Source organism: Myripristis murdjan, chromosome 11, assembly GCF_902150065.1.
Source record: "Myripristis murdjan chromosome 11, fMyrMur1.1, whole genome shotgun sequence".
NCBI lineage: Eukaryota > Metazoa > Chordata > Actinopteri > Holocentriformes > Holocentridae > Myripristis > Myripristis murdjan.
In genome coordinates, this window is record NC_043990.1 from 9,020,809 (window position 1) to 9,163,607 (window position 142,799).

At 42.4% G+C, this 142,799-nt stretch overlaps 7 protein-coding genes across 14 annotated transcripts in view; 3 read left to right on the plus strand and 4 right to left on the minus strand.

Annotated features, from left to right (window-relative positions):
• Positions 1–19,981: 19,981 nt before the first annotated feature.
• On the minus strand, positions 19,982–23,599 carry ndufs5 (NADH:ubiquinone oxidoreductase subunit S5). The gene is made up of 3 exons (XM_030064425.1): positions 23,471–23,599; positions 21,769–21,991; positions 19,982–20,185 (listed from the first exon to the last, which is right to left on the minus strand). The coding sequence occupies exons 2-3, from the start codon at positions 21,982–21,984 to the stop codon at positions 20,081–20,083; spliced, it is 321 nt and encodes a 106-aa protein (XP_029920285.1). The 5' UTR covers positions 21,985–21,991; positions 23,471–23,599; the 3' UTR covers positions 19,982–20,080.
• A 701-nt stretch (positions 23,600–24,300) lies between these two features.
• rnf19b (ring finger protein 19B) lies at positions 24,301–65,740 on the minus strand. Its single transcript, XM_030063605.1, is given in 11 exon segments — positions 24,301–26,779; positions 26,782–27,199; positions 28,147–28,281; positions 28,523–28,712; positions 28,955–29,094; positions 29,651–29,765; positions 32,806–32,972; positions 33,976–34,120; positions 36,757–36,956; positions 45,987–47,351; positions 65,433–65,740. Coding segments are annotated over 10 exon segments (2,208 nt in total). The 5' UTR covers positions 46,658–47,351; positions 65,433–65,740; the 3' UTR covers positions 24,301–26,752.
• A 2,625-nt stretch (positions 65,741–68,365) lies between these two features.
• Positions 68,366–86,776, minus strand: ak2 (adenylate kinase 2). Of its 2 annotated transcripts, XM_030064116.1 has the most exons (7): positions 86,577–86,775; positions 83,430–83,555; positions 79,765–79,875; positions 78,408–78,502; positions 76,834–76,906; positions 74,344–74,557; positions 68,366–68,652 (listed from the first exon to the last, which is right to left on the minus strand). In XM_030064116.1, exons 1-7 carry the CDS (start codon positions 86,673–86,675, stop codon positions 68,645–68,647), a joined length of 726 nt encoding a protein of 241 aa, XP_029919976.1. In that variant the 5' UTR covers positions 86,676–86,775; the 3' UTR covers positions 68,366–68,644. The 2 variants fall into 2 exon arrangements, with proteins under 2 accessions (XP_029919976.1, XP_029919975.1); XM_030064115.1 differs by lacking the exon at positions 68,366–68,652 and having other exon boundaries at positions 74,303–74,557; positions 86,577–86,776.
• Positions 86,777–88,339: 1,563 nt separating this feature from the next.
• Positions 88,340–97,770, plus strand: LOC115367513 (C-type lectin domain family 4 member E-like). Of its 4 annotated transcripts, none has more exons than XM_030063304.1 (8): positions 88,340–88,470; positions 88,723–88,803; positions 90,130–90,246; positions 90,669–90,746; positions 90,905–90,967; positions 91,740–91,891; positions 97,190–97,314; positions 97,431–97,770. In XM_030063304.1, exons 1-8 carry the CDS (start codon positions 88,398–88,400, stop codon positions 97,624–97,626), a joined length of 885 nt encoding a protein of 294 aa, XP_029919164.1. In that variant the 5' UTR covers positions 88,340–88,397; the 3' UTR covers positions 97,627–97,770. The 4 variants fall into 4 exon arrangements, with proteins under 4 accessions (XP_029919164.1, XP_029919163.1, XP_029919166.1 ...); XM_030063303.1 differs by lacking the exon at positions 91,740–91,891 and adding an exon at positions 96,892–97,043; XM_030063306.1 differs by lacking the exon at positions 91,740–91,891 and adding an exon at positions 96,892–97,043 and having other exon boundaries at positions 97,436–97,598.
• Positions 97,771–99,639: 1,869 nt separating this feature from the next.
• LOC115367514 (CD209 antigen-like protein C) lies at positions 99,640–106,828 on the plus strand. Of its 3 annotated transcripts, none has more exons than XM_030063308.1 (7): positions 99,640–99,685; positions 104,785–104,877; positions 105,091–105,168; positions 105,626–105,688; positions 106,028–106,179; positions 106,311–106,435; positions 106,552–106,828. In XM_030063308.1, exons 1-7 carry the CDS (start codon positions 99,649–99,651, stop codon positions 106,745–106,747), a joined length of 744 nt encoding a protein of 247 aa, XP_029919168.1. In that variant the 5' UTR covers positions 99,640–99,648; the 3' UTR covers positions 106,748–106,828. The 3 variants fall into 3 exon arrangements, with proteins under 3 accessions (XP_029919168.1, XP_029919169.1, XP_029919167.1); XM_030063307.1 differs by lacking the exon at positions 99,640–99,685 and adding an exon at positions 103,862–103,919; XM_030063309.1 differs by lacking the exons at positions 99,640–99,685; positions 104,785–104,877 and adding an exon at positions 103,853–103,919.
• A 1,224-nt stretch (positions 106,829–108,052) lies between these two features.
• LOC115367515 (hepatic lectin-like) lies at positions 108,053–110,956 on the plus strand. Its single transcript, XM_030063311.1, has 7 exons — positions 108,053–108,110; positions 108,946–109,038; positions 109,240–109,317; positions 109,772–109,834; positions 110,174–110,325; positions 110,472–110,596; positions 110,710–110,956. The coding sequence occupies exons 1-7, from the start codon at positions 108,062–108,064 to the stop codon at positions 110,903–110,905; spliced, it is 756 nt and encodes a 251-aa protein (XP_029919171.1). The 5' UTR covers positions 108,053–108,061; the 3' UTR covers positions 110,906–110,956.
• A 1,678-nt stretch (positions 110,957–112,634) lies between these two features.
• zmym4.1 (zinc finger MYM-type containing 4, tandem duplicate 1) overlaps positions 112,635–142,799 on the minus strand; it is a 33,652-nt gene continuing 3,487 nt past the window's right edge. Inside the window, exons 1-27 of one of the 2 annotated variants that reach the window (XM_030063302.1) lie at positions 141,391–141,764; positions 137,564–138,467; positions 134,235–134,387; positions 133,574–133,650; positions 133,159–133,329; positions 131,855–132,105; positions 130,809–130,989; positions 130,124–130,327; positions 129,228–129,378; positions 128,203–128,318; positions 126,911–127,099; positions 126,239–126,389; positions 125,070–125,242; positions 124,729–124,876; positions 122,049–122,144; positions 121,849–121,886; positions 120,938–121,079; positions 120,398–120,510; positions 119,567–119,786; positions 118,920–119,150; positions 118,005–118,117; positions 117,743–117,917; positions 117,306–117,457; positions 116,332–116,446; positions 115,916–116,188; positions 115,552–115,681; positions 112,635–114,731 (exon numbers count right to left, since the gene is read on the minus strand). In XM_030063302.1, coding sequence (XP_029919162.1) covers positions 114,488–114,731; positions 115,552–115,681; positions 115,916–116,188; positions 116,332–116,446; positions 117,306–117,457; positions 117,743–117,917; positions 118,005–118,117; positions 118,920–119,150; positions 119,567–119,786; positions 120,398–120,510; positions 120,938–121,079; positions 121,849–121,886; positions 122,049–122,144; positions 124,729–124,876; positions 125,070–125,242; positions 126,239–126,389; positions 126,911–127,099; positions 128,203–128,318; positions 129,228–129,378; positions 130,124–130,327; positions 130,809–130,989; positions 131,855–132,105; positions 133,159–133,329; positions 133,574–133,650; positions 134,235–134,387; positions 137,564–138,467; positions 141,391–141,423 — 4,944 coding nt within the window. In that variant the 5' untranslated portion in view covers positions 141,424–141,764 and the 3' untranslated portion in view covers positions 112,635–114,487. Of the gene's footprint in view, positions 114,732–115,551; positions 115,682–115,915; positions 116,189–116,331; positions 116,447–117,305; positions 117,458–117,742; positions 117,918–118,004; positions 118,118–118,919; positions 119,151–119,566; positions 119,787–120,397; positions 120,511–120,937; positions 121,080–121,848; positions 121,887–122,048; positions 122,145–124,728; positions 124,877–125,069; positions 125,243–126,238; positions 126,390–126,910; positions 127,100–128,202; positions 128,319–129,227; positions 129,379–130,123; positions 130,328–130,808; positions 130,990–131,854; positions 132,106–133,158; positions 133,330–133,573; positions 133,651–134,234; positions 134,388–137,563; positions 138,468–141,390; positions 141,765–142,799 lie in introns of those variants that run through there. The other variant, XM_030063301.1, reaches the window with a different exon arrangement.

The following is a 142,799-nucleotide window of genomic DNA, read 5'->3' on the forward strand; positions in this document are numbered from 1 at the left end:
GTGCAAGCTTTTAGAAAGTCATTACAGACACAGAGGCCTTGTTGTCTGAGAGGGAAATTTCACTGTACAAAAATACTGGCAGTGCTAGCAAGGTGCCATTTGTGTAAAAGCCCAAGGTGGTTTTGTGAAGACGCCAACATTATCTGGGTCGTTACCTGCTGCCGTCAGATCCAAATGATCTGCAGCCAAACAAGTCTGACGCGCTGACTCAGCCAAAAGGTGCTGCTCTGTCTCCCAGCCGGCCGGGAAACCCTTTCTGCCTCTCTGTCTGTAGTCTTTTAGAGACGCACCGAGCCACTTTTCAGCTCTGATCTGATTCTGATACCTGAATTTAGATATCTGCTGATATCGACACCAATATCGATACCAGAACTGTTTTTTCTTGAATATTATCATTATTATTATCGCTGTTGTTATTAGTATTATTATTATTGTTGGTGGTGATGGCATTATGTGTAAGGTTACATGAGGCTGTAGTAAACCACACAGCATTTCTTAGCTTACAGTTACCTCAATCAGTGGCAGATTAAAGGGTTTTTTATATGGGCAATGAAAATCAGCTTAATTTATTTTCAATGAGACGTGAGCAGAGGAGCAACGTGGGGCAAACTCAGACCTGGAGGCCAGGACAGGACGTCCCCCTCCTCTCCTGCTGCTCCTGCTCCCATAACAAAACCAACCAGATGCTCTCCCACTCCTGTTTCACGGCTAGAGCTCAAACTGTTTGTGTTGCTTTTCTGCTGAAGCGCCGCACTCGTCGTTATGGTCAGCCTGATGTAATTCATCCTCTCACACGGGACGCGGTGAGCACAGCAGAGCAGCACAGCGACAGTGTGAAGCCACATGAGATCTGTGTCGCCTGTCTAAAAAGTCATTAATGGTCCAGTGTAAGCTTCACCTGTATGTCTAACTCATACAATCTGGGAGACAAAAAAAAAAATAGGACTACTGGAAATCTTTGTAGTGCTGTTTAATAACCAATTATGTGTTATAACATTTTGGCTATGGGCTTAAAATGCATTATTACATATTTATAAGTCATGAAAACATCAGACTATGGAATCTGGATCAATGCATGGATCGGTAACATCAGTCCAATATCCGATGAGTGAATTACATCAGTATCAGCAACTGATACCGATATCGGATCTGATCGGTCCCAGCTCAAGTGTTTTTCTCTCTTTTATCACTGCCTTAAATTTTCAGATCAAAAGACAGTCAGACCTTCCCTGTGCTCTCTTTTCAGTTTCACAAACAAGTCATCAATGGAGTAAGACACATTATTCTCTTTCTCTCTCTCTCTCTCTCTCTCTCTCTCTCTCTCTCTCTCTCCCTCTCTCTCTCTCCATCTAGGCGCCTAACACTGTGGATCGCCCAACCTATATGAATTTGACTGTCTACTTCAGCATTATCTAATCACATTCACTTTTATGTAATCATTTTGAACTTTTAATCTCATGTAATGGTTTTAATCTTGTTTGATCTATTACAGTAAAGCACTTTATAAACTCTGCTTTTAAATGAGTGCTATGTAGGCTGCATGCTTAATTGTTATTATTATGAGGAGTAGAGGTAGTAATACTAATAGTGGTGGTGGTAGTAGTAGTCTCCTGGCCTCATCTACTAACCTACACACACATACACTAAAAAAAACAAAAAACAAAAAACCCTTGGCATCAAAACAGCAGCACAGCTGTGACTTTCTACTACACAACCATGAGGGAGCCACATGTCCCAAACACTTGTCGGAATGGAAGAGTGGAAAAATTCAGTCTCCTCATTAAAAACGCATCAAATGAGATCATTCACATTTACTCCATCATGACCGCCGGCAGCCATGACGCAGGGCTTCAGTGAGAAAATCAGACTTCAGATGTGCTACTCAACAAAAATTAAACCAGCATTCACCTTTCTCACTTGTCATACACAAAGAAAAAATATATTTCATTTCTTTATGCTGCATAAAGCCACTTATGTCAGTGTTTATAATGCAGTGCAGTAATGTGGGCCTATTTTTGAGCTATCGAAGCATTATTACATACAGGTCTAGTTTTGAGTATTTTAAAATAAATAGATGACAGCTCAAATTTGGTTATAATTAACCTTTAACAGATAAAGAAGGGACTATTTCCTTTTTATCTCCATGTGCTGGTGTTAGTGAGAGACTGTAGGATTTTCATTTGGTCCTTGCTGAAGTAGGCCCACCGATAACCTGCAAGTTCAACGATCCTTCTGCAGCTCTTTCTCAAAGTAACTGCACTGGAATACCGCTTTCCACATTTCAAACTGACTCTATAATTCAAATTGCATAAAAGTACTGACTTCAGTTTTCCAGACGTGAACTGCAAGCGAACTGGAGCATCAAACAGCTGAGTTGTGACATGTGGGGATCTCATATGCCCAATAAATCTGACAGCCTGTGAATGGAGGGTCTTTGGCTTTAATCCCAAACTGAGGATGCAACGTTACCGCGCCCTGTTCAGGGAATGTTAACACTTAGCATTACTGTTGCTTATTAAAGTGTTAACGAGTTTCTAATTTGTGATTTCATTTTATTTTACCCCTCTATATTTTCAGGTAGCCTCACTTCGCAAAACTCATGCCCATGCCGGCCTCTTTGGTTTTGCATTACTTTAATGTACCAATTTACTACCCGGTTGATAATTAAGTTGTTAATTAGGTTGTAAACACTCAATAAATCATTAATAAACAAGTTAGAGCACAGCTTCCATACATCAGCACTTCACAAATCATTGATAAACAATAATTAAAACGTTATAACACAGTTTTCAAGGATCCATGAATGTCTGACTGGTAAAGGGACAAGATAAAGTAAACTGAGCAAGCAGCAAGATAATTATAAACCAATCATAAAGCCCTCATGAGGGTAGTCTTATGGTAAAGTGGTACCGGAAAGTGCAGTAAGTTAACAATACTTAAAGTCAAGATGTAACGCTATTAAGTGGTTAATTTGACAAAATGTGCTCAGTTTTACCACAAGCACAGGCGGGTTGTTGGTTAAAAAAGCATGCATGATAAAAGTAGCGTTACATTTGGATTTGAATACATCGAACGGTCAATATTTTCCAGATTCGTCCGGGTTACTGATGTGCTACTTGGATGTTATTGGAGCTTTCAGAGAAATACATGATTCCAAGTGGTAATTACGAGTCAGATGTTGACGTGAACAAGTTGGCAAGTTGGAAGACACTTAGCCAACTCCTTCCTCTTTCTTATTACTGCATTTGGAGTTTCTTTCACTATGAATGCTGTTATTTCTCTGAGATTCTCCCCTTTCAAGTTTTCACATACTGACACATTGAAATCATGTCGTCCCACATACAGAGACAGACTGTATCTACTCTGTCTGTCTGTTTCATGCTTGTCTCTCACCCTCTTGCACACCCTCTGTCTCTCTCTCACACACACACACACACACACACAGGCAAACACAAACACACTCACGTGTATGAACATGTATGTCTAATTTAGCTAATTTTGCTGAGTCAGTGTGTCATTTTCTATGCACATCACCCCATCCTTCAATCCTTCCCTTTGTTCCTGAGGCTCCATCCCCAGTTTAGTGGGTGAAAGGCTGTGTGTGTGTGTGCGTGTGTGTGTGTGTGTGTGTGTGTGTGTGTGTGTGTGTGAAGTGTACATGCCTTCTACAGTAATGGCATCAGCAGGAATAGCTGAGGAACAGCTTGCCTGCCTGGAGAGACACACACTCTCCATACGCAGCAGGCCTAACACTTCTTTTCCTCCCATGAAGACACACACACACACACACACACACACACACACACAAACAAACGCACTCGTATTCACAGACAACAACACAAAATTAGCACAGTGCACCACTGCTGTGAGAACTGTGTAAATAATAAAATTAAAAATAAAGTCCTGTAAGTGCAGCTGACGCCTTGGCCCGCTAAAACTGCTAATCTTCCTCTCCAAACACAGACACAGATTTAGGAAAGTGAAACCTCGACCGACTGTGAACCCAGATATCTCCAAAGTCCTGCACAGCCTCCTTTTCTTGAATGGATTCAGTAGCTTAGAGCCTGTAAAAGATTTATAGGTCTGGTAGCCTCAGCCGACTGGAAATGCTTACAACGTTTGAAACGCACATGAATATCGCTTGATTTCTTCACATGCAAACAGCAGAAGTGCAGCAATGTTAAAACACAACAGAAAAAAAAAATCATTTATGCTCACATATGCATGCGAGCAGGCTAACACAAACACAATACACACACACACACACACACACACACACAATGACCGCTCTTTCTTTCCCCTTCTCTCTCTCTCTTGCCATCATCTTTGCATTGACACAAACGCCTCACACTGTTATGACCTACATCCTCTTTCTGTGCCTATAAAACAGGCTTTTACTGTGCTTCTCCAACACCCCAACCCCCATCTCTCCCTGCTCAGGGGGCGACACAACATTTATAATCTGCTGCAACGACAGCAGCGCCAGGAGTTAGAGACGTCACTTGGACACGCTAAAGCAATGAGATGACGACACAAGATAAAAACAAACCCCTGTTATGAGTTGAATATTTGCTACATCAGTCTGTCTGGCTGCATGTGATGCTGGTGACCAGTGGTGGGAAGAGCACTTCAAACCGCTCCTCCAGTGGAAGTACTGCTACTTTGCTGATATTTTACTTAAGTAGAAGTTGTGCTGTATAAAACTATTGGGGTAAAAGTCAAAAGTGTCTCATTTAAAATGTCCTGGCAGTAAAAGAGTTCCTTTTTCCAAACAGTAACTGTGTTAGCTGTGATCTTTTCCATGCATTTAGAAAAGGAGGAGAGAGCACGCTGCAAACTACTCTTTTAAAGGTGCATTCTGCAAAATGACCAAGGGTTGACTGAAATGAGGAGCCTGTGGACTCAACAGTCAAATGTGGAATAAGAACCTACCATGATGGTTGAGTCTACATGGTTCTCCGATATTATTACCCTTTTTTCTACACTTTTTGGTCTCACATTTTTGGTTGGGTTGAGTCTGAAGGGCCCTGGCTTCCACTGATGTTCTGCAGTTTTAAAAAGCAGCTTTTACTGGAAATTTGGCAAAAAGTGACAAAAAAGTCAAACCAACAAAGTAGAAGCATGTTCCTCTTCTCATCTTTTCTGACTGAGCTTTTATTGTGAAAGGTTTCTGGTATCTGTCCGTCATCATTTGTTCTCTGTGTTGGATGTGATTTAAAATGCAGTGAAGGACAATGCTCATGCAAAAATGTAATTACTGACTTTTAAAAAAAGTACAAGTACACAAGAAGCTACTCAATTGTAGTAACATGAGTAAATGTAATAAGTTACTTTCACCTCTGCTGGTGACCTTGACTTTTAAGTTTCTTCTACTGCTGCATTCAGTGTGAGTTGCTCTGGATAAAGCATAAAGTGCAGGAGAAAACAGTGTCCATGCTTTCACGTGATAAATGCCTCAGAAACAAAACAATCAGCACAATTATGGCACCATGCTTATGTCCATTTAAGTGGGCAAAGCCTCAGATAACGGAAAGTGCAGCACTGAGCCCACTTTTACATCATTTGCCTCAATTATCAAGATGGAAGTCTTCCCTCCTGTCGTTAAAAGGGGGGAGAGCTGTTAGCCTGCTGCCAGCCTCTCATTACTCGGGCTGGGAAACCCCGGCATCTCCAGAGATCCGACTAATCTACATTTCTCCTTCATCTTGTGTTACCACGGCCGAGGATGGAAAAGAGAGAAGGAGGACGACGTTTGAAGGGAGAAAATAGTTCTTGTGGTGGACTGGCAGCAGCGAGGTGTCAGAAGTGTCCCAGTGAGGAAGATGTCAGCTAATCGGACACGGCTAAAGTTAAAAAGATAAGTAAAAAATCATGTTAACCACACCAAACTGTCCTTTAGCCAGAAACTGGACATCTGACCTCACAGTGGAGGGAGGCAAATATCATCTCAGGGATAAACAAACATAAAAATATACATATCTATACTGAGATAGAGCCGTACACTCCTCTCTTATTTGCATTATATGTAACAGGATTGTGTGTGCTGTGTGTGTGATGAACTGCAAAACTACAACTACAAAATGGCATGACATTTATTGGATCTTGCATGTTCCGGTACAAAGAACGTGGAGCCTGAAGGCTGAAAAAATAAAATCATTCTTTACCCCATTTTTACGACACCAAAGTTTCTTAGTAACAACGACTGAGACATTCAAAGGACTGAAAGGTAACTGTTTAAACAGCAGATCTGTTTTCGTCCAAGTATCTTTCAACTGTAATGGTGAAAAACATTAAAAAAACACAGAATGTCCTCTCATCGACGTGACATTTATTGACCGTCGACATTTACTAAAAAAACAGATATTTCGAGGACGTGGGCCTTTACAGCCAGAAGGAAACACTGCGAGAAGACATCAGTAGCCAAGAAAATGTCACCGTGAGTAACGAGGACATATACCTTTGGCTCAGTATGAAACAATATACATTTGATGATAAAAAAAAGACTAATGTTGAGGCTTGAAACACACAGCATGTTTTTTTTTCCCAGTGGGCAGCAACTTGTTCTCTAATAAGCCTGACGTTCAGGTGGGCCGCGAGTCACCGGGGAAACACAGCTCTCTGCAGATGCCTGACTTAAGATTAAAACATGATCCCTCTTTGGTCTGCTCTGGGATTTTACAAATAATATGCCTTGAAATTGCAGCAGAGGAGAGGGGAGGAGGACTTAAATAACACTGCTGAGACTTTCATCTGTTTTTTTTACGGTGGATAAAGCAAAGCAACATGTGCCAGTGCCGGCTCTGAGAAATGATATTTGAAAACTGGCCCTAACAAGTGTTACAATGCATTACTTTGATCTATGCAGACGTCGCTATCAGTTTGAGGTCATGGGGCAAAAAATGACTGGGAAATTATCATTTTGTATCAGGGGTTTACCATACGTCCATGGGCGAGAAAGAGGAGAAAATGAAATCACATCATCGAGTTTCATGTGTTGCCTCATATTGAGTTTTAGTATCAGTAGTATTAAATTCTCTGACACATTATCCTTTTTGAATTTTGTATCACCCTCTTTATTTATTTATTATTTAAACATTTATTCATCCTAGGCAATGTCATATTGTGATATAAGGCTTGATATTCTGTAAGGAAATGCTATAGCTATCTACTTGGTCATATTCACATTTTAATGACTTTTTATCATACAATTTTTTGTGGGCAGATATTTCATGAGAGCCCCAGTAGTCCCTGTGATATCAACACAATGGCAATATTGAGGTATTGAGTCAAATATGCTGTGATATGTGACTTTATCCATAGATACCAGCAACATCACACTCACACTGGGAGCTGCCCATTACAACCAGTGTCCTACTGGTGGCTACAAATCAGCACCACTGTATCACTAATGTCAGGGAGAGAAAAATGCCTCATCATCATCATCATCATCATCATCATCATCATCATCATCACAGGAGTGTGGGATGTGTGCCCCCTGAGGTCTCTGGTGTCTCTCTTACCTGCCACGCGGACCACCGCCCTCTCGGCCGGGTCCAGCACCGAGTCCTGGCTCTTCCTCTTCCTCCGCTCGTGCTTTGACAGGTTCCATGGCAGCGTGTCTCCGGGCGGGCCCTGGGGTCCCGAGCGGGACGGGGACAGCGACCCCCCTGAGCGCTCACTACGGAGGGACCGCTCGCTGACGCAGGACCGCTCACTCAGCGTGTCCTCGTCCGACGACTCCATCGCACTGGAGGGCTGCAGGGAGGAGAGGGATGGAGGGGAAAAAGAGGGTACGGAGGAGAGGAAGGAAGGACGGATGAGGAGGGAATGTGGAGCAGTGGGGGAAGGGGAGGAAAATAAGGTCAGAGGGAAAAAAGAAGGGAGAGGAATGAAAGAAACAGAAGAAGAAGAGGGAAGAGAGGAGAGAGTGTTAGAGGAAGCAGAGAGGCTGTATAATTCATCTCTGGCATGGGGTGTAATCACACCGGGGTCATGAATGATGTAATATTTTATGTAGCAGGTGAAAGTTGCCTAGGTAACAACAGGCTCGTAATGTCTGTAATGATCAGGAAGAGGAGGAGGAAGATGAAGGAAGGAACTGGGTTACAATAGTCATCATGTCTAGACGAGGGTTAAGGACGTCCAGAGATGGCAGATCGAGGATGAAGAGAAAGAAAATGAAGCCTGAGAAATTCGATCTGCTTAGAGGACTGATAATGCATGATTAGACCCTCAGTGGCATATAAGAATGCATATTGTAGCCAGAAATTGCATATATACAGTATTTTCTCATCTTAACTTCAATAGCTCTCCATTGGCGGAATCAGTCCGAAGAGTGATGTGTAAACTCTGTAGATAGAGGACCTTAAATTTAATCTTAATTTTTTTTCCATTTGTTTTTGTGTACTGCTTCTATATTCTGAAACCTGAAACAGACACACCAAGCTGAATTATTGTTGGAGTAAAAATTACTTGGCCAGCCGATTTTAATTCTGAATCTGAATATGACTGCTGGCAAAGAATTCGCCATAAAATTATATAGCTATTAGAGAGTCAAATGACTAGAGACTCACACATTTGAGGGTGCCATCATCTCTCATTTTTAATTACAATGAACCTCGACTCGTTGGACTGAGGCGGAAGAAAGCTGCTCTTCAAAAAGCGTGTGCATCTGCATGAGCACGTACTCTGCATGCACCTACATGGACACACACTCCCAAACGGCATGCAGACACACCCTTAAGCTACGACACGGCCTCATTAGTTTGGCGGTTCATCACTTGACACAAGTCACTGAGTTTTCAACACATCATGTCCTCCCTTTAACTGATTTATGGACGACACGGATGACAGCAGTCGTGATAAAACGATGTCGCTTGGATGGAGCGATGACAAACAGAGCGATTTATTAACTGTGATGGTTCATCATCATCAGGTTTAGCCGGGACATTGAGGGCAATTAAGATGAATAGACGAGAGAGTGTGTGTGTGTGTATGTGAGAAAGAGAGAGAGTGAGAGAGAGAGAGGTGATCGTAAAGCTTGGCTTGTGTTTCTATTTTTAAAAAAGCAGTCGATGAACCCGATCGACTCTACCCAAGAAACAAGAGGGAAGCTCTTCTCTGCCTTCATCTTGCTTTCTCTCTCTCTCTCTCTCTGTCTCTTCCTCTTCCTCCCTCTATCTCTTTATCTCTCTTCCTGTCACTCTTTCTTGGTCCCTCTTCCTGCTTGTCAGAGTGAGATGGATGACGTTGAATGAACAATAATGTTTCTCTGTGGCTCTTAATTAGTTTTTTCTTCACTGGCATGAGGGTTACATGAGCAATATTACCAAAGCATCTAAATTCAATAAGTACTTGTTATATAAAGAAAGCTAAAATCTATGCCGTGTGTGTGTGTTTGTGTGTGTGTGTTAAAGAGTGAGTGTGTGTGTGCTCAGCTTTAAGCGAGGGGACTCGGGGGACCTCCTGCTCTGATCTGTCCATCACGGTGCTGATCAATAGCTCTGACCTCAGCACACTGTCTGGGGAAGACTTGTGGGAATAAACCGGCTGAGGAATATTCACATCCAGAGGCGTCGTGGCAGCTCAGCGGGTCAGCGCCTGTCTGCTGTGAGACACCCTTTCCCCTCTCAGCTGCAAACTGTCCAATAAAGCCGGGACGCAGTAGAAAAACCCGGGATTCTCCAGAAAAAAAAATCCACCATAACAGCTGTTTAATCTCATACTCAGCCTTGAAATCTTGTTTGGGAATAACATAAAACTACATCCTCAGAGTTAAAAATTCTGCCAACAGAGTGACATCATTCCTTGTTTCCTCTGCAGTTTCGCTATGTTGAAACAAGGCAGACTAGGACAGTGTGCTATATTTAAGTGTCATGCAGCAAATAAAGGTCAAAGGTCGACGACAAAGGGTGAGCCAGACTCAAATTCAGCGATCTTGAGGAGAAATTTTGTTCCAAAATCAGAAATGTACATTTACGTCATTATTTACATCATTTCAAAAAAGAGACAACTATTCTGATAAAAGTAAAAAAAGAAACATTATCGAAGCACATGCAGGTTATTAGAAATTTTGAGGCCTTTGCCTATGAAGACAATGTTGAAGCATTTATTGGCATTTATTTTTCCTTTAAAGTGTAAATAATTAACATAGAGTTGACCTGCTGTTTCTATGAATATACTTTGTGCAGGTGAATCAAGGTGACAGCAGCCATTAGTTATTGATTGTACTGATTAAATTAAGTTTGGAGGACAGGCAGAGATCATGAAGAGACAGGTTAAAGACGCTGTGTGGTCTCGGTACACTACAATCTCCACTTTAACAAGCCATTCAGTCTCAAATTTGGTTTAAAATCCTGTTTTTCTTCTAACAGGGTAAAAAAAGGAAAAGAAAAATCTGCCAGTGGGAAAGACAATCTCACTTGTTTCCAGTGTTCAACAGCTTGTTTCTACAATTGTCTAGATTCCATTTATTTGTTGCCTGAAAAAAGAAAAATCCTGAAACAAGTGGAATCATCTCATCCCACTGGCAGTTTTTTTCATACCTTGTTTGAAGAAAAAATAGTTTTAAGAATGAATATAAGACAAAATACCCATTTAGGTGGCGATGGGGATTTTTGTGGGGTAATGATAACGACATGTGCACATTAAAGAAGGGCTGTCTAATGTCTTGTTCACAAAGTGTTCACTGTTTTAGAGCTAAAACCCCTAAAAATCCACCAGACAGCGATGGAGCCTGTGTTTGACTATTCCCCCGCTGACGGTTAAGATGAGGAGCAGTCAGCTCTCCAGCTCTCCAACATCTGAGAAATTCCTCCCAGCAAACAACTGGCTTAACCCCTAAACTCTGAGCTCACTAACCGACTTGCGCTGCCTGCCAAATGGAGGCTGCCGGCCACAGAGGAGCCGAGCACATGAAGAGCCCAACAGCACACCGGCTTTGTTCAAACCACAGCCTGCAGACGAGAGACTAAAGTGACCTCTGATGCCGTTTGGGAGGGAAATGATTCACTGAAGCCGGCCGGTTGGATCTGTAAGTTAAACAGAGCAGCTAGGATTTCCATGTGTGTGTGCTGCCAAAAACCCTCCTGCCCTCCCCTCCTCTCCTCCCAAGGCTGGCCCCTGGCTAGACCGCTGGCAAGCCCCACTTCCTGAATCCCTGTCTCCACGGCAACGGCACTAGGAAGAGGCTACAGCCTTCCCAGAATGCTCTGCTATTTTTTTTTTTTTTTTGGTATATGTATGTGAGTCAGTCAGCAAGTCTGTGTGTACAAATATGTGTCTGTCCTTGTGTCAGTGTTTCTCTCTCTCGCTCTCTCTGTGTGTGTGTGTATGTGTGTGTGTGTGTGTGTGTGTGTGTGTGTGTGTGTGCGTGTGTGCAAATGGCTCAGTCAGTTTCCCTGCAGCTTGCTGACAGAGAGTCAGTACCACTGTAACTGGTGGTTTTATAAATAGAGCCAGAATGGAGGCTTCAAAGCCACGCTGTGTCATTACTGCTCTTTGAAGGGGAAACAAGCACTTTTCAAGAAAAAGAAAAAAGAAAACTACCACTGGAAAACTCTGGAGAACGAGTGTGAGAAAGCGCGAGATCACTTCCTGCCTGATGAGACACCCCACTGACACCACCGCCAACCCTCCACCCCCGAGGCACTCTCACACTTACAGACAAATACAGACAAATAAACATGCATACACTCTGATGCAGTTACTTTGCTGTCTTTGCACAAATGCAGCACACAGCTGCACGCACAGGTGCACACACGAGTAAATGTGCACATGCTGTGGGACACAGTTCTACAAACACACACACACACACACACACACACACACACAAGGGTGCAGGGATTTGGCTCCTGCCTCTTCCTGTGACAGCGTGCAGCGGTTGAATCACACCATGCAGGGATGCTGGAGGCTCGACTGGCCTGATTTATAACTCCCAACCAGGCCTCGGGATTTGCATGAACATGGGCTCGTTCCCACAGCTTAGCTCGACTAGTGAGTGTTGTATGAAACAAAAACAGAAAGAGTAAAAGCGACAGGAACAGAGAGAAAGAGACGGCGACAGAGATGTAGAGGTAGCAACGGAGAATCCAAGCGACAGAGAGGGAAACAGAAACCGAAAAACAAAGACACGGACAGAAAGAAAAGCAAAGAGAGGGAGAGAAATGGAGGAAAACAGACATTTACAAAGTAACTTCCAGTGTTTAGTCTTTCTGTCTTTCCAAACAGCATTCCACTGCTCCCTGGACCTTTACCAGCTGCTGTTGCTACTTCCATTGAAATTCATGTTCAACACACAGACATGATGCACAGTTGTACTCAACATAGTGCTTACAGAAATATTAATTTTGGGCACAGTCCCCTTTTTCTGACTTGCACAGACTGAGACGAGATGTGTGATGCCATTTTCACCTCTGTACGTCCAGTAGTTTGGTTCCTGTGGGTAGCATTTTGCGTTAGCTTAGCACAATGACTTGAAGTCTATGGGAGTCATTAGCCTAGCTCGGTCAAAGTGAAAAAAATACGCCTTACAGCAACTCTGACGCTGTCTTATTTACACAATGCGTCATGTGTGTTTGAAATACACATCAAGGGAGTACTCCTTTAACGTGGAGCTACCTGAGCAGAAAAACATGTGATTTACTTTCTCAGCGACTCACTGACTGATACGATTTACTGACTCAGTTCAAGGCTGCAGAGTCACTCCTAATCCTCTAATGTAAACTTGTAATTCATCTCTTAAAGAAGCAACTTCACGTCTCCCTCGCTTCCTCTTCCACTTGCAGCTGATCTTACTCTTTTTTTTCCCGCCTGGGTCACGTTTCTGTAACTTGCACATATAAATTATATATGCATATTTTAAGTACACTTGTTCCATCTAACAGCAGGCCGCAGCAGCTTTGAGCCTTGGCCTGCTTCCAGCTGAGAGTTTTGGATTTAATGTTGGCGATGGAGGAAATTAAGATTATTCTCCTGTTTATTGAGGCTAAACTGTGAAATGTAAATGTGATGTATGTGCATGAACGAGTGTGTTAAGACTCTGCAATGTGCCCTACTCCCCTTGAAACACAGCCCCCAGCCATGATGAGTAACACTAACACACTGGCTGAATGAGTGAATGGATACAGTCTGCTCCCACCTACACACACACACACACACACATATATATATATAAATTTATGCACACACACTCTTGCATGGCCAGGAGAACACATTTTAAAAACACATGCAAAGACACACACTCAAACGCACGCATTCATAAATGGAAGAACACAGAAACGAACACACTGGCTGGGCAAAAGCTGTGTAGCCAACCGCTCGGCATTAGTGGAGGGAGGGAGAGAAAGAGGGAAATAATTAAAGTGAGAGTGAAAGAAGGGTGACGCTTATGACAGATTGCGAGCAATTGAAGGAGAGACAGAGAGAGAAAACGGGGGGCTGACAGCTGTGGAAGAGTGTGAGGGTGAACGAGTGATGAGAGCAGGATAAGAGAGAGAGAAACAGAGATAAGCAGCGTGAAGCAGCCAGGATGGAGTCGGTGCCGCTGCTTTTATTAGAATAACATGATCATGTGTCATCATACGGTCGCTTTACGCCCACTGATCAATATTTACTGCCCTACTGTCCACTATTAGCCTCATAGAGTCGACACTGCTGTGGAAATAGGAAGAAAAGCAGATCTCCCTTCCTTTCTCTCTCTCTCTCGTGCTCATGAAAAGATGCCACATGCATACCAAAGAGCTGTGGGAAGAGCAAACCAATTCAGAGACTGCTGGCTAGACAGAAAGACAGACACACACACACACAGACATTCACACACACACAGAGCAAGGGTGCAGGTGGTGCAAATGATATTGCAAATCCCCTAAATACAAACATTGCAATTTCTTCAGACTAGCATATTGAGACACATAACGGTCCCACAGTGGCTGTTTCCTTCCACTGTAATATAGTAAAGGGGCGTGTCTGTGGCCACTGCAGACAGAAAGCCAGTCAGACACTGATTTAAAGGTGCAACTCCATCAAAAGAAAGTGTAAATCAAATTTGGAGACAAAGGAGCTACTTGTGCATCAACATACCAGATATCTGTGAAGCTGAATGCAATATCAGCCTGTAGTTCAGGCCCCAACATAAGGCTGGAGGGAGATGTGCATTTGGCCATCTGGCACAAACCAGCGGGGGAGCCCTGAATCTAGATTTTTTTGTTTTTCTCACCCCTCCTTGCATAATATCGCAGAGATTTTCCAGACAGACATACAGACAGGCAGAGAGGGAGAAAGAGAGAGAGCCTGTGGTGGTGTGAGAGGAGCTGAGGCAGGAGAGAGACGATTGGGCAAATGCAGTCCATAGGGAGGTGATGGTGGTGGTGTGTGAGTGGTGTGTGGAGAGAGGGGGTGGTCTGTTGATGGCTGTAGTGAATGGATAAATCAATAAATATAGTTCCCTTAGGTGTGTGCAACTTAAAATAAGAAGACAATATAATCTGCCTCTAAATGCAATTCATTCCATTGCATGCATCTCTCTGTGTGTATGTGTGTGGTGTGTGTGTCTGTGTCTCTGTGCAAGGCGTTATGTGAGCGCAGCAAAAAGCCCAGGCTGTGGGTGTGATCGGCTGTGTGTTTGCATGAGTGGACATCAGACATGAGAGCATCGGGCTCCGTGAGGGAAGAGCTGCAGGACCAGACTGGAGCTCTTTGTCCACACTGGCTGCCCGGCACAGCGGCGCGACTAGAGGGAGGAGAAGAAAAAAAACACCCAAACTAATTGCATTTATCCATTTGTGATCGGCAGCGCTAACAAAACGTGTTGTGTGTCTCATTAGCGGGGGAAGTACCTTGGTCTCCTTCTCACGACCCCCCTCTCCAAAAAACTCGCTTTCTCTCGCTGTTTCCAGCCCAGCCCCGCTCACCGAGGCGCATGAATCACGACCGGAGCCACATCGGGCTGTAATAACGACTTGAGATTATTACACCGATATCACACGTAGCGATATCCGCCTGGAGCTCCTTTAATAAATGGCAGCGACCACAGGATATGATCAACATGTTATTGGTTTAGCCTATTGATAATGGTGACTGTATCAATTCATCCAACAAGCCAAAGCCTATTACAGCAACATTGACTGACTTATGATTTTAAAGTACACGATGTAAAATTGGGAATTATGGTGTTATTGGAAACCTGATTATAACAATCCTATATTGACTTAGGGACTTAAAGAGAACGCTGCTCAATAAAGCGTTTACACCGATAACTTTGTAGCATTCAGCCCTAGAACATTCCCTTTGTGGACTGATAGTTTTGTTTTGTTGTTTTTTATCACCACCGCACGACTTTATGTCACTTTAGTGGAAGAAAATATTGATAACATCACCTCTGCTAGGCCTAATGGTACACCATCGTGTTGGTGTGAAAGTGCCCGGGTTGGTAAGCAGGCTGACTGAGTTAAAGACCAGGCTGCTGCATGTGGTTCCCAACGTGCCCCGGAGCCTCTTACCTCACCGGGGCAGCAGCGGTCCTGCAATCCGAGCACAGAGCGAGGGAGGCCGGGGATGCTGCCGCCGCCGCTCTCGTCCCTCTCCGCTGCTCTCCGGGTGGATGGACGGACGGACGGATAGACGGGTTGTCTCCGCTCCACCGACCCGGTTCAGGCTGAGACGGTTCCTCCTAATGTTCAGCCGCCGAGCCCGATACACACGGAAGAAAAGCAGGCAACGTGATTTTGAATGGCAATGGCTGGGAGTCCAATTCCTCCTCCTTTCCCTCTCACTCTCTCCCTCCTTTTTTCTCCCTTCTCCTCTCGCCTTCAACCCCCACCAGCCCTCCTCTCCTGGTCCGCTTTCTCTCTCTCTCTCTCTCTCTCTCTCTCTCTCACACACACACACACACACGGACACACACACACACACTCGCTCTCTCTCGCTCTCTCTCTCTTCAATAGGCTGTTTTCACGGCTACGACACTTAACCCATGTCTATTGAGCGCGTTAATTCTCGCGGAAATTGAAATTTCGGGTATATTCCTGCGTCATCTGTGGCTCAGCACCGCCAAAGCCAGGCCGAAACACACACACACTCACACATGGACACACACACACACACACTCACACATGGACACACACACGTACACGCACGCTCTATTAGGGGAGGACAGGGAGGGAAAAGGGGCGTTCACACTGGCATATTTGCTGCGGCTACTCATTCACATACATTTTCGGATTACACAGAGGCAGTGGCACAGGCTCTGCTCCCTGGCTCTAGCTTGTGTGATGATGCTCTTGCTTTTGCATCACATCAGATAGTATTAATCTGGGAGTTTAATCCCCACCCCACCATACACACACACGCACCACCCTTCCCATCCTCCTCCTCCTCCTCCTCTGCCTCTCCAACATCTGGAGGAAGATGGGGAGTAAATCAAAAAGCGTCTGGATTGATTACTCTTGGAGGGAGACAGGGAAAAGGACAGGGAGAGGAGTTTGGGCTGCCGCTCCCAATCTGCAGGGAAAAATCTTGTCAGCACTGAAGGTGGAGTTCAGTTCTCCTCCTCATCATCATCCTCAGGGTCTTGAGATCACCAACAAGACCCCTGACACCCCAGCATTTACATGTTCATATAAAATGTATATTTGTATCTGACAGAGTGAACAAAGAGCAAATGCAGGGGTTCACTTACTGATTTGGGGGCACTGGGCAAAAGACAAGAGTGGACCCCCTTACATGCCAGTCGTCACCTAATTTACACCATTCTTTCTAACAGGGGTGCATACCGTTTTTTCAAACAGGGTACAAGAAATTTATTTAGGGAACTCATTCATAGTGAGCACAACTGGGGTTACTGGCGTTAAACAATTTCAGATGCCTCAGATTAGTACTCCAAGCCTTGTCAACACAAATTTGTTGTCTTCATTAGTGGCAAAATGCAAGCAAATTTCTGACATTGTGGCGACTAAAAGCACTTGAAACACACATTATCAAGGTAGCGGTGCATGCCACCTTTCTATACATCACCATAATGCAGCTGGAAAGGCCACGATGGTTGGTGCAAATGGCAAGGATTTAATTAAAAAATGGAAAGAACCAACAACACTAATGTCACATGGTATCTTTAAAGAAGTTGGCTAAAAAAAAAAAAAACATTTTTCATTTAAGAATCCTCAAGTCAAGTGGCAATATCACATCAGAAGTTGAGAAAAATAAAGCACTAGAATCTGACCAAGGAAAAGGGGTGGTCATCACTCAAGACTTAAGTACATGAAAAATTGTATTAAATTAGCTGATATGTTGTATTTTGTGAGCCCTGAGGAAGTCCTCTAGCTTTCCAAGGGTGCCCTTAGACAGATTCACACTGTACTGGGTCAAATGGCGATCACTGCAATTGCTCAGAGTACATGAGAACATGCCCGCCCTGGGCCCATGACATGATAATCCTGACATTTTCTCCCACCCTCTTCCCCTCTCCGCCCCGTCCCATCAGCCCCGTCACAGAGTGCAGGGGAATGCTGGCCGACAGTGCGGGATTAACTAGGCTGGCTGCTGCCGTTTTAATCAAACAACAGCTAATGGTCTGACCGGCCACATGAAACTTAGGCTACTGTGATGATAAACAAGCAGCAAAGTTCACTATTACCACTGCTGATTGTGTCATTCTGGGTTAATTATTAAACAATGCTCAATTGATTAGACTGCAGAAAGAACAGGATCACAGTACATAATAAAGGCACATAATAAACATGTAATAACCCTGCAGGTCATGGCATGCAGGCCCTGGTCAGTTACTGTGTTTTTGGCCCGTACAACCTAATTAAATAAGGCTGTGCACCCAGATAGACACCAATTTACCCAATTGAAATCTTGTGATGATGTGAGCAGTGGGCCTAGGTATGATGTTCGGAAAAAGCAATCCTCATCTGTAATTTTCAACTCAATAAAGGTAATTTACTGGAGCTTCGAAGAGAACTAGAACAATGAGGCCCAACTGCATAAAAACAGAGCTGTATGAGTCATTCTTTCTGAGAAAAAAAAAAAAAAAAATCCATCGGCATACAAGCATATAGAGGCCAAGTCCAAAGCACGATGCAGCTCAAGTGAATTGAATTTAAGCTGTGACATCAAACTCAGTATTACATAATTTAGCATTTGGGGACACCCTCTAATTTGCGGTCATAAAGCCTGAAGGCAAGTCTGTGTTCCTGGCAAGTTCAACTTCACTTTGCTTTGAGCTTGGCTGACATTAACAATGCTAATGTGGCTGATTGTTTTATCCAGAGTGAGCTGTAATGAGCAGGCAGGCGGCGGCTTTGGTGTTCTGCTCAAGGTTTAGTGTTTGAGGGAAGTGAACCTGGAACTTGTCTCTAATTCTGGACAACACTAACATAAGACCATGCCTCTTAAACCTTTGAAACCTGAACAAATGACTTGATCTCTAAAAAATTGGAAAAAAGGCATACTAGAAAAAGTTACCAGGGCATTAGTAAAAACATAATAATAATGAAAAAGCTAAAAAAAAATGAAAATGTGCAAAAAAAAATGTCAAAAAATTATATTTACAAATATTAAAATTATATATTTAAAGGTGTTATCAGTTATGCTGTGTCAATATGAAAATTCCTGTTTATTTCATAAGTACTTAATGTAATTCAATGGACAGATAAAGGCATTAATTCTGCCATGGTTAGGGGTTCAGTCCCCACCTGGGCCAGCTATGTTGCAGATGTGTGCAGTCATGACAGTTTAAGATATTTTGAGTAAAAGTGTCCATGAAAACAGCATACAATAAATGCATGATTGTTTAAAAAAAAAAAAAAAAAAAAAAACCAGATATCTGAGAAAATACTTCACTTTAATAGAAAAAGCTCATAGAAACCTGAAGCTTAGGTTGCTCCTTCTTTATTATGAGGTCTTAGCGCCATCTTGTGGCAGCAGGCAGACCCTCCTAACCGCATCAATGTGACTTAAACACTGTTAATTGAATCAGGGATGTCAGAGAGCATCCAATTCATATCCATCTCTCATTTGAGTTGATCAGCGGGCCCTTGGGAGTGTTTATTCACTAATCCAGTGAGCAGTTTACTACGAGGAGGTCAGTGGGTGAAGAAAATGGAGTGCAGCGGATGTCTGTCCAGTTAGCTGACAAACACACATGCTTTAATTCCCTATTTACAGCCAAAGCAGAGCTAAGTGGACTACATAATGGGTTGCAGTTGACAATTAATTGTTAAATTATTCATCAGAGGCCATTTAACCTGCACATGCAAGGTAAAACCTGCATGTCCACCACATGTGATCACTAATAGATGACTGGCTTCAAATATTTGTCAATTTTTCATAATGCAAGAGGGAAAAAAAACAGTATAGGGATTTTGAAGTTTTGCTTCATCAGGTTCACTAATGCAGTAACACAGAACAGCTGAGATAAACTTACTAGTAAGCACACATCATGTCACACTCAATGCAATAAATAGAAATAACACCTACATTTCATTTTTTTTAATTTTAAAAACTATAAAAATAGTAAAGCACTGAACAGGTGAAACCCCCTCTTTGCTGATACTTCTATGTCTGGTGCACTGATATTCGCCCTTGCATTGTTTGAAATGTATTTTCATTTTATTTTATTATTTTACTGCGTACATTTATTGTGTGTGGATTTTATAAACCTGTTTCTGACTAAAAATCTCCACTAAGGTTTCCAAATAAACTGAATTGATGTCTCCATTTGTACTGCAAGTGAGCCTACTGGGTTTTCTTTCTTCTGGTTTAAGTACTTCAGACACTTGTAACCTGGCTTATGTAGGAGCCTACAGCTTTCATAGGTATAAAAATTCAAAATATAGCTAAAATTTTCAAATCCGATCATATTTCTTTGAGCAATCCTTAAGAGAAAAAAGACACAGACATTCCTTCACCTCTGCCTGTCGTTCACTTTCATTCATACCCTCTGCACACATTTCCCTACACTAAAAGACAGAAGAGAAGAAGATGACAGTCTATGATAACATTTATTTGCAAACTTGTACAGGGCAATAGTGATATCTGAGTTACTATACACAAGATGGGCTGGCAGACAGTGTGTGTTCCCTCATGGCGACTGGTCTGGCTGGCCTGAGTGGTGGGGTGGGGGTGTGTAGGTGCCCTCCTTCACCATCTTGTCACGCTGCTGACGAATCGCGTGCAGCCTCTGGTGCTGCAGGGAGGAGAAGAGGAAAAAGGGAACATAAGAGGAAAGAAAGGCAAAAGAAAGGGAGAGAGGATTCATGATTTATAAAAATATTTTACACTCAGTCCAAACTTTTTTCAGAACACTATGTTTAGTCTAGAGCTGTTTCAAAATCAATAAGGTAATGAGGTATGGATGCTGAACTGCAACACATAACATCTTTAATAGAGACAGACACCTGTTGCAAACTTTCAAGCATGAATACGTCACGTCACGACACTGAGTGCCGCTCAGCTGACACTCATCCGGAATAAGAAATTTATTTCATCTGCATCTGAGCCGCCTCCTCAATCTGGACTCGTCCGCCAGCCTGGATCGAGGCAAGGGCGTTCCTGCTGCTGCAGCCTGTCAGTCTCTTCTCTGCTGACACACTCTGCTGTCAGAGATGGCCTTACGTCCACTCTGACTTCACTGAGAGGATCAGACTTTTCATTTCTGACTGAAACACATTTTTGATCCCTGATAGATGCTGGTTTCTCTTCTTCCCTCCACCTCCGTCACACCAAACTGCATTAGTGCTGCAACCGTTGGTAGATTCATCAAACAGAAAATTAATCAGTTTTGATAATCAACTGATGGTTGTGGTAATTCATCAAGTAAAATTCCTGAACATTTTCTGATTCAAGCTTCACTAAAGCCACTAGGATTAAAAGATTTATTTACTTTTCTCTGTTCATATCATTAAAATTTATACAACTGGTTTTTGTCTGCTGGTCAGACTAAGAAAATAATATGAGGACATCACTTTGGGCTCTGCTAACTAATGAGCCCAAGTCATTATTTTTGACACTTTACAGACTATATTAATAATCAGAAAAATAATAAATAGGCTGACTGACAATGAAAATCATCTTTAGCTGCTGCCTTAAAATCTGTACAATAATCTGGCAGTTTATTGTTAGCAGCTGACTAGTAGCAATTGACTGAGGCAGCAGCAGCATGCAGATTACAGCAAAACCAGTGGACCCATATGACTGGGGAAAGATCTGGTGTATTTTGTGTTTTGAGAAGATCTAAAATTAATTTTTGAGTACAAATCAAGATCTTAGTGGGCCATTAACAGATGGGCGGACTCATCTGACAAGAGGGCAAGAAGTCAAAAATTAAAAAGCCCAAGCCAAATAGAGGGCTTGTTTTCCTTTATTTATCCAAGAGACTCCCTCTCATTGCACTCTCAGATGGAAGATGTCCAGCACAATGACTGCTGCCGCCCCAGTCATGTTTATGGTATGTTTGGCACATTGCCTGGTAGCCTATTGATTTTTTCCCCTCTGTATTGGAGGATTACAGTGTGTGAGCTGCATGTCATCTGTACTGACATGCAAAAAAGACATAACATCTACATTAACCACAATGACTGTGGACTGTCCTGATGTCTCCGAGAACTTTGTTGCAATATCTTGCTCCTTAAACAGCGCAGGGTCTGATTTTGTTGCCTCTCTCTGTCCTGGTTTTCCTGTCTCTGTCTACTGTCACTGTCACAAGAATAAAAATAACACAGCAGAACTGGAAAAAAACAAATCCAGGCCTCCTCCCCCAAACAAACTCACCGTCTTCTGCCGGTGCATGCACTCGTAGAAGTCCTCAAACTCCACTTTGCACTCCTGCTTGGCGCGGGTCTGCCCGATGCCGTGGGAGCATTCGATCCACTCCTTCTCAAAGGCGTGGCAGCGCGACGCCCGCTTGTGAGGCTGCTCTCCGCTCTGCAGCAGGAGCCAGCGGTCCAGGTTGACGCCAAGCCGCGACTGCAGGTCCACAAACGGCATGGTGAAGCTGACGAAGGAGAGGGAGGGACGGGGATGAAGAGTGATGTCGCAGATGTGATGTAGTGCAGTGGAGGGAGGAGAGGGGAGACAGAGGGGAGACACAGATTAGCCTGGAATAACCGTGTCTGAGAGGTGAAGGGTGGGCACCCCGAGCATTTTTTTTTTTTTTTTGTCAGAAGCATTTTTCTGGATAAATCCCCGCTCTGCACGCAGCACTCACAGAGAGTGAGACAGACAGTGTGGCTACACAAGACTGCATACTGTACACTATTTCACTGTTTATTTAACCAGTGAACTGTGTGATAATTTATACCTGCAGGACTTGACAACAATTCATCAATGCAATCACTGTATATATAGGTAGACTGTTTTTTTTTTTGTTTTGTTTTTTTGTTTGTTTTTTACATATGCTCTGTGTCTTATTTCTGTATTTATTGTTGTAATGTTGCACAGGATTAAAGCACATATTTAGATTTTTAAACAAATCTCTAAGGCACACATTTTTATATTTGTTATCTTCTATTTCTTATTATTTAATTCTTCTCTTGAGAATTTGAGCAACTGACCCAATTTCCACTGGGGGGAATCAATAAAGTACTTCTGATTCTGACTCTGACTACAATAATTATCATTTATTTATTATCTGTCATTCTCCACAGGCAGGTGACCCAAGAACACATTTCCACCTCAAAGGGTTTGACTAAGATATGACCTGCAAGCACATAACCCCCAGTTACAGTAGCAGACTAATGAAAACATACCTCTCAACACTAGGAGAGAAATTTATAGATTTAAAAACCCGTGCATAGCCTGTAAGAGTAATCAAAAATGAAATATACTAACTTACAGCTGTAGAATACCTAGAATACAGAGCTTTCACCTTTGAATCTTTGCACAGACTAGACATGTGTGATGAAATACATCCGCAAAATACCTGCAGAATAAAATATGTAGGCTTTATATAATCTGGATGTGTATTCTGACAGACTATCAGACTGATGTATGATGCTGTCAGGTAAATCCCTGGTCCGCCTGCATATGTTTATATATAAAATAATATAAATTATGACATTTTAACATATTATATTATGGTTTCTCTCTGTTCAGTCTTAGGAGCTAACGTTAGCTAGCTGGATTAGCCGTCTGATCTGGGATTTTTCCTGTAAATTAAGAATACACCGGCAGACAAGCGTTATAATCTGGATTAACACCACCGGAGCCTGACACAAACCGAGGTGTCTCCGTTCATTTATCTTTATTTTTTATCTTTATCTTTATCCTTGTCTCTGGGTTCAGGCTGCAGCTCTGGGTCCGCGGCTCGGAGCCCTTGACGGGCCGAGGCCGAGGCCGAGCTCCCGACCCGCCGGCCAGCCGCGGGTCGCATCCGGCTGCGGCCCTCAAACACTACACGCTCTTTACAATCCACCAGATTAACGAAAACTTCCCTAAAACCGCGCTAACGCGTGAGAAAAATCTCTTTATTTACCGTGTGTTGTCGGAGTCACTTTAACCTTCTCCGGATCCACGCGTTTCGCTTTACGGTAGCACAAAACACGGCCGTAAAGGAGAAGATTGTGTTGTGAAGAAAGATATCGTGTTTACGGCAGTGTTGCCGGGAGCTGTCGCCACCTAGTCGTCAAATCAGAAAAAAGCTTCATTTTACTTTTTTACTTTCAGATGTTGTCAAACGCAATATAATATAATATAATATAATATGATATAGATTGTCATTATTTATTCCACACCATACCCTAAGTTTATGTTTAGTTTATGTGGAGAACGTGTGAATTTAATTCTGTGTTTATTACTGAGGTTGTACTTTGCAGAGGTCTTGTACTGGACTACGTTATACTGAGAGGTGTTTCTAATGTTTTGTCCTTTCCTATTCATATACAATGAGAGGAGACAGAATAGTGGAAACACCTGTCACTAAAATGCAGTCCACCACTAACTACGAGCTCAATGCCAAACATAGAATTGAATGGACACCTCTGTTACTGTGACAAAAAGAAAAGCTGAGCATTATAGGCAGCAGGAAAGGAAACTTTATGGCACAACATGTGGATTGGATTAGATTAGATTATGCAGGCACAAGTAATAAAGTGGCCACTGAGTGTATATATATGTTTTAGGATTCTGTGTATTTTATTCAGGCTGTCTTTCACTGCAGGAAAACATAACATAAAGTTGGATCCCAGTTTCACCAGAATATTTGACCTGTCTTGGGTACGATTCCAGTGATTACACAGTTATACAGAGATCAGTAGCTTTCATTTGATTTTCACTCACACACTGTAATTGACAAAGAGTCGGTGCTTTGGTGCAACAGAAGATTGTGTTTATTTTTTTTTTTTCCCCAAAAGGTCCACAAGAAGTCTTTCACAGTCCTGCATGTACAACGCAGCAGGGCTTTAACAGTGCCAGGAAATACACATATAATAACACTTAAATATTGCTATCTATATACTCTAAACCTTTCAAATAAGGACAGGATCACCTGCGTTTCTTAATAAGACATTTTCATCACCCCTCCTTCAGCCTCTTCTAGGAAGTTCAGTGTCCCTCTGTGGTACATTCGTGTGTTTTCTCACAGGCGGGCAGAAACCAGTGGCAGCTGGTCACATCCTCAGCCGACCACACGGGGCGCCGCCCGGTCATACGAGCAGCCAAATCCATAAAGCTACTCTGAGATGAGAGGGTTCCCAAGTCGCTTCCTCGTAGGTTAAAGAAGGAAACGCCTGGTAAAACCCCGTTGTTGTTTTTGTTGTTGTTGTTGTTTTTAAACTGAAGCACAAAGGTGATAGAAAGCTAGGAAACAATTCAGGCTATTGAGTATGATTAAAAAGAGCTCATCAGCATTAAAATTTGAAGAGTTTTGCTCCAAAAGAAGATATCTACCATTTTGGGAGGGGAAAAAAGTGACACTTAGTCTTACAAAATAATCATTAGAACAAAATGAATCGAAGAAAATATAAAAAAAAAAGTTGATCTTTTATTAAAGATAGAAGATAAAGTCAAATCCTTGGATCATAAATATGATGACACTAACACATCACATCCCTTATATGTCAGAAATATTAAATGGCAAACTTAAGAAAGGAAAGCAACCCCCCATCCTCCTCCTCAAAAATGGAAATAATGTGTTGGAGCAAAACTCTTCAGGTTACATCCAACATAAGAGGCTTCCTGGTAAGTGATTATTTTGGTTGTACCACAGACATTTCATATGCAAATGGAAGTAAACTCACTTATAGCAACAGACAACAATGAATAGCAAAAACAAAGACGGACATTTGAGATAAAGTGCACGAGTGCTCATTCAAAAAACAAACAAACAAACAAACAAAAAAACACAATCAGTTAGTGGGACAAACAAATACATTCACCCAGAGCCCATTCCATCTTGTGTCTTGTGAATTTATCATCCTCACTTTTACTTTAGTTGGTGTGTGAAAAGGAATCGCTGTCGCTCTCTCAAGCACACACACACACACACACACACACACACAAAACATTGGGTGAGACAGCCAACGAGCCGGTTGGTGTGTGTGTTGAGTCTCTCTGTGTGTTTGTGTAGTCACACACACTGATCCAGACGCCTGAAACACACCAGAGCCATGCAGTGAACGAGTTCTGACAACGCGACAACAAAATAGAACAGAAACGAATAGAACGGAAGAGGTATCCTGGAGCGGGCTTCAGCAAAATGAGGAATAGTTCAATTTCACTGAAATTTAATTCACTAGAAATTATTTTAACATTACATTTAATCTTTAAAATCTATTTGTCAGTGCTCAACTTCGACATCCAAACAATTTAATTCCTAAAAACGACCCAAATATCTTTACAATTCAGGGTCAGAATCACCTCAAATCGGGATCTGTGACTTAATTAAAGTCAGCCTGGGGGGTCTGGATCATGAAGAAGTTTGAAAGCAGCTGGATTAGTATGATAAAACACAACAGAAATGAAGGAAAGGCTAGATTATAATAAAATAGAGCGGATGATTTCAGAACAGTGCTTTCACGTCATTGCCAGAACTCGTTCACTTGTACGATTCGGTGATTCTGGACTCTGATTCTCTGTGCAAACTCGTCTCTCACCCGTGTAACAGGAAACGTGTTGCCCTTTTCCACCTGCCACACAAGACGCAGCTCATGCAGACTCATGCACACGGGAAATTACAAGTTTTCAAGGTCATTTTGGGTATATAGGAAAAAAAAAGAAGAAAATAAAGCCCACAGAGCCGAGTACAAAGTCCACATTCATTCACACACAGTTATAAACTTCCCTTCGTCCTCAGTACAAATCTATTTTCCTCACAATCCTTCACCCACTGCTGTGCTTGGTGACATGTCACCTTGTTTCACCGTTTCGTTTTTGCAATATTTCTTGTCGCAAAATTGTACCTCACATCTTGTTTTTTTTTTTTTTTTGTTATTGTTTTTGTTATTTTTTTGCTTGAGTAGCCAAGGCATTTTGCACCAAGAAGTAAACATAAATCGTCATCTTATAAATCTCAGAGGTAGAACCCTGACAATTTACTCAGTGAGGAGATTGACAGGTCGATAGATAAGACAGACAGACGAAAGTAAACGAAGGCTGTCCGCGGATAAGGCGGTGCCTGTGAGTCGAAAAAGCAGCAAAAGAGAAACGACGACAGGAGAAAAGCTATGAAGTCTGGGAAAGCTGAAACACATGGTTGTTGTCGGCGGGAGGAGGACGGTGGTCAGTTTGTTTTTGTGCAATCCTGAGAGCCGCTCTTCTCTCAGACGTAAAGGATGACGTTGCTGTCTGCGGACAGTGAAGGCCTTCGGTGGAGGGGTTCAGGGGGCGGCAGGAGGGGGGCTGGGGTTGCTGGGCGGACGGCGGGCGACAGCTTTTGGGGTGAGGCGAGTCACAGTCGTCTGACGTCAGCTCGGCGATGTCGTCGGACTGCGTGTCCGACATCTCCAGGTCGCTGCGGATGCTCTCCGGCTGGGCCAGGGTGACGTCGCGAAGCCCCTCCCTGATCGACGCCCCCGGCGACAGTCCTAACGCCGAGCCGGACAAGGCCCCGCCCCTTCTGGAGCTGCAGTCCTGGGGCTCCTCCCCTCCTGAGGCGGTTGCCATGGCGGCAGAGCCCTGGGGCGGGGTTAGGTCCTCTTCGCTGGTCAGGCAGAGATGGCTGGGTTTGGTCTCGATGTCCACCTGGATCTCCAGGTTGGTGCACTCCCTGCAGAGAGGAGCCGGACAGGAGAAACAAGATTTACACACACAGCAGTTTAACAGGCGAGACATCACCGATGTTAACATAAAAAATTCCTCTTTTCACACATTTCCATAAACAGCTTCGCAACACTGACATTTTTAATTCCAATTTTAAGTGAATTTGAATTTCATCCTGGATTTTAAATGATTTTCATTGACCTTATGGTTATGAAACTTGCAATGGAAACCCAGTGAAAATACTTGGCAAATAGGATCTACTAACTGCTTTGAGAACTACTTTTCTCCTCTTTAATTTGTGCTGTCTGTTGTCTCTATCTATATCATTTTCATTGGCACCAAGTGTGTTTGTATTTCATGCCAATAAAGCCCATTTGATTTGAAATGACAAACTGTAAACTTCAAGATTTCCTCCAACGGCATCCGATGCAGACAACATGATTTTTTTTCCTGCAGTATTTTTTATCAAGATGAGGAACCAGGTCAGAGTCTGCTATGTAAAGCTCTCACTAATCTAAAGATGGGTTTATGTGGTTCGAGGTGTTGCTGCAGCGGAAACATTATGAGATCAAGGCGTCGACCTGCCAAGTCATCAATTAGCCCTAATTCTGTTATCTCAATCCCATCACACCAAATCACACCTGATGCAGTGATAGATGGAGCTGAAACCTGACACCTGACAGGAGCCGGTTTGTGTGTGTGAGTGACAGAGAGTGACAAGAAAAACAGAGAGATGGAGACAGAAGAGAAAGACGAGAAAAGACACCAGACAGGATGACAAAAGACGAGAACACAAGAGGCAAACAAAAGAATTACAGGGTGAGGCGTAACCAAAGACGCCAAAGACACATGAGAAGTGAACTGATCAGAAAAGGGGAATTACAAGAAAAACAGAGGGAACAGAGGGAACGCAAAAACACCAAAGAAGAAGAAGGAGCAGCTCTCCTCAGTCACCTATCAGGTAGTGTGTAGGAGGAGATGATGGATCCGGCCATGCCTCGGGTGCTGGCACAATCGCTTCCTGCCCCCAGGCTGCCTGTCTCCCTCTGGGCTGACTCTTTAGCCAGCTCCCCTGCCTGCACCTCCAGCCTGGACGAGGGCAGAGATCATTATATTCATCAGCTAAAATGTTCAGTATTTCCTCGCTGAAGTGCTTTATGTTATGAATGGAGGGCAAAAAACAACATGCCCCACTGCACATCGCACACCGACGATCACACAACTTGACATGTTTCATATTAAACACATTACAGCTCTGAGTCTACATGTTATGCAAAAACACTCATTCGTCACATAGGAAAGCTTTCAGATCCTTTTCCCCTGCCCTTACCTGCTGTACTTGCCGGTGCGGGTCCCCAGGGCGCCTCCTGCCAGGGTGTTGAAGTGTGGGGTCTCACCCAGGGCCCCGGGGGCCACAGAGAGGCCCTCACTGGGGGAGGTGGTGCTGAGACCGCTGGCTGCCCCGTCCAGGCTGCTCTCACCAAGACTGGGGGACTTCAGGGCTCGCCACGCGTCTGCCACTGCACACAGAGTGAGGCAGAGAAATGATTTGTGTGTGCAATTAAGTGAATCTTTTAATTGTTTACTTTGCACATGAATATATCCTTCAGAGTTGACTTATGATGATTTCAACCCAAAAAGGACTAATAAACATGTTTCCATTGTGGCACCAGAGCTCTGGCCTAAAAACAGAGTAACACTGATCCAGTAACAATATCCTGCTCCTCTTGTTTGCAGGACATGAAATCATCAGTTTTCTCACCTGTGATTGGCCCGTCGTCCTCATCGAAGTCTATCCGCACGCCCCGGCCCTTCCCTCTGCTGACCCCGCAGCCCCCGCCTCGGCACAGAGAGATGGGCACCACGCCGTAAACGTACGCCAACATGATGGGCACCCGATGCCTGAGGAAGGGAGAGGGGGGAGGGAGAGGGGATAAATGAATTTAATGTTACCCTTCACATTTTTTTCCTGTCTCTTTTTTTCAGAGAGAGACTTGCAGAGAAAACATGAGAGGAAATAGTGGGCGCAGATTCTCTGTGTCCTGATTTAGAGTTCTTGTGGAATTTAACATTTTGTTGTATGTTTTGTTGCCATTTCTATGCCTGAATTTTGTTTAGATAGATGGACATATATATCATGCCAATAAAATTCACAGGATATAAAAATGAAGCTAAAAGGCAAGAGAGAAAAAGCAAGGGAGCAAGACGGTGAAAAGAGACGAAGAGACTGGACAACAGAGAGAGATACAAGACAACGGAAAAATGTATTCACAAAATCTGATATATATCCATTTTGGGATATCTGAAAGTCCAGTTCCATATCTTTAAAAAGTAAACAAGGCCTTCTGTAAAAGCGTAATCATTAAGCAGGGACTTCAGTCATCTTCTATCAACTTCTATCAACATATATCATCTGTGCTTCATTCCTCTTTCCCGAAGGTCCTGCTGTGCTTCTTACCGACGCTGACGGCCGCGATGACGGGGGCGGTGATGATGGACAGGGCCACGCCCCCCGTGATGGCCAGGTTCCTCCTGTGACGGGACGTCTTCTTCAGCTCGTAGTGAGCGTGGATCTGAAACACGGGACGAGGACAGAGACACTTCAACACACATCAGCAACTGTCAGCTTTATCATGAAGATCACCGAAATCATCCATGTGTCCCTGGTCCACCATTTAGTCATTACATTTTATTTGTATTTTATTATAAGACTTTTAAATTGATCAGTATTAAAATAAGATATTAACACAATGTAGCTAATGTAGTCATGTTTATTTTTAGAATTATTTCAGGTGAGCAACATGTTTTCTTCTGCCGCTCAGTGATTTTTAACTGTCAATCATCACCTCCACTTTCTATGGACACAGAGGAAGTAGTCCCTGATTCTTAGTGGTAATAGTATGTTTTTTTTTTTTTTAATCATTATTATTATTATCATAATTATTATTATTAGTAGTAGATCTAATAATAGTAAAAGTATATTACATGTAGATTTATCTCCCACGCAAAAATGAAAGAGTTAGCTGCCCATTGTTTAACTTCACTAACCATCAGAGCAGCTGTTAGGTTTTTATATTCTCACTTTGGATGTGATGCTAGTCTCCTTCTGTCACTAAACAAGGTGTGTGTGTGTGTGTGTGTGTCCTAAAGTGTGAGCACACACCACCAGAACAAATTATCTACCAGGGACACGTGGATGATTCTGGTGTTTGGTTCTCATCACTGGACCAGATCGTTTACCGTCAAGCCAGTCCCATAAACTTTGTGTTTATTTTTAAGGGTTTTGCAAGAGCCGAGACAGACCTGGTACTTCTTAACCACTTATTAGAAACTCCATTACACTCATAAAACATTCAGACTCAGCAACAAACAAAATGATCTTTAACCCCTAATCATAAATTTGAACAGAAAGAAAAAAAAACAATTCACATATCTAATATTGCTAATTACACTTAAATTGACATCTTCTTTAATCTGCATTTTACTGATAGTCTTTTTTCACACAGCGCTTTACAAAAGTCTCCTTTCTTTTTAATCAGCCTTGTGATCTAGTTCGTGTCAAAGGAACTTGGCCTTTCGTGAACAGACAGTTTTGCAACATCGTCTACAAGATTGGGAGCATCTGATCAAAACCCTGAAACAGTGCGTGGGGGGAGGGGAGGGACTACTCTGTTTCACTTTCCAGTTAATCTGATAAGGTAACCACTTGTGACACACTGAGCCAATTTTCCAGAGGCGTGACACACTGCAAGCTGCAGTTACACAAAGCCCCCACAAGAGAGCGCTTTGTCAATGTGCTGTGAGATCTGTGCCCAAAGCCCGAGTTCTCAGCGCGGCGGCGGCCTGCCTCTTGCAGCTGTGTGGGTGAGTTTTAGCACTAAGTGTCTGTCACTGATCATTTCCAGTCTCACAGTGAGCGGCTGATAACAGAGACACCTCACGCAGCCATGATGTTATCACTTCTCTGCAGTTGTAAGTGGAATATTTTTGGTATAGTTGCAGGTTTTGGAAAGCCCAAGTAAAACCTTTTTATGGCCACCTGGAACTGCATGTAAGGCAAATTTAGCAGCCAAGAAAAAGGAAAACAAAAACCTAAATACTTCTGCCTTATTTTTTATACATTACTTTCCCACTCTACCTTGACTAAATACCACCAAATCGAAAGGACCAGGTATTACTGTCTGATAATCAAAATAAAACTCCATAATATGGCGAATGAATAAGATCTCAAATACATTAAGTCGCTTTAATACTTTTTACAGCCTTTGATTCAGATGATATATTTAAATTGAGATAATTACAGTGTTTTTTAGATCGGTTACAGCCCCTGATTTACCAAGTTTGTGTTACAGGTCTAGAGTTGACATTCAGCTCCAACAAAAGCCTGTTTCCCAGTCACAGCCTGTTGTTAATACAGCACTTGAGCGTGGTTGTTGGAGTAAATATTAGTTTCACGGTCTTCCAGGGGAACTGAAAGTACTTTCCTTCATTCCGAGGAAATTCTTGACATGTTTCAAAATGAGGGCTAAACCTTCCCAGCTGACGCCAAAAGAGGCAAGTTTCACTGTTACTCTGCAAGGTCGTGAATTCCCGGAAAGTGAGAGAAAGTCACTGTGAAAGAAAAACTGTGGAAATGCTGAAGAACATCTGCGTGTATTGCCAAAGCTGTGGTTTTCCACTTCTGGTTTCTGCTGTAGTGTGTACATGATAAAAAACTGCACATGAAGTGAGCAGAAGTTGAAAAAAACAAAAAAAAAAATCCTCAGTGTGAGATCTCTGTCAGCTGAAAATGATGAAGAAATGAAATGGAAACATTGGCTACCTTATGCTTTTTTTTTCATCATCTTTCATGTGTATTACCCTCCAACAGTTTTAAAGTGGATTTATTTAGAGCATCAACATGACCTTCTCGTGTTTCACGTCACGCTAAACTTGAACGAGGCATCAGACTTTAATTATGAGCACATCACCTCATCCGCACTAAATCATTTCCCTGAAGCCACACCCTCCCCCTCTGCTCCCGCTAGTTTGAAAACAAATTCCCCTCTGCTTCTCTGGATTATTATTTCCTTTTCGTGGCATTTTCACTTTTGCAATCACAACCAAAATCAGAACGAAGGGGAAAACCCGAAAGAATCAAGAGCCCAAACTTCAAACTCCAGAGTGCATAACTGCAAAACATAATTGCACTGAACATCTTTTATACAATTTGATGTTTTCTTGATCAGTTCAGTTTAATTCAAGTTTATATGTCATCTGTATAGTCTAGAGACGTCCACTGCATCAAAATGCTCACTTACAGACCCGCCTCACAGTGACAAAAAGATAGGAAGGGAAAAAAGTAGACTGTAAACATAATAAATAAAATGTAGCTACACTCGAGAAAAGGGAGATGGGAGACAAGAAGAAAGTGATTTAAAGGTTTATTTCTGCTCTGCTATTCAATCAGGAAAATGCCACTTGTGCCTTTTTTAGCTCTCAACCCTCAGCAGGATCATTCAGGGGTCACAGGTTTATTCTCTTTAAAGCGATGTGCTCTGGGAAATGAAGTTTATTTGTGCTGTTGGCCCTGAAAAACGGCTAAAAAAAAAAACCAAAAACCAGATTGCTCACCTTGCGCCCCACGTAGACGGGGATGCCGATGACCATGGCGGGCACGGCGATGCCGGCGATGAGGGTGATGCCAACCGGAGCTCCAATCAGCGTGCCCAGCTGCCACAAGATCTTCTTCTTCCTGCTCCACGGCTTCTTGCCCAGAACGTGCAGCCGTGACTGAGGGACTGAGGGGAGAGGGGAAATGTGGAGAGAGCAGGGAAAAGAAAGGAAAAGTGAGCGGTTTAAGCTTAAAGTGAACTGGAGGTGTAACGATTCATTCACAGCATCGATGAGTCGATTATAAATTCAACTGCATCGATCTGCTGGATTTAAAAGAGGAAACACGTTCTGAAAACTTTACAGGTTATCCTCCATGATTTTCATTTATACATGCCTGTTGACTGGACATTATTTATTGTCAATCAACAAAAAAACAATCACTCTGACTTTGGCCTGAAGCAACACAAAGTGCTTTGAATTGCTGTGATGATCTAACAGAACACTATGAATTGAATTGTTTTTCCTAAATACTGTTTTTTTTTTTAAGAATAAATAACGTTAAAGTAAATCTGTTGTCTGATCCTTTTTTCACATTTCAGAGGAAAAAGAATAGTGTTACATTACTGCATGTTTATTTACAATTGTGGATTTACAATTTCTGCTAAATTACTGAATCAAATCGTTGACCCAATTTGTGGTTTACAAACTTTAACTGAATCGTTTTAAAAAAGAAAATCATTCATAATATCAAATCACCGAGTTGTAAATTATTAATCAAACTGAATCTCCACTGAGTTCCTCACAGAGTTTTTGTAATTTACCGGATGTTCGCGAAAACAAGCAGAACCGACATCAAAGGAGAAGTAAGAATGAACGGGGACTTAAACTCAAACCATAAAATATAACTGAGAGAGAGAGAAGTCACTAAATCAGGAGACTGGCAATTACTCACCATTACAGAGAATAAAGGAAGGCAAACATAGACATGACACACACACACACACACACACACACACACACACACACACACAGTTTACTGTCTGTTACTCATTGTTAGACATGCAAGTATCTGGGGAGTGAGATCTGAGTCAGACAACACCATAAAACATCTGTTCATTTCAAGCGCGAGTGTGTGTGTGTGTGTGTGTGTGTGTGTGTGTGTGTGTGCGCGTGTGTGTGTGTGTGTACCTGAGGTAGTGCAGGTCGGAGATCTCCTTCATGCAGAGCCAGCAGAACTCGCAGCCGCAGACGGCGCAGGTCATGTGGTTGCAGCTCCCGTCGTTCATCTTGATGATGTAAGCGCCGCATCGCGGGCATGGCTTGATGTCATCAGCTGGGGACAGAGAGAGGGGCGTGGTCAGCGGTCAGTGACATCATCAGTTAGAAAGTAAACCATGTTAAAATAATAATAATAATGATAATAACAAAATTCTTCCCTTGATTGTTTTGTTTTGGGTCTGGTTAAGAAGTGCCTTTGCTTTCCTACAGCATTTTGAAAGAATGTTGAAACAATTTTAAAGTGTAAAAAACAAAGAAAACCAAAAACGCAGTATTATTTGACAGAGGGGGCATGTCTGTTAAAATATGTGATGTTTTTATTGTCTGAAGGTTTTGCTCAACTGGTTCAGCAGGATGTCGCCACTGAAGATGCTCGGGATGTAGGAATAATGACATTTGGATGTAAAACAAATAAAAAGTAATTCTTTAGTATTTGTTGTTAAGCAGGTGGATACCCTGGGAGGGAAAGTTAACTATCAAATTGAAAAAGTCATTTCTCATTGTGACTTCAGGTTTATTGTGTATGTACGCTGGAGCTGGGTTACGTTGACCGCCTGAAATAACCTACATGTTGCCTTCAGCGTCGTCACGTAAACTCCAGCACCAGAACAGACAGGAGGTCCATCATTTTTATTTATTTTACAGTAGAGATTCACTAAAATAATGCCAACGTGACTGAATCTGGCCTGTATCCACACTCTATAATACACACTTTATGTATGAATGCATTTATGTTTCGTCAAGAAGTGTAAGCAAAACAAAACCTTGAACTTTTCCTCTGAATTCATTAGGTCTTGTTAAAAAAAAAAAAAAAACGTTCCAGATCGTGAAAATGCGAGCAGTGCAAAGCGTTTCAAGCTGAAGGGCCTCTTTAGTCTTCAGTGTCTCTTCTCCTGGCATCCAAATCAAACCTCATCAGAGTAATGGATCGGGCGATCGGAGCGGTTCGTTCTCTGATGCGTTTTGAGGAAAAGCCAAACGCTGTGAGTCTGAGCCTCGGGATGCTGGGAACCGACTCAGTGCTCTGAGAGGGCGTGTTCGGCAGACGGAGGGCGTATGGGTGGAGGGTGTGTGTGTGTGTGTGGGGGGGGGGGTGTTATTGTTTGTGCTCTCTGTATGCTGCTGACACAGCTTCCCACACTCTCTCTCTCTTTCTCTTTTTTCTCTCTTTCTTCCTCTGTAAACTTTCCATTCCTCGGCTCTTTCTTGTGTTTTCAATCTCTCCTTCGGTCCCTCCCCCTCCTCTCTCTCTCTCTCTCTCTCTCTCTCTATCCCTCTCTCTCTCTGTATCCAGTGTAATAAATGCCAGGTATGGACAGACACACAGACAGGGAGTGGTCTGGTTTCTGTGAGTCAGTACAAGCCTATTGTTGTCAGCCCCTCTGGATATTTGGCAGAGCGAGGCAGACTGGAAGTGATGCATTAAGGAGAGAAGGGGGGTGGGGGGGTGGGGGGAGGGCTGAGGAGATCCAGACGATTTTATTTAATAGACTTTTAATCAAAGTGGGATTACAGACGCACACACTCATGCACGCGTACACACACGGACATAGATGTTTTTTTTTTTATCACTCTCCATTTCTACAGTAAATCTAGGATAAAAGCCGATGTAAAGTACTATAGAGGACAGACAAATTACATTGTGCCTAATTACACTTGAACATATCATTTTATACACACACACACACACACACACACACACACACACACACACAGAAGCTGAAATAACTTCATTTTGTCCCTGTATTGATGGAAATACGGCAAAATTCAAAAACAGCAGAATGATCTTCTTAGTTTCACACAGGTTCATTCATTACTTGAGTAAATAAATTTTTTTTTATTTGATTCACTCGGTATTTACATTGATAAGTCTGAATGCAGAGTGGTGCTATAATTTTCTATTTTCTACATGAGTTGAGTGGCTGAAGTGGATGTATTGTCATCGTTTCAGTCGAGTAAAAACACAGGCTTTTTTGTTTTTCTGCTTTTTGCTTTTTTGCAAATCCACAAACTTTGACCTTTGATCTTCAAGGCCCGTGGGAGCTCTGTCTAACCAAGAGGCTGCTTTACCGCCTCAGGGCTAACGTCAACACACACACACTCACACACACACACACACACATGCATGCCTGCACACACATCTAAACCCTGAAGCTCCTCTACTCTTACTGGTGCTGTTCAAAAGAAGATGCTGCAGTTATGAAACTACCAGGAGGGGGAAGTGTGATATAAATAGCAGCCGATGTCTGGTTGAACTTCACACCTTCCCCCAGCGGTGGAGAGACGGCGCTGCAGACGCAAGCTGCGGTTTGACTCGCCGCTCTGACAGACGGGAGGAGACAGATGTGTGACGAGGAGTGACAGAGGCAGACAGACAAACAGACAGGGAGCACCCAGAGGTGCGAAAAATATTTTGAAAACACAAATGCCCAGAAGAGAAGACTTTATGTCTACTTCTGTCTTCACTGGAAACACACACACACACACACACACACTCTGAAGATGCTTGTGCGTGAATGTTTGCAGCTGACTGTTGACTGTTGCATGATTTGAGAACTCACCAGGAGGTTGAGTGTGTGTGAGTGTGTGTGAGTGTGTGTGCGCGCTCACCGGGTCCCTGCTCCTGTGTGTAGCTGGGTGAGTGGTTGTGTATGTGTGTGTGTGTGTGCGTGTGCGTGTGTGTGCGCTCACCGGGTCCCTGCTCCTGCGTGTAGCTGGGTGAGTGGTTGCTGTGGGTGTGCAGGGACTGCGCCCTCTGCTGGCGGGCCGAGTCGCAGGTCTGGTTGGGGTGCCAGGCCTGTTTGCAGTGGTAGCAGAACTCGGCCCCGCAGCCCTCCCTGCGACACACCAACCTGGGACAGCTGGCACATCCCGAGGCTATGACCGCAAACCTGAGAGAGAGACAGAGAGACAGACAGACAGAGAGAGAGACATGGATGTTAAGTGATGCGGAAATTACACACCAAGTTGCATGATGAAGGCAAAAAGCCAGAAAATTCCACTCTGTGAGATTGATGCAATATGACTTTTAAACCCACCGATGTGGTAGGAAAAAAAAGTTTTGTGCCCACTGATGTCGTAACATTTTAGAAACCCGCAATTCGCTGCAGAACATCCACATTCAAGGTTTATCAACTGGGTTTGATTTTTGGACAAAACAGCCCATGAAGGAAATGATTTTAAACACCAGATATGGAAGTCCCAGATGTCTGACGTCCCCACCAGCACCTGAACGCACCAAAACGTCGAGTTAGAGAACTAGCTCACTGCCAACCAGGCAAAAACAAGAGAAATGTCTAAAAAAGATGCAGTCGTAGGGCTGCATGGTCCATTAAGAAATGCCATGACTAAAAGTGAATGACCTGGTGTTTCCAAATTGAATGCAGTGAAATGTACTAAACTACGTCAGCTCAGGTACACCAAGACAAAACGTTCTTTGTTTAACTGGCCAGCAAACTAGCATGTGGGCTCATTTACCAAAATAATTAATGTTTACAGGGATTTTTCACATCTTGGGTGGTCACTTTGGCTCACTGGTGAAGGTTAGGGTTTGGCATGAGCCGGTTATGGCTAACATTCGAGAGAGACTGTAGAAAATGAATGTAAGTCAATGACTTCATATCTTCACCACCCTTAGGGGAAAAAGTATTACCAAGGCCTGCTGCACAGAAATTTAGGCTGTTTCAAATTCTAGCTGTGGTCCCAAGGTTTCCAAAGATACCAAACATGTCCTGCTGAATTACAGGCAAATGTATACGAAATGATGCACAGCACATCTTGATATTTTCTAGTTGATGTTGAGCTGCAGCCAGAAAACAAGGAAATTTCGGTTGGGTTTGAAAATTTCCCTCGATATAAACATGATGTCACTATACAAAAAAAAAAAAGTTAAAATCGAGCTTTGAAGCTGCTTGAGGGGAAAACACAGAGAAAAGTGGTTAAGCTCAGGTTTTACGAGCATAATGTCAGCTCTTGTGCACATCAGAGAGTTACAAGACAGTAACAGTCAGCTGACCGGAGATTATGGTTTGCTGTCTTAGAACTAACACGTCAATTTCATCTCAACACAGATTCAACGATAAGCATTCTGCAATGAAATTACCGTCCTCAACCTAAAATACCACAGAAATGAACCGTGCCTATGTCATGCATTGATACTGATCTGTGGTCAGTCTCTGAGTAAGAACTGCATAAATGAGTTTGTTGCCTTGGAGGATCTCCAACGTGGCCACTGGAGAGGACATTACATCAGCTGGAAGCTCTTTACTGAGGCAGAACAGAGAGACGGAGGGCATTTGATCAATACAGCGATCGAGTTCAAGTTCAAGTTTATTTAGAGCCCATTATCGCTGTTAACAGTCTCAAAGGGCTTTACAGGCCCGCATGTTTTCACCAAACAGGACGACACCCGCCGGCTTCATCCTGGTGACGTGTGTTAAGAAGGGAAAAGAGAGATTTATTCAGAAGGAAAAGGAGAGAGCGGAGAAGCCGATCAATATGGAAATCACCAAGTTAAAAGTGCGAGTGGAGCAGCAGATTAGTTAATCAGCGGAGTATTCACAGAGGGAGTGTGTGTGTGTGAATGCTGCTGATGTGGGGGAGGAGATCTGCAGCGAGGCAGCAAGTTTTGGAAAAGTCACGCCAAAAGGCAATTTAACTTCAATTTTAACCACTTGAACGTCAATTTTCAAATACATTTCTGCTTCAAAGTTTTTAAAAAATCACCCCCCCCCTCATACTGTAGCACAGTATCACATATATTTTCTGTATCTGCTGTTTTTAGCGCCTCACTGAAGCTACATCATGTTTACAATGAAATATTCAACTCCACAATGCCATTGTTTTATGGCACCAGCTACAAAATATCTACATGTTTTGTGCATCATTTCTCTGTAATTCAGCAGGATATGTCTCAGGTCTTAATTAGTCATTGACACCCATGTATTCTTGTTGTTATGCAACAGTGTTTTAACAGTTTTCAGTTTCCAAGAGACACGAAACTAAGTCAGCACTTAAATGACTGTGTAAACTTTTTTTTTTTCTTAATCTCCATGAAAAACAAAAGCCCACACTGCAGCTACCACAGAAAAATATTTCGTTTTTTGTGTAGCCAAGTAAAGCCCACCAGCTTAAAAGGGGGAATAATGGTAAATATAGCAGCAAGTATAACAGTGTATGACTTAGTAACAATATTGATGAAGGGGGGGAATAAAGAACAGGAAAGATAGAGAGAGAAGCTGCCAATCAGCGGTCAATCACAGGAGAAATCACAATGGAGGCTTTGCCATCAGATGTGAACGTTTCTGTGGGACACGGCACGTTGGAGGAGCGATAACAAAAGGAGACGGCGCCGTTATTGCCTTTTCCTCCCTGACAAAACAAATCAATGCCTCTTTTCCGCACAGAGGTAGGACGTTCAAGTCGTACTATAAAAAGACAGCACAAAAGCTGGGAGGAAGAAGTAGGGAAAAAAAAAACGACTAAACTCTAATTATTTGGCAGTGCTGCACACCACAGCGGCTCCAACATGTCCTTCATCAACACCTCTTCAAATATTCTGCGACAGGCCTGCACTCGGGACACACTCAATTAAAGGATATCAGACGAGACAAGGGTTTGTTTTCAGATATCAGAGGAGACAAGATGAGACGTGAACTAGCATTCCTACAGGGAGACTTTTATTTAAACGGCGCCACTGGCCACCGAGGAAACCCCTTCAACCTTCATCTGTGTTGCAACGGTGCTGCGGGGTTTTTCCAGACTGTGACTTCATGGGAGAGAGCAAAAATCAACCAGCCGGCTTTTAAAAATCAGCAACGGGCTGCAAGTGGTACCGTGGTATTTCCCAGACAATGTAATATCATGTTAAATGTAATAAAAATACCCCTCTAAAACCTGTTACTGTAATTAAATGCTGCACTGTAATAACATCACATCATTACATTAATCCGTATTTGCTACAGCGTAAAGGGAGGATCATATTTTTATCTAATAATGTAACAACAGCATACAGTAAAAATGTGGTAATTTCTGAGAATAAGAAGAATGTCACATCTTCAGTTGTGTTGCTTCACTTTTGAAATACAGCTGTTGTTGGGTAATATCAGATGGACAAGTTTTAGTACATTTTCATCCCATTTAGTGGGACATTTTTCTTACATTTTCACATTATCACTTTATCTTGGTAGATAATACATGATCAGCTTGTTATGATAATAATAATGTAATCTTTTGTGAGATTAAAAAGAATGGAATTCAACTTGTTACTTTATTAGTCAATATCACGATCATATGATCAATCATATCACACAAGGTAATGCATGATTAGCGTCTGCTGTTTGCTCAAACTGACGCTTGTTTATTTTGGAAATGATCCACGGGGTTTTCAGCAGGTCTCATGAACCGAAGCGTCACACAAACTCACTCGGGTCACCGTGGAAACTTTCAGCTCAAGCGAGAGAAAGCAGATAGCTCTCTTTTTTTTTTTTTTTTTTTTTTTGTGCAACAGCAGCACAACACAAACTTCCAGCTCTCCTCGACAGAGCAACAAAATGTCAAACGAGCCGTGACTCTGCACTTTATCTTCGCTTGCTGTTTCCCTTTTTGAAAAACAGCCGCTGTAAGCCACTTGATACCGTTTCCTCCAGCTACACTTCAACAGCCATCATTTATTTGTTTCTTGAGATGTTTCTTGTCTTCTCTGGGTAAGAAAACGTCCACAACAAACAAACACAGAGAGAGAGGACGTGTGTGTGTGTGTGTTTAAGTGTGTGTGTGTGTGTGCTCTTATTCTAGCTGACTTGGGGGACTTGTTGCGGTACAGTGCACAGGTTGCTACGACAGCCTTTTCCCGGGAGAGCATCCCATGTCAGAGCTGTCTCACGATTGGCGGACTCCACTGTGGCGTAGAGAGAGCGATACGGACCGACATCACCCGGGAGAAAGACGAGCAGAGAGACGGAGCGATGGAAGAGGAGCGGGTAAGCGAGAAGGAGTGACGGTGATGGAGTTAGAGAGGCAGTTCACCGAAACGTCTGAAATGTTGAGTGTAAAAAGGCGTGGAGACGGAGACAGAGGCGGAGGTGAGGACGGGGAGCCTGATGAGTGTTGACACGCTGCGTGCTGAGAGGAAACACACACAGACAGTCCTGTCAGTGCTCACCCACGACCGAGAGCCACCTGGGAGTCCTGCTGAGCCTGTAAATGCCTGCGACAACACACACACACACACACACACACACACACACACACACAAACTGAGGGCAGGCGCGATTAAACACCAAGATGAGCTGGGGACGTTTGCCTGACTCACACACACCCTCACACATGCATACACACGACATCAACCCTCCTTAAAACTAAAAAGGAGCTTGCACACACACACACACACACACACACACACACACAAAGATGCACACAAACACACAGCCAGTGCGGCGAGTATGTAATGATCTCTTTAATTAAGTCCCAACTCCTGTTACCCCTGGCAACGCTCCCTCTATGCCACATCGATAGTCGCCATAGCAACTGACAGCCAGAGGAGCCGGCAGAGGGCCACTCTCCGCTGCTACTGGACGTCACGGCCTGTCAATCGCGCAGGCCGGGACCTGATTGGCGGGTCGGAGAGGAACCAGGTGGTGAGAGTTAAGAGGACAAGTCAGATAGATTTACTGGAGGGGGAGATTCACCTGGGCGATAAAGAGCGATGGAGAGAGCTCAGGCCAGCCAGGTACCACAGGAAATCAGGAAAAAAAAAAAGCAGAAAGCGACAGACAGGGGACCGACTTATGATTTAAAATGTCCACATGTATGTGAGTTCCTGATTTCCTGGCACCATATGTCCGTTGTTGATTTCCATCTGCACCAAAAACGTCCCTATGCGTTTATCACACTCGGCCAGTGAAGCTTTTCTGATGCTTCAGAGTTAAAAGCGAGTATCTGTATTGGAGAGTTTACCCAAGACTGATATCCAGTACCAGAGGCCCAGAGCGACATGTCAGAAATAAAAGAAAACAGGAAAAAAATGACTGTTCAACTCGACTGTCTTGATTTTCTGGATTCTTTAGGCATAGAAAAGCTTATATTTCTTATATATGATGGGAAAAGAAGGATTTTGCATCATTTTTCCTCAAAGTGATGGTTCGAGTTCCTCTGTTCAATGAAAACTGCATCGATCCACCTCAAAATGTGTGCTCGATGGGTGCGGACTGATACCGTTTGTCAGTGTTCCTCGGCAGAAAATAGTCCCCGACAAAGCTCCTTCTCTCCCCCTGAGGGCTGTGGTGGATCATGTCGAGTATCTGTGACATTGTTTTGAGAAGAGCTGTTGCTGCTGAATTTTTCATATGTAAATTTTTAAGCTTCACAACACAAAACAAAGCAAAGCCAAACCCCTTCGGCCTTGTTGTACTGGCGTGACGGGCGGACAGACAGGAACCCTCACTAAATCACACAGAAACTCTCAGGGTGGAAGGAGTAAGGGTCAGGGGGGACACTTCTTCTTATTTTGTATTTTTGGGTGAACTGCTCCTTTAAGACAAAGTGTAGTTGCTCACTTTAAAGCTACTCCACTACAATAACAAGAGCAAATATTATTGGTTACTTTCACCACTGGAGCAGCCACATATTTTTATATATTGTATGTAATTTAGTATTATTATGAATAATAACAATAATAATCAACTTTATTTGTATAGCACCATTAAAAACACAACTACAAAGTGCTTCACAAGAGCAGAATTCAATAAAATGACAGTAAGGATTTATGAGGTTTATAAATGTCTTTTGTCTAGTAGCTGCCATTCGACAAACAAAAATATTCCACTCCACTCTGATCTCACCGCTAACAAACAAAGTCTGTCAAACAAACAAAATGCCAAAATGAGGTTACATTTGCATTCGTTTCCTCAAGTGGATGCACTTAAAATGCACGTACACACACACACACACACACACACACACACACACACACACACACACACACGTTGCGTGCGGGGGCGTCCTATTGGGGGCGGCAGGGGATTCCATGGAAATTAATCGCTGGATTGCCGTAAAATCTGTGGTGCAAAATCAAGACCTCAAGTGGAGGAAACTGATTTATTTGCTGAACATTTGACCTTTCCCTGTAGCGCCACCATCAGGCCTTTTTCATTTCCTGTTTTTTTTTTTTTTTTTTTTTTTTGGAACTGAGCGTGTATGCTCGGTTCAAAAGCCTGCTCTTTTGTTGGTTATATCGTTCTATAGATGATAATGCTAGATAGATACTCACTTTACTGATCCCAGAGGAAATTTAGGCATCCAGTAGCTCAGTACGACACACACAATATGATAGATAAACACACTCCAAATTAGAAATGCATGCCATATTTGTAGTTCACAGTAAAACGGCCTGAGCACCTCACATGACCCTGAAGCAGCCGTGCAGTGTGCAGGCCATGGGTTTCATACTCAGGTTGTTTCAGGCTCTGTTTATTATTTATTTTAACTAAAAAGGAAAGTTACGTTCTACATTAGCGTTATTAGACTCATCCATTCAGGAATTTTGCCATTAAAATTACATTTGGACTGGAAAAGGACGGCCTTTAGCACATTTCTCATCGAGGATACAGCTCATGCAAATTAAATTGTGAGCTCACTGTCAGTAAATATCTGACAGTGAGGATTGGATTACAAAGGAACTGCGAGCCTGTAAATGTTATTTAAATCTTTGTAAGGCTCGACTGGGTTCTTCAGGTGTGGTTGCAGCAACTACACAAGGTTGGTGTTCATGTATATTTTCGGTGGTGCCCCTGATCAGATGTGTGTTTAGGTCACCCCCCCTCCCCCAGGCCATAGCTGTGAATATTAATTTGGACTTAGTCGACTGGCGGGACGGTTACAGTGAGTCACTCGGCTGGCGTCAGACAGAGGATCGTCCCTTTCGATATGTAGGTCACTCGCTGCCCTGTCCAAATGATGCTGCTGACACGACTGCACACACACACACACACACACACACACACACACACAAAGGAAAAGTCACAGAGAATGTCTCAAAGAAACCGAAACATGTTGGAACAATCACCAACACACACACACACACACACTTTGAGTCACACAACCACAGACACACCGATAAGCTCAGATATGCGTAGGCACACATACACAGACACACAACTAAGAAGACACTCTCACACACACACACACACACACACACACTCTCACACTCTCTCACACACAAACCGGTAGGGTTATGGCCTTCCCCTGTGACAGCGCCAGCATTACTGTACCAAACCACAACAGAAAAATATCACTGAATATCTGTGCTCTTCACTTCCTACACTGACAAGCGCGCACACACACACACACACACACACACACCAGACAAACACAAACACAATGAATCACCCGTGCTTTATGAAAACGCCTCTCATTTGTTCCAGAAACTTCCCCGGACCGAAACCCTCCCCTCCCTCCCCTCCCTCCCCTCCCCAGCCACAGGACGAGCTATCAGCCCTCTAACCCAGTTCACCAGCCCTCACTCCTCCACTTCACTTTCACATTTCAGGTTCGTCTTCCTCTCTCTGCCTCTCATTCTTCCCCCCCCCCCCCCCCCCCTCTCTCTCTCTCTGACAGGGCAGGTCGCGCTGGTTCCTGTTCGCAAGAAACCACGCAGAATTTGGTAGAGCGAGTGAGTCAGTGAGGAAGGCAGAGAGAGAGAGAAACAAAAACTATTTTTGTTTAGATGCTCCAGCGATGCTATTGAGCTGAAATACATGTCAGTGAAGCGGAGAGAGAGAGTGTGGGAGAGAGACACAGAGAGAGAGAGAGAGAGAGAGAGAGACAGAGAGAGAGAGAGAGAGAGAGAGAGAGAGAGAGAGAGAGAGAGAGAGAGAGAGAGAGAGAGAATTGAGGTTGTTGTGGTTCACATTATTCAGAAAAAGGACTTCTGAGCAGGAACAGAGTGTCCGGACTCTGTCTGTAAAACCTAATCTGCATTTGAAGGTGTTAACCTGATGTACCGGCTACCAACTTTATCTCATTTACACCGCGGGGACTTTAAGGCGGCTACGGCGAACCAACGGCACCACGAAAAAACAACTGTAACACCCAGTTTCCCCCCGGGGGATCAAGAAAGCATTTGTGTTTGTGACTGTGATGAAACGGCACTGATCAAGTCAAAACCAGCTGCTGGAGCGATCACTTTCTCCATGTTCAATCTTAATGTGCGCTGCCTTTGTTTACAGAACAACTCTTTGTTACAGCTTGTTCTTTCATGAATATGAAAGGACTCCCTTGGCAAAGCTTTTAACTGCACACATTGTTTTCCTTTCTCTCTTATCCAACTCGCATGTTTCTACTTTTCACTGTTACTTAATGTTTTGTTATTGCAACCGTAAGGAAAATTCCTTCAGGGGCAACAAAGGTTTTCAGTTCAGTTCCAGGAAGAAACTGTGTGACACTTAAAGTGACGCAAGGAGCCCTCTGGAGCAGTGGTGGTCAAAGTGAGGTCTGAGACCCACCAGGGGTCTCTGAAAGGCTTCCAGGGGGTCCTCAGCAAAATGAATAGTTTCATTGTAAAATAATTAAATTCTCTAGACTGATTATTTTAACATGATGATTTAATCTCACCACTTTGAATCTTTTAGTCCCCACGAAAGTATCACATCCAAACAATTTAATACTTAAAATAAACCCAAATATCCTTTCATGTCAGGGTTCCTAGGTCAAATTTATTCAAATAGGGGGTTGGCTGCTATGTGAAAGTCAACTTGGGGGACCAGAGGATGAATAAGTTTGAAATCCCTCATGTTAATCTCCCGTCATGTGTTCACTTTATAACCAGAGCAGGCAGGTTAAAGGGGCAGAGGGCTGTGGGTCAGATCCCAGAGCAACACTGGACTAAACAGTGTGGAGGAACAACAGGAGAGACTGTTTCTTACCCGCAGTCGGGCGCCGGGCACCATCTGCAGTCTGGATCGGAGGCGAGGCATCGCCGGAGCAGGAACTCCTCATACTTTTCCAGCAGCGCTGCGTCATCCAGGATATCGGCCACCTGCCGCGGGGCGAGGCGCTCGGCGCACTCGGGGCAACTGAGTTGGACGCGGCTCTCGGTGATCTCGATGCGGAGGTACTGACGCAGGCAGCAGAGGCAGGAGCGGTGGCTGCAGCCCAGCAGCTCAGGCAGCTGGTTGGCGGGCTGGCGCACCAGGCACAGCGGGCACTCCAGGAGGTTGCTGTCCCCGGAGGAGGGAGCTCCACCCAGGGACGGCTGGCTGGAGGAGAGCGGCTCCGAGGGCGAGCTGGAGGCGGCGTCCTGGGAGGCGGCGGCGGCGGCGGCGGCAACGACAGGCGCTGCAGCAGAAGCCGGGGTGGGCGTTGTGCTCAAGGCAGAGGGGAGGAGCTGTTGGTGTGTCTGTGTGTTGTGGTGCTGATGGAGCTGCTGGGCCAACGGGGTGGCCACCCCTGCTTTGGCGCCCCGGGATCCTCGTTTACTGTGGAAGAGGCTGTGGAAGGAGATGCGTCCCTGGCGTTTCCCCGCCGGACGGCACTTTGGGTTGGGGACGCCACTCACCGAGGAGTGAGGCGACTCCGAGTCTTTTTCTGATCCCATTTTCCCACGAGAAGACACACAGGGCCGGTTATTGTCCTCTGAAACAGGTTATTATATCACCGAGGGAGCCAGAAACACACACACACACTCACACACCGTTACACAAATACACACTCTGTCCCTCACACACACACACAAGGGAGGATCTGTCCTCTTCTGAAACCTAAACTGGAATGCAAATGCTTCTCAGGCTCCTGGCAGAAAAACTTGGACCTCCTTCCTCTTACGAGAAACAAAAAGCTTATCAGGAAACAACAGAATGAGATCACAGAGAAGTCAAAACAGAAAGAGACTACGTAGATACGAAGGGAAAAAAAATCCCCTCCACCTCACACAGACTTTCTCTTAAACTAGCCGGCCAAAAGCTTCACAAAAATCAAAAAAACAAAAGCAGCCAGGCTCCCATTTCTGTCAGACGATGTTGTAATTATTACTGTCAGCCAGAAAATAAGGCAAAAAGAGACTAATGTAGATCACAATGAATGACTCCTTTCCTCAAAAAAAAGGAAAGAAAAAGAAAGAGAAGGTAAAAACGTCACACAAAAATCCACAGAGCAGAAGCGGAGGCCAGTCCAAGAGTGTTAGAAATCCTCAGTTTGGATTCGATTCACCTCGGCTCTTCTTCAGAAATCCCCCTCCGTTCCTGTTCCTCTGCTTGTCGTCGTATGCCGGTCTCTCTCTGAATCTGACTCTTCTGTGGGGAAGAAGAGAGCAGGAAGTTAGCGCAGAGAGCATGCTCAGTATGACACACCTCTCTCTCTCTCTCTCTCTCTCTCTCTCTCTCCCTCTCTCTTTCTCCTTTGCTCCTACTGTGTTTCAAATTGATCATTAACTCTTCACACCCTGAACAGACTCTGGGAAAGCACAATACATACACACACATATCTTGAGATATTGTGAATAAATACTCATTTAAAAAAAAAAAAAACAAAAAAAAAACACCTCATTACCAAGCACTAAAACCTCTAACTGCATTTTGTTCAGGAGCCAAAATTAAAAAAAGCGTAAATATGACAAAAAAATAAATAAAAAGACATGCATACATCACATGTGTGCTGAATTCATGACATCACCGACCGGTCTGACCATTCATCCATTCATTCAAAACCCACAAACCCTGTCATCCACCTGCCTCCTTTATCTTCCCTCTCTCTCTCTCTCTCTCTCTCTCTCTCTCTCTCTCTCTCTCTCTCTCTCTATCACACAGAGCACCGCAAGCTCTTCCTCCACTTCACACTGCGCTGCTAGTGCCGTTGCCATGGCGATGCTCACTATGAGCGAGGCAAACAGCGACCCACTCTGTGACTCTGGTACTTATGTAGAGGCATACACTTATACACACACACACACACACACACTCACACACTGACGTTTATGCATATACCTGTAAACGAACACATGCAGATAAATATGTATAGACACGTAAAAACAAACACACACACACACACACACACACTGATGACTGTGTACACGCCTGTAAATGAAAACACAACACGAGCGTAGAGGGACACACACACACACACACAATAATTAGATCCTGCGCACACAGTGTAATAACAGGCCGTGTGTCTGTGCGGAGTATGTTAAAGAGTGTGTGTGTGTGTGTGCACCACGTACACAAACACACAGTTCATGTGTGTTTGTGGCAGCAGCCTGGAGGGGATTGTGTGTTTAGTTGTGTGTATCTGTCCATGTGTGCCTCTAATCTTTAGTCTGCGGCTAATCTTGCATACTACCGGCCTATCAGCTTCATATTTTTAGTGCACAGTTATGACCCCGTCTCCAGTTGACTGCTTTTTTTTTTATTATTATTTTATTTATTTATTTTACAACGGTGCAGAATACTTGGACCTGAAATGATCTGAATTTTCCGCAGATATTTTAGCGACGTTTGGGGTCAACATCTGTCCATCTTTGGTCTCAGACAGATTACAGCGTTAAATTTCTCTTCCTGGAAAGCCTTTATTGCACTTACAGTAACGTAACGGGTCGCTGCAATATCATCTTCACTTCACCTGTTTTTATTATCCTCAGGAGAGAAAATGGCGCGACCACTAATGGAGGACCTCTCATGGTTGTGGTGATTCAAAATGTTTGAAAAATGTATTTTTTTAAAATACTCCTGAAGTCCATACTGCTCTTAACCAGCCAGTTTGTAATCTTGATTTTTTTTTTCATTTCTTTATTTCTTTCTGCTAGGGACAACCAATCGTGCCTTGGTCCTTTTTCAAACTTGGTTATAATCGTGTCTTCCTGCCAGAGATTCAAAAGTGAACGTACGTATCTGCACTCGACTCCAGTCAGGTTTCATTTTAACGACAGCACATGAATCACTGCTGTGAAATCTTGTGACTCCACTTTTGCTGATTTTCACTTCAGCCGGAGGATCACATGCTGCTTATTAAACTGCTACGAAAACACAGAGGATAAACTCCCGAAATGCTCTGTCATCAAGCGGAAAGCAAAGCGGCGTTTCCTCGTTTCTGACAAGCTGAACGTTTGGAGATGAAAGTCTGATACAGGTGACGAGATCGATGCTCATCTGGCCCACAAAGACGCCAGCACACTCTCACTCTCTCATGGGATGCATGTGGACTAGTGATTGTCCCAAACATTCGCTTTAAACAGACACACACACACACACACACACACACACACACACACACACACACACACACACACACACTGCAGTGCAGATGTGTCCTGGTTTCCTCTCCCTCAACAGTGGACTACTGGCCTCTCTGACTTGGCGCTCGCAAATCTGATTAGGGATACTAGACTAAAGGGCAGGGGCATGCGCACACACACACACACACACACAGACACGGGAGAATGCTGACCCAGTAAACACCAAATCATTCAGGAGATTGTGACCGGCGGAGTCTGGATTCATTTGACTGACAGGCCAGCCGGCCAATCACAGAGAAGGAGACTGACCAGGTCGTCTGCGGGCCAAGATGAAAAGTCTGAGCCCCTAATAACTTTCTAATCATGAGGGGGAAGAAATCCAAGGCCTTTGTTCTATTCAGAAATTCATCAGCAGTAGAAAAGGTTTTCATGGCTGTTTAATGCTTTTATTGTGCTTTTTTTTTTTCATTTTTAATTCATTTTTGGTGTAAATTTACAATTTTTTTAAAGGGAGAGAGCTGGAGACAAGCTGTTTTTAATACACAACACATTAATCTTGGACTTGATAAATATTCAAACAGAATAAAGGCCTCTTCACCTATTTTCAAGTGCCTCAGGTTTCTTTTTCCTCATGATTAGAAGCCCCTTCTTCCAAACATTACTACAGGGGGTGGACACAATAACATAAAAACCTTAAAAAAAAAAAACCAAACAAACAAACATATAAACCCTCAAAATATTCAGTTTTTTGTTTCGACTGCATCATACAGGCTGTAGTTTGGAGGATCTGGTGGTGTTTAGCAAACAACCTTTTCAAAGTCCTTTTGGTGTTGGTGAGTGGTTTGCCATAAAAATTTTCAAATAAAAACAGTGATAGATTGTCTTTTAAAGCCGACACACACTGCTAACTGATATTCAGCTGCTTTTGCAATTACGATTTAGTTGCCTAAAAGATCAGAGCCAATGTGCTTTTTCATGTGGCGTTTCTGTCATTTTGTCCACCCTCTATCTCCGATATTAAAAGCTACACGCCGTCTTTCCACCTGGCATCAAAATGCACACCGGGCTGATTGTAGGACTGTAACCAGCTACTGCAAAAACTGAAATAAACCTTTGTGCACAAATCCAAACACGAAACACGGGCGATGGGAAGAGAAAACAGGAAGCTCAGGCTGTGGCATCTTTTTTTCCCAGAATGGATTGCGTGTGGACGCTGATGGACGGGAACAACCGAGACAGTAAACAAGAGGAAGTTCTGTGAGTGGAAATCTGCGTTTTCGGTCCGGGAAAGACAGACTGGATTTGAATGCGCACGTCAGAGAGACATTTGCAATATAATCTGGCCACATCAGATCTAAACCCAATTTGAACACATATTAATTTAACACACAGACACTTCCCCCGCCCTCCCATCTGTTTTCCAAGTAAAGTTCGCCTAAAAGGTTGATTATAAACCCGCTGTAACCTTACCACCTGTGTCTCACCCTCAGTGCTAAAATCATCAGTCTGGGACTTACAGCTGGAGATAAAAAAAAAAAAAAAAAAAAAAGCATGTCTGACTCTGCTGATGTACCAGGAAGTGAAAATCTTGCTTTCATGCTCAGCTTTTATCTACGGAGCTGAGATAAGCCCACAGGTCATTGATGAACTATAAACGACTACAAAACCACGGGCTGCAATAACACAAGGAAATATTAGTGCTGAGCTGGAAACACGAACTGACAAAACAGGGAATTTCCAGTCAAGGACAAACACACACACGGAAACAAAAAGCTAAAAACACACACACACACACACACACATACACAAATACCAATACGCAGACACACCTTCCTTTGACAGTTAACGTGATGCTCCGGCACTTCTCAGGCTGAAACATGGGCGTGGTTGACATACGTGTGTTTGTCTAAAAGGCTCGTGCCCTTCCTAAATATATTCTCCTACCAGATGAGTTGATAATAGCCCTCTGAGCATCTCAAACACACACACACACACACACACAAAGGATGAAACAGTTGTCATCTGTGAGATCGGTGCGAGGGTCATGAGCGATGAATTTGAAGTGCTGAGTGCTCGCTACTACTTTTGTATTTCCACATATATGGTTCATCACCAGATCTGTGTGTGTGTGTGTGTGTGTGTGTGTGTGTGTGTGTGTGCGCGTGCACATGCAGCGGTCCCAATCAGTCTCCACTCCAACAGTAAATCAGACAAATCATGGAGCAGCCAAACTGAACATTTCTGCAGACGTTTTGTTTCATCTGCAATCAGACAAAAAAATTGGTACAAATCCAAAAGCAACCAGACTCTCCTTTGTTTTTGGCTTTTTGACCAACTTACACGTCTTTTGTTCTTAGTTTAGGGCCTGTAAAGAGGGTCGGGGTGGGGGTGGTGGGGGTTCTGTCCCAGCTTGGTTTTATTTGTATGTCAGTCAACGTGTTCTGTCATATAATAGTTTTGCATTTTCTTGTATTTTTAAGCTTTTAAAGGCAGAACGAGAAGGATTTCCCCTCACGATTAATGTATAGGCTCATGCAAAAGTAATCCCTTATGAGGCACTAGAAGTGTGTGTTGGTGTGTGTGTCTGCAGAGACCCTGTCCTCTGCCTTGAGGGCGTCGGCCTTTGGGCAGCGGGTGTGAAGCTCCCAGCCAATCACAGCGCAGCACGGTGTCATACCGATAGTGTTATAAAAATTGCATTTTAATCTTATAAAATTACATTATATTACCATTATTTCCATGACACTATATAGAAGTGTGTAGACAGTAGTTTTCCACTCTTCACCCAAGTGAGAGTGTAATATGACCTTGTATCCTTGTATTGTAGCTGGATTGTTGAATATTACCATATAAGGATTCATTTCCTGTTAGAATGCCTAGAGTGCCTCAGTGAGAGGTCGCTGCCCAACGTGGTAAGCTACTCACTCCTTGCAAGTAAAAATTTACTACTCAATTGGGCGTTGTCTGTCTCCTTTTGCAGTAGGTGATCTCTGAATTATAGTAACAAGTAATAGCACCGTATCCAAATAGAAGCTATAAAAATCGTGGACGTGGAAAACAGAAATATGGTGAGGTAAAGCTGAGAGGGTGAATCTGAGGTTGGCTGGAGAGCACTGAGGGAGAGGATGAGGATGAAGAGCGACGCACTGCTGGCCTGTTTTCGCCATCCTAGGAAATGAAAACTGGCTGCTAAGTGGTGAGCGTAGTGAGGAGGAGGAGGAGGAGGAGGAGGGGCCAACTCTGAATGTCGTGTTTCCAAACCCCAAAGGACAAATCCGGCTCCTTGTGTCTTTAAGTGTTGGAGCCGGTGAGAGCTGATCTCCCTCCTGACCCTCTGGTTCTTGTTCCACTGCTGCAAACTTTGCTATCATGTCATTTCCACGTGGGGATCCTCAGCGCTCACCTGATTTTGTCTTTTCATCAGCAGCTGTGATCGTGTCTGTTTCATAAATATGCTGTGGTGGCTCAGAGGTCGAGGCTGACGCGCCTCCCCGCTGCTCAGGGAGTGACCCGCCCTCACGACGGGAAAGCCGAGGTGAAATTCTCCACGTGCCTCTGAAGAACAAGGATCAAGTTCTCCCGTTTCCAAGGAGGTAACATCAAACGAAGCAGATCAGACAAAAAGGGATTTTTTTTTTCCATCTTGTGTTTGATCTCTTCATTCCTTCTCTTCAACCACTCGGCCTATTTTTTTTCCCCTTGTTCTCTTCTTCTTTTTTTTAATTCGTAATTGAAGACTTTGCTTGGGTTTGTTTCAGGGGTCAACTTCACACACAAACACAAACACATGCAGCGCGTGCATAACCACAAACAGCTTTACACACTAAACCACATATGTGGGTCCACACACACACACACACACACATACACACACACACACATACGCAGTGAATCAAACCGCACCACCGTGTAGAGGAGTAGCAGCTTTTCAAAAAACTCAAACTGAATCAAATTTAGTCAAAACAAATCATTTGGAGTGGGAATTTTAGAGGGAAAAATTGGGAGAAATTCATAACTACTCTTGTCTTAAGTTTGAATAAATACATGAATGAAGTGTTTACATAAGTGAGTAGATATAAACTGCAACCTACAGTCTTTACGGAGTGAGATTTGATAGCAGTCCCATGGTTTTTGTATCGCACATCTCTGAGGGATTTGGTTATCTAACTGCATTTACATGCTGCAAAGTGTGAGTTCATGATTGAATAATAACCATGATGCTCTACATAATCAGATAGATAGATAAATCTATGTGGGAGGGGCTAATTGTGTGTGTGTGTGTGTGTGTGTGTGTGTGTGTGCGCGCGCGTTGTGCTCCCACCATACAATGGCAGATGGGCCTGAACAGCCTGAGAACTTCACAATCTGGCCTTGATTTGCTATCAACACACTCACACACTCTTTGTTCCGCACTTGTCCTCCTACTCCACTGCTGCTCAATTCAGCACAAATGCACGGGCGCGCACACACACACACACACACACACATATCTAGCTCCTTTTATGTATCACCCTCCAGAGTGTCGTCCTCCAGCCTTCCTCCTGCCCAGTCAGATCTCTTCCTCCACCCTGTTTTCTAAATCAAAGCCTCAGAAAAAGGACAGATCCAGTCACTCTGTCCTGTTTTCTCTTAAATGTGAAGAAGAAGAAGAAGAAGAAGAAGAAGAAGAAGAAGACAGCACAATTGATCTGTACGCATGAATGCATTATTTTATGTGTGCATGAATTGATGCACTGTCATCCTAGGAGGTTTTTGTTTCCCTGCACACCTGTTTAAGGTGAAATGAGAGTCAAGCTGAGATGAACTGAGTGTGTGAGTGTCAGTGTGTCCTGCACAGGCCTGAGAGTCTGACTGTGTGACGCACGGCCATGCAACCTGATCGTGACCAAAACTGAACCGCTGCTGCCCGCATGGTCATTCGAGTCGGCCATGAGAGGAGGCGCTGAACACACCTGGGACTTCAGGTGAGTTCAGTCGCCTGCACTGAGAACCGCTGCTTTCTGAGTGCCTGTCTGGTGGAGCGACTTAGTGATATTTCTATTTTCCTCTTTCCCTTTTCCTTCCTGTGTATTTTAATTGTGTTGTCTGCCGCTTTGTCTAATGGATGAAGGGTTTCTTTGTTTTGCAGCACACAACAAGCAACTTCTTCAAACCGTCAAGCTGAAGTGGCAAGCATCGGATCTTGAATCTTACACTAAAGACAGTTTCAGCAAGTACACTTGTATCGGTAGTCGCTGTATAAAAGTCATCATTTTTATGTGAGTACATCTGCCACTCAAGGCTTTGCAGTGGAGTCATAAATCTGTCAGAAGCCACGGCGCCAACAACCAGGCTGCCTGAGCAAATCTCTAAACGACCGCGCTTAAACAACAGAGCGACACCCGAAAAGCTCGCTGTGTTGTTGCTGTGATGTAACACGTCAACCCGGTCACACAGGTACAGTGTGACGATGATTTGTTTGGAGTTACACGTCACATCACTGATGCTGAGTCAGCGTCAGATAAATGCCACACGGCATCACGACAGCGGTTAGCTGACCAGATGCTGCGGCTAGCTAAGAAACAACATCAGACATAAAATCGATGAGACGTGCCGGTGATGAATCGACGAGTTCCCAGACAAAAAAAAAAAAGGCACAAAAATGAGTTGAGTTTAGTTAAGACGGACGAGCTGCTGAGTTTAGAAACACAATCAGATGCTCAGAGCTGCTGAAGTTTGAAGACCTGCAGCGCGGCTTCTCTGCATCGGCCCGAAGCCTCTGTTGTCCTCTGTCGGCCGAATTGCAGCGATGGACTTCCTTTCTTTGCTTTATAGGGTAAGAAATTTATAACGCTGTGTGTGTAAAGCGTCCTGTGATGGAGCCTTTCAGCCCGGCTCCACCGTGATAATCCGTCTTCCTGAATGAGAGCTTGTTCTCCCAGGTAATCTGCTCTCAGCACTTCTGCCTGCACACACACACACTGCACAGTTTTAGACGCTGAATCTATGACTCAGCACTTTGGGAGCCTCAACTCTCTCCCTATGGGGCCCAGCCAACCTACATGCTGCATCCAGCACACACACACACACACACACACACACACACACCTTAGTGACACAGACAGACAGAGACACATATTTATATATTTTTATATTTATATATGCATTTATCCTTCCATACCCTCAACAGCATATGTAATAATAAGGAACTGTATTGGTGCATCAGCGATTCGTATCAGTGTATGCAACCTCTTGTGGAGCATAGAAAGTTATGAGAAATTTCAATAAAATGAATTAATATGATTTAGGACAAAATAAGTCAGAGCAAAAAAGCGAACAATAAAAGAGAAATATGGAAATATGTAAAAGAAATATCTCAGAACAGGTTGACTGATCTGAGCTCGCTGGCAGAAGCTCCTCTGGCAGCAGAGTGGCCCTATTAAGAATGCCTGGTCTGTCTCTCTCTCTCTTACACACACACACACACACACACACACACACACACACACACACACACACACGCACGCACGCATGTTCTGTATCAATAAAGAACGTCACACAAACACAGATACACTCATGTACAGAGTATGTAAACACTCACACACACACAGCTGAATACAAGTGTCATCATTTCAAGCACCATGAATCATGCATTTACACGTGTCACACATGTAACACACATCACACACGTCACACACGTCTCTCATACACACACACACACACGGGTTCCAGGGAAATTAGCCGTGTGCTACAGGTGTGGCTGTGAGAACTGATTGATGTTACGCAACAAGATGATTCACTGGCAGCCCGAACGCTGCCGAGGCATGTCTGCACAGGATTCAAACAGCGGAGCGCACGCACACGCACGCACGCACGCACGCACGCACACACACACACACACACACAGAAGATAAGATAAGATATACCGTCCCTGTGGGGAAATTTGACTTTGGCAGTGGTGCTCGACACACAGCTGCAATCAGCTTTGATACAAACCAGCCAACAAAACAGTGGAGCTGCACAGCAAAGACAGAACAATAAATGACATGAAACAAAATAAAAATACTGCACCTTATGAGTAAAAGATGGACATATAGAAACATCAAAACACAGTAAACAAATCATAAAAACCAGGAAACAAATGCAGCAGGGTCTCCGTACTAATGAGACACGACATGAGTGAGGATGTATGCATGGACTACCACAGGAACACCCTCATTTGTGTACGCACACACACACACACACACACACACACACACACACACACACACACACACACACACACACACACACAGGCAGAACACAGCAGCCATAATGTCATCTGGATGTAAAAACCATGTAACCTAACACATAATACCAACTTCACCAATAATAACAACAATAATAATGATAATGATAGCAATAACAAAGACAACAGGAACAGCAATAATGATAATGATAATGGTAATTGTAATGATAATAAGAAAAATAATAATGACAGGCTCTGGCATCAGCAGATATCCAGATTCAGGTGTCAGTCCGAACTGAAATAAAGTGGATCGGAGTGTCTCTTAACGCAGCGCTCGGAAAGGATTAACTCCACTTAACTTATCATCCATTCACAAACAGAATGTACGCAGGAGGTGACAAAAGTGGCGAAGAGGGCTGGGTGACATTTACTGATACTGATGATAAGATGATAAGAAAGAAATCGACTGGGACTTTGGGGGCATCGTCATGTGTCGGTGTGTCCTGATCGCTGTGTTTTCCTGGGTTTAAAGGCACCGTGCCAGTAAAGGGAGGTTACTGGACTCTTGCACTGTTGTTGTACCTGCTTGGTCATAATATCCTCATTACTAGAAATCCGGATATTATTCCCGGTTTTGCGTCACTGAATGGGCCAAATCAGAGGAAAATGCGAGTCGCCCTGATTAGACTCCCGCTGCACGCCCTGTACAAAAGCATCTTATCATTTTGGATAAGAGCATCAGCTAAGTGCGTGCGATCTGAAGGCCGGTGTTTTGACACGAGCGCAGGCGGAGGAGGAGGCGGACGCAGAGGGAGCGGAGGTCTAGCAGACGGCCTCGCTGAGCCGCTGAGCCTGTTCAGAGCGACACGGCTAAACCGCACTAATCTGTCAGAGTCCACAGGACAGGTGGTCCACTCCTCAACCCTGCAGTTAATGCACTCTGTGTGTGTGTGTGTGTGTGTGTGTGTGTTGGGGGGAAGCTAATTAGACTAGATCAGCTATTAGGAACTGGGGTAACACCAGAAATAAAGCCTCGAGCTGGTTGACCCTGCTTTCCATCTCACGGTGGAGGAGTCGCCATGTTAGCAGCATAAAGGCTTTTTTAAGAAGAAAAATAAATAAATAAATAAATAAACTGGCTCATGTCCAGCTTGATCTGCGTAAAACAGGACAGGTGTTTGCAATTATTTTCACAGGATGTGTTCCTCGATTTCTTGCCTTCATTTTGCAGAGAAAGAGAAAGCGTGACTGCAGGCCTCAGCGTCTCCCCTCGCCTCCGAGTTCATTCGCTCCTATTTTGTCACTTTACCGTTCCTCATCTCATCTGCCCCTCTGCACTCCTATCCAGAGCTGCAACTGACCATTATTTTCATGATCAATTCATTGATAATCAATCAATTTCCCACAGTGGTGTTTTGTCCCAACCAGCAGCCCACAACCCAAAGATCTTTACTTTGTTCTCATACAGAAGAAAAGAAACCCGGAAATATTCACATTTGAGAGGCTGCAGTCAGAGAATGAGGAAATTTCCTTCTTAAAAATCACTTAAAATGATTAATCGGTTAATTTAATAGTTGGCAACTAATCGATTATTCGACTAATCACTTCAGTTGTACTCTCCTTTTCTTGTCTCCTTAATTCATTCACAAACTCTCTTTTGACAACTCGTTCTCAACAGGTTCTGTTTGATGTTTTCTTTTTTAACTTTAAATCAAAGTTATACACACACACTCCTGTTTGTAACCTTTGAGCGTTGTTTTAGGCTTGTCTGGTCTTATTTAAAAAGATAAAAGGTACAAAACAGTTTTTTTTCCGGATGCTTTGTCTTATCGGTGATGCTCGGGATCTCAGGATCTGCACGGACTCACGATGCCCAGCTCACGTCTCTCTGTCTCAGTCTCCTGCTGTTTACCTCTGTGTTGCTGGTTTTATTTCCCTGTCGCCTGTGATGTGAAGTGCCAACTCACACACTCTCTCACACACACACTACATTCACTCCCTAAACCTTCATCCTGTCCTCAAATTTTACTCGAACCTAAACCTAATCCTTTAACCCCAAACCCAAGTATTCTGAGCTGAAAGTCATTTTCACACTAATGTTAAAGGCCTGTTCACATCTAGGATGATAACTGTAAATATAAAATATGATAATATAATGTTTTTCGAGCTTTCACCCTTAACAGTTACTAAATGAATCCAATTCTCCTGCCTCTCTTTCTTTCCTACAACTTTACTTTGATCAGATGAAAATATTTTATCACGTAGAAAACAGTCACTTTTGCGAAAATTTCATTAGCTTGGATTATATAACAGTTACGGTTATAGATTTGTGTAAATGTGCATGGGCCTTTACCCCGACCCCGTTTCTGATCTCAGCCTCAAATCAAGCAGCAAACTTTAAAATAGCACGTTGGAGAAGTGAGGAGCAGCAAGACGTTCTCACTTTGCAGGCCTTTGCCCATCTTCCTGTCCTTGTGAGGAGGACATCTGGTCCTCATCGCTGAAGAAATACGAAAACACACATGCACGCACGCACACACACACACAAGCGCGCAAATCAAGGCTACTTCCAGTGAGCAGGACGACCGGCTGAGTCATGCCGGTTAGATATCACAGCTGATTAATGGGGTTATAATGACACACGAGAGCTGAGGGAGCGGCGTGCCAGCTCTGCGGTTCAGTGTTGATTCACAGAGCCGCCGCCTCCGCCCACACAGCTGCTTTCATGAGGAGAAACACACAAATTAGGGCTGAATCGGGCTATTTTCCTTAATTAATTTATTCAGGATGGGTCGGATGATCGTGCAAATTAGTTTTTCACCATCGCCCTGTTTCAGTACCACACACATTCACACCCGGGAGCCGCCTTGTTCACCCAGTCATCTGCTGCTGGATCTTCAAGGAAACAACCAGCTTTATTACTTTAAAGACGTTTGGCTGGTCGTCCTGGGACTTTAGGGTGAGGTTGGGGGGGGGATCAGTGTGTTGCTCAAGGACCCTTCAGTGTGAAAAGTGGCTGCTGATGGACAAACACACACGGTGTCGCGCATGAGCGTATCCGTTTGCGACTAATGAACATGAACGTGAGCATTAATTACAGTTAATGACACTCACAAACGAGGTTTCAGACGATGCAGCTACCAGCACTGTGGAAGTCCGGCCAGGGGAACATTTAAATGAGATTTACTGACAAATTAAATCCAATGCAAAAAAAAAAACAACTCACTTTTTTGTGCAAACTGTGCCAGCCAGGTTGGAAAAAACAAGCCGCCATCAGCCACAGGGGCTTTGAATTTGAAGAGACATCGAGTTGAAGCATCTGACCGGCCTTGAGAAATATTTATGAATGAATGATGATCACAAGAAATCATTAATAAAGGGTGAGAGCAAGTAATGGCTGTGATTCAATAGCAGTATACAGTAATTCATTTAGTTTGGGAAGTGGGCAGCGGCTGAGGGCTGGAGATGGATGCTGAAAGGAAGTTCGACTGAAAAAGAAAAACTCAAAAGCAGGGAACTTAAAAAATGGAAGAAATGAACAGGAGCTACTTCATTTTTGGGAGTGAACTGGAGCTCAGAATTCAAAATCGACAACGATGAATGTGAGCTGTTTGATTTAATCTGTGTGATCTGAACTTTGAGCTGGTGCTCGTAAAGTGTGAACTTGCACCATCACTGCACTCGGACCACCCAAGCGGCCGGGGCTTCCAAGGCACATCCGGCTCCTCTGTTTGTGCTGGAGGGCGCACAAATAAAATATAGTTATCCTGGATCAGTCCTCAGCGAGACGCTTCAAAACTCCACATACTTGGATCTGTACTCAGAATAAATTTTGAAACGTCCATGAGGTAGAAACAAAACAGCCTCGCACATTCTGAATCCCGATCTACGTGACTCGGGCCTACAGCTTGGTGGGCGTCCACTTCCTTCTGACTCCACAACAACAACAACAACAACAACAACAACAGAGCATCAGCTGTGGGTCAACCTGCCAACAGCTGATTGTTGTATTTTTTTATTTTTTTGTTTTTTTGACCACCTCAACGGGATTCAATAGTCCTGGTTGATTTCTGTTTTGATTTTGTTGTTTGACTAGGACGTTTTTCATCAAAGCATCTGGACAACTTCACTATAGTTAACTAAAACGACACTACAGACTAAAACGAGCTGTTTTAGTTGACTTAAACAAAAACAACAACTAGACGGCAATAAATAAAAACTAAATGTCACCACAGCCAGCGTGAGGAGGCGTTGGTGCTGATGTTTACTGAGACTGGGACGGCGACATAAGTCTTCACAAAGTGTTGGGTTTGGATTGGAATACCTACTCTGAACTTCTGGAAATCTTGACCCTGACACTTACAGCCCTTATTATAATAAAAAAAACTTAACCTAATACTGAAACTAATAAAAACAAAACTAAAACTAAACATTTTTAAACAATAAAACCGAACCTGAGACAAGCAAACCCACTAACTGAAACTTAACTGAATAGGAGACAAAAATTAAAAAATAAAAATAAAAACTAATGAAAATACAAAACTCTAATAAACATCAGTTAACAGCCACCGTCTGATTTGCACACCAGCAGCCGGCGTGGCCGGCAGGCTTGCTGACTGGTTGACTCCATGTTAACATGAAGTGGCTGCTTTGCTGAATTCGCCAATCGATCTGCTGCTCCGTTACTGTGGAGAAGAAACTGGGGCGAAGGACGAGGCGGTTTGCTGCTGCTTTTGGAAAACAAATGTACCCTGTCACTCTTTTCCCTTTTACTTAGAGAGCTGCTGAGTGGCTCCTCGGCCGCGCTGCAACAAGCCTGTCTGAACTTGTCAGGTATGTCTTTTTACAGCCTGGTTGTTGTACACTTAGCCATTATTTGCACACACCAGTAATTCTCCGGTGGAGCGCCACGACGGCTCCAGACGCGGTTGCTGGGAGATTTATGATGCAACTGCAAAGCCGTGTTGGTTCGATTGTTTGGTCAATGTGCTTTAGGTCGACCTAAATTGCTGCAATCAGCTGTCACAGGTTTCTCTCTCTCTCTCTCTGTCTGTCTGTCTGTCTGTCTGTCTCTCGTTTTTTGTCTCTCAACCACAAAAAAAAGAAAAACAACAACAAAAAACAACTCCCATCAGTCTCGCCAGTCTGGACAAATTCATTGACGCACAGGCTTTTATCTGTCAGCCCAAAATTCAGCTGACTAGATTACCAAGTGGGTCAGTTGTCTGCTCCCTGTGAATTTAAAGCCAGTGCAGTCTGGCTGCTGTTATCAGCGTGCAAAAACACAGCACAGAAAATAAGCAGCTTTCACTCCCTACGTGTGATTTAATGATGAGTTTGTTTCTGATGAGCGGGGGGAAATCAACAGCGTGGTTGGCTGGTGAGGGAAAAGTAAATTGGTTTACCAAAGAGAGTTTCATGTATTTATTTACTATATTTATAGTGTAATGTTTAATACTTAAACCTTTTTTATCTTATTGATGTTGCTGGGTGTGAGTCACTTAATGAAATGTGGCGCTTTGAACAAATTTATCCTCCGCTGCCTTTTTTTTCCCACCCTGTTTGAAATCCTGTTGTCCTTGCATGTGTCACAACTGGTGTTACTATATAAATTGTCAATCTACAGGTTTCCTCTGCAGTTGTTTCACTGCAGAGCACCCCACGCTGGCAAATATGATAAAAATGCATCATCTGACTCATTTCTCAGGTTATCCTTGACAAAACTACTATCACAACTGCACCAAAACCGCCCGTGCAGCATAAAATCCAGATTATGACTAATTCCTGCACTGCCACAATGACTGGAACTCATCTTGGCACCGGGCCAAAGCTGGGTCTAACAGGATCAGTTAACCCATCTACAAAATACTCTGTGACATGTTTGTGACCGGTGCCTGCAGATTTATTACACCCCGTGAACAAAACGATTCTGACTCGGTTTCAGCGAATGTGGGAGGCGGACTGATGAGACAGCAGCTCTTCTTCCTGTGGAAAAAACAACACTGATATCTCGGCATGACGGCCTGCTGTTCCCTGGAATTTACCTCATCGCCTGCTGAAAGAGGAAAGAAAAAAAAGAGAGAGAGAGAGAGCTGCAAGCCTGCTGTCAGAGTGTGTGTGTGTGTGTGTGTGTGTGTGTGTGTGTGTGTGTGTGTCTGTAGGCCTTTAAACAAAACAAAACAAAAGAAGAAGCAACACGTTTTGTGAAAACTCTTCCTCTGGCATCATTTAATGCCCCTCCAAAACAAAGTCCAATTGTTTCAGTCATGTGGAAACTGAATTTTGAAGTTGATCGAAAAAAAATATATATATAAAAAACAATTATGCAAAATGTGCGTGCTATTTACCGTCAGTATTTACATATGGGCTTCCAGTGGAAAACGACTTGGCAATTGATAAAAACCCACAGTAGCCACACCTTAGGAATAAATTTGCCTCCGGGGCCAGATAAACAGGTCATTTTCATATTGAAAGGTAAAAGTGATGGGCTATTAGGAGGACTCTTTGGATTAGGACCCGTGACCTTTATCTTCTTCTCTCTCTCTTTGTTGAAGCAGGGATAGTATTAATACTGTAGTTTTAAAAAGTACGCACAGTAGAAGGCAGATTGATACACAAATGGAGTGATGGAGCATTTTCTCTCTCCTTCTCTGCATGTTTCTCCTTCCCACTGACTCTTATAATCACTCTCTCTCCTACACACACACACACACACACACACACACACACACACAGGATACACAAAGTCCACCGCGAGGCATTGGAAGGTGGAGGTAGAGAGAATCAGGCTGAGAGCTTCTATAATTAGAGGAGCGTTCAGGAGCCATACTGCTGAGTTGTTGAATGTTTAATGTCGGGCCTGCAGGCGCTACAGTCGCAAAGAGCAAACCTCCCTGCCCCTACACACACACACACACACACTCAGTGGTCTCTTCAAATGTGCAGAAAGACGGATGAGGTGAGCGGTAACGGCAGTGAACTGGACGCGCGGGTTCACGTTTCAAAAAAGGAAAGAGAAGCACAATGCACGGACACAAACAAGAGCACGGCTGACAACTGAGTGTGTAATTCCCGACTATTGTGTGTAAGCAGAGTTCACAGGAACCCGGAGCTCCTCTGGATGAGGTAATGGTCACACAGCTGACCAGCCAGAGGAGCTCAGGGCAGGAAATCACTCACACACAGGCCATATTAACCAAACCCCTGGAAAGGATGAGTCATTTCTAACACACCTGTAAGCTGCCTGGGGATGAGCGCACAGCTGTTTGTTGCTCTTATAACACAGATATGGGGGGAAAAAACTGTTTTTTTCATTTTCAACTATTTGGTAAGTTGTCCAAAACAACTCTGAAGAGAATTTCAATTGAAAACAGGCTGTGCTGTGGCCAGTTTTGGCAACTAAATAATGAATGCTTAATTCATTTCCTCTCAAATTCAGGAATAGCAGCGCAGTGAAATATAAAAGATCGCCCTTGAAGCTGAGATGAATGATCAAACTTTAATTCTGGCATATTTCAACAGATATTTAAGGCTTTATAAAGTTAGTGTAACTGTGGCCTTATTGCATACAAAAGATTATTAAAGTACAGCAGGTTAATATCAATCAATAAGCCCCATGGAACAGTCAGCTGTTGACAGATCAGCCACGTATTTTAATATTCTGGCCTATTCCTACTTAAAAACAACATATAGTGCATTAATATATGCTTCTGTAATCAAATGATGACTTTCATTTCCAGAATAGCACATTCATCCATTTTTGGGGGCATATGATTCATGCTGTGGATGCAGCTTTTTTTTTTTTTATCCCAAAGTGACAGGCATAACTAACAAGCAGCGGTGAGAAAATGTGATGGCAAAACAATTTAACGACTTCAGCTGGATCCACTGACGTAAGATACGCGTTAAAAGCGTATTCATAATAAAGTAGTTGATGGCACTCCTTCACATGGAGAGAAGCTCGTAAAGTCACGTATCAGTCACCGAATAAAATCACCACTGACCCTTTAATGACTCACACACTATTAAAGTCTAACGCATAATAAGGCATCTCAGCTGCTTCTTACTGAACCAGTTGCTCGTCCACAGTGCACCAGGCTTTCTCTGACTCCAGCAATAACACCCCAGTGTTTTACCAAAGCCAGTTTCAGTTTGGGGTGTTTAGGACAACTTTTCCTCTATCACTGGTGTGCTATTAAGCCTCAGCCTGAACACAAAACCCCCATAATATTGCTATAACAATCTCATTTGTGGATTTATCATGACCCTCTCCTGTAATATTACTACTTTATTAGCTTTGGCATGATTTGTGCCGCGTCCTTTTTACATTTTAATGCACTGGAGCATCATTTCTTAAGGGAGCACACCCACATACACACACACATACACACACACAATGACCAAGGGCCAGGGGAGTGGCAGGGGCAGACAGAAACGCAGGGCTTTAAAGGGAAAAGAGGGAGGACATGAGGGAATGAGGTAACTCAGTGGGACAAGGACAGGCTGTGTGGTGGAGCTACAGACATGCAGGCAGTCTGAGGAGTTTATTATTGACAGAAATGCGTGTTTCTTCCCAGATATGCAGCACTCGGCCTGGAAACCAGCTACAGCTTGCTCCCCCCCCTCCTCCTCCCCTCCGCACCAAAACCCACCAACCCGTGTGACACGGACCTGATGGTGATAATTTGGGCCACCTTGCCTTGCACTGAGCTGACCCTCCTGACTGACAGACTGCAGATAACGGGACTGTCATACCGGTGATTATCATATGTTAAACAGAGCCGCAGGTCTATTGTGTTTCTGTCAAAACTGTTACACCCCCTTTTGAGACGGCCCCTTTTTTTATATATATCAAGCGAGGCATTCAAAATCCATGTCACCTCAAATTGGTGAGAAAAAACAAGCCATGGCAAGCTGAAGGGCTCGCAGCGGAGGTCGTACCTGCCTTTCGGTGGGTGTGAAGCGGCTTCCAGCAGCGGGTTTCTTCGATAGCAGAGGCTGGCTGAGGAGCGATGCGCAGCGGCCACTTTGGGGCGTGTGTTTAGGGCTCCTCTGCTGTCCAGTCCCGGGCTGGAGGCTGGACGTTTGGGGTTTAAAACCGTCCAAAAGGAGCTCCTCGGCCGTGTCCGACCCTCTGCTGCTTCTCCTCCGGGCTGTCGGTGGCTCACGGCGGCCTAAAGTGTGTCCTGCGCCCCGGCAGCGCAGCGCTAAAGTCTGCTAATCTCCGCTGGCTGCTCGCTGCGCTCTCTGCCGCCTGCCCTCTGACGTCACGCAGGAAAGCCCCGCTCGGTGACGTAACGCCGCCGACAGCTCGGAAACCCCACCCCGTGACGTCACCCGCGTCTGGCAGCTCAGTCTGTACTGTACGGGCACATGGGACAAGTTTGCCCGCAGGACTTTAAGCCAGAGAGGCTCTCTAATCCAACACCGGCCCTTCAGGCAGACAGAGAGAGAAATCCCTGAGGCCAAACTGCGTCCACAACCACCGGGAAGTGTGTGAATGGAAGTGTGTGTAAACACAAAAACAAAGGGGGGAACTGACAGAGAAATGTGTTGTTTTTGTTTTGTTTTGTTTTGTTTTGTTTGTGTGTTGAGGCAGACAATACCAGGCCAGACCAGACAGATCCCACTGTTCCCGGCTTCCTAAGTATTACAGGTACAGCAGCGTATTAAGGCCATCGTATGGGGAAAACATTATGGAGCCGGGACAGGAGGGGTGGCGCATTCCAAGGGAAAAAAAAACCTAAAAATTTCTTGGTTAATGTAAATTTACCAGGAAAAAAAAAAAAAATCCTCTGAGATTGAAGTGGTAAATTTATGAGAAAAAAAACCTCAAAAATTCTGAGATGAAGTCATGGATTTACGAGAAGATAGACCTCTGAAGATAGTTTTTCTTTTACTTTCTTTTTGTGTGTTTCTCTGTGTGTGTGGTGGTGGTGGTGGGGGGTATGTCAAGGAACCCTATGGTTTCAATTTGATGCCATGAATCATGCCTGCAATGGGATTTTTCTCATAAAGCTACGACTTTAATCTTGGAAATTCTACATCTTTTTTTTTTTTCGCAGAATATAACCCCACCAATCGTGGCTCAAAAAACTTTTCCACCCAATATGGCCCTAATACATAGTCATAACTACAGGTGACATTACTGTAATTTAAAAAAAAAAAAAAAAAAAAAAGGAACTGAAGGAATTGGATAAAGGCCTGATCACTATTACAATGCAGGCCTGTCACTTTCATAATGTGTAACATAACCTTCAACCATAAACCACTGTGTACAATGATTTCATCTACTATGACCGATATTCCCATTTGATGAAGTCAGTGTTAACAGTGACTTTTTTAAAGAACAAATATTAGTTATTATAAACCTTTTTTTTTTTTTGAGACGGTGTGAGAGGATCTTCCTTCTCTGCAAACATCTAACAATGTCCCTCCACCCACCTGGAGGAAATGAGTGTATTTTACAGTAAAGGGTATAGTGCATTAGCCATGGCCCACAGCAATAAACCACAATACACCACATCATCTGTTAAGTTTTAAACAGTCTAATCCAGGGATTTTAAAACTTGTTGCAGATTTATTTCAGACGACCTCCACGCCCCAAACCTGGCTGTCATTAAGGTACAGCCCCCACACCATTTGAAGTGTTCTGCGCTAAATCTTACATGACAAAATACTCTGTTTTATGTGGAAGCATTAAACTGATTCAGTGTCACATTTTAACAATGACGATAAATTAAATTCAAAGTGGTGACATTAAAGTGATACTTGTGGTATTTGCTACTCCATGCGAGTGTGATAGATCCTCCAGGTCTGACACATCAGCTCCCTCCCTCGTCACAAGAATGAACGCTTCACTGGGAGCGTTCATCTCCAAAATGGATGAAATAGACACAACAGAAAAACAACATGATTCTGAGCGGCAATTCAAAGCTTAAAAACAATGTTTTGAAGGATGCACATCAACAAACGTCACTTTGGGATACATTAACTACCACAGTTTTCTGGTTCTTTTGCTTGCAGGTGGAACCACTTTGTGTCTGTATCACTACTACACACCAGCTTCATCTACCAGGTGTGAAAACACAGAGACAGCATCGAGGGGAGCTGCTGCGTAGTGATACAGAAATAAAGTAGTTCCACCTGGTGGCAAGGAAGAGGGCTAGAAAAAAAGCATAAATAATGAATCGCAAACCACTTTTTCAGCTTTGGATAAGTTCAAAATTGTATTGTTGGCTGGGCCAGATCCACTTTGTTCATTTTGGAGGACAGTCTCGGTGAAGCGCTCGCTCTCGTGACAAGGAGGGAGTTAACAGGCCAAACTTGGAGGATCTATTACACTTTTGTAGAGAGGCAATTACCCCTATATGAGTGAGAACCAAATCTATCACTTTAAAACAATGTTAAAATGATCTTTATTTATTTATTTATTATTTAAAAAAACCTTTTGGTTATGCATTTTTTAATTTTTAAATGTGTTATGTAGTTGTTACAATTTCAAAAAAACATTTTCTTACTTTTGTAAAGTAAAAAGTTGTTTTTCAAAGTGTTGATTTTAAAATGTGGTGTAAATGTATAACTTTTTTTTTGTAGATGAGTCTGTGCTTTCCAAAAAAGCAAAAAAATGCATCTAGGCCAAAGTAGCGATCTTTCCGTATGATTTAAAATAAACTGTGAACAAAAAAAAAAAAAAAAAAAGGTCATATACACTTTTTGGTATCAAACTGCTCCTCATCCAGAGGCTGCACCCCACTTTAAAAACCACTGGTCAAATCGATCCGTATATAAACGCTGACATCTCATGAAGGAAATAAAACTCCATTTTAAGGTCAAAGAGCTTGATGAGCAAAACAAACACTCTGTACAAAGTGTGATGAATGTAGAAAAGCATCTTGAGGTTTATTAGAGGGGGAAAACATGGGGAATATATTAATAAGATGGCTTCAATCATTCCTATGAGAATGCACAGAAAATAGTAATGCACTGACGACTCACAGCCCAGCAGCACTGCAAAATTTAACGTTACGCTCTGTGGTACAAGGACTCCCCCTGTTTGTTACCCCCTCCCTCCCTCCAAACATCCATACCCACCCCTCCATCTGCCCCCCCAATAATCCTTCGCCATGGTGGGCAAGAAGCGGCTCAGGAGCTCAACCAGCTGGAAGACAAGGGAGAGAGAGGGGAAGAGAAGCCTGCAGTGAGTTACAGCACAGACACATCACAACAATGAAAAATAAACTCAGCCGTGACTAACAGACTTTTCGGTCGCTTAAATGTTGGAATTGTCAAGAGCAATGCACAGCAGGTACGATGACAGCGCCTTATTGGACGCAGAAGAACGCTGTTGCAAATTAGTGGCGTCCCATCTGAGTGCAATTAGGGTGCCAGCGTTCATCCGCTTTAAAGCAGCACATCAAAAAGAAACATTCATGAACGGTTAATAAAACAACAACCAGCCTTTCTGTTTCTGTTCAAGTTTGGCTTAACCTTCCACTGAACTCGAACTTCAGGCATTCACAGCTTTCAAAAGTGAATTAAAAAAAAAAAAAAAAACGGAGCTGAGGTTTCATTCGGAACAGTGAACATTGTTGTAGGAAATTTACCATGAAACAGTCTCGTCGAGCTAAATATAACAGCGACAACGGCCTGGTGGGACTGCTGAACATCTGCTATTGTTTTACACAGAGAGGAGAGTAACATCAGCTCAGGGGAAGCTGTAGGTGAGGCTGTATGCAACATGTGTCACCAGGTGGAACATGTTGCATGCAGACAGGAAAAAAAATAAATACAAATCAGCAGGTTGAAAAGGAAGAAGGGAGATAAAGGCAAACTCTAAAGTGAGCTTCCGTCTGTGTCCCAGTTTATCTTCAAAATGCTATTCTCTCATTTTTGTGAAACAAAATCATTACGTGGATATTGATCATTCAAAATAGCTCAACGTAAGAGAGGTTTTTCATGTTCTGGACCCTCAACTTGACTTTCATTAAAGTGATTTTGTTGAAATATGAAAAAATTAGGTTAAGTTGTTCAGTTCATTTGAGTTCTTTCAAGAACATGAGTGAAAAAGGCACTTAGCAAAAATAATAAATAAATAAATACACTGGCAAAGAAGATTAAAAGGAAAATTACTAAGGGGTGGGGGTGGCCGGAAAAACTCAAAAACACAAAAACTATGCTTTTAATTATGACATAATGTAACATAATTATTCACAGATTTCATAAGAAACCATTTGGGGAGGGGAGAGGGGGTCCCCAGGGGTCACTTTGAAAACCACTTCACTCAAGACAATTCAGTCCATCTAGTTTTTTGCTTTCTGTTTAATTTTGCATAATTGCTTAAGAGTAGGTGTCAGTTTTTTCCTCAAATGAGAGATTTATTAGTTGGGAAATAAAACCCTGTAAATAAATACAAACCACTGGAACAAAGTGACTGGAAAAAAGGACCTTTGGGAACACGGGAAACAAAGGCCTGAATTCAAAACATTTCCGAGAAGCACTTGTAGCTCAAGGGTGAGTGACCAACATCCTCCACCATCTCTTTGATCTTATTCATTTCACATAAAGTGTAATCTCAGATCAGTGCTCCTACTGTGAGGGCCTTTGTGAGAACCAGCCCAGGGGCTCAAAACACAAAGATACTGACTTGCCTTCAAACTTTCAGTCCAACTCATAAATATTTAAACTTAAAGTAAGTTTAAACTGAATTTATCCAACTGGTCCCTGAACTCTGGACACTAAAGTGAGGGGGGAAAAAAACTTTTCCCGAATTTAAAATACAGACATGGCTTGGTGGTATCAAGGTGTTACAGTTGTAGAAGGGTATTCAGAAAACCTGAAGGTGTGATTTTCAATACAGATGCTCCTTTTTCTATTAAACTGAGGTGGAGATATTGTATTGAGGTGATGTATCGTAGCGCACATAGCCAGCCTGACACCACTACACACACATACACGTCCGTTCAGCCCACTGGTGTGTCGGCATCCACCACAGCAACCAGTGTCACTGGATCCCCAGCAAGGAACGCTAAATCTGTCAAAGAAGGGAACTCATTTTCTATCAATTCATGATTCTGTGTGCCACACTTATTTAAACCTAATTAGCTCATTGCATATTGGACACACAGCACTTTTTTAAAAACACAAATACTGTCATACACCATACACTACGGGGAAATTTCAGACGGGAAATGAAAAAACAGATACCGCCCAAGCCTAAGCCTAACCCTGAAGGTTAGGTAGGGTGAAAGAAGGTAAAAGACTTGAGACAACATGCTGCTAATTCTTCTACACTCTTCAACTTCAACAATCACGGTGTGATTTTGAGATTATTCTGTGTTGCCAACAGTATTATGTGGCTGAAATGACTAGTTTGGTTGCACTGTGACATCCTACGGGGCTCACAAAGTGTAATGACAACTTGTTTTTTGTTTTTTTGTTTTGTTTTGTTTTTTTGAGGCCACAAGACATAACTTGCTCCCTCAATTTAATTAACTCTTGTCCACAAGATAAGTGTGCAGCACTCTTCCTTCCCCCCGGTAGCAGACTGCACCTGTACCTGGAGATCCTCAGGGACAAATGTTGTCTGTTGAAGACTAAATTGAGGGAACAAGTTATATCTTGTGGCCACAAACTAACGAAGTCATAGAAACGAGTTAATTAAATTGAGGGAATGAGTTGTATCTCGTGGCCACAAATTAGTAAATCATAGCCTTGAAATATTCTGCACTCACACGTTTGGATTAAACACAGGGAGACTCCGACGGTCTGGGTGAAGTAAATATGAACCAAGTATCTTTACCACATTTATCAGAGCAAAACAAATTTCAGTGTTTAATGGAGACTTTTGGCAAATAAGCTCTTTGATCAGCTTTCCACTGATTGTGTGGTTTTTAGTCTGCTGAGGTGCATGGTAAACAGCAAAGTCTTTTTTTTTTTTTTTAAATGAAGGTCACTGCAGGCCAGCTTAGGGTTTCCACAGCATTAGCATGCACTGCAGCACACTACCTCGAGGACTCAGAGGTCGCTGCACAAAGGTTAGTTGATCAAACAGCTTTGTTGCCAAAATGTTGTTGCATTTGCATTTATTGTGCAACCGGGCGCCAGCTCCGGCCCACGTCCTCTCTGAATATTCCCGAATGTTTGGTCTCTGTCGTCTGTCTGCACCGAGGGATCAAAAACTAAACAGCAGGGAAGGCTCTGGACCGTTTCAGTGCCTCATGAAATATCCATTACACCTGACATTAACAATTAAAGAGAGACTAAGGGGAAGTGTCAGCACAACTCGCCCCGTGTGCATTAGCTTTCCTACAATAACAGTGATGTGCACATCTGCTTAAAATATCCTGTGGTGCACATCCTCCACTGAGGCCGGTTTTCCTGTAATATTTGTTTTGTACCTTGGCAAGGTAATGTATATTGTTATGAGCTGCTGACCTCTGACCTTCCTGTGGGTGGGGTTTCATATTAAGATGCTGCATCAGGTAAGCTGTTAGTTGCAGAGAGGTGTCCTTAGTTTATTCCAGGTAGGGTTGTAATGATTAATTCACTGCATCAATTATTTGACTGAATTGATCTTCTAAAAGAAATGGAGAGTGAATCACTCGGACTTCAACCTGAATCAAAATGCTTTGAATTGAATTGTTTGTAATTCTTAAAACAAAAAACAAAAACCCTAAGCATTATGGGGATGTGAGCATACTATAAATTGCATTTTTTGGTCTAAAAATATACTGTCGATATTTTGTTTAAGTTTTTTCTTATTATTATTGCACGTTTTTATTTAATGTCGATAAAATTTTGGTTTAAACTACTGCACTGAACTGTCAACTTGAATTCTTGTTTACAAACTACAATTCAATCTTTCCAAAAAAGCGAGTTCATAACCAATGAATTGAACTGAATTTCTGCTGATTCATACCCCTAATTCCTGAATGTCAAAAAAGGAGAGTTATAGAAGGGTCTCTGCAGGGTCTTCTGTCTTCACCCTGCTTCTCTGCATAACTGTGCCTGAAGTAAATGAGGTAAATGCTGATGCTTTGATATTTTTAAGCTCTCTGGCACTTCAGTTTATGTCGTTGGGATTATTTAAGCTTTACACAAAACCCACATATCTTGCAGTGGAAGATTATAGCATTAAAAAATAGGTAAAAAAAAATCTGCAAATACTATTTGGCCCAGGTCTGATCATAAATCGACGCACCTCTTGACAGATTCTGGTGTATTAGTCACCTCAAATGATAAGAGAAAAGAAAGACTGGAAAGACATGCACTGCCTGGACGAAGATGACAACTGCATGTTGCTACAAAAACTCAAGTTTGTAAACCTGGTCACAGCAGTGATGGGCAGCAAGCCTCTGAGCTGATGTCACATCACTGAGGATTACATTAAATACTGTATTTTCTACACTGGCACAATCTATTGCACATTAAAAAGGCACACTGCATTAGCAATCGCCATTAGCTGCATAAATCACATTTTCAGTTTAACCAGTGCAGTCTTAAGTCCCAAAGGTAATCCATAAAGTCCAAGATACCGAGAGCAGTAGCTGAGGCAGGAGTCAACTGGAGAGGAGGAGGAGGAGGAGAAGGAGGAGGAGGAGTGCATGGGCCAGCAGCCACGAGGAAGAAGAGGAGACAGGAGATTACAGGCGAAGAGAAGGAAGGAGGAAGATCCTCGATCAGAGGCAGAGGAGATGACAAAGGCCTGAACACACTGGACACAAGGACTGAACCTGTGAATTTGAACTGCAGGCATGAAACAAACATCAGCACCTGAACCTGAACCAACACTGACGGGGAACCATTTTCATTACTCTGACCCAGAGGCTGTGGCTGGGACTTTCCTGCAGTCTGCTTCACAGCAAGACCACACACAGTCCACAAACACTGCTTACAAACTAATAATAGCTGTATGCTAACTAGCTACATTTCCAACTCAATTTGGATTTAATTTATTAGCTTTTCAGCATCCATGTCATGACTTCTATTTCTTCATTTCTCAGCAATGACACCCTGATTAGGAACTTCAAACAGTTCAACGGTGATTGCGTTTGAGGACTTTTCAAACTAAACAACTGCTGTGCTCCACACTCAATGTGGCAAAAATCAAGCCAGTTTCAGGGCTGTGGTGTGTCGGTGCGTGTAGGGCCAATGAAAATGATTTGGCAAGTTTGGAAACGTGTGTCTGGCACTTCCAGTGCATTTCTGCCTTTAGGGAAGAATAGAAAGTGGGAGTAGAGCAGGACAAAAGAACGGTTTGGAGCCCTTAGTGAACGAGAAGCAGAGACTGGGGAAAAGGAAATGGCGGAGTAATTAACTATACAAGAGCAAAGCAAACCTGTCCAGTTAAGGCAAACAGTATGCAACAATCGGCAACATTTTAAAACACATTTTGGAGAAACTGTGCCATAAGTGGAGACATGCATGGCAATTTGTTACGCTAAATGTCAAATCGTGAAATCTCATTTCTACAGTTGTGAAAGGCAGACGTGATAGCCATAACATACAGTAGTGCACTGTTTGGTGTTTGCTGATTCATTTGTGGAGTCTTTAGACACATGCTTTTGCGATGCAGGCTAGACAAATAAACTTTACAAATGTACCTAAAAGTGCTCCATTAGTTTGCCCCCCGACGCAAAAACAGAAAGGATAATCAGTAAGGGGGCTGACACTGCGCTGATGTCTCCATCTTCCACATTAAAGTGATGTGTGCGCTTTAGTTACATTTCGTTGCCACTGTGACACTTGATCAACTCTTGTAAAAGCTCCGACCATGAGAAAAAGAAAGAGCAGAGGGACGCAGGGAGGAGGAAGAGGAGGAGTTTTTAAATGAAGAACACTTGGTCTTTACAGGCACGGGCAGCGGTTTCCACGGCAGCGGAGAAAGCAGCTACAATGGAGGCGAAAACGACGTTGGGGGCCTGGGCGGCGTCGATGGCCGTGTGCAGGCCCCTGGCTCTGTAGTACTGCACCAGGGGAACCGTCTGCCGGTGGTAGGCGTCCAGACGGGAGCGCAGCGTCGTCTCGTTGTCATCGCTGCGCCGCATCAGGGGCTCGCCGGTCACCTGGCAGGGAGAAAACACACAAAGGGAGAGAGAAAATGATTAGTTGTGCAGGAAAGAGGAGAGGAGTCAGACACAGGGGGATCAAAGCTTTGATGTCAGATGTAAAATCCCCAGATTTTTTTGTATGACTATAATGTTGAACTTCCGTGATCTATATAAACTAGTTTCTCCCTTGACCAAAGTGTATACACATTTCAGATTCAGAGGTCCTACTAAAGTTTAGTGTTCTTCTACAGGAGAAGAAAACAAAGTGATCGCAAACTAAATTATGGTTAGTGAATAACGAGTCACTGATATTCTGTGACTTGTCCTAAGAATTTATCATGTTTCCTGACTATCTCTGCCTGAAAAAAACTCAGTGACTTTGCAGAAATGTGGAGACAACAGGTGAGAAAGATGAAACTGTGCAGGAGAGAAAAGAGAAGGAAAAGATACAAAAGCAGATCAGAAATGTGGGGCAACAGTGGAAAAAGGAGGTGGAGGAAAGAGGAAAAGAGAGTGGGTGGGGGTTGCGCAGGCAAGGTGGAGATGGATACAAGAGAAAGAGAAAAACAGATGACTGATATTGTCTGTATAATAATGTGCACTGTTCCAACTGTCTAAAACTGGGTCAGTGCTTTTTAGTTTCTCCAACAATTGTAGCAGACACTCTTGGAGCCGCAGATCAGAGGCAAATCCGCATTTGCTTGGCGCTCAAACGGCATGTGTGAACTGTTCAGAGACATGATCTGAGAGACTTGTGGATGCCTCGCAGACGCATGTTAGGTATCAAACAGGCTAAATATCTGGACCTGTCGGGGAGTCCAAATCCTGGAGTGTTAAAAGTGTTGTGACTGGGAATGAGGGCAGCGACGAGCTGCAGCCAATGAAAGCACAAGACACAGGGTGAAGGGAAACATGGGGGAGGAGTCATAACACCTGCAACACGACAATAATCAATAAGCATGCCTTTCACTTTTCCTTTTACTTGCATTTTCGCTGCAATGAGCACACAAACAACTTGGATCGCTCGTTTCTGATGGACTTCCATCTTTAGAAGAGAAATAATCCTGTCTCGCACATGGTATTGTGTCATTTCCTGTGTTACTTCTCGCGTGTGTTTTTCTGTCAAAATGTGGTTTGCAGACCAGACTCATTGGGGACTCCTCCAGGTCAAAGAGCTTGTGATGTGTGACCTCCTGTCGCCAGTCAGACATGTGAAAACAAAAACCACTAGCCAGAAAGTTGTGTGGTTTGAACACTACAGCGACAACTGATGACTCAGAAAATCATGTAGTGTGTGCTAAGCATGAGTCTCACCCACTCCCTCCCTCACACACACACACACACACACCCCCTACTTGTTTGCTGCACCAAAATCCTTTTCTGTTGCACCGATGTGAACACAGCAGCTCATGCAACTAGCTGTCCTGCTTTCTTAGCCAGGGGATCGTGTGTCGCTGTGTGCACATGATACACGTTCCCTCACAAACAGCGTTGTTATAACCAGCTTACCCAAATTAAATAAAATGGACCTTAAACATAAAAACTGTGGGCATTATGGAACAGACCGACCCATGTGAGAGTACGAAAGAGCGCACACATCACACCGATTTCAGAAGAAAACATCCCCAGTCACTTCTCAGTCATTTATATGTTTTGAAAGTCAATTTTAATCAGTTTCTAAAGATTCTGCAGTTTGTCATCGACCCCTTCATTATGTAATCTAAAGCAATCTTAAAATTGAAATTGCTCTTATGATCTGTTTTATAAAAAGGATGGTTTTGATCTTAATATTTTTTCGTGACGATGCCAGCACAACTCCCCCCACTGCTTGGTGAGCACAAATAAACATTTCTAAGAGCAGAGACATTCCTCCAGCTTTAGTTTTGATTAAAAATAAAAAAGGTCTATTAGCACCTTGTAAAAAAAAAAAAAAAAAAAAAAAAAACCCATTCAATCATCCTCCCACCTTGACCCCGGTGACACCCACCACCCTTCTCCACTACCAGGCACACAGCTTCTCAACCGTTACATATTAGCCACATCTTCTTGACTTTTTTTTTTTCTAACTCAGCTCTGATGTCCCTTATTAAATCTATAAAATGTAGTGGCTGCCACCTGGATTCATGTCATAAAAAAAAGAGACGGTGTCGCGAATGTTTTGTACATCAAGAGCCAGTCACAACAGTTGGACGCGGTCTCGGCTTTGCCAGTTTCAGCTCTGGATGTCATTTGAAGTGGGAGGCAGTTTGAGCAGAAGTGGCTCTAAGTGGGTTGATGGTGAAACTACTCACGTCATCCTTCATGGGCTCTTTAGGGGGGTTGAACTCCTCGTGGTAGGAGCGGCCGCTGGGCTGATGAATTAGTCTGGGAAAGAGGAGGGGAGGCAGTGAGAGGAGGTGGAGGACGGGACAAGGACGGAAGAGAGAAGGGAGAAAAAAAAAAAAAGAGAAGGAGGACAGATGAGGGTTAGACAGCCGCAGTGACTCACCAGCAGTTTAACACTCCTTTTCACTTCCCACATGCTGCCCTTGTCCTACTTGGACTTGAAAAGGCAGCAGCCAGCCACCTCCTCACAAAGGACCCCCGCTGGCAGAGAGATGGCCCTCTGCAAACTCGCTGGAAGTGTTCTCTATTCAGCCTGGCGTGCAGATAATGCGGCCCGGTTATTGTGACGAAATGGGATGAAAATTGCGCTGTAATGGCAAACAAACACCGACAAAAGCCTCTGCAGACCAGTTTCGGCGCTGCAGACACGTGCACGGATGAAGGTCTCGCTTGTTTTCTGAAAAAGGTCACTGGACCGTTTGATTGAAATCTCACGTCAGTTTTCAAGTACGGCGTGGTATGTCGAATTGTTTGGAAACTGTTTACGAGGCAGTGCAGAGAGTTTTGACATAAATCTATAAAAATCACTTTACATTTATCTTTTATGTTTCCTCTTACAACTTACTTTAACATGAACCCTTTGACAGCCGATTCACTTCTCACAGCGACCGGCTAAAGGAGGGGTGTGGCGGTGGATGTGATTAAAGTGACAGCGAACCCTAAAATTTGATTCATGTCCATGTCCAACATGTTGAAGTGGAATGTCTTGACAAATATTTTTATTTTATCAATTTGCCTGTTGTACTTTAATCACTCTTTATTATGAAGCACTTTGTAACTGGGTTTTTAAAAAAGTGCTATATAGATAAATATTTTATTTTAGCAAAAGACCATCAAAACAGTTTGAAATGATTTCAAATAATCTGCAACAGCTTCCAGAGTCAACGTTATTAGCTAGAAAGTTGGCAAAATGTTGATCTGTTGCATACCGGGGTGGTTTTCTCCCTTAAGTTTTCTTTTCCTGGAAATGTTGGGGCACTTAATGGCCGGATTAAACACTTTGTGATTTGTATCTTTTCTCTTCCCGTGTCCATTTGAGACAAACGTACAAACAGCATTTCAACAAGGTCAAAGTCAAAGTCAAACACTGAGCAGGTAAGAGTTTGAAGTTTTAATCCAACACATTTCAGCATGACGGGACCCGGCGGCTTCTGGAAGGATCCAACTCGCCACCTTCCAGTCCCAGGACGCTCTCTCAAACCCCCCAGGCTAGCATCCCTGCTAATTGCACACTTTTTCATGCTTCATTTCTCTCCAAAATTATCTCCCTATCCCACACTGCTCTGCTCACATGAATCAATTGAGTCGCCTGGGTGGATTTAACAAGAGAACAGCGTGAGAGGCTTCTCAGTCCGAGGAGAAGCACAAACATGGAAAATAATGCATTATCAGTGCCTGCCAGGAACGTGTTTACGAAATCAAACTCAATTATTCTCTCTCTCCTGCTCAATATATGATTTCCCCTCCTCCTCGTTCTTACCTGCCACAGATCCTGCGGACCAGCAGCGAGTCGTCAACAGAAAACTCGACCACCGAGTCCAGCTGCTCCTTTCTCTTGTCCAACAAGTCGTCAAGCTGCAAGAGACAAACTGAGGGAGTTAAAGATAAAATACAGCTGCTAAGTATTGATGAGGTCAGTGGTGCTTCAGAAAAAAAATCTCTTCTACGTCCTTATTTCAAATAACTCTTTGGCTGCGACTAAATGTTTCCACTGGAGATTAATCCATCAATTATTTTTTGATTAGCTGTTTCATAATTTTTCTATAAAATTTTTAAAAAGATGAAGGTTCAAACCATACCTTTCACAAATTGCATCACTATCTGTTTTTTGGTGTGCAAATTGTTTTTCATCTTTTTTAGACAATTCTATAAAATGTGAAAATATTGAGTCGTTTATTTAAGACTTTTCTAGTGTACCCACCACTGGCCAGCAGCCAAAATAACCCCTCAAATTCATACATATTATGATAAAAAAAAATAAAAAATAAAAAATAAGCATAACATAGCATTTTTGAAGCTGTAATCAACAAATGTTCAGTATTCTTATTTGGTAATAAGATCGATCGATATAGATACTGATCATTAATAACTAACACCAATAACCAATATTCAGGGCCAAAATCCATTTACAGCAAATCTGGAAGTTACAATGTCAAAAGTTACACTATTAGCAACACCAACACAAACTTTTCTTTGAATTAACTGTGTAAGTAACATTATAGTATTACAAAATGCCAAAATGCAGGAAATTAGCCAAATAAATAAACAAGAATCCTGCCATTTTTTTTCTTGCTGGAAAACAATATAACTATTGAAAAAGGGTATTTTTTAACATCAGATCAGTGATGATTTGCTCCATTGTCTTTCAGGACCGATAACTGGTCAATCCTTGCTTAATAAATGACTAAAATGATACCTCTATTATCAAATTTTCAGCCTCATCATTTTGTCAGCAGACTAATTAAATCATCAACTCATCATTTCACCACTGGCTACTTGTAACCTTGCCGTCAAAATAAAAAGGACAATGTTTTTCTTAGTGAAAAGTTTAATTTTTGGAGATTTGAGGTTTTTTACTGGACGGTGCATTCCACAGGATGAACTGTGACACTCCCCAGTGACACCCTGAGAAATCCCTGAATCATTCACTGCATCAAATGATGCCACTGAAACTAAAACTGATGAGTTTCTGTTCCCACTTCGGCCTCCAAATGTAACGTCTGCACTCTCTGTGTCGCTTTCCATGCAACGCTGCACTCCAGGAAGTTTCGATTCACAGCCAGTGAGAGCAGCATGGGGACAAAAAAAAAAAAAAAAAAGTCAAATCAAGTCCTAACCATCTCTGCTTGTTTGACGGTGCGGGGGAATCCGTCCAATAGGAAGCCGTTCCTGCAGGGGGGCGTGTCCAGGTTCTTCTCTATGAGCTCCACCACCATCTCATCACTGACCTGCAGGGAAAATGAAAAGACTCTTGGTCATTCACATCCCTACTTGCTGCTTCCATGCAGATTCATCTAAAATCCACCGTGACATGTGAGGGGGTGATTTATCTGAATGTCCACGACAGATAGAGGTGCTGTGTTCGTTTTTTTAGGGCTGCACAATTAATTGAAATCATATCGAAATTGCAATTTGGATAAGTACAATATCCAAATCACACCAGCTGCAGTTTTTGTTTTGATAAAGGTTAAATGTGACAGTATACCATTATATATCAAGTATTGTGGAGCTGCAGAGATGCCCTGGACAACAAATCATATTCTCCGGACGTTAAAAAAAAAAAAAAAAAAAAAACATGGTTTGGTGGAGACCCAAGCCAAATCACATCATCTTTATTTTACTAGTTTTGTGATCGCTCCCACTAAAATTGCAAATATAACAGCAGTCGTGATGTCTGTCAAAGTAATGGTGATATGATTTTTACTGTGACATGCAGCCCCATTTTGTGTAACCTTTTTCTATTTGATGAGCACTGTGTTTTCTGTACTGGCTTTGCAAACTGAATTTCTTCCAGGAGAATAAATGGAACAGACAAAAAGGAGACTTGTTTATACTGTGGGTGCAGATACAGGCCTGCACAAAGGTAAACAGTCACCCAGTCAAACACAGATAATGGAAAAGGACAGCAGCAAACAGACACATAATGAATGGACACACACACACACACACAGGTTTGTGAGACGGCACAATGAAGAACAATCCCGCTGAAAGAGTTATGCAACAGCTGCCCAGCAACAGATAATTACTGATCAGGGATGAATCAGGCAGGGAACAGCAGGGAATGAACAGGCCTGTTAGAAATGAATCGGTGGTACAGAATATGCTTTAAAAAAAGAACATGTGGAAATAAAGCGTCCCAACAGAGTCATGCAACCCACATTAGGGCTGTGCAAAGTGACCTAATTCTCATATGCAGATATAGGTCATTTGATATCCTGATAATGATATATATAACAATACAGCACATTTTCAGGAAATTACATGACTAAGTGTAATGATGAAATCAGTCTATTGGCAACCTCAACACGCTTCTTGGCACATTTTTTTCCCAGGCAACAATAGTGCCATGAATGCACCATATGGAGCGACACTTCCTCAGTCAGATACTAAGACATTTACTTTTCTGTCACAGCGCTGCCACAGCTACACCGCATGTCAAGCGACATAAGACCGCTTAAGTCCGCTAGACCAGTGGTCCCCAACCCGGTTTTGTTTCAGCTCCACTCTCTAACACCTGATACATTTAAGGGCTTCATGCTGATTGGCTGAAACAGATCTACCTGAACAGGGTATGCATGAAGGCATGTGGACCTTAACTGGGTCAGGTGTGCAAAAGTAGAGCTGAAATCAAAACCTGCAGGACAGAGGGGGGCATGAAGACTGGGTTGGGGATGACTGCGCCGGACTTTTCTGTACGACCTCTGTTTTTTTCTGCCGGCTGACAACGACATGATGTTGGTTTCATGTCTCGTCAACCAGCTGGAAATGGGGAGGTCTGTATACCTGCTGTGATGTTGCCAGCTCAGCCCAAAATTCTACAGACTGCAAGGTGTGACTAAATTCACAGAGAGAAATAAATCAAAATACTGCTTTGGAGTGAATGTTGTGTCTCAGTGGATGCAGCCATGACTTCTGATGTTTTTATCTGAGCTTCATTAGTGCAGTTAATAAAACGACGCTGCTGTGAGCGTTTTAGTGACCGGTGAAGTGTGACACTGACACTGTGTCGAACACAGCGTGGCTGCTGCTACACTTCCACACAATTTAAAATTACACTGAGTTATTATGTATTATGTGTTATTATTATGCTGCTAGTTTATGTAGCCTGCGCTCATGCATACAGTTCAGAGAAACACTCAACATCACTCAAACTACAGAAAATAAACTCCCGGCATACAATACCATGGAGTTGATTTGTAACGCAATAAAGTAAAGGATAGAGCAAAACATGGAATGACAGATGTTTTTCAACTGTCGCATGATACATATCGTCATATCACACAGCCTTAACCTACATGGTAACACTCTAAAACTGGAACTGTGTCACCATTAGCATGATAGTACGTAATTCTTATTATCTTTCACCTGAGTAAACTCATCAATTTAGTGCCGCAGCAGCTTGGATGATTGAGTGTTAGCATTCAGACACACCCATGAGGAGGAAAAAAAAACAACTTGACTGGTATTTTGGAGACAATTCAAAGTCAGTCAAAACCTCAAGGCCCGTAATTAAAATGCGTTGGAAAGACGGGGACAAAGGACGGTTAATGTATTTTGGTCTTGTCACTCAGTACACACACCTGTCTTTTCATCAATGCCATCAGTTCATACTGGTATCAGATGTGGGTTACACTCAGCCAACAGATACGACCGCTCATTATGTAACGGTGAAGTGAACTCCTTCAAGGTGACACAGTACACCTCTGCTCTGCATTGGGATCTTTGTCAGCCTTATCCAAGTTTATTTTGTGTAATGACTCATATGTTACCACACCTTTTACACACCTCCTTTTAAAAGAAACATAATTTGATGCAAAATTTCTAGTTTTCAAATGATCTTGTTAGCTTTCTAGACTCTACTAAAACAAACAGTCTGATGTAATGCAGGGGGTCGGCAACCTTTGTGATACGAAGTGAGAGTTTGAAACCTTCTTGTTAATCAATGTGACACGGACATTATCATTAAATTTAATGATGACACCACATGAATTCAAATCAAAATTTCCAACAGATCTGTATTTCATTCCATCCATACAGGCAACATGCCAAGCAATAATAGACTTGGAGATTTCACCAGTAAAGACAATCAGTGGTGTGTGCAGAGGGCAAGTAATGAACAACTACTACCACTAATAATAATAATAATAATATAAAGACTTTATGGGGGAAAAAGACTTTAATGGGATTGGCTTGCTTCCCACAACCAGACACGTTTAGTTTGATAGATTCTGCCTTGTCTGCCTCATACTTTGTGTTTTGTCTCAAAAGTACATTCAACACCCGACAGTGGCTGTATAAGAGGTAGGCTAATGTGGCATGCGGATGACAGGGCACTTAAACGGCTTAAGAAATTCCTCAAATTACACGTATTGTTAGTGTTTCGTTGGTTAAGCCAGCGGTGGCACGCGCACCTAAGGTTGCCGACTGCTGGTCTATAGTTTCTGTGTGCATCCATAATAACTGCACCTGGGCACCTGAACCCATTAGGAATATTTCAGCTAGGTTCCCTTATTACACGTTACAGTCTGCTCTGCCTTGCTAATATGTGTTTCATTTGTGTGCTGTTTACCATCTTGTGATTTAATTTGATATAACTGCTCTAAGGATTTTAGAGGCTTTCTGTACACATTGTAAATATCAAACCTGTTTAAAATGACCCTCACTGACCAAACAGGTTTGGAAAAGGGCAAACAGGAAAAACAACAGCAAAAGATTTATAAAAAAAAAACAAACAAAAAAAAAAAAAAACAGACAAAGACATACACATATGCAAAGGTCTTACCAGTTTGCCAGCGTCCATGGTCTCCTTGAGCCTCTTGCCGAGTTCGGAGCCCGACGCCACCATGGCTCTCAGCATGTCCCCGGTGGCCAGGTGGCAAACACAGTACTGCTCTGCTAGTCGAGGGGCCTGCAGGGAGGAGCGCAGCATTCAGACTGCCAGTCATGACTTTCAGCATCCACCAGCTTAGTGCTGCTTTATTCTGGCTGCAGAGGTCTGTCTTTTCAAACCACTACACTGAGAGACAGTCAAACATGATTTGGAAGTCCACTTGTGATCTACAAATCTACCAGGATGGTAAAACCATGAAAGTTTCTGGTGGATTTTCAGATGTGGCTCAAGACTTGGGTACCAAGTCAATACCCATGTTTTAAATCACATCAATACTAAAGCCAATACTAGTGGTTTTAGTATTGATGTGACTGGGCAACTTCACTGCAAAAAGCCCACGAGCACAAGATCAATAACCATGTGTGGTGTGACAGCTCTGCAGCCAAAAGCTTGGACTCATCAACAAGAGAAAATGTCAAGGTAACGGTCCGCTGGGCTGCTTTGTTTTCTGTTTGCTGGCTACAAGCAAATAACGCACTGCAACTCTGTCCCTATTCTAATGAATGCTACATCTTTAAACTGAAATGTTCACTTTCAAACAAGAAAAGCAGGTTAAGCCACCCTACAGCTCCAGCTTGTTCAACTGTCACAGGAATACGACTCAATTGACGGGTGCATATTGGGCTGGCTCCTAAATTAATACCATTTACCTGAAAATTGCGGGTAAATTTAGGGTTTGGCGGATACATTAAGGGGTCAGGGTCACCAGCCAGGTTCCCAGTAAATAATCTGTAATTACAGGGCCTTCTTTTTATGTGCTCCTCACTGTCCATCGTACCTATCGTGACGTCAGCTAATCCAATCAAAGCTGTTAATTTGGCGCTTTCAATGTCATGTTTGTCTACGCTTTTGTCGGAAGAAACATCACACGTTACATGTCATCAGAGATGGCGACACATTTCTGGTGTCAAGCCACCAAAAAGAAAACGTGAAGGTGAAGAAAAAAAGTCATGCAGGTTGGCGTTCTGAGTGACGTGGGAGTCCCGAGATCCCGACCAAAATATGAAGTTTAAAAGCAGTGTGTTCCCAACGTGCCGGAGAGACGGCTGCTGTGATGAGGAATGACTGGTTTGGAAAGGTCAGTGCTCAACATTAACCTCAGCCCACACATCTGCGCTGATCTGTACATCAAACATACAACATGCTTCAAGTTTATTTACACAGCCTCTTACAAACAGGACTGTCCCAAAGGACAAAAACCACATTACAAGGAAAGAGTTATAACACACAGAAATATTGTTGTGCAAGTGTGAGAGAGAGAGTCTACAGCTCAGGCCTAATGTGGTCATTTTGACAATTTTAGTTCTTAAAAAAAAAAAAAAAAAAAAAAAAACTTCACTGAGATCTGGGTTTTGTCTATCAACTCTCAGCACAAATAATTCTGAAGAAATGAAATTGTGCAACTGCTGACTTCCAGCCAAAGAACGGCTCATTTTCAACTTGATTTTGATTCATGGCTAAAATAATTACTCAGGAATTTGATGCCAGTAATTAATCACGATTAGCCTTTATGATTTGTTTTTTGTTTTTGTTTGTTTTTTTAATTACACTTCGTACAACTTATATCAAGAATTTTCAATTACACCTGGAGAGCTAAAATGAAATGTTTCTATATGGCCATATAACATGATAAATGTGAGTAATAATGCAGTGTTTTATTGATTCCTATTGGAAGAGTCGCTTTTCACCCTTCAGACAGGGGATTAACCTGCTGGATTCAGTGTCTTGTTCAAATACATTTCAGTGGGGCAGAGGCTGACAGAAAGAAAAGGCTTCACTGGCTCTCAAGCATTGTGCAATTTTAACCTGATGCACAGTTTTATCATAATTTTCTCAATAATGTCCTGAGGGCTGTAAGTCAATCATTGCACCATGTCTTCGTCACTGCCAAATCCCTGTCACAATCACGAGTGCAATGCACAGCTCAGCAGACTTTTGTCTCAACTCGCTGTGATGGAGCAGCATTATCACCAGGTTCTCTCTTTCCTGTAATGACCTTTAAATCCATTTTTTAAAAATTATTATTTTGTTCATGCACAACCAGACAGACTAAGAGGAACAGTGCACTTAGAGATCCGGCCTCAGCGACCTGTGGCGCTCTTGTACATGGGAGTTAATGAAAGTGCAAGCAGAAATGTGAGGAGCACCCAATGAAACACCTCACAGCTGGCTGAAATTAAATCATAATGTGCATGTGAGGGCTGGTATTAGATTTTCATCCTTAAATGTGAGGTTGAAGTGTTGTGGAGACTTGTGTAAAGATCACACCCTCTCTCTCCAGGTTTCTATGCCATACACTTTGCGGGTGTACGTTTGACCTCACCACCTCACTGGAGCTGTGAATCCCCAGGTGTGTGCTGAAGACACCTGAAGCGTCACCTAATACACTCTGCTGCGGCTCAGCTCCCTCACACCGAGCGCAGTCAGGTTGCAGGCTGTGCCACCAGCTCTCTCACACACTCACTCACACCTCCACCTTTGTATCCTTGACAGCACATGATGTGGCATTACAGCGGCGCGGCCTGCAGTGTGTTCATGAAGATAAGAGTGGGCGCCAATGTCATATAATTAGGGTTAGCGATAAGTCTCCCCAGCTGGGCCGGCTTCTGTGCCAGTGTTGTGGTGTTTAAAGCGGCACCTGTGGGTCTTGTCTCGGCGGTGTGCCTTAACATCTCACACCGCATGATGTGGCACTAGCGCCGGCATGGATGGAGCCAAAAAGTTAAAGCTCCAGTACCGGAAGATTCAGCCGTTTTCTCGGACAAAACCAGTTAAACCTGTCGCCAACGTGCGGCTAAGATGTAGAAAGCCATGCTAACACACAAAGTGAGTAAGTGGCGGCTACGGCATGCAACACAAGCTGAATTAAATAACTTTGGTTGTCAGAAATAGTGTGTGTGGAGCGGGACTTTTCTGGATGAGGTACATGTTGCCGGTGACAGCAGGCTAAGCTAGTTGGTTAGCATTAGCCGGCGCTGCGTTCGGCCATGCGCTTCTCGCGGCTAACCGTCAAGTTAGCCTCGGCTCTGTCCGCCTCACCTGCGTCCCCTTCCCGGCCCCGGGCGGCCCGAGCAGGATCGCCCGGATCCCCTCCTGCATGTCGGCCACTGCCTCTTTCAGCTGGGCGCTGGGGGCCATGTCTGCCGCAGGACACCGGAGGACACAAACTTAAACAAAGTCTTCACCGTCCTTGTTGCACTTCACCGGAGTGCCAGCTCGGCTAGGAGAGGAAGCGTCCCCGCCTCATTTTACAACATCAACCACTAAACCCCGCCCCCTTCTGGAGAATGCGGCCGTTTGATTGGCCGCCAGACAGTTCGGTCAGTTATTCTCCAGTTTGATGGGCTGAGTTAGAGAAACGCCTCTCGATGATTTTTTTTTTTTTTTTTTTTTTTAAATAGAATCTTTATTTCAAGTCATGAACAGCAAATATAACATCGCTTACAAATGGATGAGGCATTAAAACAATAAAATAAAATAAATAGAAATACAGAAAGCAACAACAAAAAGAAAAAAGGTAAATCATAAAAATAAAAACACACAGGTGTATGGCCAAAACCCACTTAAAGACCTTGAAAATATTGCATATATTTATTATTATTATTTTTTTTTATAATATTTTTGAAAACACATTCAAATATACAAATATTTCAGACACATGTTCAACATAATGATGTGCATAGAAAGAAGGATGTGCATTAAAATAAAAAACAAAAAATATAATAAAAAAAAATCACTGGGAAAAATTAGAATCCATTTATATACCATCATTAGATAATAAAAATATTTTACATGTGTTATTTCTTTTTAAAGAGTTCATAGTACAGTTTGACAATTTTTTTAGTGATTGTAAGTGTGATAGTCTTTATATATTCTTTAAATTCACATAAAGTGAAACTGGTGGTAAGCATTATTCATTTATGCAGCAAAACAAAGCAAAAAAAAAAAAAAAAAAAAAAAAGATGGTTGGAAATGACCAGATAAAAATCATTAAAGTAGAATTAAAGTGAAGGCTGTATAGCTAATTCAGCTTTCAGAAATTTTAAAGAATGTGGTGAATTAATGCTGTGTGAGCTCTTTTCCAATCAGTCAAATTAACGATCAAAGGGCACTGAGGTTAATTGATAAGACAAGTGTCTGGCAGGCTTATCAGTAACACAGGGCAATGATTAAATGACCATGGTGTTGTATGACATAGCAAGGGTTGGTACATTATCATGAGTAATACATTTAATTCAAGTTTCACACTTTAGAAGTTTAATCAGCTTTGGATGTAGACATTGTTTTAGTCCAAATTGGGATCCCTGGACAAAAAGTTATCTGTCTGTTTAGGACAGTAAAACTCAACTCCACAAGAAATTACCGAGTAAGTATTAGAGAAGTATCAAAATAACTTCTCTGCAAAAACTGACCTTTCTGCCTCATTGTGCCATAAAATGATAAAATGGTGGTTTCCAGACCTCTTTATGAACTCAGCTGTACCCTTTTGCACTTCCCCTGTCTAGCCCTGAAACTCATTTTTTTTAATAACATTTAATAACATATAATCTATTCACTTATATGTTGGACTCATATAATTGGACACTTACATGTACTAACCTTATGCTAACATAAGGCTAGTACTTGTTTGCCTGAAGAAAACAGAAGTGATGGGAATTAAACGAGCTGCTTCTGCAATCATACCAGACTACCATTAAAAAAGAAAAAAAAAAAAAAAGAAGCTGATTTTGAGGAACAACAGCTTCTTGCACATCCCCTCTTCCTTGTGGCAGGCAGAGGCGTTTCGATCGGTCGAGCTGTGTGTCGTGAACGTGTCGCAGTCCTCTGCTAAAGTCCCTGATGTTCCCACGTCTCTGAATCATGTCTGAAGCTGGTGTGGTGTACGCAGATGTGAAGTTCAAGGACAAAAGGAGGGCACAACAACACAACAATGGTGAGTCCTACATGTAATATGTCAGCTGCTTCTTCAGGACTGACTGTTACATGGTTGATTCTTAGTCATTCTTTCTGTCTCTCTATTTATCTGTCTCTCTTTATCTTATTGTAATCAGTGGAATCTGTTTCTTTGGGAGCTGATTCCAGAAAATACTTGTGTAGGTTGTGATCAAACTGGTTTGTCTCTCTGTCTCTCAGTCCAAATCAAAATGGAAATGCTCAGAATAAAGTTATGGCACATGTGTTACAGCTTTCTCAGAGGACGAGACCACATATTCTGAGGTGAAGATCAACAAAACTCCACAAAATGACCCACCCGAGGGATCCTGTGGTAGGTAACAAGCAGGAATGTGGTGATAAATAAAGAGGCGGGTGATCTATAACCTCCACTCATTGGGGAAAACAACCACCAATATCACAAAAATTAACTGCTTTCAAAAAAAAGTGCTGGTAGCTGTAATTTCCTTCATATAACTTACAGAAGTTTGAAACTAAATTCAATGATGTATGCAGTGAATTTGCAGTTTTAACATGTCCATCAGCCTTAAATGGCGGTTAAACTCTATTCTTCACATGAAAAAGATGTTCACCAGTCATAACCAAGAATAGGACAAACCACAACAACATGACCAAGATGGTGAGATGAAAAGAAATATCGGTGCAAAAAGTAGAATTCTTGTATCAGTGGGTTTATGGAGAAAATAAGCATGGCGTGATAACTCCGTAACAACATGCAAACTGTTCACCACACCTCATTACTAGATGCCTTGGGTTTTAAAATTATTTAAAATGGGTTCACAAGTGGTTTTAGCCAGTCGTTTGAGTTCGTCATTAAGGGCGAGCAAGTCAATACAAGAGAAGCGGTGAGGAGAGCAAAAGGATGCCAGTTTGCAGGAAGTTAATATAAAAAATGAGGAAGTTTCCTGTATGTGACAGACTCTTTCAGCAAACCTCTGTGTCAGAAAGGCCATGTGAAATAGCCCAGTGATTACATGGCCCATTGGTGGCTGAATTCAGCGTTTACAATGGAAGGGTTATATTAAAATGTATTCCTCTGTTCAGACACTTCCTTCAAACCTCCAGTTTCCTGTTGGCTGTGCACACTTCCCACTCAAGAGCCTGTGTTGTTCTATTTAAAATCAAAGCAGGCCATCTGACCCACTGTATCAATTAAAAATCATATTGCAGTTATTTTGGCAGATATTGTGATTGCGGTTTGATTCACAAATATAGTGGGAATAATCATATTTGCATCATAATTTTCATTTACACTGAAAATTAAAATAAAATGATGATGTGTTTTTTGGTGGGGTTTGTCGTAAAAAAGAAACAATTTTAAAGAATAAAATTATAACACTGAATATGACATGAAACAACTTGGTAGGATGGAGTGTAGATTGTGATTTTGATAGTTTTCTGATGAATTGTTCAGGCTTAATGTGGACCAGGATTTTGTTCCTTTCACAGAAAAATATGTTTTGCATAATGAAACTGTACAGTTGCCATTTGAAGCTGCTCTGGTGGATCTGCTGTGGCTCTGCAGTCTCTTGATGTGTTTGCAGAAAGCCCCAGGAGCAAATCCATTTTCACACTTACATACAAACTTTACATTAAATTCCCAGTCTCAAAAATTCACGATTTTCTAATTATTCAACAGGTACGGGGTCAGCTGGGGGGTCAAAGGTCAGCTCAGGCGGCTGTAATCGAGAGCGAGCGGCCTTGGTGGTTCTCTCTGTGATCTTGGCAGCAGCTCTCGCTGCTCTCGGCTTTCTCTGTGAGTCCATGCAGGGTTCCTGCGTGATTTGGTTTTTCAGATAGTTGGTGACGGCTGTTTTTAATTACCTTAACACCCAGAAATGTTTTTCACATATCTGATGATAAAATAACATCAATTCTAACTTTACTAATAGTTAATTAATGACAGTTAATTATCATTTCATAGTTTGTTGACAGTGAAATAACTATTAACCAAAGTTTAATTCACTACCAATGCACCATTTATTAATGATGGTTATTATATAGTGTTACTCTCCTCTCCACTGTCTTATGAACTCAGTCACTCACTCCTGGAATGAGTGTGTTTTGATATTCATGCTCACAGTTATTATCAAGTAGTGTGACTAAACTGCTACAGTAAAGGAGCGTTAAAGCAGCAGAGGGATGTTTAATATTAATCAGCTCTCTCTTTAAAATCAGATAATGATAACATGCAGACCAAGCAACACCTCCAAATAATGACAGCCAAGCACGACGCCGTGAAGAAGAATCTCACCGGTGAGCCCGTCAACGCTTTTGAACACAACACATTTGAACACAACATATGCTTTATGTTTTTATGACTTATCCTGTGTTGAAAAGGAACATAAATGTATGATTGAGGGATCAGATGTGGTGGAAGACCCATACAAACATTTAATTCTTTTTCATATCAGACACACTTTCTCAGCCAAAAAAATGCGATGTGGTACAACCTTCTTGTCGACCACCCACTGAAGGTAAGTGATGCATTTTCTGCTACACATTTATTTAATTAAAACCTTCTCAAGTCGCTCTGTTACTTCAAATGACCACCAGAGCAATAATGGACATGCAATTAACAGTCTCTACAGGAAAGACAGGTGATATCAGTGTGACAGGAAACAACAAACAAAGAATGAAAAAGCAGAGCAAAGTATCAGAAGATTCACCTCACAAAAAAGACCACAGCTCAAAGCCCTCTTGTAGCCATTTAGGAGCTACAGGAGCTGAAAGGAATACTTCAACCTTTTGGGAAAACTATCCTTTCTCTGACTGCTGAACACATTGATCCCTCTGTCTATCACGATGATAAGATAGCTTCAGAGTTGCTGTAAGGTTTATTTTTTCACTTTGATGAAGCTAGGCTAATGACTCCCATAGACTTTATGCTAACCTAAGTCTTTATGCTAAGCTAACACGAAATGCTACCCTTAGGAACCAAACCACTGGGGGTACAGAGGTGAAAATGGTATCAAACATCTTGTCTCAGTCTGAGTCTTAACAGCAGCCCCACAGTGCATTTACTGGACTAATTCAGTCTTCAGGTAATGAAGAATGAGGTATGAACAGTAATGAACTGAAAAAACAATGCAGATTCTCAGCAGCAGCGGCCTCAAAGTGTTTCTCGTTCACCTTCTGTGATGGCCCCAGCCGGTCTGGGATTCAAACATGCAACCTTCAAGTCACAAGCTGACCTCTCTGATGTTGAACAGTGACTCACTGAGTATGATTAGTGTCATTCTCTTAAAGATGGAACATGTTTCAAATGTGATCCTGACTGGGAGCCTCACGGAGATAAGTGCTACAGATTCCTCACTGAAAAGTTAACATGGGATCAGAGCAGGAGCAAGTGTGAAGAACTGGGCGGACACCTGGTGAAGATCGACAGCCAAGATGAACAGGTACGAGTGGCACTCTGTTAACAGGTCTGTGTGAAAGACCGTCTTTAGCGTCCTGCATCTCACTGAACTACAACCTTTGAGCAAAGTTTCAACACAACAAAGTCATATATACTGTGGTGTGATTTCCTTCAACTCTTCCTGTTCAGCGCTTCTTGGAGCGGACACTTAAAAGTAAAATGGATGAAGATGAAGACAAGTTCTGGATTGGACTGACAGATCAAGAGAAAGAGGATGAATGGTTGTGGGTGGACAGATCAAATCTGGACAAAAGGTTTGATTGTTTTAATGAATCCATATTTCAGATATTTCACGGTTGTTGTCCCGTTACATTGACAGCATTACCTCTTCTTTCTCAGCGGTGTGTGTTCATGTTATTTCCCATTTCTTAGTTTAACATTTTGGAGTGCCGGTGAACCTGATAACTGGACAGGGAGGAATTCTGATGGAGAAGACTGTGCAAGAATGGGGGAGAAAGGAGGTGCTGCAGGTCTGAAGAGTTGGTTTGATCGAGAGTGCAATAAGCCTCAAAAAAGTATTTGTGAGAAATTAGCATCAACTGGAAGAGTTAAATTTAATTGTGAGTGAAACCCACTTCAGTTTGACTACTGTGCCTGTTTAACAAACTGGAGCTTTTCCCCAAAATTCAGCCCTTTACAAATGTCTTACTACCGCAAAAAAACATGGATTACTATATATTACATATCACTTTGTACTGCCATATGACCTATTAAAGTCAGAATAATTTATTCTGTGTGATGTACTGAGTGAAACCATGAAGAAAATTCTGTCTCTGAACACAAACACTGGTTACTGAAGCTGTGCCACGGATTACCATCACACACCTTTTGATCTTTTTCTGTTTAATGAAACTAACAGAGCAACACTGGACACGTTCTTCAGCCAAACCCTGATATATACATCTGTTGAACCAAAAATCCATGAGTTTTGTGAGAAATGGTACAAGGTGTAATTTTTCAGCCTAAAAGAGCTGTGTCTGAAAAGTCGGACGTCTGCACTGTTTAAGAGGAAGCCAGCAGAGAGACGGACAGTGGAGGCTGAAAATGTCACACAGGGCCAATTACAGTCAAACAAGAGGAAGTAAATTAAAATATCTTTCTCTGAAGAGAGATGCTGATGGTAATCTTACAGGTGTCACATTTAGAGTTATTTTACAGTCTCATACTGCTGGGTAAAAAACACAACACAACTACACTGAAAAGCCAGACTGCTCCATGAAGAGAGCTCCAGGCTGATGATCAAGATTTGAACTTTGCTAAAGTTCTTTGAGAAACAAAACATTTCTCATCTCATTGCAAAGAAGACAGTTAACAGAAGAAAAAATAACGAAAGCTTTATCAAGTATACCATGAGCTACACAACCAAGATATAAATGTATAGACCAGTGGGGGGCAGCATATCTATACAGTATGTTTTTTTTTTTCATTCTCCCACCCAAACATACAGCACAACGGTCCTGAATATGCAAACATCTGAGTCAGCAGCACCAGAGTCAGTGTGTCAGAGATCAAAACTCAGAGTTGGTAAATCAGTTTATCAAGTTGAACTGGCACAAAACATCCAACCAGGTGTCATGTTCTTCCTGCCACTTACTGCAACATGCAGCTCATCCACACTCTTGGTCTTTTCTTCTCTCTGTGAATCATGACACAGAATGAAACGTTTTACATGTTCATTTAATAAAACAGAAACTAAAAAGGCTAAATCCAGTGGTGTATCTGCAATCAGACAAGACAACTATTTAAAAAAAAATTTTTTTTTTGAGGAACGAGAGTTTCTTACACCCCTTCTTGTGTCGAGCAGAGGTGTTAAGTTTGGTGGAGCTGTGTGTCCTCGGCTAAATTCACTGATGCTCACACGACTCGGAGATCATGTGTGAACCTGGTGAGGTGTATGAAAATGTGCACGGAAAACACAACGGTGAGTCTTAGATCTGATACTTGCTATGCCTTTTCAAGCTTGATATTTCCTAAGGACTGATTATTGTAAGACTGATTGTTTTTAGTCATTTTTATCTCCCTTCTGCCTGCCAATCTCTCTTTCTATTTATTACAATTAGTGGAAAATCTTTGAAAGTTTATTGTTGAAAATCCTCTTAAGCTTTCAAATATCACTGTAGAGTTTGACCCCATGCATTTGACTTTTTCTCTTAGTCAAATGTAAATGCTCGGAATAAGGAACTAAACATGTGTTGCAGCTTCCTCACTAAACGATGCCACATATTCTGAAGTCTGGTACAACAAAACTCAGCTAAATGACCCTCCTGAGGGATTCTGTGGTAGGTAACAAGCAGCGATGTGGTGAGAAAATAAAGAGGCAGGTGAACGGTCATCTCCACTAACGGGGGAAAACAACCACTGATATAATAACAATTAACTGTTTTCAAAAAGGTATTAATACATGTTTCTTTTTGCATCTTAACACACCAAGTCTTCATTTGACTTACACAAATTAATTTCAGTGATGGAATCTGTGAATTTATAGTATTAAAATGTTCATCCACCTGAAAAGGAGAGTAAATTCTATTCAGCAAATTAAAAAAGAAATGTTCACCAGTCCTAACCAAGCATGTGTGTGTTTTAGGACGAATGTTCTTATATGGACTGAAGTGTCATGATGAAGACGGTAAGATGAGGAAGATACTGGCATAAAATGTAGTTTTCTTGTATTAGTATTACGGTTAGTATTAGTGTCAGTATTTGGGTTAGTGTTAGTGTTACTGTCAATATTAGTGTTAGTATTAGTTTTAGAATTAAGATTAGAGTTAGTATGAGGACTAGTATTAGTGTTACTGTTACTGTTTGTGTTGGTATTACTCTTAGTGTTAGTGTTAGTGTTAGTATTAGTATTAGTATTAAAGGGGTCAGTGGACAAAATGACCACCATCTCATGAACAGAGAAGTGGTAAAACATGAGGTCAGTGCAGCAGAACTCATTAGGAAACATTTTGGTTTTAGAGCTGAAGTGGGGAGAAAAGAGGAAGGGTCCAAGTTTGGCAGGGAACTTGTTTTTCCTGTCAAACTTCATGTGAATTGGTGTCCAGTTAAGACCCTGTACAATCCAATTTATGAAACAGCAAAAAATCTTATTGCATTTTCACTGGGAAAAAAATGCTTTAATGATGACAATGTGATTTTTGCTGGGGTCTGTACCAAAAAAAACAAACAAAAAAAAAAACATGTTTTCTCATGTGTGGAGATTATGATTTGCAGGCCATGGGATCTCAGTAGCACAACAATACATTCTAATGTTATTTAATCACACATTTAACCTTTGGTCACGGTCAACTGCAGGGTCAAAGGTCACATCAGGCAGCTGTAGCTTAAAGAAAGTGGTGGTTTTTGGTGTGATCCTGGCAGTGCCTTTCATCGCTCTCAACGTTGTCTGTGAGTCCGTACATGGTTCATATGTTCATATATAGGGTTCATATGAAAAAACACAAAACTCACACACAGCTTGAAAATATGATCAAATGCAAATTATTAAGTGGTCGGTAAGATGGATCGCTGGGGTCCACTAAGTTAGTCGGCTGTTTCTAGGTGGTTTCTACACTCCCGCTTGGGAAGTTTAACACTTAACATCTCTCCTTAAAATCAGGTAATGACAACATGCAGACCAAGAAACAGCTCCAAATGATGACAGCCAAGCACGACGCTCTGAAGAGGAATCTGACCGGTGAGCCCGTCAAAGTTGAGCTTTAGTTCAGCCCACACTAAACATGAGACTCTCTTATATAGAGTCACATTTTGGAATAAACTGAAGACACACACATCATTGTTTGCATCCCTCATCAAAAGTTATTTCAATAAGGAGCTGATTCGTGGATTTGAAGTGATCTTATTGTATGTGTCTGCTAACCTGAGAAAAAAATGAATAAAAGACCAGTGAAAGTGAATTTTTCTTTGGCCAGGCTGCACATAATGAATGATGTGTGTTTTTTACACATCTGTCTTCTTTGGGAAAACACCTTTAATTTACGTTGAGTTGGAAAGGAACATAAATGCATGAAATCAAATCTACTCAACTTTATCTTTGTGTCACTGTGTCAGATGTGGTGGAAGATTGACAAGGGGAGACCCATGCAAACATTTGATTTTTTTTTGTTCATATCAGACACACTTTCTCAGCCAAAATCATGCAATGTGGTGCAACCTTCCTGTCGACCACCTACTGAAGGTAAGTGATGCATTGTCAGGGCTGGGAGTCAGAATTGGACCCAAAAGCGCAATCTCGAGTCAGAGGTCAAGAAACACTAGTCCTTTATTCCAAAACAGGGTCGAAAATCACAAAAGCAGGCAGAATACAAGCAGAGAATCCAAAAGGGCTAGGCAAAAATCAGTGTCCAATAAATCAGAAGGAGAGTCAGAAAAAACCAGGACAAACACTGGGAAAAAACGGCTTGAACGTGAAGGCACAAAGGGCTACAACGAACTGGCACAGAGAGCAGGGAACACACTGACTAAATACATGAGGAGAGGGGAGACAACAAGGCACAGGTGTAACACATTAGGGCGGGGAGGCAATCACACAGGAGGGAAACTTGACAGGAAGTGATCTGAAATGAGGAGAGTTAGACAATAAAACAGGAAGTGCAGAAAAATAAAAATGAAACCAAGAAAACATAATTTAAGGTGCTGGGTGAGACATGACATGCATTTTCTGCTATACATCTATTTCTGTGCTCCTGATGCAGTTCTTCTCTTAGCTAAATGTAATATGATGGAAACATTAATAGACTAATAAATAGTAGACACTGATGTATTTATTATTTTGGCGTCCACCCACTGTTAAAGCTGCAGCTGAGAATCAGGTGCCTTGCTCAGTGGCTTCTCAGCAGCAGCGGCTTCAAAGTGTTTCTCGTTCACCTTCTGTGATGGTCCCAGCCGGTCTGGGATTCAAACATGCAACCTTCAAGTCACAAGCTGACCTCTCTGATGTTGAACAGTGACTCACTGAGTATGATTAGTGTCATTTTCTTAAAGGTGGAACATGTTTCAAATGTGATCCTGACTGGGAGCGTCACGGAAATAAGTGCTACAGATTCCTCACTGAAAAGTTAACATGGGATCAGAGCAGGAGCAGGTGTGAAGAACTGGGCGGACACCTGGTGAAGATCGACAGCAAAGATGAACAGGTACGAGTGGCGCTCTGTTAACAGGTCTGTGTGAAAGACCGTCTTTAGCGTCCTGCATCTCACTGAACTACAACCTTTGAGCAAAGTTTCCACACAACAAAGTCATATATACCGTGGTGTGATTTCCTTCAACTCTTCCTGTTCAGTGCTTCTTGGATTGGACACTTATAGATAAAATGGATGAGGCTGAAGACAAGTTCTGGATTGGACTGACAGATCAAGTGACAGAGGATGAATGGTTGTGGGTGGACGGCTCAAAGCTGGACGAAAGGTTTGATTGTTTTAATGAATCCACATTTCAGATCCTTCACAGTTTTTGTCCCGTTACATTGACAGCATTACCTCTTCTTTCTCAGCGGTGTGTTCATGTTATTTCCCATTTCTTAGTTTAGCATTTTGGAATTACGGTGAACCTGATAACTGGAGAGAGAAGAATCCTGATGGAGAAGACTGTGCAAGAATGGGGGAGAAAGGAGGTGCTCCAGATCTGAAGTGTTGGCGAGATCAAGACTGCAATAAGCCTCAAAAAGGTGTTTGTGAGAAAACACCATCAATGGGAAGAGTTAAGTTTAATTGTGAGTGAAGCCCACTTCAGTTTGACTACTGTGCCTGTTTAACAAACTGGAGGTTTTCCCCAAAACTCAGCCCTTTACAAATGTCTTACGACTGCAAAATACATGGATTACTATATATTACATATCACTTTGTACTGCCATATGACCTAATAAAGTCAGAATAATTTATTCTGTATGATGTACTGAGTGAAACCATGAAGAAAATTCTGTCTCTGAACCCAAAAACTGGTTACTGAAGCTGTGCCACGGATTACCATCACACACCTTTTGATCTTTTTCTGTTTAATGAAACTAACAGAGCAACACTGGACAAGTTCTTCAGCCAAACCCCGATATATACATCTGTTGAACCAAAAATCCATGAGTTTTGTGAGAAATGGTACAAGGTGTAATATTTCAGCCTAAAAGAGCTGTGTCTGAAAAGTCAGACGTCTGCACTGTTTAAGAGGAAGCCAGAAGAGAGACGGACAGTGGAGGCTGAACGTGTCACACAGAGCCAATTACAGTCAAACAAGAGGAAGTAAATTAAAATATCTTTCTCTGAAGAGAGATGCTGATGGTAATCTTACAGGTGTCACATTTAGAGTTATTTTACAGTCTCATACTGCTAGGTAAAAAACACAACACAACTACACTGAAAAGCCAGACTGCTTCATGAAGAGAGCTCCAGGCTGATGATCAAGATCTGAACTTGGCTAAAGTTCTTTGAGAAACAAAACATTTCTCATCTCATTGCAAAGAAGACAGTTAACAGAAGAAAAAATATTGAAAGCTTTATCAAGTATATGAGCTACACAACCAAGATATAAATGTATAGACCAGTGGGGGGCAGCATATCTATACAGTATGTTTTTTTTTCGTTCTCCCACTCAAACATACAGCACAATGGTCCTGAATATGCAAACATTTGAGTCAGCAGCACCAGAGTCAGTGTGTCAGAGATCAAAACTCAGAGTTGGTAAATCAGTTTATCAAGTTGAACTGGCACAAAACATCCAACCAGGTGTCATGTTCTTCCTGCCACTTCCTGCAACATGCAGCTCATCGACATCTTGGTCTTTTCTTCTCTCTGTGAATAATGACACAGAATGAAACACAAGAAACTGTTTTACATGTTCATTTAATAAAACAGAAACTAAAAAGGCTAAATCCTGTGGTGTATCTGCAATCAGACAAGACAACTATTTAAAAAAAAAAAAAAGATTTTGAGGAACAAGAGTTTCTTACACCCCTCCTTGTGTCGAGCAGAGGTGTTAAGTTTGGTGGAGCTGTGTGTCCTCGGCTAAATTCACTGATGCTCACACGACTCTGAGATCATGTCTGAACCTGGTGTGGTGTATGAAAATGTGCACGGAAAACACAACGGTGAGTCTTAGATCTTATACTTGCTATGCCTTTTCAAGCTCGATATTTCCTCAGGACTGAGTATTGTAAGAGCGGTTGTTTTTAGTCATTTTTATCTCCCTTCTGCCTGCCAATCTTTCTTTCTATTTATTACAATTAGTGGAAAATCTGTGAAAGTTTATTGTTGAAAATCCTCTTAAGCTTTCAAATATCACTGTAGAGTTTGACCCCATGCATTTGTCTTTTTCTCTTAGTCAAATGTAAATGCTCTGAATAAGGAACTAAACATGTGTTGCAGCTTCCTCACTAAACGATGCCACATATTTTGAAGTCTGGTACAACAAAACTCAGCCAAACGACGCTCCTGAGGGATTCTGTGGTAGGTAACAAGCAGCGATGTGGTGAGAAATAAAGAGGCGGGTGAACAGTCATCTCCACTAACGGGGGAAAACAACCACCGATAATAACAATTGACTGTTTTCAAAAAAGTATTAATACATGTTTCTTTTTGCATCTTAACATACCGAGTCTTCATTTGACTTACACAAATTAATTTCAGAGATGTAATCTGTGAACTTACAGTATTAAAATGTTCATCTTCCTGAAAAGGAGAGTAAATTCTATTCAGCAAATTAAAAAAGAAATGTTCACCAGTCCTAACCAAGCATGTGTGTGTTTTAGGATGAATGTTCTTATATGGACTGAAGTGTCATGACGAAGACGGTAAGATGAAGAAGATACTGGCACAAAATGTAGTATTCTTGTATTAGTATTACGGTTAGTATTAGTGTCAGTATTTGGGTTAGTGTTAGTGTTACTGTCAATATTAGTGTTAGTGTTAATGTTAATGTTAGTATCAGTATTAGTGTTAGTGTTAGCATTAGTTATAGTATTGGTATTAGTATTAGTATTAGTTATCGTATTAGTGTTAGTATTAGTATTAATTATAATATTAGTATGAGTGTTACTATTAGTATTAGTATTCGTGTAAGTATTAGTATTAGTATTAGTTATAGTATTAGTGTTAGTGTTACTATTAGTATTAGTGTTAGTATTAATGTTAGTGTTAGTGTTAGCATTAGTATTAGTATTACTGTTAGTATTAGTTATAGTGTTAGTATTAGTTATAAAATACTTGTACTGCAGGGCTGTATTGAAGGTAGGCTGATTTCCAGGACTTTAACAAACACTAGTACCCCTTTTCCACCAAACCGGTTCCAGGGCTGGTCTGGAGCCGGTGCCTGACTTAGCGCCACTTTTTTGGTTTTTCCACCGCCCAAGCACCGGCCAAACTGGTTCCAAATCGGTTCCAAGCAAGCACCAACAGCGAGCAGGGGCTAAACAGGAGCCAGAGAAAGAACCAATGACGTGGCCCACCGCGTCATTGGTGGATGGACTTACAGACTCAAACGGGAGCAGCAAACGCTATAAACGTATAGGTAAACATACTCACTGTTCGTTCCGACCACGGATACGATGGGTAGCCGGCAATAATTGCGTTTTTCGCCTCTGGACCACAATGTAGGCTTGTAAACACACAAGCAGTATTTGCATTGCTACGGTGGGTCGTCTATGTTTGTTATTGTGATTCCGAGCAAGCGTCTTGTACATCCACGTGATCACGTTTTACGATGACGTAATGACGTGGCTCTGACTTGGCTCTGCTTGGCTGTTGGCCGGTGGAAAAGCAAACCGGTTCTTTGTTGGCACCAGTTAAGCACTGGCTCTAGCACCAGCTCCGAACTAGCACCAGGCATTTTTTGGTGGAAATGGGGCATATGGCTGTGCGGTCAGGCACAATAAGACACGCAAAGAATCCATTGGAGGCTGACAACAATCAGTGCTGGTTTATCTAAACAAAACAGAGAACTATGTATAAGCATACATGAAACTACATTCAACATAAATATCAATATCCATTACCTGAATTAAATACAATGCATACATCTAATTATTGTAGTGCAAAATAAACATTACAGCTATTTAAGTCACTTTAAGCATGGATATAGTATTAGTGTTAGTGTTAGTATTAGTATTAATGTTAGTATTAGTGTTAGGGGTCAATTGACAAAATGACCACAATCTCATGAAGAGAGAAGTGGTAAAACATGAGGGCGGTGCAGCAGATCTCATTTGGAAACATTTTGTTTTTCGATTATGTGATTGTATATGAGACCTGAAGTGGTGAGAAAAGAGGAAGGGTGCAAGTTTGGCAGGGAACTTTCCTGATTTTTGACGCCGTCGAACTGAAATGAACCTCACAGAGACTCGAAAGGTTATGGTGCTCTACCAAAATGGAAGAATCTCGTTTATCCTGGCAAGATAAGAAAAATTTACAAGAAAGGCCCTCTGTGTCGCTAAAACGGCCTACTATTCATCTCTGATAGAAGAAAACAAAAATAATCCCAGGTTTCTTTTCAGCACCTTAGCTAGACTTACAAAGAGTCATAACTCTACTGATCCTTGTATTCCTAACTCTCAGTAGTAATGACTTCATGAACTTTTTTAATGACAAGATTCGAGCTATTAGAGACAAAATTGATAACGTCCTTCCCACAACTGGCATTAACCCAACCCCCTTAGAGACCTCTGTCAAAGATAATAATTTAGAGGCTTTCTCCCCAATTAATCTCTCAGAACGAACTTCATTTATCTCCCCCTCTAATTCTAGACCCTATTCCAACCAAGCTGCTTAAAGAAGTGTTACCTTTAGTTAGTACATCTCTTCTAGATATGATCAATATGTTTCTATAGACAGGTTATATGCAACAGTCCTTTAAAGTAGCTGTAATTAAAACGCTCCTCAAAAAACCTACTCTTGACTCAGATGTCTTAGCCAACTATAGACCAATATCTAATCTCCCTTTTCTCTCAAAGATATTAGAGAAAGTAGTCACTAATCAGCTCTGTAGCTAATTACAGCACAATGAACTATTTGAAAACTTTCAGTCAGGATTTAGAGCGCACCATAGCACAGAGACAGCTCTGGTTAGAGTTACTAACGACCTCTTAACTGCATCAGATAATGGATTTCTCTCTGTACTTGTATTATTGGATCTTAGTGCAGCTTTTGATACTATAGACCATCACATCCTATTACAGAGATTAGAGCACCTAATTGGCATTAAAGGAACAGCATTAAACTGGTTTAAGTCCTATTTATTAGACCGACATCAGTTTGTTCACATAAATAATGAATCCTCCTCCTGTGGAAAGGTAAAATATGGTGTTCCTCAGGGTTCTGTGCTTGGCCCTATTTTATTCTTCTCGTACATGCTTCCTTTAGGTAATATCCGGAAATACTCCGTAAACTTCCATTGTTATGCGGATGATACTCAGTTGTACGTATCTGTAAAGCCAAATGAAACTCATCAGCTAAGTAAACTCGAAGCCTGCCTTAAGGATATAAAGGCCTGGATGGCCACCAATTTTCTACTATTAAACTCAGAAAAAAACTGAAGTTATCGTGTTCGGCCCTAAATACCTTAGGGAATCAGTTTCTAATGATATAGCTACTCTGGATGGCATTACCTCGGCCTCCAGTTCCACGGTAAGGAACCTCTGAGTCATTTTTGATGAGGATTTGTCTTTTAACTCCCATAATAAACAAATCTCTAAAACTGCCTTTTTTCACTTGCGTAATATCTCAAAAGTCCAGCATATCTTGTCTCAGAGTGATGCAGAAAAATTAATCCACGCCTTTGTTACGTCTAGGTTAGACTACTGTAACTCCTTATTATCAGGCTGTACCAGCAAGTCGTTAAAGACTCTCCAGCTGGTCCAGAACGCTGATGCGCGTGTGCTGACTAGAACTAGGAGAAGAGATCATATTACTCCAATATTGGCCTCTTTACATTGGCTTCCTGTAGAATTTAGAATAGAATTCAAAACTCTTCTCCTCACCTATAAAGCTCTTAATGGGCAGGCACCATCTTATCTGAAGGAGCTCATAGTCCCTTATTTCCCTGCCAGAGCACTGCGCTCCCAAAATGCAGGTTTATTGGTGGTTCCCAAATTTTCTAAGACTAGAATGGGAGGCAGATCCTTCCAATTGCAGGCTCCATGTTTGTGGAACAAACTTCCTATCTCAGTTTGGAGGGCAGATTCTCTCTCTACCTTTAAGAGTAGACTTAAAACTTTACTTTTTTGACAAAGCGTATAGTTAGGGCTGTAGTTATGCTGCTATAGGCCTAGACTGTCGGGGGACTCCATATCATGCTCTGAGCACTTTCCTCTTTTCTAATCTTCCTCTTCCCTCTTCTTTTCTTCTTTCTTCTTCTTCCCCCCCTCTATACACCCCCACCCCCCACCCCACCCCTTTCATTCAGTGCATGCTATTGTTCCAGAGTCCTCTGCCCCTTTGCTTTTGTTGTGCTTTTTGTGTCTTGTCTAGGTTATACTGTTCTGCTCATTCCTGGAAGGTCATCCCGCTGCAGATGAGAAGGCTGGTTGCTGTGTGTCACTTCCATCTAGATTACCTGTTCAGGATACTCTGCTGTTTCTGTTGTTGTCCCCTGTCCCAGTGTGTCTCTATCTCCCTGTCTCTGTCTCTTTGCCTCTCTCTCTCTCTATCTCCTCCTTCTTTGTTTCTTGTCTACTGTAATTTGTAGAGCGTGGTCTTTACCTGCTCTACCTGTAAAGCATCATGAGATAATTTCTGTTGTGATTTGATGCTATATAAATAAAGATTGATTGATTGATTGATTGATTGATTGATTGATTGATTGATTGATTGATTGACTGATTGATAATGTGGTGCAACCTTCCTGTCAACCACCTACTTTAAAAAAAAAGATTTTGAGGAACAAGAGTTTTTTACGCCCTTCCTTGTGTTGAGCAGTGGTGTTAAATTTCATCGAGCTGTGTGTCATCTGTTAAATTCACTGATGCTCACACGACTCGGAGATCATGTCTGAACCTGATGAGGTGTATGAAAATGTGCAGGTAAACCACAACGGTGAGTCTTAGATCTGATAGTTGCTATGCTTTTCAAGCTCAATATTTCCTCAGGACTGATTATTGTATTGTTTTTATTCATTTTTATCTCCCTTCTGCCTGCCAGTCTCTCTTTCTGTTTATTACAATTAGTGGAAAATCTTTGAAAGATTATTGTTGAAAATCCTCTTAAGCTCTCAAATATTACTGTTGAATTTGAAACCATGCATTTGTCTTTTTCTCTTGCTCTGATGCTCTGAATAAGGAACTAAGCATGTTGCAGCTTCCTCACTAAACGATGCCACAAATTCTGAAGCCTGGAACAACAGAACTCAGCCAAACGACCCTCCTGAGGGATCCTGTGGTAGGTAACAAGCAGCGATGTGGTGAGAAATAAAGAGTATTAGTATTAGTGTTAGTGTTAGTGTTAGTGTTATTGTTAGTATTAAAGGGGTCAGTGGACAAAATGACCACAATCTCATGAACAGAGAAGGGGTAAAACATGAGGTTGGTGCAGCAGATCTCATTGGGAAACATTTTGGTTTTAGATTATGTGATTGTATATGAGACCTGAAGTGGTGAGAAAAGAGGAAGGGTCCAAGTTTGGCAGGAAACTTGTTTTTCCTGTCAAATTTCATGCAAATCGGTGTCCAGTTAAGACCACGTACAATCCAATTTACGAAACAGCAAAAAATCTTATTGCATTTTCACTGGAAAAAATGCTTTAATGATGACAATGTGATTTTTGCTGGGGTCTGTACCAAAAAAAAACCTGTTTTCTCACGTGTGGAGAATATGATTTGCAGGCCATGGGATCTCAGTAGCACAACAATACATTCTAATGTTATTTAATCACATATTTAACCTTTGGTCATGGTCAACTGCAGGGTCAAAGGTCACATCAGGCGGCTGTAGCCTAAAGAAAGTGGTGGTTTTTGGTGTGATCCTGGCAGTGCCTTTCTTCGCTCTCGGCCTTGTCTGTGAGTCCATACATGGTTCTTATGTTCATATATAGGGTTCATATGAAAAAACACAAAACTACCACACACAGCTTGAAAATGTGAGCAAATGCAAATTATTAAGCGGTTGGTAAGGTGGACCGCTGGTGTCCACTAAGTTAGTCGGCTGTTTCTAGGTGGTTTCTACACTCCCGCTTGGGAAGGCTAACACTTAACATCTCTCTTTAAAATCAGGTAATGACAACATGCAGACCAAGAAACAGCTCCAAATGATGACAGCCAAGCACGACGCTCTGAAGAGGAATCTGACCGGTGAGCCTGTCAAAGCTGAGCTTTGAAACTCTGTGAAAGGTTCAGCCCACACTAAACATGAGACTCTCTTATACAGAGTCACATTTTGGAATAAACTGAAGACACATCACTATTAGCATCCCTCCTCAAAATTTATTTCAATAAGGAGCTGATTAGTGGATTTGAAGTGATCTTACTGTATGTTTCTGCTAACCTGAGAAAAAAATGAATAAAAGACCAGTGAAAGTGAAATTTTCTTTGGCCAGGCTGCACATAATGAACGATGTGTGTTTTTTACACATCTGTCTTCTTTGGGAAAACACCTTTAATCTACCTTGAGTTGGAAAGGAACATAAATGCATGAAAGCAAATCTACTCAACTTTACCTTTGTGTCGCTGTGTCAGATGTGGTGGAAGACTGATAAGAGGAGACCCATGCAAACATTTGATTTTTTTTCTCTTTTTTTTTTGATATTAGACACACTTTCTCAGCCAAAATCATGCGATGTGGTGCAACCTTCCTGTCGACCACCTACTGAAGGTAAGTGATGCATTTTCTGCTACACATTTATTTCTGTGCTCCTGACGCAGTTCTTCTCTTAGCTAAATGTAATATGATGGAAACATTAATAGACTAATAAATAGTAGACACTGATGTATTTATTATTTTTGCGTCCACCCACTGTTAAAGCCGCAGCTGAGAATCAGGTGCCTTGCTCAGTGGCTTCTAAGCAGCAGCGGCTTCAAAGTGTTTCTCGTTCACCTTCTGTGATGGTCCCAGCCGGTCTGGGATTCAAACATGCAACCTTCAAGTCACAAGCTGACCTCTCTGATGTTGAACAGTGACTCACTGAGTATGATTAGTGTCATTTTCTTAAAGGTGGAACATGTTTCAAATGTGATCCTGACTGGGAGCCTCACAGAAATAAGTGCTACAGATTCCTCACTGAAAAGTTAAACTGGGATCAGAGCAGGAGCAGGTGTGAAAAACTGGGTGGACAACTGGTGAAGATCGACAGCAAAGATGAACAGGTACGAGTGGCACTCTGTTAACAGGTCTGTGTGAAAGACCGTCTTTAGCGTCCTGCATCTCACTGAACTAGTTTCAACACAACAAAGTCATATATACCGTGGTGTGATTTCCTTCAACTCTTCCTGTTCAGCGCTTCTTGGAGTGGACACTTAGAGATAAAATGGATGAGGCTGAAGACAAGTTCTGGATTGGACTGACAGATCAAGAGACAGAGGATGAATGGTTGTGGGTGGATGGCTCAAGGCTGGACAAAAGGTTTGATTGTTTTAATGAATCCACATTTCAGATCCTTCACAGTTTTTCTCCTGTTACATTGACAGCATTACCTCTTCTTTCTCAGCGGTGTGTTCATGTTATTTCCCATTTCTTAGTTTAGCATTTTGGAGTGGCAAAGAACCTGATAACTGGAAAGGGACCAATTCTGATGGAGAAGACTGTGCAACAATGGGGGAGAAAGGAGGTGCTGCAGGTCTGAAGAGTTGGTTTGATCGAGACTGCAATAAGCTTCAAAAAAGTATTTGTGAGAAATCAGCATCAACTGGAAGAGTTAAGTTTAATTGTGAGTGAAACCCACTTCAGTTTGACTACTGTGCCTGTTTAACAAACTGGAGGTTTTCCCCAAAACTCAGCCCTTTACAAATGTCTTACGACTGCAAAATACATGGATTATTACATATCACTTTGTACTGCCATATAATCTAATAAAGTCAGAAAAATTTATTCTGTGTGATGTAATGAGTGAAACCATGAAGAAAATTCTGTCTCTGAACTCAAAAACTGGTTACTGAAGCTGTGCCACGGATTACCATCACACACCTTTTGATCTTTTTCTGTTTAATGAAACTAACAGAGCAACACTGGACAAGTTCTTCAGCCAAACCCTGATATATACATCTGTTGAAGTCTGACCAAAACCAAAAATCCATGAATTTTGTGAGAAATGTTACAAGGTGTAATTTTTCAGCCTAAAAGAGCTGTGTCTGAAAAGTCGGACGTCTGCACTGTTTAAGAGGAAGCCAGAAGAGAGACGGACAGTGGAGGCTGAACGTGTCACACAGAGCCAATTACAGTCAAACAAGAGGAAGTAAATTAAAATATCTTTCTCTGAAGAGAGATGCTGATGGTAATCTTACAGGTGTCACATTTAGAGTTATTTTACAGTCTCATACTGCTAGGTAAAAAACACAACACAACTACACTGAAAAGCCAGACTGCTTCATGAAGAGAGCTCCAGGCTGATGATCAAGATCTGAACTTGGCTAAAGTTCTTTGAGAAACAAAACATTTCTCATCTCATTGCAAAGAAGACAGTTAACAGAAGAAAAAATATCAAGAGAGCTTCATCAAGTATACCATGAGCTACACAACCAAGATATAAATATATAGACCAGTGGGGGGCAGCATATCTATACAGTATGTTTTTTTTCGTTCTCCCACTCAAACATACAGCACAATGGTCCTGAATATGCAAACATTTGAGTCAGCAGCACCAGAGTCAGTGTGTCAGAGATCAAAACTCAGAGTTGGTCAATCAGTTTATCAAGTTGAACTGGCACAAAACATCCAACCAGGTGTCATGTTCTTCCTGCCACTTACTGCAACATGCAGCTCATCCACACTCTTGGTCTTTTCTTCTCTCTGTGAATCATGACACAGAATGAAACACAAAAAAATGTTTTACATGTTCATTTAATAAAACAGAAACAAAAAGGCTAAATCCTGTGGTGTATCTGCAATCAGACAAGACAACTATTAAAAAAAAAAAAGATTTTGAGGAACAAGAGTTTCTTACACCCCTCCTTGTGTCGAGCAGAGGTGTTAAGTTTGGTGGAGCTGTGTGTCCTCGGCTAAATTCACTGATGCTCACACGACTCAGAGATCATGTCTGAACCTGGTGTGGTTTATGAAAATGTGCACGGAAAACACAACGGTGAGTCTTAGATCTAATACTTGCTATGCCTTTCAAGCTGGATATTTCCTCAGGACCGATTATTGTAAGACTGGTTGTTTTTAGTCATTTTTATCTCCCTTCTGCCTGCCAATCTCTCTTTCTGTTTTTTACAATGAGTGGAAAATCTTTGAAAGATTATTGCTGAAAATCCTCTTAAGCGTTCAAATATTACTATAGAGTTTGACCCCATGCATTTGTCTTTTTCTCTTAATCAAATGTAAATGCTCTGAATAAGGAACTAAACGTGTTGCAGCTTCCTCACTATACGATGCCACAAATTCTGAAGTCTGGTACAACAAAACTCAGCCAAACGACCCTCCTGAGGGATCCTGTGGTAGGTAACAAGCAGCGATGTGGTGAGAAATAAAGAGTATTAGTATTAGTGTTAGTATTAGTGTTAGTGTTAGTGTTAGTGTTAGTGTTAGTGTTAAAGGGGTCAGTGGACAAAATGACCACAATCTCATGAACAGAGAAGTGGTAAAACATGAGGTCAGTGCAGCAGAACTCATTTGGAAACATTTTGGTTTTAGACCTGAAGTGGTGAGAAAAGAGGAAGGGTCCAAGTTTGGCAGGGAACTTTACCAATTTACGAAACAGCAAAAAATCTTTTTGCATTTTCACCGGAAAAAAAAGCTTTAATTATGACAATGTGATTTTTGCTGGGGTCTGTACCAAAATAAATCAATAAATAAATAAAACATGTTTTCTCATGTGTGGAGAATATGATTTGCAGGCCATGGGATCTCTGTAGCACAACAATACATTCTAATGTTATTTAATCACACATTTAACCTTTGGTCACGGTCAACTGCAGGGTCAAAGGTCACATCAGGCGGCTGTAGCCTAAAGAAAGTGGTGGTTTTTGGTGTGATCCTGGCAGTGCCTTTCATCGCTCTCAGCGTTGTCTGTGAGTCCATTCACGGTTCATATGTTCATATATAGGGTTCATATGTAAAACACAAAACTCACACACACAGCTTGAAAATGTGAGCAAATGCAAATTATTAAGTGGTCGGTAAGGTGTACACTAAGTTAGTCGACTGTTTCTAGGTGGTTTCTACACTCCCGCTTGGGAAGGTTAACACTTAACATCTCTCTTTAAAATCAGGTAATGACAACATGCAGACCAAGAAACAGCTCCAAATGATGACAGCCAAGCACGACGCTCTGAAGAGGAATCTGACCGGTGAGCCTGTCAAAGTTGAGCTTTGACGGGCTGAAAGGTTCAGCCCACACTAAACATGAGATTCTCTCATACAGAGTTTGGAATAAACTGAAGACACACACATCATTGTTTGCATCCCTCCTCAAAATTTATTTCAATAAGGAGCTGATTTGTGGATTTGAAGTGATCTTATTGTATGTGTCTGCTAACCTGAGAAAAAAATGAATAAAAGACCAGTGAAAGCGAATTTTTCTTTGGCCAGGCTGCACATAATGAAGGATGTGTGTTTTTTTACACATCTGTCTTCTTTGGGAAAACACCTTTAATTTACCTTGAGTTGGAAAGGAACATAAATGCATGAAAGCAAATCTACTCAACTTTACCTTTGTGTCACTGTGTTAGATGTGGTGGAAGACTGATAAGAGGAGACCCATGGAAACATTTGATTTTTTTTCTTTTTTTTTTTTGATATTAGACACACTTTCTCAGCCAAAATCATGCGATGTGGTGCAACCTTCCTGTCGACCACCCACTGAAGGTAAGTGATGCATTTTCTGCTACACATTTATTTCTGTGTTCCTGACGCAGTTCTTCTCTTAGCTAAATGTAATATGATGGAAATATTAATAGACTAATAAATAGTAGACACTGATGTATTTATTGTTTTTGCATCCACCCACTGTTAAAGCTGCAGCTGAGAATCAGGTGCCTTGCTCAGTGGCTTCTCAGCAGCAGCGGCTTCAAAGTGTTTCTCGTTCACCTTCTGTGATGGTCCCAACCGGTCTGGGATTCAAACATGCAACCTTCAAGTTACAAGCTGACCTCTCTGATGTTGAGCAGTGACTCACTGAGTATGATTAGTGTCATTTTCTTAAAGGTGGAACATGTTTCAAATGTGATCCTGGCTGGGAGCATCGCGGAAATAAGTGCTACAGATTCCTCACTGAAAAGTTAAACTGGGATCAGAGCAGGAGCAGGTGTGAAGAACTGGGCGGACACCTTGTGAAGATCGACAGCAAAGATGAACAGGTACGAGTGGCGCTCTGTTAACAGGTTTGTGTGAAAGACCGTCTTTAGCGTCCTGCATCTCACTGAACTACAACCTTTGAGCAAAGTTTCCACACAACAAAGTCATATATACCGTGGTGTGATTTCCTTCAACTCTTCCTGTTCAGCGCTTCTTGGAGTGGACACTTAGAGGTAAAATGGATGAAGATGAAGACAAGTTCTGGATCGGACTGACAGATCAAGAGAAAGAGGATGAATGGTTGTGGGTGGACGGTTCAAAGCTGGATGAAAGGTTTGATTGTTTTAATGAATCAACATTTCAGATCCTTCACAGTTTTTCTCCTGTGAAATTGACAGCATTACCTCTTTCTCAGTGGTGTGTTCATGTTATTTCCCATTTCTTAGTTTAGCATTTTGGAGTGGCAAAGAACCTGATAACTGGAAAGGGACCAATTCTGATGGAGAAGACTGTGCAAGAATGGGGCAGAGAGGAGGTGCTCCAGATCTGAAGTGTTGGTTTGATCGAGACTGCAATAAGCCTCAAAAAAGTATTTGTGAGAAATCAGCATCAACTGGAAGAGTTAAGTTTAATTGTGAGTGAAACCCACTTCAGTTTGACTACTGTGCCTGTTTAACAAACTGGAGCTTTTCCCCAAAATTGAGCCCTTTACAAATGTGTTACGACTGCAAAATACATGGATTACTATATATTACATATCACTTTGTACTGCCATATAACCTAATAAAGTCAGAATAATTCATTCTGTGTGATGTACTGAGTGAAACCATGAAGAAAATTCTGTCTCTGAACACAAAAATGCTCATTGAAGTCGGACGTCTGCACTGTTTAAGAGGAAGCCAGCAGAGAGACGGACAGTGGAGGCTGAACGTGTCACACAGAGCCAATTACAGTCAAACAAGAGGAAGTAAATTAAAATTTCTTTCTCTGAAGAGAGATGCTGATGGTAATCTTACAGGTGTCACATTTAGAGTTATTTTACAGTCTCATACTGCTGGGTAAAAAAAACCCAACACAACTACACTGAAAAACCAGACTGCTCCATGAAGAGAGCTCCAGGCTGATGATCAAGATTTGAACTTTGCTAAAGTTCTTCAAGAAACAAAACATTTCTCATTGCAAATAAAACAACAGCAATAGAATCTTAATACGTTTTATTAAAAAACGAACAGTAGAAAAAATATTCTGAGAACATTACCTGGTGTACTCTTGAGATTTACAGGCAACATATACACTGATGGACCAGTAGGGGGCAGCATATCTACACAGTATTATAAATTACAATATACTGTATTAGTCTGTGCTCCATTCTATATCTGAGACAGAGACAAAGAGCAGAACCACATTGTCTTATAATCCCTCTTGAATTTGAAATAACAGCCTGTCCACTGTCCTTCATTATGTTTCATGATTATATTGCATTATGCTGCATAAAATAATCTGCTGTTTCAGGAAAAAGCCGTCCTGTGTCTTTTCAATAACTTGCTGACTGTGCTGGTCAGAGTTGGACTTCACACACCTGTTCCATCACAAATAAAACAACAACAGTGATATGAAACTGTTTATTTAAAAAATATATATACAATACAAAAAATTATACATTAATGACAATATGGGGACAGGATACGATGGCATATTAGGGCCACTGTAAGGAAAAAAAAAATATGGAGCCAGGGGAGGGGGTAATATTCAGAGAAAAAACGTGGATATTCTCTGAGATTAAAGTGGTAAATCTGCAAGAAAAAAATCACAAATTTATGAGAAAAGATAAGAAACTTGAAAATGTTGAGATTATAAGGTGACAAATTTCTGAGAACAAAAAAACTCAGAAATAGTTTATCTTTTACTGTTTTTTTTTTGCCAAGGATCCACATCACATCACTTTGCCGAATCTTTTCCCCTACAGTGGCCCCAATACGCCATCGCACGCAGAATCTCGACATTTTATTTAAACTTTCAAAACTGTAACAGGATTATCTCTACATTTTATTGAACTATTTCCAAAACCATAACAGGATTATCACGTTATGTATTTGAAAATGACATAGAAGCACTAGAGCAAGAGTTTCAGAGGAAGAGTTTTAAAAGGTGCTAGTGTAACGATCAACATTCAAATGAAGACGAGACTGAGGTTCAAACGTCGACAATGGCAACAAAAAGGGATAAATTTGACAACTTGTGCGTGAAACTGCAGAAACCCTTCCTCAACCTCGTTATGTCTCAATTTTCAGATCATCTTCCCACTAATCCCAACAGGCAACTATGACCAACTATCTTATTCTGTTAGTTTGAATAATGAGGCAGAGGCAAATATATCAAACGCTGTTTAATACTTGCATTTGAACAAAAACAAAAACAAAAACAAACAAACAAAAAAAAAATCAACAAATCCTGAGTCACATCAACAACCTTTAACATTCAAGAGACTGGACATTTCAATCTGAAGCGATCTGACTCAACACAGGAACAAAAGTCAACAAAAAGAAATTAAGCTTTATGGAGAAACGAGGCTTTTCTGCTCCTGCTTGAGAGGCGGAGAGGCGGCTGCAACAGCATTTAAACCATGCAATATTCAAGGAAAAGTCCACCCTCATATATCTATGATCATATATGTGATGGTTCATTTGTGATGAATATGTGATGCAAACTGTATTTTGAGGGATAACCTGATTTTTTTTTTAAAACTCTGCCTCAACATCTGCTTCAGCTACTGAAGTTATTTGTCACATTACCCAGAACTGCACTTGATAGTGGTAATGAGCATATTGATGTGAGAATATGACAGTTTAACAAGTCAGGAAAAGTGAAATACATCCCTTACTCAAAACACATCTCATGACCAAACTGCATTACGCTCTTCTTATGTTGCTGAAGAACTTCATCTCAATGAATTCCTCCGTGTGTGATTATCAAATGAGGGTCTGGAAATGAACCTTTGCTGTTTCTTTCTGAGAGTTAACACCTGCAAGTTTCTTCAAATGATGTCACCTACATAAAAAAAGAAAGAAATGGAAAATACAGAGCGGCTAACAACGGCTGACAGTTTCCGGCTGTTTGAGAAAACCACGGTGGGGTGCAAAGACGGGAAATGTGTCACTAGAGGAAGCTGCTCAACACTGTGCTGGACCAATCAGGAGGGAGAGCGGCTTCAAGTTCCCATTCACTCCTGTCCCTGTGAAGAGCGAGGATGATGATGGTGAGCCCTCACAGCTTCATCAGAGCTGTACTGAGGGGAGCAGAGGTGCACAGCAGCTCCACTGAACAGACAGAAACAGAAGCTGATGGAGAGGAACGAGCCAGGAACTTTGATCAAGCTGCCGATTTACAACCTGACAGCTGACGGCCAGCTCGACTCCTCACACTCCTCTGAACCTGAGACTGAAGACAGTGAAGACCTGGAGGAGACCACAGAACCTCAGTCAGGTGTAAACACACTGAATGAAATCTTTTCCAGTCAAAACAGATCTAACATTGTAGAGAAACCATCTTCCTGCTCTGAGAGAAACAACAAGAAAGAAACTACAAAAAAGAAAAGAAATGGATGATACTTTGCCAAAAGGTTTTTTGTTGTTTTTTTTTTAATGGTGTTTTAGGGTGGATTTTTCCTCGTTTACTGAAACCAACAGTAGTTGAATGGTTTTGCTGTTACAGCTGCTCTTCTAAACGAAGAGATCTACCCTGCTTTGGGGAAAAGCTGACATAAACATGATCAAAAAACAGACAAACAAAAATAATCTGTATCCAGGGCGCACAGGGACTGAAGGAATTGTAACAAAGAGAACTGAACATAATTTGTAAAGCACAAAGACATTTCATCTCCTCAGAAACAGAGAATACGCGGCAGGACAGCTCCGTGTCCGGCTGAGCAGTAGTAAAAGAACAGTCTCAACGTTGAGCCAAGTCTGACATGTCAGTCAAGTTCCAGCCGTACAGCCAAAATAATAAAAATGTGCGCTGCAGGATCCTCCTCAAATCCTGCTCAGCATGTGGTCATGGAGGTCGGAGTCACGAAACTGCAGTTCAGGTGTCTGGGAGAGAAATTCAGACTGAATGATTCTTTACTGGAATGTGTTTAAATGGGCGTTCGAGTCAATATCCATACTTCTTTTTTTTTTTGTACTCATACAAGATGTGACCCAAAGAAACACAAAAAGGTTACTTTGATCACTCTGAATCCTCTTCCTCGTCCGGTAAATAGAGCGGGTCGTTCTTCTCCTGCCCCCTCCCTTTCCCTCCCTCTTTCTCGGGCTTGAGGTGCAGCTCTCGGACCGTGAGGATGCGGATGAGCATGGCCTCCATGGTGTGGTCGTCCAGCGGGGTGGAGGAGAACCACAAGGGGCTGTTGGGAACGCAGGAGCGCTCCGGGTGAAGGTAGAACAAGTTTGTGCGCTGCTTGACCGACTCCGAGCTGCATGGGAACAGAGAGAGGAGAGGAAAGAAGTTAAAGCCTACGAGGTGCACCGGTGATTAGGGAGATTAAACTGCGAGAACAACTCAGTCTCCAGTGTCCTAAAAGACATTTACTTTAGCAAACAGACAAACTAGACCAAATCAATAGATTGAAATTCAATGAAATGCTTCTAATCAGTGAAAAACACAACTGGTCACTTGTGTCCAATAGCAGGCATTTGTGACTGTATGCTACACTGATGCGGAAGCTTAGGGTAGGAGGATATTAGATTTTCTGTTTCTGTTTTCTTCATCCAAATAAAAATGGAGGCCTCTCCGCATGTCAGTCTGTCAGCTTTAAAAATCGATCAGATGACCTGTTGTCCGGACAATTTTACACAATTTCATACATGTTATAGGACACATGTACGCATACTGTTCAAAGGAGGGCAGTTCAGTGGAGGTAGGGGGAGGCTGGCTCTGGTGGGATGGGGGTGCATGATGGGGGGGTCTAGCAAACACAAACAGGAAGAACACACACACTTCCTCTCTCTACCAGTTAAAAGCTGCTGGTTGATTTCAGCCGATTAAATCCACAGCTTAGCCTTCATGTAATCAAACTTAAAATCTCTCTGCGTGTTTGTGTCTGTCTGTCCTTTCGATTTTCTCAAAAAAAGTTCAGCTGATCGACTTCACACTTGCCAGGCGTATCGCTGAGGATCGGAGGAAGTGCAGCGTCGAGTGTGGAGTTGTTCAGGTGAGCAGCAGTAATGGAGGCCCTGCCCTGATTCTGAACGCTGAACACGGGTTAAGTAAGAAAATGAGGGTGATGCACTCACCACTTTGAGAGGTAGAACTCGTAGAGTCTGACCGGACAGCGCAGAGGGTTGTCGCTGTTCTCCATCATCTCCAGGATCTCCTCTTTATTCTCTTCCTCCCTGCGCTTCTTAGCTGGGACTTCATCTGCATCTGGAAAGAATATATCATCACACACATATTCAAATACCTACTGTCCATAATTTGAAGTATTACAATAGCCCAAGCAAGAATGCGAATAAGAATTTATTTAAACATGCCATCTGTTTTTCTGACTGAAATCAACCCACTGATATTTTATCATCCACTGATGTCTTTTCATACCTGAACAGAGATTTTTGAAGTGCTGCTGTGGTGACATAACAAGAAATGTTTTCTGACACTCACCCGCGGGCGTGCCCGGCGGTGACTTGGCGTCCGGCTCGTTCACAGACAAGGGAGGGTAGAAGCGCAGGAAGGTGGTCTTGGTGTTGTTGGCGCTCGTCTTGGTGCAGCGCATGACGTGCGCAAAAGACAGCTGGCGGTGCTGCTCCACCGTGGTGAAGCCAAAGAACTTGCAGCAGAAGAAGAGCAGGGTGTTGAGGAGGACGATGGGGGAGTAGGCCCCCAGCTGCTTACAGTCCCACAGGTACTCCTCCTCCACACGCGAGTGGATGTAGCCTGGTGACGGACAGAGGAGACAGTGATGAGAGCGAGTTCTGGAAAAACCTCAGAAACGAGTACAGGAAGGCAAATGTGTGTGTGCAGGAATCAGAGATAAAACAAAACGGTGCTGTAAAGATAAAATCAGAAATGTGAGTCACCAGTGGCTGTGATGGAGGGTTTGAACTCTTTCAGCATCCTGGTGAACTCCATGGAAAACTTGCTGTAGAATATATCGGTGAATATGTTCTCCACTCGACCGTTCTCAAACAGATGCTACAGAGACAAACACGACCAGTGAGATAAACAAGTCGGAGAGAGCAATGAGAATGGTGTGTGTTTTAACCAAACACACACCAGGTACCACAGTGATTTGGGAAGGTGTTCCCTCAAGTTAACAGAGGGACAGAAATGAAGTAACATTCACAACAAAAGGTTCAAATCGTTCATGAAAACTAATGAAATAACAAAAACTTGTGTGAAAATAACATTTTTCATTATATGGAATAAAAATAAAAATGAGGCTTTACAAAAAAAATAAACTGTATTGTGTGTTTACAAAACAAACTAAAATAAACTACAGTTACAGAGAAAATGTCTTTAGTTTTCATCTTTGTCATTTTATTTGGTTGTTAATCTGTCTTATGTGAATGTGTTCTTTTTAAAATGGTCTGATGTTTTGCTGAGTTTTTATTACACTATTACACTTTATTATACCTCTTTTTGAATCTCGCCCCTAACAAATACCCCATATTACAAAAAAACACAAACAAAAAAAGCTCAGCATTTCCAAAAAACTAAACAAGAAACCCACTTAAAATGAATTAAAACTAAAATGAAATTGAAAACAAAAAGTTCAAAACAAAATAATAATAAAAACTGATGAAAAATGCAAAACTAAAAACAAACAAACAACAAAATAATAATAAGTTTTTGTTACTTCAGATAAGTGTAGTGTAGTATTTGACTGTCCTCAGAGGTTTCTGACTTGTTTTCAGTCACTTGAGAACAGCTTTGCCCTGGGAGACTCTGACAGGAGCTGAACTCTCCAGAAAACACAGATCCTACCAGCAGCACCATCAGGTGGCATTTCCATCAGGGGTTAGGAGTGAGCGACGGTTATTGCTGCTCTTACCTTCTGTATACCGAGACAGAGGTAGAACAAGCTGTCAGGTGAGTACGCCTCTCCGTTTGGCCGCTTCACCTCGGCGATGAAGCGACAGAGGCCGTAGCTGAGCTCTGCCGTGGTGCAGTGAAGCACGTCCTCCTTCAGCTCCATGAGGCGCGCTGAAATAAAGACACACGGAGGACAGACTGTGTTCATGGTGACAGGCTTTTCCCATTCTTCTTTCTCAAGTGACGTAGAGTGCAAGGTGATCAAAGTTGCGGATATCTTGCTTTTTTATGTCTGAACTCAAACTTTTTCTTTGTGAAGATCTAAAAAACTGACAAGGACCAATAACATCCAGGGGCTTTAACCTATTTTTAGTTGTAGCACCACGACATGACATTTGTGTGTTTTTTGTTTTTTTTTTTTAATCCCAACCAGCTAATGACACTAAAAGGACTCACAGCCGAAGCGTGGCTTCTCCAGGTTGGGCTGGGTTTCCCTCCACTGGATCCATCTCTTCCAGGCATCAATTCCATACTGAGTTTTCAGTTTAGGGGGGTCCTTGGATGCTCCCTTTTTGGAACGGCCTTTTTGAGATGCTGTTTCAGCCTTAGCCAACCGCTGTGACTTACGACCCTAGGAAAAGAGAAACGAGGAGGGATAATCAAACACACTAGAAGCATCTCTGCTTTAAATGAAATTAGATCAGCTCCCTCTGGTTACCTTATTCTTGTCCCTGGCTTTTCTGTGCGCTTGTCGTCGGAGGGGAGGGGCAGGTGGAGGGCTCGGGGAGCGCTGGGGCTGTGCTCTCAGCTGGGCCATCTTCTCCAGAGTTTCTGGCAATGACACCAAGCACAGCAAGTCAAAGCTTGGCCAGCAGTTCTTGTGGGGAGTGGTGATTACTTTATTTTTTTTTTTTTTAGATTTTACCCTGCAGCCTCCTCTGAAACCCCACCTGGGACCAAAACTGCTATCAGTACAGAAGAGCCAACCAGGTAACACCTACAGGCAGGACAAGTAGGATTTCCTAAAAAAAACATGTATTGACTCCAACATACAAAAATAATCTCTCAGTCATCACTTATGGGCCACTGGCAGTGTGTGTTGGTGTGTGTCTGCAGAGACGCTGCCCTCTGCCTGCATTTTCTTGTTTTTCTGAGCTCGGGAGTCTTCTGGGTGCTGGCCTTTGGGCAGTGTGTGTGTGTGTGTGTGTGTGTATGTGTAGCTCCCAGCCAATCACAGCGCAGCACAGTGCCAGATTTCTACCACAATATTCAATAGGAATCTACGATCTAGTGCGGAAAAACGAAATTCAGCCAGGAGAAACGCAAAGCGGACAATGCTCGTTCTGCAAAGCTCGTTCCTAGGACAGTGATGTTACATTTCGGGCGGTATTTCATTCCGTCGCCATCCTAGGAAACTGGCAGCGGTTAGCTTAGCCAGGGAGGAGGGATCAACTTCAATGCGTTTACAATGTTTAGAGACAAATCCTACTTATTCTGCCTTTACATTAATTCGACACTGTACTGAAAATGATGCATCATGATACTAAATGACAACAACGGAGCGCAGGGTCAGCGAACCAGGAGAGCCTGGAGCAACAAAGTGAAACACCGATTTAGCACAGCTCGTTCTCACCGATGGTAAAATCAGCCTCGATGTCCATGGGAGGCGGGGCTGGAGGGGGGGGCTCTGAGTAGGGCTCGCTGGGCATGCCCACAGGGATGTCCAGGAGCGGGTGCAGCTTCTCGTTGATGTACGGTCGACTGGGCGACCTGTGGCTCGTGTCGGAGGAGGGCTCGTCCCAGTTATTGAGGAAGCTGGCTAGGTCGTCTGTGTCCAAGTCATCGCTGTAGTTGCTGGTTTGGTCTGGAAGATTGAGACAGCGGAAACTACTGATCGAGGGCTCGCATCTTTTTTCTTGAACAAACAAAAAAAACAAACATCTCTTTCTTGAACAACAAGGCCATAGAGGGAGGCTGATCTGCGAAACGAATGAACAGCTGAGTAGAATATGCAGCTGTGTCTATCAGGAGCGGATGCTAGTGTTTACAAATTCAACTCTCATTCATGCTAATCCTGCTCTGTTTACAGTTTTACGACACAAATTAAAATATAAACAAGCAACTAAGAGAAGTAATGCTATTCTTATTAGATCACAGACATTCAGCATTTCTCCATCTGCCTGTGCTTATTTTTCTGGGATCTCTGGGAAGCAGACTAAATTGTAGTGCAGAGTAGCAGAAAACTTTTATCAACTTGTGTTATTAAATTCATACGCTCACCTTCTGGTGCCTGAGATTCTGGCCTGTTCCTCTCCTTCTCCACCACTCTGTCCTTTCGACTCTTCTTCTCACCGCTCTCGTCCTCCGCCACCATCTCTGCCATGAGGATGAGCTCTGCCTCGAAGGGGTCGGATGGGATCTTCTGCTTTATCTCCTGGATGGTCTCAACAATGCGTTCAGCGCTGTCCAGCGTCACGGGGAGGAACATGGGCACCGGCAGCTGCGACACACAGACGGGGGAAGAAGAGTTTTCATCATCTTTTCAACCTGGGACACAAATTTTCACTCCAACACTGCCAGGAGTGTGTATGTTCCTGGATGTAGCCTGGTTGTCTATATGATGAAAAGTTGGAATTTCAAACAATAAAATAGTGATATCCTTATTTGAAAGTGGGTGTCCGTCCAAATAAATTTACAAATGACTGAACTTGCACAATGTTTGAGTATCATCAGCATAAACTGATGAGTGGTGACTGGTATCAAACACCGAAATGGGAGCACGTTTTGACGAAGAATCTGCGCTCAAGGCTGGAGAGAAAGAGACTGCAAACAGCAGTGACCTCAGGGGGCATCCCTGCCATGTACCTCAGGAGATAAACCGTACCACTTAAGACATGATGTTTTATTGGTTACAGGCATATAAATATTTTCCTGATGGACATTACAATTTAAAACACAATATGCGATTTGACAAAATGAATGTCATCAAATGCCAGCTGCTGGTCGACTGGTCTGAGATAGAATAAATCACACAGCACAGTTTTTCGCTGCAGTGTGCCAAAACCTGAACAAATCCAGCAAATCCAGTCTTACTGGGTTGATGTGACGTACCGGTAAGGGCAGGCCCACGGGCTTGGGCGTGTACTGGCTGTACATGCTCATTGGCACCGGGACAAACACTGGCACTGGGACCGGCAGCACTATGACCTTGGGGAAGAGGTCGTCTTCAGAAAACAGACAGAGAGAGAGAGAGAGAGAGAGAGAGAGACAGCATCAGAGCTCTGCGTGTGTGTGCTTGTGCTCAATTATTTGCAATAGTGTAAATATTCCAGCAGGAGTGAAAAGTCAATCTGTACGTGTGAATCCAGACATGCACTTTCTACTCAACTGTAAAAGTAGCATCAAATATTTGTGTGTATGTGACAACACGTTGCACTGTATCTTCAGTCAACATTAAAGAACACAAAGATTCATCAATGTATAAGTGTAAATAAAAAATAAAAATATATACAGGTATATTATGGGATCCCATTATGCTTACTAAATTCTGTGTTTTCTAGTTCAAGGTATGTTTATTGTTTGTTTCATAGTAGCTGCTGAATAAAGTGAATACAACAAAACATTTGAAGTGTGTGTGTGTGTGTGTGTTACCTGTCTGTGAATCTGTATCAACAGTTTGTGTTTTACAGGCGACGCCTTTGTTCTGGACCAGCGGCCGACAGAGCAGAGCCTTGTTCTTCAGGACTTTGGGAGGAGGAGCGGACATCTTCACCGCATCCGTCTGTGTGCTGGCCTGCAGGATGGACAAATTTAGCAATAATGGTCAATATCACAAATGATATTAATCAAAACAACAAAATGAACAACAAGAACCCTCTGCTGTGTTTCTTAACATGAAAGTTGGCCTTTCTCGGCTCATTTCTCATTCACAGCTTTTGACTTTGATACCGATCATTTCACCGCACCCAGTTTTGTGTAGATGATGTCAGTTTTTTGGTAAGATAATAGGCAGATATGATTAACTATCCCTGTCTCGTTGTAAACACAAAAACATACGCATCTCAAAAAAGGGCTTTAGTGTTCACGTTTATATTAAAACTGGCTGCTTTGCTGAATTACCTCAACAAAGGAAAAATCAGCTGTCTGACTTTCCTAAAGCTACACCTGATGGTGATACTTTATTGTTTTGTGATAACGTTTTGTGAAATTTCATAGACTATTAGTTGAGTATAGCTTATTTAAGTGCAGCTTGGGTATAACTAAATAATAATGTGATACTCTGTTATTCCCCGTGACAAAACACTTTATGCTTTTCTTTTTTTTCTGCTCAAGAACATTTCAGCAAGTCAAATGTTTTCCACTATGACTGCTTGGACCTGGCTCTTCCAGGCAGAGCATCACTACACTCTGTTGTGCAACTCACTCAATGAAACTTAATTTTCTGTCCATAGGAGAAAAAAAAACAGAAATCTGGTCACGTTGCACACAAAACTGAAAGTCCTCCTTTGTGGTATATAAGAAGTAAGCTTTAACATAAGCCTGTTTTCATTCCCTTAACTTACATGTCCGAGTTTCTTTTTTGGAACGTTAGGAACAGCACCTGCGGAGACAATAACAGAGTGTGAGGCAAAGAAAAGAAAAAGAAACCTGCCCAATCAACACCAGTGTCCATATAGGTAAAACTGACTTCTCTCTCTGACATATATCTCTCAAAACACTCACACTCACACACACTCACACAGAGGTGTCCAGGTATGTGTACCTGTTTGGGCGGTACTAGCAGAGGCATTGGGCTGTCCAATGGGAGTGCTAGCTAGTGAGATAACGTTAGCGATGACTGGGGTGGCCTCCACTGTGCCTGCAGGTTCACGGGATGAAAACATGTTGTGAGGAAACAGAGCAGGGAGCACAGAAAGAACTAAGTATGAAGATTTGTCAAGCAAAGAACTCCATTATGTTATATTGAGAGTAACAGTATCATACCACATTGACTTACACTTCTATCACTGCTTAAAAAATGGAAACAGAAGGCTCAATGCCAATATCTAAAAATAAAAACCCAGGTAAAAAGTAAAAAGTAAAAGGGGAGGAGGGGAGAATGAAGTAGATACTGGCAGAGGTGTGGACTCGAGTTACATGACTTGGACTCGAGTCAGACTCGAGTCATAAATTTGATGACTTTAGACTCGACTTGACAAAATGTAAAGAGACTTGCAACTCGACTTGGACTTTAACATCAAGGACTCGTGACTTCACTTGGACTTGAGCCTTTTGACTTGGAAAGACTCCCTACTTTCCCCAAAACACAAAGATTAAAAAGTATGTTATTAAGGAACGCTCTATCTCCCTCTGTGTATATGTGTGCGTCTGTGTGTTTGTGTTCGTGTGTGCTGTCAGCACAACATCCAATCAAATTAGTTCCACGTTGTTTGATCCGACAGTATCCATCCAATCAAATTGCAGGACAACCAATGAAGAAGAAGTGTCAAACTTGCCGTTACTTACTACTAGACCCCTCCATCCATAAATTTTGAATAATATAGTAATATTCAATGAAAGTGCAATGCAAGCGGTGCTAATTATAAATGTAAAATAGTGGGTTTTTAAGTGTTTAAAAGTTATGACCCCCCCCATGCCTCACAGTGGTTTGGTCCGCATCCTGCTGCCGGCAGAGCGGCAGCTCGGTAACATACAGTCAGTCCGTCAGCCTGAGAGGCAGCAGCCTGATGAGAACTAGCAAGAAAACCTCCTCAAGTGAAAGCCAGTGAGTCATTTATCACACCACTTGTTCACCAAGCACAAGGTTGTAATATGAAAAGCGATATTTTCCCCTGCTTGGTCCAAAACCTGCCTCTTTCAGCTCACTGTTTAAGCTAATAGCTAATGATTGTTTACAGGCTGAAGCAAGTGCAGGACAGTGAGGGAGAGAGAGGACAGACCACAGGAGGAGCAAATACTGAGCTTTTTAATCTTTCAAAAAGTCTGTCAGGATATTAATGCCAGAAATATTTCAGATTTTACTGATATTTTGAGTTTGTCTCTAGATAGATATCTATTTTTTGCATTTTAAACTGCATTATTTTGTGGCATAGTTTCATTTCATTTTCTTATTTGATCTATACGGGACGTACAGCTCAAACATATACTGTATGTCACTATTTGATGCCATATCTTGCTTTGTTTTTTGTTGACACTACAATAAATTTTTTCGAAGAATAGTTTGATGTAGTTGGATTATTCAAGGTATTTCCTGTAGTTTTAGAGCTTATTTTGAGTTTCTAGTTCTTGTAAAGCTACTTTGATGGACTGTAGTGGAAATAGAACAGTGAGTAAAGAAATTAGGATTGTTGTTTTTAATAGCATTATTTAAAACCTATGAACATGCTGAGGGCTCAGCATGAGCGCAGTAATCAAAATTACTTTTTTACAGAAGTAATTAGTAATTGTAACTTATTAGTTTTGTGAGTAATTGGTCCCAACACTGATAGCAACTGCACCGGCACCGCACGAGCTAAAAGGCAAAGAAACTTTCCAGGCTACAGCAGCGCACTGACATAGATTGTGAAACAAAGCAAAGAGGTGCCACTTCGCTCTATTTTCGCTGGCTAAAAGCAGCACACTGGCTTAGCTTGTCTATTCAGAGAAGAGGTATCACTTCGGCTTATTTTTCAATCTATGTCAGGGGTGTCAAACTCGTGCCATGGAGGGCCAAGAGGCTGCAGGTTTTCATTCCAACCAACAACTCCACCAGGTGATTTCACTGATCACCCTACCTCGAAACAGAGAGGCGGGACTAATCAGTGAAATCACCTGGTGGAGTTGTTGGTTGGAATGAAAACCTGCAGCCCCTTGGCCCTCCATGGCACGAGTTTGACACCCCTGATCTATGTTATCAAATGCATACTACTGCTGATTCATTGGTAGCTGAATTGTTAGGTCTGTTTGATAAGTAATTTACATTACTTACATTACTTAATTTACATTACTTACATTACATTACCAGACGGTGATTCTGCTTTACAATTTGATTTTATGACTGCAGGATCAAAAAGGTTTTCCCAGGTAGTGTGTTTTGTTAAATTAGAAGACAGTAACAAAATAAGAATGGAGCAAAAAAAAACAAAAAAAACAACACATTTTTATAAATAAATACAGATTTTAAAAGCATACATGATATGTTTATTACTCTGTTGTTAAAAGGACTCGAAAGGACTTGAAACTCAAACTGTAGGACTTGGGACTTGACTTGAGACTTGTCAGTCTTGACTTGGGACTTGACTCGGGACTTGCCTGTCTTGACTTGGGACTTGACTTGGGACTTGAGGGCAAAGACTTGAGACTTACTTGTGACTTGCAAAACAATGACTTGGTCCCACCTCTGGATACTGGTGATCCCAAATATATATCATTAAAAAGGTGAGGCATAAATTAAAATTACCTACCTTTGTTGACTACCTGGCCCTGACTAAACGTCTTGCTGCTGCAGAACTGTAGCAGACAGGTGACGTCACAGAAGTGTTTGACCTCCCCGAGCATGGGCAGCGTCTGCATCAGCTTCTTCTTGCGACCGCAGGTGTCACACTTGGCAACCTGAGAGAGAGAGAGAGAGAGAGAGAGAGAGAGAGAGAGAGAGAGAGAGAGAGAGAGAGAGAGAGAGAGAGAGAGAGAGAGAGAGAGAGAGAGAGAGAGAGAGAGAGAGAACGACGTTAAATGTTAACTGGCAAAGCGCACTCTCCTCCGCATTTTCCAGCCCAAACCGACGTCAGAATCCAGGCTTGCTTACGTGGCAGAAGAGCATGGTGTACTTGGACCTGCAGTCGTCGGAGCAGAACTCCTCGGTGGTGCCTCCGTACTGTCCCATCACCAGCTTCTTGGAGGTGGAGAAGCAGTAGGCACAGCAGCGGCAGTGCTTCCCCCAGCTCTTCACCAGGTCGTGTTTATACAGCAGCTTGCAGCCTGGGAAGGCGGAGGGCACAGGCTCAGGGTACCACTGCGTTTACCAATTCCAATGTGCACACTGTTTCTCAACTTTTACCACTTGAGAGAATCTCATCCACGCTCAACAGAATAAATGCTGATACCAGTCACCAGTACAATTACACTAAGTGCTAAGATGATGCTCGATGATGCTATTTCACTCCTATTTGCTCCTAAAAATAGATGTGTGGCAACTGGAAAAACAATATACGAACACAGAGTGTGGGGAAAAACACACTGTACAACCCACTGTAATCTTTTGTTATAAGCATTAATGTTTATGCAAAACAACTGTCATTATTAAACAACAGAAGAATGTAGAAGGTTAACATTACCTCAAGTTTACGGTACAGCTAGTTACCGGTGGCTGCAGATACACTGACCATCAGATACACCAACCAAATATCTGGTTTGTTAAAACGAACTATTTTGACTTGCATGTAAAAGGGCATTTTCCTTTAGTTGCTTCACAATAAAAGCCTCCCGCTGTTTCGCCAATAGAAAGCTTTTAATATGAAACTGCGGTCTTTGCATCTAGTGGGTATGGGGCAATGTGTCATGTTGGAGGCGCAGACGTGAATCCTTCAGTACACACGCACACAGATGCACACGATATAAATAGGTTTGTAAGAAATTGTTTTTTTTGTTGTAATAAACTCTGTTACTTGAATATTTTTTCACTGTGCTCCTAAATTTCTTTGAGTGCTCCTAATTTTTTCATTTAGTAGCGCATGTGCTCCTTGGGAAAAAGTTAGCGTAGCGCCCTGTATTTATCTGCATCCTTTTATTTGCTGCTGTGTTGACCCACTTTCCCCTCAGGGACCAATAAAGTTAATTTGGGGCAAAATGAACGAACTGGGCCATGAAGTCAGAAGAATATCCTTTACAACAACTGACTCATCAAGTGAACGAGTGAAATGAGCTGCACAAAGTGGTCTGCAAAAGCCTCTATTAATCCTCCGTGTCCCTCCTTACCATCACTGCAGAAGTGGCAGTCTTTGTTGTCGATCCTCTTGGTGTCTCTGGGGACCCTTTCGATTTTACAGTATTCACACAGGCCGGTCACATTGTTCACCTTCTTATACTCCTGAGAGCAGGCCAAGCTGCACACGAAAACCAACTCATCCTGTAAACACACAAATCAAGTTGGCTTTAGCAACCGGCATTAAAGATACTGCTCAAAGGTAAATCAATATTTGTGATTAGGGATCTGAACTGTTGAACCCCCAATTATAAACCTGCTTATCTGACTGTTACACGACTGCTACCTGCTTTACATGCTGCCGACTCTCCTAGTAAAACATAAATATTTAGCAATCATCTAGCTAAGATGATGCAGAATTGATGTGGTAAAGTCATCAATTTCCTTATGCAGTGCTGTATGGAAAATCTGACTGATGGGGAAATCATTAGTTTAGCATTAATGATAAAAAAAAAAAAAAAAAACATGTATTATTTTTAATAGTCAACCATCTTATCCATGTTGATTTTCTGATTGTCCATCCCCTTTCCTATTTTGTTTAACCTTTTTCAGGTAAGTGCAATTAAATACACCACACACATGCACGCACGCACGCACGCACACACGCACGCGCATTACCTGCGAATTTCCTTCGGGATGAATAAAGTATCTATCTATCTATCTACCTTGATCTGAATGAGTTCAGGTTTAGAGCTTATGAGCCGGTAGCACTGGAAGCATGGCAGTTTCGCGAGGCCTTTGGGGACTTCAGACGGGGTTAGGTTCGGGGTGGCGGTCTGCGTTTGGGTCTGGGTGGACGGTACCGGCATCTTAGTGAAAACATTCAGCTGTTTCTGGCTCGATTTGAACTTCTCCTGTGGCACAGAGAGAAAAACAAAAACAAAGAGTAAAGACTGAAAACCTCTGAAAAAAAAAAAAAAAGTTCACTATCTAGTACTGAGGAGATAAAGATTGGAAAGATAAAACAAGCAAAAGTATGATGCCTGTCAACCCTCACTAATCAGTCCAGCCAAGTCAGTAACTAATTCTCCTATGTGATCCTGTTTGTGCTATAAGTGTAGCTCCCAAATGGGCCAATCAGTGATACTGAGAGTGCTGGAACACAGATGTTTGAGATATTGTATGTGATAGATGGACAGACAGACAAATTGGGGCTGATCTGTCCTCCCTCCTCAACTCCGCGATTATAATGTAGAAAAGGGTCTGTCCAAATACCAAGATTATCAATGAGTTTCGTGGATACTGGCCTGCATCGCTGTGAAGGCGATACTCTGATTTGCATCTTTCAGGTCAAACAGACAGGAAGCAATGTGAGGAATGCCACTAGCACATTTTTTACAACTATAAACTAAAGACTAGGAGGTCTTGAATTTGAAAACTTTGTTGTTTAGCACTCAGTGAAGAGCTGCCACGAAGTTGCTCCTTGTATTATGTTTTCCTTGTGAAGTGCAAAGCGTGGAATGTGGTGGGATTCATTCCCACGTTCATACCTAAGCTTTTGGTCTTCACGTAGGCTCTTGGCTGTCTGTGACCACAATCAGAAAAGACCTTTGAGATTAATTAGAGGACAAACATGCGCCTCTGCACTGACGGACTGTCTTTGCTGACTCAGCAGAAAGCCTCAATGCTGACAGTCAGCATGTAGTTGTATCAGTTTATTTCCTCCTGGTCAAGTTAAGTACCAGCCAGACCTGCTGAAAGCTTTTCAAACTAATTCTGTAGTTAGACTGCTAAAGCCAAAGAGAATGGAGTGGAATTTCAAAAAGCAAACAAACAAGCAAAAAAAAGTACTATTTTTCCTGCTCTTGAATGCCCTGCAATATTATGTTTTGGTGAACCTCACTGCCGATGATTCAGTATGATGCTCCTTATTAAATATGTGATCCTTCTCATGTTTGTGTGTGTTCATCCAACAGAGACGACAGAAAAACACAGCTGAGTCTGCAGGCTGCATTACCTGAAAAGCCATGACACACGGAAGAGTGCAAAAGTTCCTGATGGAGGTGTCTGACATGGCGAGGTGGTAGGCTGGCACCGTGGTCTTCCCACAGCTGTCACACGTCAGAGAGGCACCTGAGCAGACGAGGTGGGATTGAGAAGTGAGACTCAGTTAAAGGTCAACACCTCAAGCAACGAAAAATCTAATAGTGTCTAAAAGAAAGAGCGCACGCGGGTTTCACTTCACGGGTCTGAGCCACGAATCCCTCGATGACTCAAACAGAAACATGATGAATTTTTGAAAACAGAATAGTATCTTATCCATCCACTGATACACACAGTGGCCACTTTATTAGGTTCACCTGTACAATCTAATCCAATCCAATCCAACTGTTCTGCTATAAAGTTTATTTTCCTGCTGCCTGTAATGCTCAGGTTTTCTTTTTGTCACAGTAATAGAGGTCTCATTCACTTCTATGTTCGGCACTGAGCTCATAGTTAGTGCTGCTGTTGTACTGCACTTCATTTTATTAAGAGGTGTTTCCACTATTCTGTCCCCCCTCATCTATATATATAGGGGAGGACAAAAAATTAGAAACACCTCTCCATATAATGTAGTCCAGTACAAGAGCTCTGCAAACTACAACCTCAGTAATAAACACAAAATTAAATTTACACATTCTCCACATAAACTGAACATAATAAACTTGTTAAAAAGGTAGAATTTATGGCAGAGCTGTTTCACTGAACTGCATTACACTGTGCAGGTGGACGTGATAAAGTGGACAAGGAGTGTACATTCACAGAGACACCATCAGACAGACACTCTGTTATGGTCCAGTAATCAGTGGTTTTCAATCATCTGCCATCAAGGCTCTAACTCGTTTCACTGAATAATTCCTCATCTCCGGTTAAGTTAGGGTTATAGGTGAAGTCAACTGGTGAATGAAAACCTGAACACTCTGAGGTCTTCAGGGCTGAGGACTGAATACCAAGAGAGTGGTTGATTAACTGGAAGTCTGGAAACAAGTGACTGCCCAGTACCTGATGTACTGACAGTTTGGACCTTGTATGCCATCACGCAGCTGCTGGAGCAGAAGAGGTCCATCACGTCGTCGCTGTTTTTGTTTTCCACCATCTCCGACATCACCCGGGAACTGCGGCACATGGTGCAAGGCTGGGGGGTCTTGACTTTCTGCCAAGTGATACAAAACAGGAGAGAGAACAAAACAGACATGACGAAAATCAGTCCAATCCAAAGCCTTTGACATTTTAGGCATTTTGGCTGAAAGGAGAGAATGGTTCAATGTTTTGCTCAGGGACACTTCAGGTTCACTCTTCTATGAAAGATTTTTTTTTTTTTTTTGGACTTTTGTTCAGAGAGGAGAATTCACACATATACCGTGATACCACAAATATATCCCAATTCACAAAAATGTATTTTTTATTTTATTTTTCCATTCCTTAAAATCCAGTTCAGCCCAAAATTAATATTTAGCTGTTCAATTTTCTCTAAATGTCAGTCAAAACTCCATTTGATGGTCAAGCAAAACAAAACAAAACTCAAAGATCAAGAGCTGTCCTGAGAAATTTGATGAACATTTATGCATTTTTAAAACTGCAGGAAAAAAGGAGGTTTGCTTAAACTTCAATAGTTTGGAACGAGGCTGAGGGTCAAAGTCACTCTGTTTGGTTTTTGTACAAAGTTCAGTGCCGTTTCCACTAACATGGGTGTAAGAAGCTGACAACTGAATTTTTGATTTGAGGTGAACTTCACCTTTAATAAGATTAGAAACATTATAACATATTTTTTGCGGGGGAATTTAGGGGTTTTAATAATAGAGATTCTGATTTTCTTTCTGCCGTTTTGGCGATTTTGTCAGACTGTTAGAGGATTTTTTTTTTTAATTTTAGCTGGTGTCGATTTGAGATTTGCATACCTCCTTGAACTTGGCCAGGCATTCTGCATTGCAGAAGGTTTTGCTGCTGTCCTCCAGCTTCAGCATGATGGGTTTGTTGTGGCAGTAGGAGCCGCAGTTTCCACAGCTGGCCATCGACAGGTTGTTGACCGCGCGGAAGCGGACAAAGCAGGCGTCGCTGCAAATCTTGTGGACGGTGCTGTTCAAGATCACCTCATGTTTGCTCTGCAGGAGGAAAGGCAAAGCAGAGTGTGGACGTCAACTCAGAGTAAAATCATTCCAGTTCATGTAGATGTACATAACAGCAGCTTCAAGTTGAAAAAGTTCACCTCCATCTTTAGATATAAGTGACTTTTTTCCTTTTAGCTTTTTCTGTACATAGTACCTTACAAATACATTCACACCTATTACCATTTAGGATAATCTGGCATGCTGGTGTTATTTCAAATATGTGATTATAACTAACATAAGAGTTCAGTTCTTCAGGTTCTTCATGAGTTTTCAGTCATGTGCCATGTGCAAGAGTAAGCAGTTTTATATCATCTTGTTTCACTGTTTGTTCCCCTTTCTGACATGCAGAAAATGTGTTTAATTGTCTTTTTTAAATCTGATATATGTTGTGACAATTATTACTGTTGATAAAAAGAGGAACAGGAAATCAAGACAAATATCAGATGTTCTTAAATTCAGTTCGCTTTTGCCTTACAATGCAGTATCTGCTGCACATGCTGCAGAGAGACTGGGACACGATCGCCTGCAGAGGTATTTTGGTGGAGACGTTTCTCTTGAAGTTGAAGGCGGACAGGCAGGTTTGGCTGCAGAAATCCTTCATGGTGCCTTTCACGTCCACTGGAGCCAGGATGACGTCCTGGGGCCGCATTATGGTTCTGAGAGAATGAGGAGGGATGAGAGGTCGAGACCCATCATCAGGAAAACTTCATCTGGCTCTAAACGAGGGGCATTAACTCTGACTATCAGCCTGAATGTCAACATCATCCCTGCGTCAGCTGGTGGGACTGACTGAAACAATGACCTCATATGAACAATTCCCTCAGACTGATTGTAAATCTGTATGTAGCTGATCTTTCCCACTCATTTCTTTACAATTGCCCATAGAAAGGGAGGAGAGATAATATATAAATAGGAGGGCTGGGAAAAAAATAATCTTTTTTTAATAATTATTTTTTTTATGATTCTTTAAATGGATTTTCTATTTCCTGAATCAATTTAGAGTAAAGTTGTCATCATATAAAACTAGATGACATAAGGAACCTTGACCTCTGACCTCCAGATATCTGAATGAAAATGGGTTCTCTAGAGATGCCCACCTTATGCTGATCCCATGCAGTTTGGGCCCTAAACAGCCTTGAAGTTGCATCAATCGGCTTTGACTGGAAAGCTGAGACTCTTGTGGATTCAGTGAGCCACATTTGATTCATGTGTGATGATGTTAGACTCCATTAAAAACTTAATATCATTGTATAAAATGAATTATTGTGACCTTCAGGATAATCACAGCCTCAGGAAACTTTACAGCCACAAACAAGAGACCGAGGGCATTCAGAGGCTGTCTGGTTTTCCAAGGGATATTGACAATAATGTGATTGCAATACTTAAGAATCTCAATACATACTGGACTGGCACCCAGGTATCGTGATAGTATCGAATCGGGAGGTAAGCTGACCGTTCTAGCCCTAATAGAAAGTGTGGAAAAGCAGGAAAAAAAAACTTTGTTGCCCCCGTTACACTCACTTCAGACAGTAATGGCAGATCTTGGTGACTGGTTTGATGACGGTCAGCGTTGCAGAGAGGCAGGCGGTGGAGCAGAAGAGGGCAGGCGAGCCCTTCCTCTGGTACGCCGTCTGCCCCTTCATCAGGTTCTTCTTGCAGTGCGAGCAGACCATGTGCAGGGCCGAGGAGCTGAGGGTGGGCAAGCTCTGCAGTTCGGTGGAGGACCCGGAGTGTCCCGTCACAGAGAAAACCGAGCCGATCTGCAAGTCGTCCTGCCAATGAAAAAAAAAAAAAGGTACGATGGTGAAACTCGACTGATACAAAGTGGAAGATTAACAATGGACAGTCCAAATAAAGTGCAATCCTGTGTTTGTTTAAACTCAGAATGCACCCATCCCTTTATCATTTTTGGTCAGAGATTTTTAATACCTTGTCCGTGGTGGTTGGAGCAGCAGAATCTCCTACTCATGCCCGGTGTATTAGAGATATTCTTTATTTTCTCAAACTGGAAAAGCTCAGGCTTTCATTTCAGGGATCCCCGACAAATTTAGCAAAATATGGAGTCCATTCTTCCAATTTGTTAAAAATATAAACTTCCCACTTGATCCTGACTGAAATATCCGATGGTCTGGAGGAGTACCATTCTCATGCTGGTTGTAACGTGGGTTGTATACTTTTGTATTGACTGTCAATGTCTCTCAAATATGCTTGTTTGGTGGCCGACTGATGTTGTTGTTGTTGTTTTTTGTGTTTGTTTGTTTATGGTTTTGTTTTTTGGGTGTTAAGTTATTACTTACTTGTCAACTTTTCAGTTCTTTTATGAAAGTGTATATATATATATATGTATATTTTCATTCATTTATGCTCTGAGAAAACCCAATAAACAAAGTTATTAAAAAAAAAAAAAAAAAACTGCAGCAATTCCAGGTCCAACTTGCAAAAACATTGCATTCAGTGTGAACTCAGTGAAAACAGACACCCACAAGAGGAAGATACACAGCATTTTACTCTTATATCTTATTATTTATTTACTCCTATATCTTATATTAATTCAGTGTGGACCATGAAAACCAAAAAGGTGATTTGAGATTCAACGTTTCTGCTCTCACATCACTTGATCTGAAATAAAACCCAAATTTCCAACTTGCAATTTTGAGTTGGATGACTGTTTTTGTTTATTTTTTTTATCCACCACAAACCAGAGCTTGTTTTTAATGTCCTCTGCATCGAAGAAAAACAAAAGCTCAGTCAGTTTCCTCATTCCATGACTCAGCCACGAAGCAGTTTAACTTTCAACTTCCCTGTTAAAAGAAGGTGTGCCCTACCTTTGGAGTATTCGGTTCATCTTTAATACTCGCTGTGGACGCGGAGGAAATGAGAGCCCGGTCGTACTCCTCGTCCAAGGGCTCATCCTTCACCTTCACCAGCGGAGGAGAGGGTGATGACTTGACTTTGGCACTGGAAGACGACGTCAGGGTCGGAAGCTGCAGCTTCTCCTAGGACAGAAAAGACAAGTCTGCTTGGTGTGCCGCTCACTGATGTGGAGTTTGACGACTTCAGTTTTTGTGAAAATGAGCAGTGAAACGTCTCTTCTCCACCCATCCAATTAAAAACTAAAGCAAGAAAAGCACAAGCTGAAATCTGCAGGATCACACCACTGCGGTTGTTAGAGGTGTTAACACAAAGCAAATGTTAATTTGCACATAAAAAAAAAAAAAAAACAGGAAGTGGGATACTTACATGATCCAGTTTTGGTAGCGATACCTTGACAACTTTCATCCCATTCATCATGGCTGCTGCTGATGAAATATTCCTTCCTATAGGATCATATTTAAAATGTGTTAGGTTTACTGTGAAAATGGATAGACACAAAAAAAGATCTTCAATTAAAAGGTGATACTAATCCTGTGTTCGCAACGCGAACACAGGATTTCCCACAGCGTTCTTAAAAGCCAGGCAGGCTGCCTCACCAAAGTGTCGGAAAAGTACACAAACACATTCAGTAACATTAAAATAACAGACCGCAAAGATGCTGGGTCGAAAAAGTAGAAATGAGAAATTATTGTAAACTGAAGTGGTAATAAAGGGTCCATTGGATTTGTGAGGCAGAAAGCAGCGAATCCAGTTCAGTTTTCACATTTTAAAAGCTACAGGTAAGAAAATAAAGAGACTTTGATGTTGTTTTACAAGACTTTTAATCTCAAAATACAGTTCATACTGTTGCTCAGGCTCTGACATCAGTGGCTGTGGCTGACAACTTGAAATCCTATGCTGCTCTAAAACATGGGCTGCCTGGTGAAACAGTGAAAATGATTGAGTGAGTGAGCTTTAGGATTTATCACACATCGCAGCTGACACACCCAGAGGAGACTCTACAAACTGCAAACTCCTTCCCTCTCACCTCGACTGGCTGTAGCCTCAGAAGATGGAGACGAGCTGTGACGCAGCAAATCCACAGGCACTTTCTTGTCCTCTGACTGGTCGTCGTCCTCGGGCGGTGGCAACACGCTGGGCTTCTCGTCGGTGTCGGTCTCCTCGGGGGACCTCCTGTCATCTGTCACCATGAGTGTCAGGGAAATATACAGTACAATCATTAATATCAGATCATGAAGTAAAAGCTCCTGGGGCAGCAGAGAGGCTTGTGGGTAGGGAGAGTGCCCTTCATGAGTAAATTTAATGTTTCTGTGTGTTTAACTCCCTCTATCTTTTATTCATTGGCTTTTAACTCAGCGTGAGAGTTGTGTGACCTCTGTTCTTGTATGATTTCTGTTCTTGTTTGTGTTTGTTTTTTATTCAAATGTTTGTATTTTTTTAATCTGTTGTATGACTCTCATCTTCTTTTTAAATCTATTTCTTCTATTATCTGTATCTTCATTTTAATCCTCATTTTCTTAACCATTGTGTCTTTTATTGTAAATCATTGTGCAGCACTTTGATAAACTTTAATGTTTTTGAAATGTGCTATATAAATAAAGTGGATTGGATTGATTGGATCTATCTAGTTTTAGGGAATCTGATCTCACTTTATTTATGCAGGTTCACAAACTTTTAGGCACCATGTATTGTCAAACTTCTCTTTGGCTACTTTGGTGAGACTTTAATGTATTTTAGTTACTCAAAGTAAAGGTGGTGTGGCAATGGCTTTCATTCCCAAAAATTTGTTTAAAAAAGCTTATTTTGCGAGACATCCCAGCGGCTCATCATGGAGAGCGCGTACCACGTAAAACCGAGGCTCAGCTGCAGCGGCCTGGGTTGGACTCTTTGCTGCATGTCGCCCAATCTGCCTGTCTCTCTCCACTGTGACTGTCTAATAAAGCAGAAACAACCCTAAAAAATCTCTTAGAAAGCTTATTTTGAGAAAAAAAAACTGCACCGTTATCACTTTCAGAGTCAACATCGCTCACTGATGCATGTGCAAGATTTTCTAGTTTTTCAGCACTTTTCGGTGGACGTGCTCTGCCTCATTCCACCGGCACACATGTGAATCAGTGTTGCCAGGTGGGAAATGTAGGATTATCGTATCAGAGGCTCAAAATTATCGTATTTTGAGGGAAATTATCGTACACATGATAACCAAAATACCAAGCCCAATGATACGCTATTGTCAAATACAGTCACTCTATGTTTAATGGCGTCCTGCAGGCACTCAGAGGCCACTCACACTGGCAAGTTTGATCCGCGCCCAAGCACGTTTGCCCCTAAAATCTGGTCTTTGACCAGTGTGATCGCTCCGTATCGTGCTTGAATACAGTTCACTTCCCCCGCTCTGGCACGGTTGGAAGGGGTGTGCTTCAGCGCGGTACGGGCGCATACACGAGCACATGCACGGTCACGCACGCAGTGCGCGGACGTAAATCATGCAACTTTCCTCCTGCCTCTGCAAAATTGTTTAATGTGCGCAGCTTGATTACCGGCGAATGGCCGCGTTGCACAATCAATAATCAACCATGTTGTCTGTGTCATTGTCTGTTGTGCTGCTGCAACCGCGTATAAACAAAAGTCGGTTTATAATGAAAGTCCAGCAGTCTGTGTGCGGAGATCCGGCAGACCTGGTGCTGGCCGGCGCAGCGTCGGCACCGGCCGGCACTGGCCGCGGCACCGCGCGGTGTGCGGCCACCCGGTCACCCGGTCTGCCGGATCTGACAGGTGCTGCTCCGGCTGTCAGTTGGACCTTTCTGAAGAAGGAGGAAGTTACCTCCGAAACTGTCAAGGTAAATAAACATCCCATGTCTGATTAAAAGGACAAAAAGCGTTTTTAGTTAAAAGGAAGACATGATGAATGTATTTGAACTACTTTGATTTATAATGACGTCGGGCCATGCCTGTATTTCAACGTGATGACGTGCACACCGGGGGCAATCGTGCTTGGGCGCATTTGGGCTTTAGGTAATGTGAGTGCAGGCCAGCCGGGGACTGGGGAGGGGGGGATTTTGGCTTTAGCACGATACGGGCCCAAACTTGCCAATGTGAGTGGGCCCTCAGTGGCGTCAGTACGGAACAGATTAACGGCAAATGTTTTGAATCGCGCTCGCTCGACTTCCTGACCTGACTGTGAGTGTCTCATGAGGCGGGCGAAGCTGACCGTTCAGCCAATCATGCTCATTGTGCTGAGACAAACGCATAGACGTCATACACGATTGGCTGGAAACACGTCACATGGGGATAGATGCCTTCAGGGTTTAAAAAAAAAAAAAAAGACAAAAAACTCTCCAGCAGACAGTCGTGGCAGGCAATAATTTGAAATGGTCAAATTACTGTACATTTGGCCTTTTTGGGGATTATTACATCGTATCAGTACATCGTACAGAGGGCCAAATTATCGTACAATTACAGTGGTCCCTCGTTAATCGTGGGAGTTACGTTCTAAAAATAACCCGCAATAGGCGAAATCTGTGAAGTAGTCAGCTTTACTTTTTACAATTATTATAGATGTTTTAAGGCTGTAAAACCCCTCACTACACACTTTATATACTTTTCTCAGACAGGCATTAACATTTTCTCACTTTTCTCTCTTGTTTAAACTCTCAAAGTTCAAACCTTCGTAGAAAAATAAGTCCAGTATTATAGAATGAAACCAAAGATCAAAACCTCCCGGCACGGAGGAGATTGATTGACAATGGTCTACAGTCCCTTAGCCAATCAGGACGCAGAACACAATGCACTGTAAAAAAAAAAAAAAAGAAAAAGAAAAAGAAAAAAAAACATGCAAAATTGCACTAAAAAAATCCGCGAAACTGCGAGGCCGCGAAAGGTGAACCGCCTTATAGCGAGGGACAACTGTACAACAATTATCGTACACCTGGCAACACTGATGTGAATGAGCGATGTACCAAATGACTCTGAAAACTCACCTCATTTAGCGACCAGCTTCATTACTAAAAGTGAAAGGTAACAGGCGAACTGTGGTGTTAACAGAGGGTTTACACGTGTTCTGTGTTAGGTGTGAATTTTGTTCAGAGGCGCAAACAAATTAGACCTACAAAACTTTAATTAATTCCCGATTTCCATGTATAAATATGGATACAATACACCTGATTTATTTCTTGATCACAGCAGTGTATCCAAGTATCAACTGTGTCTGTAAAATTACCCAAAGCCTTGTTCGCAGCAGCATTTTAATTGCATGTTATTTTTCCCCACTGGACCATGTGTGAGTATGAGTGTGAAACTCATTATTTGTTAATATCTCTGTGAATGGCTTTCACCAAAACAAACTGGTGTTAATTTTACCTGTATTTGAGAAGGGGGCAGAGGAATTGCTGCTGTCTGCATCAAAGATATTCTTCTGTTCCTCTTCTTTCATCTGGGCTTCTTGCTCAAACTGGTCCACCGTCCCAATGTCCATGATCTCGTCGAGGTCGCTGGCGATGGTATCTATGAATTTACAGCTGAGGGGCTTCACGTTAGCAGAGCTGTCTTTCTCAGCGTCACTTCCTAATGTTTTCTGCTGCTTTGCTGCACCTGTTGTCTCAGGCATTTCCACTGAGTTGCCTGAATTGCCATCTCCCTCGCTTTCCTCATTTGTTTTAGTGTCCTCATTGGAGTCTACATCCATCTTCCTGTCAGTAATACTACTGTCTGTAGGCTCCACATTGCTGTAAGAAGTCATGTCCACATTTGTTTCCTCACTGACGGCACTTTTCATTGCATCTAAGCTGTTTTCTTCCCTTTGGTCTTCCACTATGTCCCTCTCCGACGTTCCCTCGTCACCTTCTTTATCGTTAATCCCGGTATCCTCTTTTTCACACAAACTTGTCCTGCCAGGCTTCCTTCCATTTAGGGATAAAACTGTGCTAACGCAGTCCATCGCAGAGGAAGAGTCCTCTGAGGGGGATGAATCCAGCGGTGATATAGGAGAGCTGATTACTTCTGCCTCTGTTTCCCTTTCTTGTTCCTCTCTTCCATCCCCAGATTTGCCTGCTGCCCTGGGAGTTTTCCTCTCCATTTGTTCCTGTTCAGTTTCTTTTACACTCACAGGCATTATAAATGAAACACCAGCGTTGAAGTCGTCGTCCTCTCCGTGTTCAGACGGTTCCGGTGAATGTCCGAGATCAAGCTCTGCATCACCCAAGTCCACCGGCGCCCACGTCTCCCTGAGGACTTCTGCAGGCTCTCCATCTGTGCCTTCATGTATCTGTGAAGGACAAGCAGCAATTAGCATAATCTGACAAAACACTGATGACCAGGAGTTGTTTATAACTTCAACCTGTTGTTTATCAACCAAGATACCAAGGACGCAACTATTCCACAAACCCACGGTTTGGTTTGCATTACAGTTTCTCGATCATGATTTCGGCTTCAAGTCATTTTGATTTGTACATAAAGGGGAAAAGAAAAATCACCACCATTACCACTACCATTTCCGATGTTCCCTGTATTTTGTCTTATTGGTTTATTTTTTCTTTGACATTTGATAACAATTTGAAATCAACAAATATTCTGTCAAAGGCAAAGGTAGGTTATCCATAGGTAGACTATGGATAACTCTACTTTAAAAAAACCCTGAAATAACCCTTTAAGATCTCAATCAATTTTCTCCACAGATGCATTGTTTATTTGGGCTGGGATTATCTAAGGTAGGGTGTAGTCCAGCAATCGGTAGTTCAGTCCTGGGGTCCAGCTATTTCAGGAGAGCACAGTTGCCAGAGGAACCAGGTTGTGAAATATTATAGCTGGCTTTCTAAAGTCGAGCCAAACGCAGGCCATGCAGGAGATGTGGCAGAAGGGCATGGAAGAAGAGCGGGAGCTGCGGTGTAAGAGGATGAGAAGAGAGATGGAGAAGAGAGAGAGGGAGATGGCAAACTTTGCATCTATATTTAGAGAACTGACTTCTTCCCTTTTACCCTGGAATTAGGCTGGCAGACAGGTGTACTAAGTAAGTTTGCACTTCATGTCCATACTTGTAAATAGTGTTAGCTGCACCGGTTTTGTTTTGTACCTTTTTGTTGGGAGAATAAAATCCTCCGTTCACAAACTGATCAGCTGTGGCAACGCTGTATGAGACAGAGCAACTCCCACTCACAAACTCAGCCCAGCTTTTTGTAAATAGGTGTACACTCTATAGATTGGAGTGATGGGCACTTTATGCAAACAGGTCTACACTCTTCTGTGTGTTGTCTGCAGTGATGGGCACTTGTTATATGTAAATAGGCACAGGGAAAAGTCCTCATCTGCAAGTACAACCATTGTGTAGGTAGCACTTCAACACATGTACTATGTAGATATAATGCCTCAACTTGGTAGTTTGTGGTGAATCAGGCCTACAAGTGCCCTCAAGTATAGTAGGTATCTCCCATGTCCCTCCCCCTGTCCTATGACAAATACATATATACACGTGTACATGTATGTGTTTGCAGATTGACTTTAGAAACACCATCTTTTCACAATGACATACTTTATTTGACTCGGCTAGTGTTCATGAGCATACAGGCTGTTGCAAGGCACTCTTTACATCAGACCTCATAACTACACTTACTGCAGGTGGCAGGTCGCACAGGTTCTTGTCTCATGTCCACAACAGCATTTACACTGCAGTTATTTCTTTGACTGAGACATTGCCACCTCTCTTTCAACCCTAAACTGTACAGCTCCTGACCAGCTGTGAGTCGACCGGTGTCAGGACAGGGCTTCAACAACCAGCGGCTGAGCAGAGCCACCAAGGATGAAGCAGCCGACATCAGCTCCACAGATGTTTCTCATTCTGCCAGAGAAAGAATTACTGGTGCTGGCCCAAGCCCGGAGGCCTGATTTCCCTGGCACACTGGCATCGTGCTCCCTCCCAGGCTGTCCAGCATTTAAGTCCCTGAACATCCCCACAGCTTGTGAAATGATGGAGTGCCAGCCTTTTCTGTTGCAGAAATTAGACTGGTGCTGTGGAGGTTTCAGTAAAGGGATGTGCAGACCATCTACTGCACTCAATTGCTTTGGGGAATTCCATATTTAACTTTAAAAAATCTGCCATCTCAGCCAGCTTTGCCCGGTCGGATGCTTGAATTACTTTGGGCTTAAGGTGTGTTATCACAGCCTTACAAGAATCCTCCAGGTTTCACACTGTCCTGCACTCGGCAGCCGGCAGCAAACATACTTTGTCAGTGTATCTGTCAGGCCTCTGTCACTCTCCAGGCGGACAGCAGCATCAGCAAACACACAAACTCCTCAGGCTCCGTTCTGCAGCAGGCAGTTGGTGCCAAGTGTGCAGACTTCCACCACTCGCTTCCTACTTCACACTCGCGTGCACAAGATGTGTGACACTTACACCGAGGCGGCATGTGACGGACGGGTTACAGGGCAAGCCTGCAGGACTATCGGCACCAGAGAGGCAACACAACTGGTTTTTGTTCTCGTGGTTTCAGGTCACAGGCCATTGGCACCGTCTGGCTCGAGGATCGGCACAGCAGTGGAAAACCGGCCAATGGAAACGCAGCTGGCCTTGGCACGCACCAGCACACCCGCGTTTGGCACCACAGTGGACAGCCAACTAGTGAACGCTGAACTTGTCCCCTCAAAATGTCAAACAGCCTCCAAGGGAGATCACAACATGTGCTCAAATACTCAAAAAACAGAAATGTCGGCTGAGGCTTAAGTGTGAGAGTGTGTGTGTGTGTGTGAGAGAGAGAGAAAGCACTTTCACATGCTTGTAAGGATGCATGGAACAGAAGACTCCAAGACAAGTGTGTATCTGGGTTGGGATTATCCAAGCCGGGCAGGACTGTGTAATCCAGCAACCGGAAGTTCACACAAAATCAAACCGGGGCGGGCCGCAGGGGGTCCACCTATTTATTAACAAGAGCACAGCCGCCAGCTGAAAGCCAGGCTGGGCAGTGACTTTTAGGAGCCGTGTTTGATATCACAATTAAGCAAACATGTGGTCTCTGACAACTACACCACATAACCCAGGGCGTCGTCCTGTATCTGCTCACATTTTGACTGGAGTCCCATCCAAAACAAGCGATGTAAACACGGTGAAGGCTGCACAGCTGTAAGCGGGTCAATGTGGAGAAAGTAGCAGCAAACAAGCTAATTTTAAAAATGATAAATAAATAAGGGGGTTGGTTTACCTCTGACTGGGTCGTCTCCTTAGATTCGGCCATGATTTGTTGACTCCAGTGGACTGACGTGACTTACGCGACTTGTTCAACAGGAGTAAACAAGACAGCAACTCGCGTTAGCTCCCGTCGCTAAGCTAACACGCTCACATGTAGCACATTTCTGCACGCTGCCTCTTTTCGTTTTGGTTTTGTTTTTTCTTTTTTACAGGTAGGTGTCCGCTGCTGTGCTAACATGCACACACAACATGCACGCAGCTAACAACACACTGTAACCTTTGTTTTTCCGGGTGCTGCGCCAGTATGTTAGAGCTAAAGTTACCGCGGAGCTCCAGCAGTAAAAAAAAAAAAAAAAAAAAAAAGATGTGTGCAGAAATGAGCGCGCCAGCAAGTACGGGGTGATTGGTGGTCAGGAAATGTCCACTGACACTTTCCGTAGTCTGTCTTCTTCTTTGGCTCGTAAGCCAACTCGTACATGTGCATCCCACCACCTACTGTAACCAGAGTGTGTAACACCATGGCTGTGCACACACTTTAACCCTCTTTGACCCCATTCAGTGTTCAGTGTCTCGTGATGAACAGCGTTTTTGCTTCATATTTCATGGCTTTTCCTAATATAATGGGAACAAGTGGGTAAACAGAAAATTAACATATGTTTTAAATGTCCTGGACACACTCTAATCATTTTCTGGAGGCTTAAATTGCTAGGGTCAAATTTACCCCAACTGATAAAAAAAAAAAAAAAGTCAATCAAATCCAACTGTTCTGCCATAAAGTTTCCTTTCCTGCTGCCTGTAATGCTCAGGTTTTCTTTTTGTCACAGTAACAGAGGTGTTCATTCACTTCTATGTTTGGCATTGAGCTCATAGTTAGTGGTGGACTGCATTTTAGTGAGAGGTGTTTCCACTATTCTGTCCCCCCTCATTGTATATAAATACGGGAGGACAAAAAATCAGAAACACCTCTCAGTATAATGTAGTTCAGTACAAGACCTCTGCAAAGTACAACCTCAGTAATAAACACAGAGTTAGATTTATAGATCCTCTTATTAAACATCATAAACTTTGTTAAAGGCCCCATGCTGTACACTTTTCCAGGGTTTTATTTTAACTGTTGATATCCCTAGCAGGATGTATTTGTGGTTTTGAGTACCCCTGGTCTGATGAATATAGCTTCACAGCTCTTCTCTCTTGCCTTTCTCCCGGAGCTCTGGCAGCACGGTTCGTTTAGCCAATCAGAACAAAGAATCAGCCCCTCTCCACTGATTGGCTGACTGTTTTCTGAGGGGCATATGGTCGGGCCAATGACAAGCAAGTAACTGAAGCCTACGTTGCTCAACGGGGCTCAGTGGTGCTCGCTGGTAAACAGGAATTATCATCTTATGTATGATTGTCATGGCTACTGCCGAGCGTGATGTTATA

What these genes read in the sequence shown, in the direction of transcription:
- LOC115367513 (XM_030063304.1), top strand. Translation starts at nt 88,398, where the DNA reads ATGTCTGAAGCTGGTGTGGTGTACGCAGATGTGAAGTTCAAGGACAAA. An exon ending in GGCACAACAACACAACAATG is followed by an intron (nt 88,471 to 88,722) that starts GTGAGTCCTACA and finishes CATGTGTTACAG; the next exon opens with CTTTCTCAGAGGACGAGACC. An exon ending in TTGTCGACCACCCACTGAAG is followed by an intron (nt 90,968 to 91,739) that starts GTAAGTGATGCA and finishes ATTCTCTTAAAG; the next exon opens with ATGGAACATGTTTCAAATGT.
- ak2 (XM_030064115.1), bottom strand. Translation starts at nt 86,675, where the DNA reads ATGGCCCCCAGCGCCCAGCTGAAAGAGGCAGTGGCCGACATGCAGGAG. An exon ending in CCGTCAAACAAGCAGAGATG is followed by an intron (nt 78,503 to 79,764) that starts GTTAGGACTTGA and finishes TGTCTCTTGCAG; the next exon opens with CTTGACGACTTGTTGGACAA. An exon ending in GTCCGCAGGATCTGTGGCAG is followed by an intron (nt 76,907 to 78,407) that starts GTAAGAACGAGG and finishes CCTCTTTCCCAG; the next exon opens with ACTAATTCATCAGCCCAGCG.
- LOC115367514 (XM_030063307.1), top strand. Translation starts at nt 103,871, where the DNA reads ATGTCTGAACCTGATGAGGTGTATGAAAATGTGCAGGTAAACCACAAC. An exon ending in TGTGCAGGTAAACCACAACG is followed by an intron (nt 103,920 to 104,784) that starts GTGAGTCTTAGA and finishes GGTCAACTGCAG; the next exon opens with GGTCAAAGGTCACATCAGGC. An exon ending in TCGACAGCAAAGATGAACAG is followed by an intron (nt 106,180 to 106,310) that starts GTACGAGTGGCA and finishes CTTCCTGTTCAG; the next exon opens with CGCTTCTTGGAGTGGACACT.
- ndufs5 (XM_030064425.1), bottom strand. Translation starts at nt 21,984, where the DNA reads ATGCCGTTTGTGGACCTGCAGTCGCGGCTTGGCGTCAACCTGGACCGC. An exon ending in GCATGCACCGGCAGAAGACG is followed by an intron (nt 20,186 to 21,768) that starts GTGAGTTTGTTT and finishes TCCTCCCTGCAG; the next exon opens with CACCAGAGGCTGCACGCGAT.
- LOC115367515 (XM_030063311.1), top strand. Translation starts at nt 108,062, where the DNA reads ATGTCTGAACCTGGTGTGGTTTATGAAAATGTGCACGGAAAACACAAC. An exon ending in TGTGCACGGAAAACACAACG is followed by an intron (nt 108,111 to 108,945) that starts GTGAGTCTTAGA and finishes GGTCAACTGCAG; the next exon opens with GGTCAAAGGTCACATCAGGC. An exon ending in TCGACAGCAAAGATGAACAG is followed by an intron (nt 110,326 to 110,471) that starts GTACGAGTGGCG and finishes CTTCCTGTTCAG; the next exon opens with CGCTTCTTGGAGTGGACACT.